Raw genomic sequence first — 144,179 nt, 5'->3', positions numbered from 1 at the left:
GCTTCAAGATCGCTGGGAGAGGCCTTTGTCCTGCAGGTGACATAAAAATAGGCTGACGACTATGATGAATTAGGGGAAAAAAGAACAGACGCGCGGTCACCGAGGTGTTCAAGAGGAAATGTTGTCGTCAGTTTGGTGGACGGTGACAGGAGGTACAACATAGCGTTCGACAAGTTTTAGGTTATATATCCGCACAATGCTCTCTTATAATTCCTCACTATTATTTTTTTCGAGTTATATATTCACTCCCATTGATGTCAACTCATGCTCGCTGGCACTAACTCAAGGTCCAACTCTCACGCGCACCAACGGACGTTCGTGTTCTTACTCGCTTTCATTCACCTTTACCGGACCCCACTCATGCTCATGCTCGCGTTTACTAACGCTTACCAGCACTTGCCAGCCCCTTCCTGCTCACGCCCACTAAAACTCAGCGGCGCTCATTGCCGTTCATACACACATCCAATCACACACTTCTTCACTCGCTCCCACTCTGCCCGACGTCTGTGATATCAGTGTGGAGCGAGCATGCAAAAACAAAAACAAAACGTCCTTGCTATACGCATCGACGAGTCATGCTACGTCTCCACAGCGCGACTATTGGTGAGCTATAGTCGGTATAAATATGGAAGTAAACAGCGCCGAAAATAAGACAAGAACAAGAAGACTCGAGCCACAGCACTGCGTCATCGTGCGAAAGCTCGCTGCGAGAAGTTTGCCTCGTAGTTTACAGGAGCATCTACGGAGATCTTTATTGCGTATAATATTCATGCTTGGTGGCAGTGATGTTGCCGTGGAGTGCAAGGACACACTTAACTTGTTTAACTATAGACATTCTCAGATTTGTTCTTTCATCACGTGGTTATTGAGTGTACCAAAGCGCGTCGAATTCGCACAGCACCAGTGTACTAATTGCGCTTTCTATTTCTCTGAATAGTTATGAGCGACACTTAAGGCGTCCGCGGCAGATTCCTTCTTTTCTTCCTCCCCCTATCCAGCAACAACTGCAACACCCCTCTCCCCTCTTAAATACTGTCACCATTTCGTAACGCCGTTTATCAATTACCGCATTTCGCAAATTGCAGTGATTTCCTGACAGCCCTGCCGAATAACACTAGGGGTGTGCAAATAGTGATTTTGGTTCCGAATCGAATATGAATCGAGTAGGGCTAGAAGCGAATCGAATCGTATCGAATACCTATCGTATATTTTTTTTCAATAATGAACAGCCATTATCACAATTATTATAAGATGATACTCACATTCCAGTATTCCAAATGTTAGTAAGTTTCTGTCATTGCATAGTACGTTACGAAACGTTGTTTATTAAAAGCAGCACAAATGAAGCATTAGAAGCAAACAAGTGTCTTCGCATGCACATGACTCTTAAAAAAAAGACATTCTGAGGTTTTACGTGCCAAAACCGCGATATGATTATGAGGCACGCCTTATTGGGGGGTTCCGGATTTATTTGGCTGCCTGGGCTCTTTCCCGCGCACCCAATGCACGGTACACGGGCGCTGATGCATTTCGTCCCCCATCGAAATGGAGCCGCCACGGCCGGGATTCGATCCAGCGACCTCTGATTAGCAGCGCAACGCCAAAGCCACTACGTCAGCACGGCGGGTCATAGGGCTCTTCAGAGAGTGCCAATGATCGCAGTACAACCTCTAAGGTGTGGCTACCTAAGCGGCATAGCCTGCTCCACTACGCGTGTTGTCATGTTTTATGTCTATACTGGGCCCGCGGGGTGAAAATTTACCGTTGTTTTGCTCCAGTTTTATGTTTATTTGGGCGCAGTTTACGTTTTCACATGTTCGAAAAGTATTCGACAAATGTTCGCGTATACGAACAATGACTATACGAGTCGAAGACCGGATCGATTAGGACACCATTTGATTCGTTATTCGAAAGTGTCGAATATTCGCACACCCCTAAATAACACGCGAATATAGCTATGCGACGTCGTTACGTACTACGCAGAAGAGTAGTGTGAAAGAAGGCATACCACATGGATCTTGTGGTAGACGTCGGTCAAGCCGTCGATCAACAGACCGTCCTGGAAACAATGCTGTATTAGTGTAACGAAGAGGCAACTCCAACTCACAACGACGAATGGACTAACAATCATATACCAACCTTCGCCCTATACACCTCCCTGCCGCAACATTAGTACAAATGGACCCGCATGCGCATATTGACTAACTTGATTGATTTACTATATGTGTGTTTCTCACTTACTCTGCGAAACATTAAAAAGTTTACTCGCCTGTAGCTGAACTCCACCGTACGGTGTTTCGCCTCGGCTCATGTAGTACGGGACATTGGACATACTTTCCATTCCTCCGGCCACTACAACCTCCTGCATACAAAAATAATACCAGTTCATAACGCGACAGTGCCCTGCAGCTGCAACAAAATTCTTGTTCGCAACACCACCACCACCATCACCACCACCATCACCACCACCACCACCAACAACAACAAAACTCTAGGCCATAACTTAGCACCGCTAACTTTCGAAGTGTGCGTTAGCATACTTATAATGTGATGATTGTGAAGCCTCGACAGCTGCGCGCGCATGCGTCACTTGCGCTTAACAAAGTGACGCTTCCAGTCCTCGAATATCTTTTACAAACTTGCAATTCGGTGCAAACTGTGAGGCGCTCACTGTACACACCTCGCATTTTCTGCTAGGCACCTCCGAAGTGGATGAAGTGCACCCATAATGCTACAAGGAAATACTTTACCGACGGTGAGATCGAGCGTCCGTCTTCCGGCACAGCAGCTTAGTGCTCAAGCCAAGGCAGCTCAATCAAAGCTCTGACAATCAGGCCACGGTAGCTCGCCTGGTTCTCTCGTGCCAAAGTCGGTCGCTCTTTGGAACGCCCGGCACATACGTCACATGCCACTTTCCAGCATTCCAGCGCTCATAAATCTGTGAAGCCCACCTATAATGCTATCGCAATAATATATATATATGCAGCTCGTGTGGTACCTTGTTTCTACTCCCCAACACAAACCTGTTTGATTTTCGCGTTCATTTGGGCCCGTATTCACAAAAAAAGCTCTTCCACTAGAATTGTTCTCAACAGCAAATTCCAATCAATCAATCAATCAATCAATCAATCAATCAATCAATCAATCAATCAATCAATCAATCAATCAATCAATCAATCAATCAATCAATCAATCAATCAATCAATCAATCAATCAATCAATCAATCAATTATTTCGTAAATATACTTTACAGACAGAGTTATACAAAAGGAGGTCACATAGTAAAAACTGAATTGCGACCTCCTGTTCATGGTTGATATAGAAGTTACATTGGCAAGAAACATCAGCTGAATCGGTACAATTACAGAAATGATAAATAATGAAATACAGATATAAGCAAGTGAAGCTATTAATAGACGACAATGTATCGATAGTACGCAATCCTGCGAAACTAGAAAAAACATAAGATTGAAGAGGAGGAAAAATAATAAAAGAGAGAAGTAAAAAGAAAGTTAGACAACCTGTTGAAGTACATAAGAATGGCAGGTCTAAAATGAAAATCGGTTTATACAGTACGCTGTGTCACATACAAACCACAGAACAAAAAGAAATTCAGTTCATGGCAAATCGATGGGCTTTCTGGAGTTTTATGATTCCAAGGTGGCCGAGAGAGAGAATAAACATCTTTATTATGTGAATGTAGCTTTGGAGAGGCGTCCTCATTCCGGAATGCCTTGAGCTCGAGCTGACCGCGTCCTGGGCCCTCACGATCAGCCGTTGCTGATATCCTTGAGGTCGGAGCTGGCCAAGGCTCTCTCCCAAAGCGTGTTGGTGCGATAAGGGTTTGGAGGTTTTAGTGGTGCCTGTCTGCGGGAGAGCACTTAGGAACTAAAAGCTCTTTGGCCCCGTGCTCTCTAAGAAGGTGCTCATGCTGACCCTTCAGAGTGCCGTCTGTTGCGGAAGGTATTATTCCTTTTTTTTTCGCTTCGTGTAACAATATGCAGGACGTCTGAGTCACTGCTTTAGCGATGCAATCTGTCTATTTCACGTCGCATTTCTTTAACCGCTTCGGTAATATGAAGACAACAGAAAGCTATCTATAGGCTGTTGGTGGAACGGCTTCGACCTGATTTGCCTTACTTTTTTGCTGCCGTTACCGAGCCACGAATTGCGGTAATTGCTATTAGTTGTCTGCTTTTTCATGCAGGTAACTATTAAAAGCAGCTGGATTTCTAAGCAGCTAATTTGTCGCTACCGCGCATGTCTCACTGGAAGGAAGCGTGGAGGGCTGGCGAGAAGTGAGAGAGAATAGTAGGGGGAACCGCGGCGGCTCAATTTTATTTTTATTTTGCCCTTGCCCCAATATTCGTGATGTTGGACACGCTCGATGCCAGGACTAACAAGCTTTTACACGTACACCGATACCCAAGAAAGGTGATGGAAGAGAGTGAAACATGGTGTATCTCAATGGTAAAGCATGGCCCACTTTATGCCAAAGGTGTGGGCTCGGCTTCTACCTGCAGCATGTCGTCTTTTCGAACACCTTAGATTTCATTTCCCCGTGTTTTATTTCCTGGCGCGGCTGCACTCTCCAAGCAAACATTACAACAGACCTCACCTGAGAGCCACACATGAGGCTTTGGGCGGCGAGCATGATGGCCTTCATACCCGATGCACAGAGCTTGTTGATAGTGGTGCACGGGACGGACTCCAGAAGGCCTGAAAATGTGTGTTTTTTAACGAAGTAGGGTATTTCATAACGCAGTTTCCTATTTGTTATTTCTGTGCGAAATGACGAAGGAAGTAAGGAACTGAAAAATTCTGGGGTTTTGCGGTGCCAGAAAAACGCGATGTGATACTGAGGCCCTCCGTGCAGGGGGGGGGGGGGGGGGGGGAGGGTCACCGGATTAATTTTGATCATCCGGGGTTCTTAAACGTGTTCCCAGATCTAAGTATAGGAGCCCTTTTACATTTCACCCCCGTCGAAATGCGGCACAGCCACGGCTGGGATCGAAGTCGTAACCCGTAGCTTAGTAGCGCAATATCGTAGCACTAAGCTACAGCAGGGGCTGAAGTAAGCTGTGATCACCAAATACCTTATTATTTTTCAACAGGCTTAGTCATATTAACGCTGGTGCGACGTGTTTGCTGTAACAAATAACTGAGGGTATATGGCGCAACAAGATGGGATAAACGTTTACACGTTTGTACCGTTCTGTCTTACATAGCAAAAAAAAAAAAAAAGAAGGGACAAGGTCATCGCTAAGCGTTGGCAAGCCACAATCATGAACCCATGACCTCGCACTCAGGCGCAGCACGCGATATTCACCGCGCTAATTTTCCCGCGCCAATTAAAAAATGCTTTAATAAGAGTTTGAGTTGTTCGCCACTTATATATTCAGACGCTTGCAGCATGCGACTCCATATGGTTAGAGAGAAAGTAAAAAAAAGAAAACAGAAAATAACGCATAAAAAATTTAAATTTGCTCTGAAGGCTCTTGGCTCTTGGAATGGCAAATAGCATTCTGTATACATATATCCGTCTAAGTGTCTGTACGTAATTACAGTGTCAAGCTTCCTGACTCATTGGCTTAAATAGCCTTCCCCCTCCGCCCCCTTCCCAACCAGTATCATTATTCCTCTTTTTCCTATCCTCAGCTTTCTTTTTTCCTATTCCTTCCTTCCTAAAGACTACAGGCATGGTTTGTGACCCTCTTGGTGGCAGCTGCCAGCTTGCTCCCTCCCTATCTCCCTCTCGGTCTACTGTACGTGTGTCTTCATAATAATAATAATAATAATAATAATAATAATAATAATAATAATAATAATAATAATAATAATAATAATAATTCTCATGGCCTTCCTTTCACTAGTAAAAGGTGCTTTGCATCATATTTCCCCTCACGCTTCCGTCTGCCCCGTCCCGTCAATGTCCACAATTAAATAACATAATGTCGCTATGTCGCTATGCGACGCTGAGCGCCTGAATACAGACTTGCCTGAGACCTTGATTTCTGTACTATATAAAGCAACCTATATATAGTAGAGATTTGTTAAAAGCGGTTGGAAGAGTGATGCTTTAAATGTAACAGAAAAAGGAAGCAGAATAGAGAGAAAAGGTTTGGCTATACTTGATTCAACCTTGTATATGAAATATTTAAAGGCTTAAGGACTTAATTCTCCGCCGCGGCCACCTCATCTCGATGGGGGCGAAACGATAAAAAAAGAAAAAATAAGTTTGTGCACTGAGATGTAGATGTCACCAACTAGTCCAGTTAAACATACTGCTGCATTTAGGCCACGTTAGCGAACCCCAGGAGGCCAAAATTAATCCGAAGTCCCCCACTACGGCGTGCTTCATAATCAAATTGTGGTTTCGGCGCGTAAAACCCCAAAATTAAAAAAAAAATATATCTATTATGGAAAACTGTCTTATCATGAGTACAAAGGCAAGACACAGTAGAGGGTAAAGGTCGCCCCACATTCAACGTTCTTGCCGGTGTCTCCTGGCATTGTGTCTCTCGGCGGCGTTGCATGAACGGCGCCGGAGAGGGCACCGAGCCACGCGAGAAGCACGCAGTCATGGACGTACGCGAGCCAGCGGTAGCTGCAGCGTCGCACAATGCAATTCATACGTATTTAATCTGAATAAGTGTGTAGTTTCATTCAAGTGAGCTATAAGAAATGTTTTTGATTATGGTTTTATGCCTTATTTGTAGTTCCACACGGCAAAAAAAAAAAATTCAAGGGAGCGCGTTCGAAGGTACGAGCCACTGCCGGACAAAATGAACAGACGATGGACAGGCGACGCTTTTATATCCGCAGACGGCCACGCAGAGAGCACTGCGGTCCCAAAACGTCTGTCGTCAGCCGATCAAGTCTCCGCTGACTGTGAAGCACGTTGCGTCAGGCGATTAGTTGTTAGTCTGCACGGAACGTGTACACGTGTCTGCATAGTAATTGTGGCCCTGGCAATATAGGGAAACGTCTTGAGGAAACGAGGAAATAATGTCCTGCTGTTTTCACAGATGGCGCCGACTACGAACACTGGCGTGCCGTGGTGGTGCGCACGGGAACCGGTCGCTGCAGAAGTCGCCTGCGAAGGTTGCCAGCAGCGTAGCCGCGGCCACGTGCTGATTGGTCTTCGCTCCCCGAGCGAAGGCCGGGCTTCCGCACGTCGGCGCCGAGAGACGCCGAATGACGCCGGCTGACGAAACGTCAGGAGACGCCGGCAAAAACGCTCACTGTGGGCCGACCTTAGACAGACAGACAGACAGAGAGAGAGAGAGAGAGAGAGAGAGAGAGAGAGTTCAGAAAGAAAAGGTAGGGAGGCTAAGCAAGCTGAACCCGGTTGGGTACCTTGCACTGAGAAGGGGGAAAATGAACTGAAAGAGTATAAGGAAGAGAGAATACTTTTCACGGACGCATACACACAATGAAGCGTTCATCGTTCAGTTCCAAGGAGTTCATTGTAAGGGGCCATATAGAAGAGAAATAAACGAGGGAGGTTGTTATCGGCCCCTACTCCGTTTGAAAAAACGGGTATGAATCGGTGGATGGATCCACCGATTCATCTGGCCGCGCCATTGAGTCTTACCTGCTCCCAGAGCTGCCTGCCGCGCCGGATTCATGCCGACTCCAGCGGAGAGAACGTGGCCTATGAACACTTCCTGCACGCGCTCGCACGATATGCCTGCAAACCATGAAGACGACGCCACGCAGAGCAGCATGGTTGTGGGCGGGCGTCAAAACGAACGTTGGCTACTAAGTGAAACCATTATCGTTATCACTGGAACCATCATCATCATTATCATTATTATAGTCACAATCAACTTCATTGCTCACCCGCTCTCTTGACAGCTCCCTTTATAGCGATTGAACCAAGTTCCGTCACTGGCACGGAGGCCAGAGAACTCCGAAAGGAGCCGATAGGGGTCCTTGCAAACGACGCTATTACGACCTCCTGAGGAAAAGGAGGGAAAAAGAAAGACAGAGAAAAAGAAGTGCTAGCGAACTGCGGCAGAATCAATCTGGGCACACGTATATAGTATGCTTAGCACAATGTACGACAGAATATATATATACCTACGGACTTACGAGTTTGCCTAAGTGCTATAGATTACGGTTAAGAGCGTCTCACAGCGCGCATATACTTACATTCAAACCGGAACGACTGTTTTCTTTGGTCTCCATCGTGTACAAGGGGGGTGGTAGGGGGTCTTCAACGACTGCAACGAATGGAGCGAAGCGACAACCTGTATTATATATGTCCACATTTAACATGGACTGACACTTTAGCCTAGTTTGAACCATGAAACAAATGCCTTATGTGCAGCGTTCTGTATCACGTTAAGCACTGAGTAATAATTAACTATCGCCAGCATGCACTCGGCAGAGGTCGATGCGTATTTGTACATACGCGGAAGGATTCGTCGAAATCTGTTATATGCCAAAATTTCTGGTAAAACTCAACAGTTCAGAGACGTTGGTTTCGGTTCACATAGTTTCAGTGTACGTCTGCTAAGCTGAACTTCCGAACAGGCTTTAAAAGCCCCTTTGTGCACACTTCTATTGTACATACTGTCTTTGAGGATTCACGACACCTTGCACGACTTTAACGTCGTGCAAGTTGCCTACTAGCCCAACGTAACGTGTTAACATAGTGAATTTTGCCACCGTTCGACATTAGGCCAAAATGTATACCCGAAAGACCCCCCCCCCCCTCCCTCCGTTACACTCTTATATACGTACTCCTTACGAGTCATATGTACTCCTTAGGAGCAGGCAGCTTTCGATCAGCAACGCTGCGAGCAGAACCGGGAACGAGCTCGTCTACGCCGTGCCGATGCTGCAGCCCGGGCAGGCTCGTTCAGCCGAGAGAAAACAGCAAGTGCGTACCGAGGATCCGGCCGCCTACCAAGCCGTCGTTTAATGTACCATCGGGATTAAGCCAGTGATAAACAGCGGGACTACACCTTTCAGCTTCGCTGGTTAACCATCTGTACAGAGTGCATGAGTGGTGATTTTTTTTCTTTTAATATTAGCATAATGTGCATATATAGCCCACTGAGCTGAATTACTCGAAGGGGCAGGCATTTTTTGCCCGGGGAATCAAAATTCATAAATGACCAATGAAGAAAATTTTACTAATAAGCTTTTAAGTAATTACATTAGGGCACATACATTAATTTACGAGTTGAAGCTAGTTATTTCTCAAGTTGGGTCTGTATCGAAAGAGAAACTAACGCCATTTCTGAGAGAAGCGCTGTCAAACTTGAGGCAAAAGTGCTTTGTTGTTTCAGAGGCCTTGCTTATGCATTGTAGCTCAAACGTACCTGGAACAACAATGCATTTTGTGGAGCACTATTGGAACGAATATCTCCAAATTGGTTTTACCTTTAGAATTGTCTCCAAGTAAATATGACTTGCTAACTCACTGGCTAAAATTCGTGAACTGCAATACGTGCCGTAAAATAATTAGTGTATGAGTCAGTCAGCATAAGTTAGGTAATTAGCGTATGATGTAGTCTGTCACGTGGCAATAATGTCAGCTTTTATTTTTTTTGTAATCCTGTTCAAGGAGCTGAATTATGCTACAAGTCATGGCCGACTGTATATATATATATATATATATATATATATATATATATATATATATATATATATATATATATAATAAAACATAATATTGAAGACAAACGAGCTTACTAAAATACTAAAGGCCAAACAAGAGAGTTCGATGATGAGAAGGCAAAATAGAAGTGTGTTTGATCCGAGCTTCATCTCGCGATACGTCACTCTTTCGTGTGAAATTGTGACGTATTATTTAACCGCTCCATCAGGCAAAATGCTCTGGTACTCGTGTTTACGTTTGGATTGCCAAGGTGACGTTATGTTTATCCAAAACATGGCGTCTATCCTTCTTCGCGCTTCTGCCATAATCAAGGTTTGCAGATGGTAGCAGCAATAAGTCATTTGACGCCAATGTTCATTATTCATTATGTCAGCTATGTCCTGGGCATTACACCATTGTTCGGAGTTGATTAGATAATTGTGAACAATAGGATACTGTATCTAATCAGTAGGTACATAGATGGACTTGGCAGTGTCTCTTTCACTGAAGTAATGCCTAGATGTGTGCCTCTGCAGTGCTTAATGTACTATAGACGAGCAGTGAGACAGCAAATGGAGTGAATAGCTGTTTTACGCCCCAAGATAAAGCAATCCTGCTCAATTACACGCCATACGCATAGAAGTTTATTTAGCGGCGAAGCTACAACACCATTGTAGAAATAAAACTGCGGCTCACCGAAACGAAATAAAAAAAGAAGGAATAGAGAGAGAGAAAGTGTTTGTTTGACCTTTCCAGGCGCCTATTGGTGCCTCCCTGGCCGTACTGCTTTCTTTCGAACTGCAGACCAATGCATCACTATGGGTAACCTGCTTCAGAATTCTATTTTGCACGCATCGTTGCCACAGCATATTCTTCGCCTTTAGAATATATTTTGTTCAATCTTAGCTATTCACAAGGAACGTGCATGATTAAAACATCAACTGTTCGTCGGACCACATATGTAAAACGTATTCGATGTCGCAGGACCATGCGTGAGCGTGTAGCTAAAGGCGTGGTGCATACAATGTCCCCGTTGCTGTAGCGCCTTCCTCCTTGCCATCTTATCAAAAATGTTTTTAAAAATTTTTTTATAATAAACTACTGAAAAGAGAGAAACACTTTGCAAAGAATTTTGCTGGCATCATGGAACTTTAATCCTACGCATTCTCTTCCTCTACATTCCCGCAAGCAGTGCCCTGTGGTGATCCCAAAAGCTGTAGCGAGCACTAAATCGGTGCCTGCGGGGAAAATAAAATAAAAACAAATAATAACAATTCAATAAAAAGCATAATATAAATGAGTGTCATAGTTGCTTCATCGCACCAGAGTTATGTAACGCGGTGAAGCATACGCAGTGTATTTGGGTGAAAGGAATTGAGAATTTGCGCAAGTACTAAGTGTAAACAACGTGAAACTATTTAGCATGCGTTGGCAGCACCTCCAGGACATCAAAGCGGCCAAGGGGACACCAAAGCTCGAAGTCCGATTGATCCGTGACGGTTTGGGGCTCATCAAAGCCTCCGTGTGTCGTTAGTGTATAAGAACAACTGCCGATCTTGTAATAAAAACCGAGAGCCCTAATAACACAAATCACGTAGAAGAATAAACACACACTACACGCGCATGTGGTGTGTGTTTCTTCTTCTACGTCCTTTGTGTTTTTAGCGCTCTAAGTTTTTATTATTATGCATAACCAACTAGCCCACCTGTCCATTCTCCTGCCGATCTTGTGTGCGAAATGTCTCCGGCGGACTTCGGTCTAGGCGGCCCCAGTTCAGCCCTGCTTCCAACTTTGATCCGCCCCGCTGCCCCTTGGGCGTCCTGAAGATCTTGCTCCGCCCGATTTATTAATATCTCACGTGCTTTCTAGATGACTCCATTAGCTGGTATTATTATTCTCGCATGCTAAATGATCTCACCGCAATACATAAGCATGTTGCGGTGAAACTTACTAAAGCACATTTGTCATGATAGAACGCATGTGAGACCACGTCTCACACGGATACATCGGTCACGCACGCTCGCATGTACGCACGGACAACGGAAAAGTACTGTATACCATTTAATAGTTAATCACTGTAAAGCAATGCGCGTACAACGATCTGGTGGTGAAAGGTGACCTAGACTTATAGCCACGACGTAGCGACGTCGTATCGAGAACAAAACGCTGAGCGAATACTCCAGCTCAAGGACTTTCATTCAGGGGCCACCAATGGTAGACTTTCCGGTAGTCACTGAGGGCGAAGATGTTTTGCAAGCTCATTTGAGGCTAATAATTAAAGCTACTACTACAAATAAAGACGAACAAAGACAAGCAATTCTGTTATACGTCCTCAAACGCAAATAGGTGTATATGGCAGATGCCTTAATGGAGGCAACTGAATTGATTTTGACTCCCCCGGAATTCTTTAACGGGCTCCAAAAGTTCGGTGAATAGCTTTTGTTACATTTCGCCACCATATGTGTCCGCCGCCGTCAGGAATTAAGCCCACGACCTCGCTCTCTCAAGTCAAATAGCTATTTCATTACCAGCAAAAGAATGACAGGAAGAAGGTGTCATTTCGACTATAGCTTGGGTTCTTGAAGAGGCACACAAAAGACACGGTACGCGAGTGCCTTTGCATTCTGACTCCACCGAAATGTCTCCGATGGATGGATGGATGGATGGATGGATGGATGGATGGATGGATGGATGGATGGATGGATGGATGGATGGATGGATGGATGGATGGATGGATGGATGGATGGATGGATGGATGGATGGATGGATGGATGGATGGATGGATGGATGGATGGATGGATGGATGGATGGATGGATGGATGGATGGATGGATGGATGGATGGATGGATGGATGGATGGATGGATGGATGGATGGATGGATGGATGGATGGATGGATGGATGGATGGATGGATGGATGGATGGATGGATGGATGGATGGATGGATGGATGGATGGATGGATGGATGGATGGATGGATGGATGGATGGATGGATGGATGGATGGATGGATGGATGGATGGATGGATGGATGGATGGATGGATGGATGGATGGATGGATGGATGGATGGATGGATGGATGGATGGATGGATGGATGGATGGATGGATGGATGGATGGATGGATGGATGGATGGATGGATGGATGGATGGATGGATGGATGGATGGATGGATGGATGGATGGATGGATGGATGGATGGATGGATGGATGGATGGATGGATGGATGGATGGATGGATGGATGGATGGATGGATGGATGGATGGATGGATGGATGGATGGATGGATGGATGGATGGATGGATGGATGGATGGATGGATGGATGGATGGATGGATGGATGGATGGATGGATGGATGGATGGATGGATGGATGGATGGATGGATGGATGGATGGATGGATGGATGGATGGATGGATGGATGGATGGATGGATGGATGGATGGATGGATGGATGGATGGATGGATGGATGGATGGATGGATGGATGGATGGATGGATGGATGGATGGATGGATGGATGGATGGATGGATGGATGGATGGATGGATGGATGGATGGATGGATGGATGGATGGATGGATGGATGGATGGATGGATGGATGGATGGATGGATGGATGGATGGATGGATGGATGGATGGATGGATGGATGGATGGATGGATGGATGGATGGATGGATGGATGGATGGATGGATGGATGGATGGATGGATGGATGGATGGATGGATGGATGGATGGATGGATGGATGGATGGATGGATGGATGGATGGATGGATGGATGGATGGATGGATGGATGGATGGATGGATGGATGGATGGATGGATGGATGGATGGATGGATGGATGGATGGATGGATGGATGGATGGATGGATGGATGGATGGATGGATGGATGGATGGATGGATGGATGGATGGATGGATGGATGGATGGATGGATGGATGGATGGATGGATGGATGGATGGATGGATGGATGGATGGATGGATGGATGGATGGATGGATGGATGGATGGATGGATGGATGGATGGATGGATGGATGGATGGATGGATGGATGGATGGATGGATGGATGGATGGATGGATGGATGGATGGATGGATGGATGGATGGATGGATGGATGGATGGATGGATGGATGGATGGATGGATGGATGGATGGATGGATGGATGGATGGATGGATGGATGGATGGATGGATGGATGGATGGATGGATGGATGGATGGATGGATGGATGGATGGATGGATGGATGGATGGATGGATGGATGGATGGATGGATGGATGGATGGATGGATGGATGGATGGATGGATGGATGGATGGATGGATGGATGGATGGATGGATGGATGGATGGATGGATGGATGGATGGATGGATGGATGGATGGATGGATGGATGGATGGATGGATGGATGGATGGATGGATGGATGGATGGATGGATGGATGGATGGATGGATGGATGGATGGATGGATGGATGGATGGATGGATGGATGGATGGATGGATGGATGGATGGATGGATGGATGGATGGATGGATGGATGGATGGATGGATGGATGGATGGATGGATGGATGGATGGATGGATGGATGGATGGATGGATGGATGGATGGATGGATGGATGGATGGATGGATGGATGGATGGATGGATGGATGGATGGATGGATGGATGGATGGATGGATGGATGGATGGATGGATGGATGGATGGATGGATGGATGGATGGATGGATGGATGGATGGATGGATGGATGGATGGATGGATGGATGGATGGATGGATGGATGGATGGATGGATGGATGGATGGATGGATGGATGGATGGATGGATGGATGGATGGATGGATGGATGGATGGATGGATGGATGGATGGATGGATGGATGGATGGATGGATGGATGGATGGATGGATGGATGGATGGATGGATGGATGGATGGATGGATGGATGGATGGATGGATGGATGGATGGATGGATGGATGGATGGATGGATGGATGGATGGATGGATGGATGGATGGATGGATGGATGGATGGATGGATGGATGTTATGAGCGTACCTTTTGGAACGTGGCGGTGGAATGCGCGACCAAGCTCTTGTTATTTTATTGCCTAATGTTTAAGCTATGTTAAAAAAGAAGAAAAGGAAAAGGAAAAAAAACGCACACGATGAATTCCCATAACCAAAGTTTGTGAACCCCTATTGTGAACTTTGTTTCTGTACACCTCCATTGTTTGTCGTGTTCTTACTTTTCTTCCACCAGTCTTCCACTCGCCTCTTACTAACCTCTAATGCGGACATGCTCTCGCTGAAACCAATAGCTTCAAGGAGGCCAGTGATTCCTAAATCAACCGCTAGGAAGATAGCGTCATATTCTAATAAACCATCCTCCACCGTTTCCTTAGCTTTACCGCAGCAAGCACATGCTTCTTCTTCTTTCCGATATCTTGCTTTATAAGTGCGTGTTCTAAGGTATCCTGATCTCTCTTCGAAAAGTAATGAGCTTCCCTTTGAGTTATCATAAATTGTTTCTCTCCAGATTTCGTTTTTTGCTGTTAACTATAATTACTCATGGCAGGTTCCTTTTCCACTGCGGCCACCCATGATGTTTTATCAGCCTTTTTGAGATAACGCTACGGCCACTGAATTACCGGAAGAAAATGCAATGATCCCACGGATGAGAAGCACAGTCGGATTGGCAAAGACCAAACTATATTGAAGAGTTTAAACAGAACGTGGCTGTAGATAACGCTGACGCGGCGCGCACTAGTGAGCGCAAGTTTAGACCTGCGCGAGTGACCTTTATTCAACAGCAGAGTTAATTAGGCGGTGATCGCAACTATATCAAAATGCACACGGCAATTCATTGGCAAGCATTTAATGGCACCAAAAACCTCGTTAGCTAGTCTGACGTTCATCGATAACGTCTACAAATCCGCTATGATGATGATGATGATGATGCGGCTAACAGCCGAGCACCCAAGACTGTATTTCGATAAAACCGCTGTGATGGCATATAGCGGCTATGACGCTATATAAGCCCTCACTCACAAATCCCGGCCGCATCGGCCTCGTTTCGACGGGGGCGAAATGTAAAAGCGCCCGTGTTTCGTGCACCGGGGGCACGTTAACGATCCCCTGGTGGTCAAAAATTAATACGGAGTCCCCCACTACTGCGTGCCTCATAATGAGGCATGTAAGGCTCATAATTGGCACGTGAAAGCCCAGATTTTGTTTTTTGAGAATTCAGATTGATGACAGCTGCAGCTTTCTTTTCTGGAGACATTTTTTTTTCTGCCATGACGACATTGCGATGATATAGTTTTCGGCACGTAATGGACGGAATTACACAGGGCTGAAGAAATCCCGCCATAGGTACGATACTTAGAAAATAATTTTCTGCTGTGCCGTCTGAGCCTCGCATACGTGGCGAGCTGTCTGGGGGCATAACTCGGCTATGCATTTACACGAAGAAAGCGTGTCGAGAGAGTTTGGACTGCCACGTGTGCCGGCGTCCGAAATACTGTACTCGTTGACACCGGCGCAAATTACACAGCAGTAAAATTATGGCAACGGAGCCGAAAACAGCAGGTGGCTAAAAAACAGATGGCCGAATAATGCCAGCTCTTCCCGGTCGGGATGCGCACATCACGACCCAATTTCACGCATATATATATATATATATATATATATATATATATATATATATATATATGCCTGAATTTGGGTCATGATATATAAAGCGATGTGGAAGTTATAACGCATCATTGCATGTTGCTAGCCTAGTTGGTTTATACATCTTGCGATAGAAAAGACATTAAAGCAAGCGTAAGGAAACAATGAGACAGGAAAGAATGCACGGCACTGCACGTAAACTCATTAGCGCACCGATTATATAGGCCGCGCTGGTACCTTCCTTATAAAATGCGCAATGTTCACGATTGAAACGCGTTACTCGGACCGCATGCATGGCTGCCGGAGCTTTTCGCGCAACCGGAGAGCGCTGGGTGATCGCTGCAGGACAAAATACAGTCACAATGCGCTACGAAGGCTCCCGCATTTTATCGTACACCTCAGTTAATTAGCTATTGGTCAAGAGCGCATAGAGGAGGTGCAAAAAGGCGCCGGCGGCCACGCGCTCTGAGTTTCCCGTTTTAATCGTTGAGCACTGTGTAACTGTCCTCTGAATACACACAGTCGCGAGTGACTTTCTCCCATGTCCAGCCGTTTCCTTACTTGTATTCGCGTCTTTTGTCCCATGAAATGTGGAAGCTACAGGCCACACGCTGTTTCGATCCGGGTATCATGTCTAGCCTGATGCTATACAGTGGCTTGGCTTCCAGCGTTTTCTTTTTTTTTCCCTGCTGCCTGCGCGAACGTTGTCGATACCATTTTAACATGCCATAATCAGTATATGCCGCCTTTTATCTTAGCAGCTTACTCGTGCTATCATTATGCTCTAATTTTGTTTGGTTCGGTAAGTTTAGGGTACCGTTTCACATTTCCTTTACTTGCCTTTACCCGTCACTGAACTGTATAGTTTCTGCGTTTTCTTTGACCTGCTGATTGCGTCGACTGTTTTAACTGCACTCTTTTATTTTATTTCTAATGCTCGTTCATACATGTGGTACATACTACGTGTCTGTTCATTATGTAATACCCCTCCCTCTCCCACCAACTCTTTGCTGTAATGCCCATACGGTGGAAATGTAGGTATTCTAAAAAAAATAATGAAAGGACGAGTGAGCGAAGCAGCGACTTAGCAACATTCATGGAAGATGTGTAAATCTGGCATATTGCTAAACGGGCGTATGTACAATTGCATAATTGGTGAAAACCCAAGAATGCAGCGGAACATACACAGCAGCCAAACTGCTATAACTTCTATAGGTTCACCCGCCAATCACGTTCGCCAATTTTCCTGGGACGTCACGGTGGAGCTGAGCTTCCTTCAGCATCGGTGTATTATAAGGGAACTGTGTTTTAAAGCGCAAGGACACGCACGGCAGCCGAGATGCGGTTTTGTGGACAGAGCTTGCGCTGAAATCTTAGGCTGTCATCGACTATAGGTTTATTGAAATCAATTGTTCTATATCGACGCTGTACTATTTTTTTTTGTCTTTTGTCTTAACTTTTAATTATTACACACAGAGTGAACGTGATTTTCCACTTTCCCCTGACAACTTCATATCTATGTACTATCGCGCTCAATAGGAGTTGCAGCATTGGACCCAGTCCCAAGGGACTTTAATAGTGCACGATGGCGCTGAACGAAAAAGTGCCCAGTTTCACCCTAGCCGCCATGCATCGGTTGCGATAACAAAATTATTAGACAGCCATACGAGGCAGCGTTAGAAGTTTTATATGCCGTATAAATTGCATTGAACACTAACTTCCTAACTACATTAGCACGCTTGGTATCACGCGAACACAGCTAAACCTGAACAGCTCGCACTCTTTGACCGCGGACACTCGCTGTCAGAACACTGGCGTGGTGACGAGCGTCACCAGCAGCGAGCGTGCGCTTCCTGCTGCGTTTAGCTCCAACGCGTCTCCTAAACTTAACATTACGCGACTTCCAACAGCACGCGTCTCCTAAACTTAACATTACGCGACTTCCAACAGCAGGCGCGTCAGAACACGACGCACGCGAAGTCGCCAGCCATCTCGCATCTCACGAACTTTGCACCCACCGCAGATTACCATGGAGGTAGTATTACTTCCCGCGCTCAACCGCGCCAGGCGCAGCAACGGCCGGACTTGAATGGGAGACGCGTGCTCACCTGCCTCCCTTCCCCTCAGCAGCCGCGCACAAGCCGTTCAAAGTCGTGCCGCCCGGTCCATTCATTCCTCATATTGATACGACGTCAGTATTTCATCTTTGAAAGCACAATCCGGACTACTGTCCCCTTCCTATCGTCGCCGCATTGCTAGCCCCGCCCTTTCTCACAAGTTTTTTTTATTCTTCTCTCAATCAAACACTGCATATTACAGCCGCAGCACGCATATCCTACCGCACAAGTCATCCGTTTCAAGTTGCCCGTCCGCCATCGTACACTACTACGTTTTCTGCTTCTTTATTTTTTTCGAGCAGCTACAGACTGGAACGGCCTACCCTATGGCATCGTCTCCATCGCTACGTCATCTACTCTTCAAGAACGCGCAACTGATCATTTTCAATGGTAAATAACCTTCGCTGTTTGTTTTTTGTCATCCGAAATGTAATCCCACCCCTTATGTAACACCCCGTGAAATGGGGGTCTTTAAGGAAATAAACTGAACTGAACAAGCTGCTGCGCCGAGCAGATTGACCGAGACAGCCGGCGCCCTTATTTTTGGCTGAAATAGACAGCTTTTACATCGAACATACTTTGCAGGCGTCGCAGGTAGCAACGCAGGTATATCACGGACAAAACCTGGCAGCAGGACTCTTTTCAGGTCACGCTAGCTAGGACGCATAGTGGTTGCGCACAGTTCGGATCGGGGCGAGTGGAAAAGTGCAATAAGCGTTTGCAGCCGCGATCTGCCCCAGCTTTTGGAATAATTCGTTCACGCAGTGTACGTGCTGATACTACTGCGATGAGTGGTGCACCACCTGGGAAAGTGCGTTGTGTTATTGCTTCTGCGTGCCTAAGAAACACCAAAGAGAAGCACTTACGTCAAATTAAACTGATAAAGTCACATTCTTCTAGTCGTGAGAGGAGATTTTCTACTACATTTGTACGTCTGTTATAATTACTTAAGGACTACAGCTTTATTTCAAACCATCTGCCGACTGCCGGTTTACAGTTTGTTCATCATCTCGAGTTCGCAGTTCTACCGAATACAGGACGCAAAAGATATGAACTACGCTTGCGCGGTTGTGGGGTGTGTCATTGCTGGACCTGTACTCGTCACAAGGGTATACGTGCTCGGGAAAGTTGGGGGCTGCATGTATTTGGGCGCTGCATGGTGTTCTTGTACCCGAACTTATCGTTACCGACGTCTTGCTTTGCGAGGAACTCGAATGCCGTCTTCAGTAAACAAGTTTAACTGTATCTTACGCTTCGGCTACCGCTGCTGCCGGCCGTGTGAAACTAGATTATTCTACCGCAACTGCAGAACTATGCTAGCATTCCGCTAAACGGTGGAAGAAGATCCATGTTGTGTCTTGCATCACAACAGAGAAGCTCCGGGTCCTGTCATGACAGTAATCATTCCTCGTAAGATTATTTTCTCTTGGGACGCTGTTCACGAGCCCACCACTCATGATGGGGATCGGCGGGACGAAACGCTCAGGCAATGCAACAATCGGGAACGGTGCTCGTACGTAAGAGCGGTTTTGAAAACAAGGGCAGGGATTGGTTTTTACCAGCTGCAAAATGGAACAATGTGGGCATCTAAAGAGCATAAAGGTACGCAGGAAGGAGAGACTTGAAGTGATCAACAGTGCAGGGTCGAGCAAAGGCTGCCCCTGCAGCCAACGTTTCGACAAAGAGCTTGCCTTTGTCAGAACAACTGCTCCCTTGACAGCGTTTATAGTGCTGTATGGTTTGGTAATATATTTTATAAAGCTATATCACTATGTGCGTTCTATGTTCTGTTTGAAGTGTTAGCACAGTCACCTCGACGATGGCGATGGTGAACTGGCCACATTAGTCGAACTGACAGTTACATTGGTCTGCGATGCAATTGTCAGTGTAGATATGCCTTGTAAATAGTCTTAAGCGTAACTACTGCTTCGTTCGCGTAACATGTTGTGGAGGTGCGCGTTCTCCATCCTCACCACGGAGCTCCGCCGATGCAGCCCCGTTCCCATTTCGGCCATGCCTCTTGGTGACGGCATCTCGCCTCTATGCGAACTTGGTTCGTGAACTTTTGGCTTGCGTGTAGCGACTTGTGAACTACTAGCAGGAACATCGGTGATTTCTTTTCATCGCTACGTCTTTATTCTTCTCAGGGTGTGCTCCTTTTTGTTGCAGTAGGAGCAGAGATGTAGCCGGCACATCCGAGGTGTCGATTTCTCCTTACTTACATTAATAATAATAATAATAATAATAATAATAATAATAATAATAATAATAATAATAATAATAATAATAATAATAATAATAATAATAATAATAATAATAATAATAATAATAATAATAATCAGGTTCGCCTAAGCCATCAAAATGGCTTGTCACGCGAAATCCGGCAGTCAGCAACTAGGCTCTGCTACACAAACTGACTTTTTAGGAAGTAATAAATAAAAATGACATTGAAACCTAAGGTAAAGAGCGATAAAGTACAATGGCAGAAAAAAAAAAGAAGACAGCCAGAAAGCGATGACCCGTTTCACAATGCCACAGGAAAGAAAATATGACGCCTATAATCATTCCCTGTACAATTCCTTTAGGTTTTTGCGAATATCGCGTATAGACTCACACGAAATAATTTCAGAGGGAAGAGCATTGAATATTTCTGGAACACAAAAGGCTCGAGTATATTTGCCACATCCGGTTCGTGTGTGTGGAACTGAAAAAGCTGGTGCATGACGTAAAGGACGGCAAAGCACAGCCCAGAAATGTTTCAGTACCACTGTTTGAGCAAACCGTGATCGCAGCTTCGGCATTTTTAGCATCTGAAAAATGTTTACCTCTTGTGGTCTGTATATGCCATAAGTAACGCTTTATTAACATACACTTTAGCAACCTATTTACACGTTGATGCCAGCTTCGAGAACAATGAACAAATGTTGCAATCCCATATCTGAGCACGCTGTAGGCTAACGAGTGAACCAAAAGTTTCCTGACAGACAAGGCTAAAAACACTTTGATGAGGTAGAGTAAACAGACGATTTTACGAAGTTTGGCACATATGTAATATAAGTGAGTAGAAAAAAATAAGACTTAAAGCAAACCATATGCCGAAATACTTTACCGAGTCCGAAAAATTTTTTGGAGAGCAGGAACAATTAATACATCGAGAGCTGTGCAGATAAAGTGAAGAAGAAAGTGAAACACTCTTGAGTGGGCTATGGAAGCAAACCAACTTTGATTTAGAATGACTGATGTCAATGACATTTGTACCAAACCAATCCAATAATTTTCCCACGTCATTCTGAAGCACTGAGAATGCGTTTGGAAAATTCACACGTGTGGCTAAAAGTTCAGTTTCATCTGCATATTTAAATAACTTGCAGATGGATAGAACACTGTGTATGTCCTTAACGTATACACTAAAAAGTAAGGGAAACAGCATGGAAGCTTGTGGCACACCGGCCTCCGAAAGAAACGCCGGAACTGCAAATGTTTGAAATGGAAACAATCCGGGAGCGATCTGTAAAGAAATTGTGTGACAACCGGAAAAAAGGACCTCGAAAACTTAAATTATAGAGTTTATCTAGCAAAATTCAATGGCATACCATGCCAAACGCTTTTGCCACATCTAAAAAAAAGTGCATAACATACAAGATTTTTTTTTAAAGTGAAGAAAATAAATGGTCCACTCATTTCTTCTAATAAAGCCTGAGTGTCCCTTTTTTCAATAAAACCGTACTGACAGTCGGAGGACCCCCGCTGTATTAATAATAATAATAATAATAATAATAATAATAATTATAATAATAATAATAATAATAATAATAATAATAATAATAATAATAATAATAATAATAATAATAATAATAATAATGTATAACCAATGTATACCGTTATTGCCAGAATGCCTGCATTGCATGCCTCCCATACTATACAGCGTCCCCTGTCCCTCCCTTCAAACAGAACATTCTAAATACCTACCCGTTTGGAAGGCTAATTTGGCTAGGCGTTTAAGTGCCTAAATCTCTGTCCGGAAATCACACGAAAGAGCATGGAAAATGCGAAACGTACATGTGCTGGCGTCGAAAATCTGTAGTGGTTTCTGTAGCGTCGTTGATGCAGCGCGAGCAGGTTGAAACTTCCACGGTCCCCCGCTCTTGCTTGTGTACGCGTGCTGATGAAATTGCTCCGATATTCCCGCTCGGCATTATACCGCAAGTGCAGAACATCCGGAGCATCAGACGGTCGCAATGTGGTGTGGCCTTGGTTTGGCAGTGATTCAAGAACTTAGTGCAGCGAGCACCGTCCAACATTCACAGGTGCGTTTTTGCAGGAGCAGCTGGTGCAGCGTTCCCTATAAGCAGGGGAATAATCTGGATATAGGGCAGCGATGCTACGTTTTGTGCCATGAGTAAATGAACCAATTGCTCGTTTATGTAAATCGATCCTCCTATTGTTGACTTTTGATGTCAGCTTAAGTTAAACGAGCACTGACATGACATTTATTATTGCGTAAAATGAACGTTCAAATCACCCGAACACAAGAAAAGAAAATGCACGTAAACTTCAGAGTGCCCTAAATTTTGCTATAATAGTTGTTTCTATGAATAAGTTTAAGTTTCCGTACCCAGCAGGTGAATTCTTCATGACGTCATGAAACATTGACTCGCTCCACTCGCGATATCACTCTTGATATCACTCGTAAGCGAAGCCAGAAAAAAAAAGAAGAAAAGAAAAACGTGCGCAACATTATTATTTTTTTTATGAGCAACGCCGTCACACCTAAATGACGTTGGAATTTGTTTGCTCTGTGTCACTGGATTATGGTTATGTCAGTGGCGTCTAGATAGGGCGTTCATAAACATTTCTGCAAAATAACAGGCACATCCGAGCCTTCACGTTGCTAAGCGTGATAATTTTGCGCGTGCGAAAAGCGTGCGGGAGCGTTTCTACAAATTCGACTATGTACGCGTGCGTCAGAACTGCCGTAATATTTGCCGGAACGTTTGGTATGATAAACAACTTTTAGCGGACCAATGTTAGCACTGTCAAACAGAAATGGGCTGTATGCATGGTGAGAACAACATCGGCGCCCTTCGGTAACGTGGCTATCGAATAGTTCTCGGGCCTCGCAACTGAGTACGCCCCCTCTAACCGTACGCAATCTGTGGAAACGGGTTTTATCAGCGAGAGTATTCTAGTGCTCCCGAAAGTTTAGTTTTAATACGTGACAAGAAGATACTCACGCGCAGGTGAATTTGCAACGCTCCATTGTTATTAGAGAGATATGCGATGGCTACCTGATACCTGCAACGCTCCATTGTTATTAGAGAGATATGCGATCGCTACCTGATACCTGTTGCCACCCGTGTGCTGTTGTGATAACCAACCATTTTGCTTTGTCTTATGAAGCGCGAAACGTTTACGGGGGTTGACGAGTAGACTTTTCACAAAAGCAGTCTTGTAGCCCCTGTAGAGGCCCTTGCCAATCTCGGGTACTTTCACAGAACTCGCCAATCATGAGTGTCACGTAACCACCACCACCACGACCACCACCACCACCACCACCACCAACAACAACAACAACAACAACAAAACTTGCACATGTTATTGTTTTTACCGGAATCGTGCCACGGATGCCTCGAGATGATACTCCACAATAGGAGCTAACCACAAGCCAATCAGCGCCGTCATGCGTTCGAAGGAGAAAAAAAGAACGACGAGGAAACGGCACAAAATAAGGCAACCCGAGTTGCACACGTACCGTTCTTTTTTTTCGTGTAGTTTTCGACTGATCCCGTAATTGTGTACCGACAAGTTCAGGCGTTTATTTAAGCACAGCAACATTTGATTTCTGGAGTCAAGCAGGGTGAGAACGAAGCTTTCTAGCATTTCCGAAGGGCGTGGTTTGACAGAAACTCGTTCGTCTGTCATGAAACATCACTTGATTTGAGTCATTGTTTCACGTCGTCACTGTCGTGTTTAATGTTGTGTTCCTGTAGTACGTACGCTACAACTCATGCGCACATAGCTAAAGCAAGCTCAATAAAAACAAAATATTTTTACTGCCTAGAAAGTATATAATTCCTTATATTCTAACATTTCTTTTTCTGAAGCCCATCTTTTCAGGCCCCTCAGCGTGCACAGCCTCCAGAAAGATGTCCATTTGCATAATCTGCGGTATGAATTGAGCCATTTGCATATGCATTACGTATGTCGCATTGCTGAACGGTTTCGGGAGGATACACCATGTGTTACCTTCTTGTTGTCGGTTGCCTCTAAAGTGTCGTTTCTTTAGCGTAGTCCACTGAGTTTTCAGCGATCATTTGTGTTGCCGTTGCTAGCCGTGCACCACCAAAGGCTTGCGGGAAGAATGGAGCCTCTCGATTACACCGCAAGAGCAACAAAATATTTTTTTTTATGGCACGTTTGTAGTTACATGCAAGAGGAGCACTGCCTCAAACGTATATGAAACCAGGTAGGTACAAGTCAACTAGTATTTTCACGAATAAATCCTGCATGCAGTATATTACCTGCAGGACTAGTGAAGGTTGCGCAAAAAGCGTAAATCGCGATAACGTAACTCTGGATGTAATGACTTCGGCGTGCCTGTCTTCTCGGATCTCTTTTTTTCTTTTTTTCTGAATAACTTGTTGCTTCTTTTTTTCTCTGACTCGTGTCTCGTCCACGAAATGGGTTCTACGAAGCTGCAACATCTCTGACGTTTAGACCTAACTAATGTTTACATGATTCGAACTTCGGACCTGCACATCCGCCGTGCCGATGCGCCTGGACGACACGACAGTAATCCGCACGATGGCACTGCGTATCTCGGCCTGCGAGCACAAGGCCAAGGCGCCGTGGTTGCTCGGCCACAACAGGGGCAGGTGCTTCAAAATATGGGCCACGTGCGAAAGATAACTGTGCGCTCGGATGTTTGTCGTCGCACTGTTTTCTTCTACGGCAACTTGCACGTCTTGCCCCACCAATGCCGCAGGAATGGGGGAGGTTTGCGGCGGGCACGCCCTTATCGCCCCCCATATACGACACTCCAAGCAGTGCGGCGAGTCAAAAGATAAAAGTCGAGCGCGTTCGTATGAGAGCCGATATCGGTGAGTATCAAACGAAGGAAGGAAGGTTCGATCTCGCCGCCACTTTGCTGATTTTCGCTGGCGAGAAGCGAAATTGACGTTTAATCACATATTCGTCCACTGGCGTTCTAGTACACAGGTAAGCAAGTGCCGACATTTCAGTTTCAGTTTCAGTTTATTATTCTTTAAATACAATGCATTGATAAGATACAATATACAGACGAGGGTCCCAAAGTCAAAGACTGCAACGGGACCCTCGGAGGCTTGGAGGCTATATGCAACTTGCGTGTTGGGGAACTCGCTTTTATGTGCGAATACTGAGCGACATTCTGCTTGCAAGACTGAAGCAGCTTGCAAACATTTCAGTTGTATCTTGTTATACTGCAATCGCTTATGGGAGTGCATATACTATGGAGGGCGGCGTGTCACTCTAGCATAGATGACCTCCCGTTTAGAGACAAAAATAGGCCGGTGCCAACGCTGTTGACCTCTCCTCTCACTTTCAGGAGATATTTTCGTCAAGGCCCACCGATAACAAGCAGCGGCAAAGGCTAGAGCGCAGTATAAGTAACATTTAGCAGTTTGAGCAGGAAGACCTGCTTGCAGATTCGTTAAGTGTATAAGATCTTTACGAGAGGCGTTAGAAGCACACATCGTTTCGCTGAAGCGGACTTCTCGGAAATCTCAAATGATGCTTATGTAAATAGTCAAGCAATAAAGTAACATTAGAACCATTGCTAGTCGACGAACACAACTCAGTTACAAGGAGTTCACGTGGCTCTTGAAGTTTTTTCACAAAGCGACTATACAGGGTGTTGCTGAGTACCCCTTGCCGAGGCCCACACTTCGTCTGCTCTCTGCGTTCAATAGTAATTGTAACCACAATTACTGTTGCAGTTGCAATAGTAGTATGGTTACTGGAATTACACGCCACTATATGGTGACGCGGAATTCTCTAGAACAATTCAATATTCATCTTTGTTTTTTGAACATTACAAGCTTTGTAGCAAGCTACTTGTCTGTGGAACTAAACACACGATATTTTCGTTTTGAGCTGAAGTCATTAGTGCTCAGAACCCTTTAATTAAGGCTATGTAACGCTCATTCGTGCTACCAGAACGCGTCAACTACTCCTCGCAGATGTTTAATTAAAGGAATGCCATTTGTTATATTACGGTGTTAGCTTAAAATAAAGCACAGTGTTCTTGATCGGTAGATTAAACAGCAGCGTTACTGCGGCATAGTTTGATAATTTGCGGCTATGACTCAAGGTGGTGGTGACGGTAATGATAATCGTGGCTGTTTAAGCGTCCAGCTTGGAGGTCTGGGTCGGCAAGTACCTTCGCCTGAGCGTCTCGCTTCTTAAGGTAAAAATAAGCTACCACGTGTCTATGAATTCAGTTCCGCACAGAAATGCGAGTAGAAGCAACGAGACATCGCTTCACGCAAGAAGTCAGGCACTTTCTCATTGCTGACAGTAACGCGGCGCCTGAACCAAGTGAAGTCTTTCTCTCCGTTTACTTCATCGTATTATGCGCATGCCCAAGCTTGAATGCCCATTCTCAGTGAACTTAAGCGCGACATAGCTAAGGAGTTAGGAGTATCGTAAGAAATAGGTACTGGCCAGCTGCACGCCACAAATAATTTTTTTTTCGCCATGAATAATAGAAACGTAATCCGCATGTTTTGAATGCTAGAAATTTCATCGGTGCCTGAGCGAGTAAGTAGGTTTTTTTTTGTTGTTGTTGCTGTAGTGGTTCCTCGTTTTCGTGATTGCCGTTCTCGAGCAGCACCGTTTTCAGGCTCGCTTGCAAGCTTTCCTGAACCTTCGAACATTGCTCCCTGTGAACAGAGATTCATTAACGCTGACAGCAGTGCAAACGGGCATGCAGTGAAGTCGTCAGGTGTTTTTTTATGAACGTAATCTCAAAGACAATCGGAAACACGGAAAACTCCGCAAATGATTAGCAATCACCATCTGATAAGTACAGAAACAAACAAAAAACATGCACAAACCAAAGTCAATACGCGGAATGAATGGGGGTTTGCTGTTTTTCTCCCTACTGCGTCGCGGACACTGGGCATGGAAGAGGTGGGGGCCGGGTGCGGGGCGAAGCGATATTTTTGGTGGCGGGGAGTAAGCATGTGCTTATCGGCGATTCCTCTGAGAGAGCGCCACCGGCGACCATGGAGCTAGCTATATATGAGCCAGATAATGTTGCAGCCTACAAGAACCGGCGGAAAATATTCTGCACCGAGTCGACATAAGCCTTGGTCAAAAAGGTATGCCTCTGTTGTCACTCACTTGGTTGTTGTTGTTGTAGTCGTCATTGTCACTTTTGGTGATTCCTAAACATGTAGACAGGCCCGTTTGTAAGCGCTGTGGCTGAAATTACTGCACTATGGATATTTTCGATGTTCATTCATCGTGCTTAGTATGGATGTCCAGCCCGTATTGTGAGATTTGGCGGCAAAGCAGACCACTTCGCTGGTGGCCTAAATATAACAAATCATGCCGACTGCAGCGGGCCTTCAAATTCCTTGTATAAGGCGTTCACTTGCGAAGCTGGTGGTTTTGGTAGGGATCCGATAGAGGCGTCTAGCTAAGCAGGTTGATAAAGGTGGTGCTTCTCCTGTACTCTCGTTTTTGGTTTGGTCCGCGTTGTTGTGTCAGCACGTCCGCAAAGCCAGAGGCGTAACTTCTGCGAAAATAACAGTCATCATCTACCTGAATGTAGCAGGAAGCGACAAATCAAACGGTCGATAGACTTCTCAAGAAACAAGCTTCGCTGTTGAACGAAACAACTCGTTAATGCACGGGAACTAAAACGATGTTTACCACCTGAGCGGTACAGTCATCCCAATATCGGGACCAAGGAAGAGACCGACAGTTTAATATGCATGCGATAGCAAACTCACCGACATCTCGTTTTCGTTAGAGATAACTTCGCGTGGCTAGTGGTCATCTGCAGTTTTCAGGGCGCACTAACAAAATCGCGAATCGCGCTTACTCTAAGTGTAACCTGAGTGCATCGACTCGGTCAAGATTTGGCCTGAGCACACTACCCTTTTCTGCGATTACTTCACGTATGGGTCTGCGAAAAAACCAGCTTGCCCATTTGCATACTGCAAGTACGCATCAATGAATCCATTTTTGTGGCTATGCAGAAGCTCAGTCACAAAATTATAAGTAGACCATCGACACTGAAAGGAACAAGTGAAACGAAGGTCTACCATCCTTTCCGTGATCCTCGCAGATGTTGAGCACGGCCAAATATATCTTTGATTCAACACCTCACCACTAAGTAGCGCCTTTGAATACGAAACCTTGAAAAGTCTGAAATGCTGACGACAGTTGACAGCGAGAAATGTTTGGTTAACCCTCGTGTGCTTCGATGCTAAGCACAACTTGGTTCACTTGAGCATACCTATACTGTAGCCTGTGTTTGCAACGATAAACTTTACTAAGTGTTCACCTCTAGACACGAACACCTTGTGGCAATGTGGGTGATTTCATTTTTTTCCGCAGATTTGATGCCACAATGTGAAAGATTATTTTTGAAGCAGTGTTTATTTTCCTTTGTACGTGATGTGAGCTACTGTCATGCACTTGTAACTGTAATTTTCTTTTCATTTTTTCTTCTCATCTCATGAAATCATAGCGTTCCATTCTTGCGTGTTACTTATACTTTTCCTTTATGATTTATTCATGTATATTTCTGGCATTATTCCCGTAATATTTTATTATTTGTAAGGCTTACGCTTTTTAAGAGCCTAAGTTATGGTAGGTTTAGTAGTTTTGGTAGTCGCCTTGACGACCATCGACCATTTACCTCAATCATTACCCCCGCATCGGTAAGAATGCTCCTTAGACGAATAACTGCAAATATCGACAGCGGTTGTGCTTCGTTCTTGGATTTCACTTTTGATGAAGAAGTCACCTGCTATGTGGTTCACATGGGAAGAAATACGAATTATGGTAGACAGTTTCCATCGCTCCCATCCGACCTCAGTCCTGGGGTCACAACCGCACGTACAGCACAGGAACTTTTAATATCCACACGCACGGCTTGCGCAAGTATTTGCTGATCACCGACCGCTTGCGAAGCTAATTGTTTTGCAGGGCCGACCTCACCAGTGGTTGCTGCAGAGGGTGACGACAGTGCGGCTGACTCGTGCATATGGCTGTAGTACCGACTGATGTTAACTTGTTTCGACATCTGTGCGCGTGTGTAAGTGCGTTGTGTCTCTGTTTTCTTGTTATCTTTCTTCTCCCCCTCCCGTTGTCTCGTTTCTTCTTACCTGCCTACTCCCTCTCTCGTTGTCCAGTGTATAGAGTAGGAAACCTCATTTTGTGCTCATGTAAACCTGCCTTTCTCCTTACGTTCGTTTCTCCCCAAACGTATAGGGCGAATGTGTCACTAGTGTTGTAAGAACAAGCGGTATAGCTCATCAGAGGGCGACTTGCTCTAGTTGGTGACCAGGAGTTTTCATTTGCTTGAGGCACTAATCTATCTCACCCGTTATGCTCGCTTAAAATGTATACGCGGGAGCAATTGCACACAATATAGCAAGAGTTGTCAGCTTTGAAAATTTTTTCACGGAGTAAACTTTGATCCCCCTAGGTTAAAACACGCTGGCGGACTAGTTGGTTATAATCCATGATAGAGTGTATAAGCGCGACTGAACGAGGACACAGAAAGAAACAAATACACAGAGAAAGCGCTGTCTCTATGTATCTGTTTCTTTCTCCGTCCTCGTTCAGTCGCGCTTATACACTCTATCATGGATTCCCGTAGTTCCCGCAGTATTGATTCGAACGCGATATTGTTCGCCGTTTTAACAGGTTCATTATAACTTTGCCAAACTGTTCAAGGGGGAGCTCCTCATGAAGTAGTGATGAATCAGTTGGCGACAGTGCATCGGTAGCCTTATACTAGCCCCTTCGAAAGAGTGTGCTGGGAAGAGAAGCAAATAGAAAAAAAAGACGCCTCTGCAAACTTCGATTATTCATGAAAGCGCAAAAATAACCGGCAGCACTCCACCACGGCGTCCCCCATAACACGTGGCGGTGCTTTATTGGAAGTTAAATACCAACAGTTAGCAATTATCTGTAACACTGCCGCATCATTCCCAGGTTTCTCGGGCGCATTAGCGAACGGCATGAACGTTGACAAGTCTACATGTTAATTGGGGGTAATTCTATCCTTCACTAACCTGGTTAATAGGGTGGCGCTATTGGAACTATACAGAACTGTGCACAGCGGATACTTGTACTTCCGGCGGTCAGCTAAAGTGAATATTATCCAGAAAAGTTTCGATATTCACCAGCTACTACAATAACGACGCACAAAGTGCATCGTAAACAAGTTGGACACATAATCGTTATCGTATTTAGACCGATGAAAATGCGACCTTAAGTGCCAGGATCTTAATCAGCAGTATGCAAGCACAGTATTGGAGAAATCTTTAGGGTCAAGTGAGATGTCTATATAGAAATGCCTGTGACTAGCCTGACCTTGGATACCAACCCGGCGACCGTTCAGAGTGGGTGAGCTCCCGGCACGTGAAAGCCGCGGCAAAAGACGGTCCTGTTGTGCTTTAGCTGCAGTCGAGCGTTTGGCTTGTCCAAACAGCAAATTTAATTTTTTTAGGCATCGGAGCAATCAATCAAGAATAATGAACGTGTTTGTCCCGGCTGCAGTTTTGCCATGTGCAGAGTCACTGCAAAGGAATTCTTCCACAACTGCAAATTTTAGCGGCAAAATGATCCCGGCAATGATGCAAAGCTTTGCGATGAACGAAAAGAATAGTAATAAACTTGCGACTGATAGTTCGAGAGTGAACGACGCGCGTCACCGATGAATGAATGTAGGGGGGCAGCCTTTACCTGACGCCATAATGTCACGCGATGTCTTGCGTTTGCTCTCGCTCTAGAGTGGCTGTTATCTTTCTCCCTTTTTTACGCCATGCTATCGCGGTTTGCATATGTGACCGCGTACTCGTGTCTGCCAGTTGTCCTATCCTGTACGGAGAATAACCACGAATAACTGAATATGTTCGTCGCCGATTGCAGAGTGCATAACAACGTGGCACGAATAGCACCACTTGTGATACTGCTCAGCGGCTTTCGCTTTGCCGGTTTACGCTTGCCACACAACACTTTTAGTCTGAATATAGTGAGCCGTTGCCAGTTGCACTTAGTGTAAGTGAGTCACAGTAACCTGCTTTCCAGAATGTTTTTTTTCTCCATCCACTGGTTACGTTCTTATATATAGGCTGTGGTTTGTAACCTTGTTTTGAATGATAACTGTTAAAGAAATGTTTATAGCGCCGATTGACGCCTGACGTTCAATGTAACGAACATCAAGCGAAGATATATAAACAAAATGGAACAGAACAATGCAGCACCTCCGGACATAATCCTGGCTTTTCTGTGTACAAGCCTAACTCGCTAACCACGTGACCTCGCCACGACGTTATATTTGTATATGTAATGTTTATTGTAGTGATTTTAACGTTATGCGCGATAGCTAGCTTCCATGCCCCGTACAATATACCGGGTGTTTTACGTTAAAGTTAGGAAAATTAAAACAAATTTCACCTGTGGCATTTAACGCAGACATACATATTCAGTTGGAATACACGAAGTCATATACATTACGTACACTGGAAATCACTCTCCGTAATTAACTAATTAACAGAATTTCACTAACTAAATATTAAACTAAATAATTTTGCGCACATATTGTAATACGCGAATTAAAACCAGCATTTTCACGAGGCACATCTACTTGGAACGAATTTTGAAACTAGCAGCAGTTTTTAGATGAGCGTTGTCAAGCTAGCCGTGAAAATGCCCTGTTGTTCAAATTCTTTAGCAAAACTCATTTTTATGCACTGAAGCTCAAAAGTTACCAGAACACCAATGAATTTCATTGAAAACTTTGGGAACGTGTATCTCTAAACTGGTGTCCTCTTTAGAATATGTTCCAAGTGAATATGACTATAAATGTCACCGGCTACAATTCGTAAATTGCAGTATGCGGCTTAGTTTAGAAGTGAAATAATAAAAGTGATTTAGTAAAATATTCCCTTTCATTCTTTTGCTCGAATAATGTCTGCCTTTGAGAGTAACCTAGCTCAAAAAGTCTAATTCTGGTACATGTCCCGGGAAGCTTAAAAAAAATTAATTCAGCGATAAAATCAAACACCCCGTGTTATAACCAAAATCGCATGCGAACACATGCCGGCTCCATACAAAAAAAAAAAAAAAACTTGCATCTTTTCTTATATCACAAGGGGCACGCCACGGGAATTGGGAACAATATATGGGAATATATGGGAACACAGTACACGCCACGGTAATTGAATAGCTGTGACGTTGCCAGACTGAGCACGAGGGTGCAGGTTGGATCCCAGCCGAGGCGGCAGCACGGCGATGGGGGTGACATACAAAAACGCATATCTACCATGCACCGGATGTACGTTAAAAAAGCCTAACCACTATGAAGAAATCATTGAGCCCGTAGCCAACAAGAGCCGTACAAAAGTGCGCTTTCATAAGCATTAAACTTTTTTTTGAAGACCGCGGCATTGTTGAGTGTTATGATCCAACGAAAAAACAATTGTTTATAAGAACGTTCTGTGGTTTTACTGTCGCTGTGTACATGCAGTGTTACTGTAGAGTTTGTCTTTGCTTGCATGGGTCTCTCTAATGTCACCGTGTTATGTGGCATTGCTCGCAGTATTGCTTTCAGAATTTCTCTGTAATGCCGGGATGTTATTTTGACTTTTATGTGGTAACGTAACTGCATATTGCATTTACCACCCTTTCAAGGGCCAAGGAGTAGCCGGGGCGGTATTTGGGCTCAAACGACTCCTTCTATCAATATATATATATATATATATATATATATATATATATATATATATATATATATATATATATATATATATATATATATATATATATAATAATAAAGAAACAGGTGGTGAAAATTAATCCAGAGCCCTTCACCACGGCGTGTTTAATCCCCATATCGTGGTTTTGGCACGTAACATGTTTTTATATGACGACATATGGGTTTTGACATTTGATTTCCATATGTTTATAAATGATTATTTGATATGGGGCATATCTTCTTTTTATAGGTTATACACGAGCACCAGCCAGTAAGTTACATTACAATGCTTTCCAAGGAACCCGAAAACCACGAGATTAAGGCTATTCATCGCAACACACGTGCCAGCATCAAATCACAGCATTGTTAGTGACAAGCGTGCAGGAGGAACACGGCAAACACGATCCGGTTCTCTTTTCGCCTCAACCACTCACCCTACTCCGGGCCCGTACAAATTTCCACCCACAGGATACATCCTCTTGTTCTACCGTGTGGCTGCTGCCTCCCCATTCATTCTGCGTAGAGGGTGTGCCAAAAGAAGCTTGGAGCCCGGGTTGGTTTTTACACTGGTGGTCACCTGGGCATGAAGCTCGCCACAAGCCTCACAGGAAACGTGTCCTAACTCACCCGTTGCAGTGGATGAAGCAGACGTTTGCCACTTTATATGGGCTTTTCTAACAGCACTTTCTAGCCTCCTCGGCGATCTTGTAAACCAGCGCACAACAATGCGAGCGCAGTAAAACTATAGACGTGGACGAGGCACCGATTTCAGGCAAGCGCTTACTTCAAAAGCGATGCGTCTACATTAAAGAAGGGTAAAAAAAAGGGAAAATAAAGGTGTTTAGTGGAAGTTAGCGCTTCCATCGCGTCTTCACACTGTTGTGGTATTGTAGTATAGGCTGGTCCGCAAAAATATTCCTGCAGAACCCATCTCATGAATACTGTCGGCGGTAATGAGATTAGCATTCATGCAGTGTAGTAACGCACCGTATTGCTGAGGTGACATTCATTTTAAATCAGTAGTGGTCCTTTCGAGACTCCTGTGGCTTCGGCCCTACGTGTGACATATACACTGTCTCCGCTATCAGCCCACTTTGCTAAGGCGCTCGCTTGCCAAGGTCGCCCATAAGCATGACGGCGTGTCGACGACGCAGTGACGACAATGGAATGACTAAGGAATCAAGTTGATGGAATAGCAAATGCGGTGTGACGGCATGATCACAATGAGATGGCAATTCTGAATCATAACGAAGTTATTAAGACGACAGCGTCACAACTTTCGGCACGAGGTCGATGGGATCACGGCGAGAATATGACGACGATTACGTGACGACGATGGTATGACTACTACCAGCTGACAAAGCTGGAACTATGACGATGATAGGAATATGACGGCACGGCGACGACGGTTTGACAACGTATGCGTGGCATTTACTGTATGACGATGACGCGATGGCGACGATGGCATGAAAACGGTGGCTTAATCACGATTGAATGACGACAGCATGATTACGATAGAAATGACGACAAAGGAATGACGTCAATGGACCGAATAAGGCCGTATGACGACGACGGCACGACGAGCGTCGTATGACGAAGCTATAATGCTGGTAATTGAACGACCATGACGGCATCACGATGACAGTATGATAATGAATGCATGACGACGACGACGACGACGACTATGACAGCGGTAAAAGGACAACGAGATGATGATGAGTGGAGTGTATGACAAGGATGGCGGAATGACAAAGGCATGGCGAATCATATGACGATGCAGAAATGACGACGATGGAACGAACACGATGGCGGTATGACAACGAATGCATGAAGACTATTTGACTACGAGGGTGGGACGACGACGGCATGACGATAGTCGAATGATGAAGCTGGGGGGAGACGACGGCACTACCACGACGGCCTCATGACGAAGGTATGATGACGAATGCTTGAGGACTGTATGAGGACTAGGGGGTGAGAGGATGGTATGACAAGAGTCAGATGACGAAGCTGGAATACGACAACGGAACGACTATAACGGCATCACCGCTGCGAGCAGATACCTGGTGGCCTACAGTATTAGACAACTTGGGTTACTGAGTGTCGGCTTTAGATAGATAGATAGATAGATAGATAGATAGATAGATAGATAGATAGATAGATAGATAGATAGATAGATAGATAGATAGATAGATAGATAGATAGATAGATAGATAGATAGATAGATAGATAGATAGATAGATAGATAGATAGATAGATAGATAGATAGATAGATTAGGCAAATCAAACCGCCGTTCTTTCTTCGGCAAGGCAACGTTCGCTACAGTGCTACACTCCCTGTTATGATTGCTGTGCATATATGTAATAAATGCCAACAAGGACTCCTGAACTCATACATGCCGCAAACCTTACAGCTGTAGCGTAGGCATCGAACATTAGTTCACATGGAAACCGTTATCTGAAAGGAACGAACGAACGAATGAGCGAGCAAGCGAGAGGGCAAGCAAACAAGCAAACAAGCAAGCCAGCAAGCCAGCAAGCAAGCAAGCAAGCAAGCAAGCAAGCAAGCAAGCAAGCAAGCAAGCAAGTAAACAAACAAAGCTCTCATCACCGAGATAACTGGTGAGTGAATACAGCGCTTTCACATCCAAGCAAGACCAAAAGGTCGCAGGAAGATCTAGAAGCGATCAAAAACCGACAAACAAGGGGCGCGTCGGCCTGGAGCCAACGTTTCAACAAGGTGACCGGGTTTCGTCAGGGCCAAGGTTTATCTTTGCGAGGGCTAGGATCGAGGTTATTTCATGTGTCCACTAAACAAGCGGCGGAGCATCGTCGAATGTGACGGTTCTTACAGGCCAGCATATTTATTCGTAAAAAATATTGAGGGCCTTTTCATTAGCCCATGTGTATATGATATTTCTAGAAAACAAAGGAAAATTAAACGCTAAGGTATATAGCCATTTATTTTATACGAGAGGACAGAACCTATGGCATAACGGCGAAGCGGCTGCTCACAACACAACTGGCTTCGGCGTGTTGGCTGACTCGACGACCGATGGCGAAAAAGACAAAAAAAGCCACAGAGAGGTAGCTAAAGAATTGGACGATTGAAAATTGAGCAAGATCGTAGAAACTCTCGATACGGGAAGCCAGGCGCGCAGACATGGAAAGAAGCAGAACGAGAAGAACGACACACACGCCGAATATCAACTATAAAGCCTTGGGCTTTGTTTTTTGTCACTGTGCGACCTTTTACTTTATAATTAGCGTTTGTGCTGTCCTTCTCTTCTTGCTTGCGTCCGTGTTTGCGTGCCTGACTTAATGTGCAATGCACAGGTAAACAATATTTCCTATTAAAAACTGAGAAGATGACTGCAGCAGTGGAACATCCCCGAAAAAGAAGAAACGCTGGCCGCTTGAGCAACGCTTCTCAAGTCACAAAGTTAAACCGAAGAAATGAAAATAAGGAAGAATAAAGGTGGTGGTTGTTGGCTCGAAACATGGTTCCTACCCACGAGGCTATGAGCCACATTTTGAGGCAAAGTTGGCGTTCGTAGAATTTGTGCGAGCTGTCGCTGTCCTTGCTTTCGTGTGATTTTCTTTTCGATGAATATTTTGATGTGTTGCACATTCACATGTTCATGTGTGTTAGATTTTTTTTATGTGAACTGCTTTCGTGTTATTTTCTTTTCGATGAATATTCTGATGTGTTGCACATTCACATGTTCATGTGTGTTGGATTTTTTTTATGTGAACTGTAGTAGCACAATGTAATGCCTATATCGTTGCAAGTGCTAACACCATCTTAATAGCTATAAAGATCATTGCTTAGAATAATGTCGCATGTTACCATGATGCTGACCAATATGTGCATAAACAATTAGCAACGCGATACAATTTCTTTAAGAAAAATATTGAATTTTCGCGTCAGTGAGTCACATGAAATCTCCCATTTGTGGCGCCATGGTCAGATCTGTTTTTGATTGCTGAGATAGTCGGCTCTACTTTATTTGGCTACCATGTTTTATGAAGCAAATTGACCTATACTACCGACTCTCAAACGTTTGCCTTTGGGTCGAGGCTCTTTTGAAATTCTCACAGGCTCCTGACAACGTTTCCAATACGGATTCATGCACTGTAAACCAGACAACGTAAGGCCACAAGAACCGAACAGAGAGAGAGAGGGGGAGAAATGAAGATAGAAAGGTAGCGGAAGTTAACCAAGGACGTGGCAGCTTGGCTACCCTACACTTGGGAAGGGAAAAAGTGAAGAACAGATAAGGAGAGAAACGAAAAATAGTAGTCAGTCATTCACAGTCAGTCGCAGAGGAATCTCCACTGTCACAAGCGTTCATACCATCCAGTGTCCTTCAAGAAACGCAGAAAGGCTTTTGTGGCCTCTTGCATGCAATAACGCATAGGCCATGGTCCAAGGATCTTTTCTTCTGAGAGCACTCTATATGGTCTACTAGGTTGAGTTTCACTTGAGAAGTACGTCGTTGAGTGTCAAAGGATGGGCAGGGAAACAGAAGGCGCTCTAGAGTCTCATCGCACCCGCACAAATTGCACGCTGCGTTGTTGGCCATTCCTATCAGGAACGAATAGGTATTTGTAAATGCCATGCACAACCACATGCGACACAGTGAAGTTGTTCCGCGACGGGAGAGTCCTGGTGGTAGGCGAAGTCGCAAGTTGAGGTCGAGATAGTACAAGCGTGAGTTGGTGAAACCAGGTGAATTCCATCGTAGAAGTGCGATGTGGCGAGCAACGGATTGAAGTTCTCGCGCAGCATCAGTTCTTGAAAGTGGTATAGGAACCCGCTGATGTTTTTGTTGAGCCGAACGCGCGGCTTCATCTGCGTTGTCATTGCCGATAATTCCGCAATGTCGTGGCCTTTCTCGAGCCCGGCATTATGAGCGTGCCTTATTTCGTACACCAGCTGCTCGTGTAACCCATGACGTAGGGCAAACTGCAGAGTTTGTAGGGCTGCTTTGGAGTCGCAGAAAATGCCGCAACGTTTCGGTGGCTGCTGAAGCACGTACTAGAGTGCATTTGAATGGCCGCAAATTCTGCTACTGTTAACGTTGTATTGTGCGAACATTTAAACTGCAAGGAGACGGCGTCTGATGGAACAACTACTGTTCTGGTAGAGCTGTTCGAATCGGTGGAACCGCCAGTGTAAATGTGTATGCGGTAAAAATAAGACTCGCTGAGGAGAAGCAGAGATGATTGCTTCAGGGCTAGCGGTGACAAGTCTGCCTCCTTAGCAATACCTAGAATTGAGTGGCACACGTGAATTTGCCGGAAACACCCCAATGCCGATATAGGGCATTTCGTAGGCTTGAAGCCAGATGACATCGAGTCATGGTTTCTCGTCACAATACCACCGAATGTAGCCTGTGGTCTTCGCGCTGGCAAATCGGCTAAATGGTGGGATGGTAGCCGAGAAGGGTGTCGAATGTGTGCTGTTTGCGTCTCACCGACGATATGAGTAGTGACCGGGTGCTCCAGTGCAATGACAATTGCTGCAGCTGTCGAAGAACATTCGGGAGGCCAAGACATGTCCGCAGTGCTGGGCTTGTACGCTCAGTAGTTCAAGGAGATTAGTCTTGCATATGTTGGACAAAACAGGAAGACTATATCGCAAAAATGCGAGAAAAAGTGCCGTGTATAGCTGCAACATGAAGCGCACGGATGGTCCCCACGATTTTCCAGCTACGAATCTGAACATATCCGCAAAACAAATGAGATTTTTCTTCATGTATGAGACATGCGGACTCCAGGTGAGGGCCCAATCCACAATAACGCCTAAGAACCTGTGAGCTTTCTTGCACGCAATTGACTGGGCCTCGATACATGCCGGGCAGAAAGACATCGGTTTTCGTGTAAATGCCACTAGTGCACATTTTTCCGCCGTCAAAGTTGCCGCTTTCTGTATCCCGACGCGCACTGGTGGCGTTGTCATGCCGGATACCCAGACGCAAATAACGTCAGCGTAAAGCGAGACATTAGCAGTCTGTGGTAGCGTTTCGGCGAGCCCCACTAGAACGAGATTGAAAAGAGTGGGGCTCAACACTCTGCCTTGTGGGACACCACGACTGGAGATATATCTACTTGTCGGGTCATCCTCTGGATTGAATATATCCAGAAGACAACGTTGTGCTGCTGAACCTAGGCACCTTAAGGCAGTGTAAGTCACCCTATTGGGACCGGGTAACGACGATCGCCTGCACGCAGCCAAGGCCGCTTGCAGTTCTTCCATAGAGAAAGGCACTTTCGTGCTCTGATCTCTCGCGATGTAGCGAGAGATCATGTAGCAAAAAGTCACCCAGCAGAACGAAGTCGCCAGTAACCTTCGCACAAAATTGTTCCGTGACCTCAAGCTCGAGCTAGACGACTTTGATGTAGAGACAGCGCTGTTTAGGCACGACGTTGTTGTGGAGGTGAACGAAGACCCTGAAGAGTTCTCTACACGGGGGATAACGGCTTGCGAGGGTACCGCTATTCGCAGTAGCTCTTTTATCGTTGGTCCTGAAGTTTGTTTATCTGACGCTGAACTTTCTTCTGAATGCGTCGGGCTTCCCTCAGGTCATAAATGGATTTAGTACACCTACATCGTCTCTCGATCAACCGGCGGATCACCTGAAGCCTCTCCAATTCTTGGTCGAAATCTGTGCGCCTTGTAGATGTTGCAAACGTCCGCGTAGAAGCCTGAAGTGCTTGTATGATCATGCTTTCGAGGGGCTTGGTATGATCATGTCTGCACTTTTCCTTGATCGAAATTCGGTAATCTTGCTAGCCTACCTGCCTTGAGAGCACAGGGTAAAGAGAACTGTCAAGGCCTCTGATAGTCATGTACGTAGGAATATGGTTGCTGCCATGAGTTTCAATGTCTGTGAACTATTGAACTTTGGAACTTAAGCTATGCGACCCTGATGTCAAGTCCAAGTAGCCGCTGTATGTCACTCCTCGGAGATAAGTCGGGCAGCCACCGTTCAAAACTCTTAGTCCATGCTGGGCAGCGAGATCAACAAGACTCGTGCCTGGTTGGTTGGTCCTGAGGTTTCGCCAGAGTGGATGATGGGCGTTAATGTCACTCATGATTATCCGAGGGACCTGCCGTGGTTGCTCAGTGGCTATGGTGTTGGGCTGCTGAGCACAAGGTCGCGGGATCGTATCCCGGCCACCGCGGCCGCATTTCGATGGGGGCGAAATGCGAAAACACCCGTGTACTTAGATTTAGGTGCACGTTAAAGAACCCCAGGTGGTCGAAATTTCCGGCGTCCTCCACTACGGCGTGCCTCATAATCAGGAAGTGGTTTTGGCACGTAAAACGCCATAATTTTTTTTATTATCCGACGACCTGGAGTTCTTGTGAGTATGTCGTTTAGTCTCTGTCGATCAAGTCGACGTGATGGGGATATGTAGGCGCCTATCAGTATGAATGAAACTTTCTTCTTTTTAGCACGGAGACACACGTATTGATTATCCTTGTGAGGCTGCACTGTTTGTTGAACATACGTGAACTCCTTGCAGATATACACAACTTGACTACGTTCTATGCATGATGAAGAAACAGATGATTCGTAGCCCGACAGTTGAATTGTCTTTGGAAAATGATGTTCACAAATTATGATAACGGGGAACTTGTTCGCAAATAAAGGTGCAGAAATTCTGACATCCTTGACTGCAGACTTTTGGCCTTCCATTGAAGTATGGAAGCGCACTTGACTTGTTCCGAATGACCGCAGTGGTTGTGGATGGGAAGCCATTTTGTTACTGTAGACCAGCAAGTAATGGTTCAATGGAATTCAAGACTTGCAGTGCGCATTTAGCAGATGGCGTTAGCATATTATCCAGGAGTGCTCGGATAACTCACCAACGACCTCAGCATAGCAACGACCTCGACATCTTGCGCAGATTGATTATCTGTTGTCGAAGTAGCACTTCACGGTAGTCGATTCTGCTTCTCGGCAGAGAAACAGAGTTAAAAACTGTCGCGATGCAGAACAGGACACGCAGACAAGAGACGATGACGAATAAGTGTTGTTGCTGGGGCGCTTCGGCAGCCATGTAATAGTGTTAGCTGGTGCCTTCAGCATTCGCTTTGCATAAACAACATTCGTGCTAGTCTCCACCTCGCAACATTTCGGTGGAAGTGCGGGGTACCAGCACGGAGCTCCGCAGCGGTCGCCGCGTGCGCCCTGACACGATGATCGACAGCCAAAGCACCACAATGACCGACCACCCACCTCTGGTGCCGCAGACTCTGACCTCCGTCGTGTTGTACCAGCCGCGAGACCGAGGGACCTTCATGGCATCGATGGCATGGACGTTGAAGACTGGATTTCCTGGCATGAGCGTGTGAGCGAAAATAATCGGTAGGACCCAACGCTAATGCTAGCGAATGGGAGATCCTACCTCCGCGACACTGCGCTAGCATGGTACGAGACCCACGAGCAAGACATAAGGAGTTGGGACGTCGACAAGCAGAAGCTTCTAGACCTCTTTGGAAAGCCTTTTGGATATCACCTGCCAGCGAAGAAGGAGCTATCCAACCGTGCTAAAACTTCAACAGCATCTTACATGGCATATATTCAAGATGTCCTCGCATTCTGTCGTAAAGCTCACAAAGCCATGAACGAGACCGGCAAGAATGGCTATATCCTGAAGGGCATAGCAACCTGCTTATCTGCAAGAACTATGACTCGGTGGCCGCGATCATCAAAGAGTGCCGCAAGTTCGAGCTGATGAAGAATCACAGCATTACGCAGCAGTTCAACAGGCTGTCAAATACAGCTTCAATGTCTTCGTGTGAAGAACAGCCAGGTGGGCCTCCTATGTCTGGACAAGAAAATTTGGCGCAGTTAATTCATCGCGAGCTTGAAGCCATGTCACCCGCCGTTGCTCGTCAGCATAGCCCAGGCAACGCATGTTCTGTATCGCTTATGCAGGCCCTTGTCAGACAAGAGATAGCAAATTTAGGCCTCCCGTCTCTCCGCCACATCCGTGAAGCCGGTGTCAGTCAGGACCGGCCCCGGCCCAACCACTGCTTCCCCGTTTTCAGCAGTTCCAACTCGCCGTCGTAACCCGGCCGACTGGAGAACACCGGATGATAGGCCGATTTGTTTCAATGGCTCGCGTGTTGGACATATCGCTCTTCATTGCCACAGTCGTTAGTCATCGCCCCAAGGTGGAGCATCCAAACCGACCGTCCAGATCAAGGTGCTTTCCGTTTCTTTGTGCGTCCCTTATCTACGAATACCGACAACGTACCTACGACTTTCCGAACCGGCCGGTCACCATCGCCCCTAAGTCGTCGGTCTCGTTCGCCGAAGGCCCACCGCTCTTCTTCCCCCGCATTCGTGCCACAGGAAAACTAGTCGGTGCAGCTCCCGAAGGTTACGCTGCGTCACCGACCCGGCCGGCAAATCCTCGGATCACATTGCCTACCCTTGCAAAGATATAAGACGTTGAGGTGGATGGAGTCCCAGTGAAGTCCCTCGTCGGTACCGGTGCGCATATGTCTGTAATGAGTGCCGCTCTTCGCAAAAGACTAAGAAAGGGCCTCACGTCTGCCGTACCGTGCACAGTGCGCGTCGCCGACGGCAGTACGCCACCGGTTGCCGGCATGTGTAAAGCACGAGTAACGATTTCCAGCCAGCAAATCATCGTCTTATTTATTGTGTTAGAGCACTCTCCGCATGACCTGATTTTGGCGCTGGAGTTTCTTTCGACCTCTTCTGCCCTAACAGACTGCGCTAGAGATGTCGTGCGGCTGGACCTTCCTTGTGACAGCTACTTTGTTTTTGATGAACATCCTCCGTCCCTGTATCCTGCAGAATTAGCTCAATTGCCGCCTCAAGCCTCTACTACTGTACCTTTTAACGCTCGACCACATGTTCCTGATGGCGACTACATCGTATCTCCGCTTGTCGAAGTTATTCTACAGCATGGCATCGCGGTCCCATGTACCCTTGTCACCACTGTCGATAATTATACTTGGCTTCACGTTCTCAACTTTGGGTCTGTTGCACATGTTCTCCCCGGTAACATGACAGTGGCCCATCTGACACCTGTGCTCGAGTACGAGATATCTCCGCTCGCGCCCACTATTTCTGCCTTTGTCACGTCACGTGTTCTCGTTCGGCTCCGTCACCCTGCCACGACGTTGATAAAATAATCGCTTCCTACCTTTCTCCAGCTCAAACTGAAGACCTTAGGCGCATAATGTTCAGTCACGACGATATTTTTGATTCAGATGAACGCCCGCTCGGCCAGACAGCCGTAGTCACTCGTCGGATTCACACCGACGACGCAAGTCCCGTTTATCGCCACCCCTACCGCATGTCTGCAGCAGAGCGCAGCATCATTCAAAGCGAAGTGGCGAAGATGCTGAAGAACATCATCGAGCCTTCCGCTAGCCCGTGGGCCTCACCAGAAGTCCTGGTCAAGAAAAAAAGACATCTGGAGATTTTGTGTTGATTATCGCCATCCCAAGACGACCACCAAGAAGGACATGTATCTATAGCCTCGTGTCGACGATGCACTTGACTGTCTACATGGGGTGAAATATTTTTCATAGACTCACATCCGCTCGGGCTAATGGCAGATCGCTCTTGATGAGAAGGATCGCAAGAAGACAGCCTTTATCATGCCCTGGCGACGTTCGTGGTAATGATGGACAGCCTTCTCGGAGGCCTGAATTGGACCATCTGTCTGTGTTATCTCGACGACGTAATCGTCTTCGCTCCAACCTTTCAATTTCACATTGAGCGTCTCGCGACTGTCCTTGCTACGTTTCGCGCTGCGAAACTTCAGCTCAACTCGTCGAAGTGTCACTTCGGTCGTCGTGAAATCACCGTTCTCGGACATCTTGTAAACGCCAATGGAATTCAACCTGACCCGGCCAAAGTTCGAGCCGTGCAAGACTTTCCTGTGCCATGCTCGCAGCTTCATAGGCTTATGCTCGCACTTTCGTCGCTTTGTTAAAAATTTGGTGACATTGCGCGCCCTCTCACCGAGCTTTTAAAGAACGACGTCGCCTTCGCGTGGGGACAGCGGCAGACCGAATCCTTCACAGCACTCATCAGACTCTGGACGATCTCCCCAATTTTGGCCCATTTTGGCCTTTCAGAACCGACAGAAATTTGTACTGATGCTAGTAGTCATGGCATTGGCGCTGTTCTTGCTCAGATTCAGCGTGGTCAAGAGTGCGTTATAGCTTACGCAAACCGTCTTCTCTCCACGGCCGAACGTAACGATTCTATCACGGAGCGAGAGTGCCTATTGCTGGTTTGGGCGATCGCGAAGTTTCTCCCATACATATTTTGTCGCTAATACCGCGTAATTACCGACGACTACGCGGTATGCTGGCTCTCCTCGTTGAAGGACGACCCTACAGGGCGTCTTGGGCGTTGGGCATTCCGCTTGCAGGAATACACTTTCTCTGTAGTGTACAAATCCGGCCGTTTATATCAGGACGGCTACTGCTTGTCCCGCCACCCTGCCGACCCACCGGAAGCCACAGACCTCGAATCCGACGCCAGCGTTATGTCCATCTCAGGCTTCCTCAACACAGGCGATGAAAAGCGCCGTGATCCCTTTCTGCGAATCATCATAGATCGGTTAAGCTCGCCAAATCCTTATCCTTCCCTGCATCTCTTCTGTATGTCCGATGGAGCCCTGTACAAACGCAACTTGCGCCGTGATAGTTGAGACTTTTGGCGTGTCCGGTATTCCGGCAAGAGCGGGCGGTTTGCCGGTTTAGCGGAGGCGTAAACGTAAGCGGCCAGATTGGTGGCGCCAGCTGGTGGCGCAAAGCACAACCGCACAAACACAGCGCTAATTAGTATATTTTGCTTAGCTGCTGGTGTAAATTTTCGACAGTGACGTAATCGTGTTCACAATTACGCCGCTGCCAAAAATTTGCACGAGTAGAGAAGCAGGATATAGTGGGTTACTGCAGTTTTAGCTCTGTGTTTGTCTGGTTGAACTCTACGCCAGCAGGCGGCTGCACCGCTCTGGCCGCTCACGTTTACGCCCCTGCAAACCGGGCAATCTGCCCAAACCGCTCCCGTTTACCAGAATAGCGGACAAGCTAAAGGTCTCTACTGTTGACCTACTGCTGGCCGTACCGGAGCACCTTCAACGCACCGTGCTTCAACTACTCAATGACGCGCCCACCTCTGGACATTTCGGTGTTACTTGCGCCTTTCACCGAGTCCGGCGCCGTTTCTCGTGGCCCGACCTCTACCGCTCTGTGCGCCGGTATGTGACTGCTTGCGACCTGTGCCAACGCTGGAAGCCCACTCCCATGTCTCCAGCTGGGCTTTTACAACCAATCGATATTCCCACAGGGCGTTTCTTTCGCGTGAGACTCGACCTACTTGGCCCTTTCCCTTCCTCATCCAAGGGCAACAAACAGGTTGCAGTTGCAACCGATTACGGCACGCGTTCCGCCATTACGGCAGCTCTGCTACAAGTTGTGCCGCTGACGTCGCAGATTTCCTCCTACACAACACCATCTTGCACCACGGTACTCCACGTCAGCGCCACGTCGATCGCCGACGTTACTTCTTGTCAAAGATAACTGATGATTTTCTCCGCCTATGATCTACTGAACATCAAATAGCCACTGCTTACCATCCATAGACTAACGGTTTCATAGAGCGATTGAACAGAACGCTCACGAACATGCTAGCTATGCGCGTTTCTCCAGACCACCAGGACGGGGACATCGCCCTGCCATACGTCACCTTCGCGTACAATTCATGACACTGCAGGTTACTCAGTGTTTTATCTACTGTTTTGTCGTGAACCCGTTTTGCCACTGGACACTGTACTTCCACAAGTCACATAGTCGCACACTGCTTATGCCCGCGATGCGATTTCTATGGCAGCACAGGCCCGCCAGAATGCCCGCCGCTCGCCTTATTTATTATCAGGCTGCCCAGAAGTCCCATGACGATACGCATCATAGGGGCGTGCAGTATTTACCTGGCTCCCTCGTGCTCCTGTGGTCACCATTTCGTCGTGTGGGCCTATCGGAGAAACCTCTGTCGCGATATTCAGGTCCCTACCGAACCCTGCAACAGCTTTCAGATGTGACATACGAGATTGCTCTCGAAGAGCCAGGCCCGTCATCCGCACAGCCAAGAACCGATGTTGTTCATATCTCCTGTTTCAATTCCTACGTGCGTGCCTTTGCTGGACTATAATCGCTTGCGTCGGGTCAGCGCTCCAACTCAGGCGGCTTAGTGTCACGATGTAGAACAGGACGTACAGACAAGAGGCGATGACGAAGAAGTGTTGTTCTTTCTGGCTTCGGCCGCCATGTTATAGTGTCAGTGACGAGAGAGGCGACGCCAACAGCGTTTGTGTCAGCAGGGTGGATGAGGTGATGTTCGGAGCTTATATAAGAGGCGTTCGCTGAATAAAAAGGGTCTCCTCGATCACCCGATAGACAGAGTCCTGACTGCGTTCTTGGGACACGGGGTCTCATCGCGACACCTTCAGCATTCGCCTTGCATAAACAACATTCATGCTTGTCTCCGCCTCGCAAACAATACTAAGCGATATGTTCATCTCCTAGCAGTTTTATATGTCACTTGCTCCCTCCGTTCGATGAGTAAGCCGTTGTTCCTTGCCATAAAAGAAAGTGAGCTGACGTCCTCTTAAATCATATGAGGAAGCAAAAGCCACTAATCTTGTTCGATAATATTGGTGCTTCTTCTCTTCGCGTTGATCTGTATCAAATCCGATCTGTATCAATACTTATCTGTTCACGTGGATGAGTCGTTATGATTGCCATGCCAAACTGCTCATTCTGTTTTTTGATAAACGACGCTCATGTAAGCTGCGACTTTGGGTCTGCACCCGCGTTCTCCATGACCTCTCTCGAGGCTCCGTGGAATCTGCGAATCCGAGTTCCAGAAGAAACTCGTACGCTGAATGTCTTCTGAATGATTCGTCATTGAGTGAAACAACACGACCGTTTCAATTTTCATTGAACGCATGTTTCCTCGGAACCAACCTTAACGTCACTAGTAAGCGACATTTGCATGCTGCGTGCAGGTCCGCCATGGCTCGAGCAGCCCTCTTGGTTTTCGCGGTCCTCGTCGCCATCGTGGCAGTGCAAGCGGGTACGTATGTGCTTCTCGTGCACACATAAAGCATAGAGCAAGGTAACTGAAGAGATCAACACATAAAGTGAGAATTATATAAACAAATCTAGTTAAACGAAACGTGAGCTGAACTGACATTTTGTAGTGGCGATGAATTGGGCTTGTTCATGGAAGTTCATTATCCTTGCGCTGTGTACAGCGCAAGTTGAAGGGGACGAACGTGCTTGCCTTCCTGGTCGGCGTTCCTGTCGTTTCCTTTAGTTTGTGCTCTAGGCAGCACAATAACAATGAATTAACTAAATTACGAAGCGGCATATTGATGTAAAAAAATGTTAGGGTACGACATAATCATTCAATAAATGATATGCAAACGCAGGTGCAATAAGTGAAATATTATATAAAACCAAGATATAAAGCGAAGGAAACTGGGCAATTTCAATTTTCTTGAAGCTTGATTGCGGCAAACACCCTTTAGAATGCTCAACGGAGGGTCACGTGGGCAAGTGCCAAAGCAGCTTAGCTCTGTGAAATTGTTTACGTTGACAAAGTTGTCTCAATCAATAGCTCTCTATGCTATTCTTACACGAGCAGGGCAAGCTGCATTGTAACAGACGCCGCCGTAACGCAATCGGTCGAGCCCCACACGCGTTATGCTGAGGTTGTGAATTCGGCTCCGACAAGCGGGAAGTTGCATCTTCCCACATTTTCATTTCCCTTTTTCTTACTAATTCTACAATTTAATACTAAAACACAGTTGATTTTTTTCCTCGTCCTTTCGTGGGTAACAGTGCCTGCTGGCTCTGTGTATTTAAAAGGTACTTCACACGTGCTCCACCATGCCTAAATTTGGGCGCAGCCGTGCTGAAGGTCGGTCCGCCAACCGCGAAGACCTCGGTCGATGCGTCGGCGGCGGCGGAGGCTGCGCGCCGCGAGCGCCTGGTGGACGAGATCCGGCGGCAGCAGGAGCTGCTCGAGCTGTCGGCCGACCACCTGGGTGACGACACCGAGGAACACCGGTTCCGCCGACTCCTCGAGAAGTTCGTGTACGCGCTTAACGTGCGCACTATCATCGGCGCCATGCGCGACACGGTAGGGACGCTCCGATGCACTGCCTTTGAAAGTCATAAGCAATTGCATGGTCAAGGCCTTTATTGTTGATCATGTTCTCTTTAACGTTTGCCATTTAGTGATGTTGGCATATCATTTTTATTTCGCCCTCACTTTTGTCTGGGTACACGTATAAGGTGGCTTTTAATGCGATTAAGACTATCATGCTTTACGAATCTATCTATCTATCTATCTATCTATCTATCTATCTATCTATCTATCTATCTATCTATCTATCTATCTATCTATCTATCTATCTATCTATCTATCTATCTATCGATCTATCGATCTATCGATCTATCAATCTATCTATCAATCTATCTATCTATCTATCTATCTATCTATCTATCTATCTATCTATCTATCTATCTATCTATCTATCTATCTATCTATCTATCTATCTATCTATCTATCTATCTATCTATCCAACTATCTATCCAACTATCTATCTATCTATCTATCTATCTATCTATCTATCTATCTATCTATCTATCTATCTATCTATCTATCTATCTATCTATCTATCTATCTATCTATCTATCTATCTATCTATCTATCTATCTATCTATCTATCTATCTGTCTAACTGTCTGTCTGTCTGTCTGTCTGTCTGTCTGTCTGTCTGTCTGTCTGTCTGTCGGTCGGTCGGTCGGTCTGTCGGGCTGTCCGTCTGTCCGTCTGTCTGTCTGTCGCGCCATCTTGGGTCACTGGGATGTTCTCGGTCTCATGGGTTTCACTCACTGGGCTGCTGTGCTGAGGGAACCGGGCTGACCAACTCGCGTCGCTGCGTATGGGCTATTGTAAATGCGGTACACTTCAATAAACCTCTCTGACTCCAATTTCGTTCACTGGGTATGTGAGCTATTAAATGAACCTATCTGACACCAAGTTAGTTCATTCGGTATATGCCGCTCTTCAGTGGCAAGAGAAAGAAAATTAGGATTTCTCCAGTGCTGGGCGGAATCAAATTCGCGTCACATACGCATATATTCAGACAATATTGTTTGAATATACAGGGTGTCCCAACTCTCATGCACCAATATTTAAAAATATGCCAATGCTACGCAGCTGTACAGAACCAAGGAAATGTTGTTTGCCGTCGCTTGGAGATACCAATACTATTTCTTACATACCGCCTAGCTACACAGTTAGTCTTAATTAGTCAGCTTCTCAAATATTTTAATTAGATGAAAAGTGTCGATGAGAAAATTTTAGAGCAGAATGAAAAACTCCTGATACAGCTTTCTATTGCTCGATACGTGCTACATAAGAGTGCTTTTCCGAGCGTGAAAGAAGCCCGAGAATACACTCAAAGGCGACCATTCGCGCGGCAATTTTGCGTGTATTCGCGGGCATCTTTCACGCTCGCAAAAACACACTTCATCATCATCATCATCAGCCTAGTTACGCCCACTGCAGGGCAAAGGCCTCTCCCATACTTCTCCAACTACCCCGGTCATGTACTAATTGTGGCCATGTTGTCCCTGCAAACGTCTTAATGTCATCTGCCCACCTAACTTTCTGCCGCCCCCTGCTACGCTTCCCTTCCCTTGGAATCCAGTCCGTAGCTCTTAGTGACCATCGGTTATCTTCCCTCCTCATTACATGTCCGGCCCATGCCCATTTCTTTTTCTTGATTTCAACTAAGATGTCGTTTACCCGCGTTTGTTGCCTCACCCAATCTGCTCTTTTCTTATCCCTTAGCGTTACACCCATCATTCTTCTTTCCATAGCTCGTTGCGTCGTCCTCAATTTCAGCAGAACCCTTTTCGTAAGCCTCCAGGTTTCTGCCCCATATCTGAGTACTGGTAACACACAGCTGTTGTACACTTTCCTTTTGAGGGATAGTGGCAACCTACTGTTCATGATTTGAGAATGCCTGCCAAACGCACCCCAACCCATTCTTATTCTTCTGGTTATTTCAGTCTCATGATCCGGATCCGTGGTCACTACCTGCCCTAAGTAGATGTATTCCCTTACCACTTCCAGTGTTTCGCTACCTATCGTAAACTGCTGTTCTCTTCCGAGACTGTTAAACAGTATTTTAGTTTCCTGCAGATTAATTTTCAGACCCACCCTTCTGCTTTGCCTCTCCAGGTCAGTGAGCATGCATTGCAATTGGTCTCCTGAGTTACTAAGCAAGGCAATATCATCAGCGAATCGCAAGTTGCTAAGGTATTCTCCATCAACTTTTATCCCCAATTCTTCCCACTCCAGGCCTCTGAATACCTCCTGTAAACATGCTGTGAATAGCATTGGAGATATCGTATCTCCCTGTCTGACGCCTTTCTTTATAGGGATTTTGTTGCTTTCTATGTGGAGGACTACGTTGGCTGTGGAGCCGCTATAGATATCTTCCAGTATTTTTACATATGGCTCATCTACACCCTGATTCCGTAATGCCTCCATGACTGCTGAGGTTTCGACTGAATCAAACGCTTTCTCGTAATCAATGAAAGCTATATATAAGGGTTGGTTATATTCTGCACATTTCTCTATCACTTGATTGATAGTGTGAATATGGTCTATTGTTGAGTAGCCTTTACGGAATCCTGCTTGGTCCTTTGGTTGACAGAAGTCTAAGGTGTTCCTGATTCTATTTGCGATTACCTTAGTAAATACTTTGTAGGCAACGGACAGTAAGCTGATCGGTCTATAATTTTTCAAGTCTTTGGCGTTCCCTTTCTTATGGATTAGGATTATGTTAGCGTTCTTCCAAGATTCCGGTACGCTCGAGGTTATGAGGCATTGCGTATACAGGGTGGCCAGTTTCTCTAGAACAATCTGACCACCATCCTTCAACAAATCTGCTGTTACCTGATCCTCCCCAGCTGCCTTCCCCCTTTGCATAGCTCCTAAGGCTTTCTTTACTTCTTCTGGCGTTACCTGTGGGATTTCGAATTCCTCTAGGCTATTCTCTCTTCCACTATCGTCGTGGGTGCCACTGGTACTGTATAAATCTCTATAGAACTCCTCAGCCACTTGAACTATCTCATCCATATTAGTAACGATATTGCCGGCTTTGTCTCTTAACGCACACATCTGATTCTTGCCTATTCCTAGTTTCTTCTTCACTGTTTTTAGGCTTCCTCCGTTCCTGAGAGCCTGTTCAATTCTATCCATATTATAGTTCCTGATGTCCGCTGTCTTACGCTTGTTGATTAACTTAGAAAGTTCTGCCAGTTCTATTCTAGCTGTAGGATTAGAGGCTTTCGTACATTGGCGTTTCTTGATCAGATCTTTCGTCTCCTGCGATAGCTTACTGGTTTCCTGTCTAACGGCGTTACCACCGACTTCTATTGCGCACTCCTTAATGATGCCCATGAGGTTGTCGTTCATTGCTTCAACACTAAGGTCCTCTTCCTGAGTTAAAGCCGGATACCTGTTCTGTAGTTTGATCCGGAATTCCTCTAGTTTCCCTCTTACCGCTAACTCATTGATTGGCTTCTTGTGTACCAGTTTCTTTCGTTCCCTCCTCAAGTCTAGGCTAATTCGAGTTCTTACCATCCTGTGGTCACTGCAGCGTACCTTGCCGAGCACGTCTACATCTTGAATGATGCCAGGGTTCGCGCAGAGTATGAAGTCGATTTCATTTCTAGTCTCACCATTCGGGCTCCTCCACGTCCACTTTCGGCTAACCCGCTTGCGGAAAAAGGTATTCATTATCCGCATATTATTCTGTTCTGCAAACTCTACTAATAATTCTCCTCTGCTATTCCTAGAGCCTATGCCATATTCCCCCACTGACTTGTCTCCAGCCTGCTTCTTGCCTACCCTGGCATTGAAGTCGCCCATCAGTATAGTGTATTTTGTTTTGACTTTACTCATCGCCGATTCTACGTCTTCATAAAAGCTTTCGACTTCCTGGTCATCATGACTAGATGTAGGAGCGTAGACCTGTACAACCTTCATTTTGTACCTCTTATTAAGTTTCACAACAAGACATGCCACCCTCTCGTTAATGCTATAGAATTCCTGTATGTTACCAGCTATTTCCTTATTAATCAGGAATCCGACTCCTAGTTCTCGTCTCTCCGCTAAGCCCCGGTAACACAGTACATGCCCGCTTTTTAGCACTGTATATGCTTCTTTTGTCCTCCTAACCTCACTGAGCCCTATTATATCCCATTTACTACCCTCTAATTCCTCCAATAACACTGCTAGACTCGCCTCACTAGATAGCGTTCTAACGTTAAACGTTGCCAGGTTCAGATTCCAATGGCGGCCTGTCCGGAGCCAGGTATTCTTAGCACCCTCTGCAGCGTCACAGATCTGACCGCCGCCGTGGTCAGTTGCTTCGCGGCTGCTGGGGACTGAGGGCCGGGGTTCGATTGTTGTATTCATATAGGAGGTTGTGGCCAAGTACTGCACCAGGGTGGCCAATCCTGCTCTGGTGAGAGAGTGCGTTACCGGTTCTGGTCACCGGGATCAGGCCGCACTCCAGGCCTGTTTGTGCAATTTTCTCAACACACGGTTTTTTTTTTGTATTTTCCGGTGGAGAATAGCGCGGCACCGGGATTTGAATCACGGTCCTCTTGCACTGGAGACGGATACTCTACCGTCCCCGTAGGAGTTAAATTAAAAATTAATTTATGGGGTTGTACGTGACAAAACCACTTTCTGATTATGCACGCCGTAGTGGAGGACTCCGAAAATTTCGACCACCTGGGGTTCTTTAACGTGCACCTAATTCTAAGTACACGGGTGTTTTCGCATTTCGCCCCCATCGAAATGCGGCCGCCGTGGTCGGGGTCCGATCCCGCGACCTCGTGCTCAGCAGTCTAACACCATAACCACTGAGCAACCACGGCGGGTCCCGTAGGAGTTGTACGCCTCATTTAACCTACAGTGGTGCCCTATTTGGTCAGTCAAGGTGGACCAATCTGAGCTCGGTTATACCGCATGGATGGCACTCGGCTACAGAACCTGGTATTTATGACCTGCACATGTGAGTGTGAGGCCATACATATTTGAAGATATATATCGTTCTTTTTTTTCTTTTTTTTTAGGAGGGTTCCCGTACAGTGATAAAATAAAGGAAAAGACATTAAAAGAAAGAAAAGAAAAGAAAAAGGGGCGAAAAAAAAAAAAGGAACATAACAGGTGATTTGAACTCGTGACCCTTCGATGTTGCCCGGAAAGATAGCTCAGTCGGTTGGTTCGTCAGGCTAGAGTGTACTAGTCAGGCGCCAGGCCACTTTCAAGCGCCACAGCTCCTGCTCCGAGCCTCACACTTACGTGGAAAGGGACTCTTGTTGTCCGCGATAGTCGGTTTCCGCGATAGTCCCTTCTCCGCCGGCCAAGCGGGGAAAACGCGCTTCCCGATCGCTCAAGGTTGCGCGGACATAGTGTAACTCTAGCGTCTAGAAGAAGCTTAACCAGGTGCGATGGCGGCACGCATAGCGTGGGAAGCTAGCCGCCAGAATAACTATACCAAGGACTGCTGCTGATGAGGGCGAAATACCTTCGTGTAATTATAATAACCCTAATAGGACTACGAAGAAAAAAAAAAAAAAGGAAACGGCCCAGAGGGCTATACTACGAGAGCTATGACTGATAGTTTTCTATATATATTGCTACGGCACAATATGCGCGATCACGAAAGGCCAGCAGTGTGAAGACGACGACGACGATAAGAAGCTAGCGCGGGCTGTTGCCTCTTGGCCAAGCGCAGCGTATTTTCCTTGTAAATATACTTGTACATAGCTTTTCCTCTGCGTCTTCCTACGTAACATATCTGGTGGAGGTGGACGTTCCCTGTACCTCGTCACGGAGCTTCGCAGTGGACGGTACGTCGAGCCTTCCTTCATGGCTCCCGGCGACGACAACCCGACTCCGCCGGCTCCGACACCTGCTGCCACTTCGACGACCTACATCACTCTCCCCGCTCCCCGTGATCCTGGCGTATTCTCGGGCCAAGATGGGGAAGACGTCGATGACTGGATCAGCCTGTATGAACACGTCAGCCGCAATAACCGGTGGGACCCTACTATTATGCTCGCCAACGTAGTCTTTTACCTCGGTGGCACACATCGAGTTTGGTATCGCACGCACGAAGATGAGCTCACCAGTTGGGATTCACTTAAGACACAGCTTCGAGACTTGTTCGGCAACCCCTACGGTCAACAACTTGCCGCGCAGAAGGCGCTTTCCGGCCGTGTGCAGACGTCAACAGAGCCTTATGTCACGTACATTCAGGACGTCTTGGCTCTGTGCCGCAAAGTTGACACCCACATGACTGAGTCAGACAAGGTTTCCCACATCCTCAAAGGCATTGCCGATGACGCCTTCAACTTGCTCGTTTGCAACAACGTAGCGACGGTGGATGCTGTTATAAGAGAGTGCCGCCGCCTGGAACTCGCCAAAAGCCGACGTATTGACCAGCAGTTTGCCCGTCTGCCCAACACCCCAGCGACATCTTCCTGTGCCGACGCTCCTCGTCCCAACAACACTGCCGATGTTACCAGGATCGTCCGGCGTGAGATCGAGGCCGCCTATCCGGCTGCCTTCGACTCCAGTCCCACCAACACATCTGCAGTCACGGTCTCACTGATCCAGGCAGTTGTCCGCCAGGAGTTTGAAAACATGGGTCTTCACACCCTCTGCTCGGCCCATCGCCCTAATACCCGCCCGGCTTCTTCGATTTCGCCCCGTCCCGCATCTTCTTACCCACCACGTTTCCGCAACCCATCTGAATGGCGCACTGCTGACGACAAGCCTATTTGTTTCCACTGCCATCGAATCGGGCACATTTCTCGGCACTGTCGTAGTCGCTGGAGTTCCCCGAGCCGGTCTACTTATACTGCCTACTCTCGCCCCTCAGGTGGCCCTTCTCGTCCCTATGCCGCACGCTCCGATAATGCCGCCACTGATGCTCCTGCAACGAACCGCCCCTATTCTCGTTCGCCTTCGCCCCAACGACGACAATCTCGCTCTCCCCAGCCCCGTCGCTCCTATTCGCCACCTCCCTTCGGACGCCGCTCCCAGCCGGAAAACTAGACGATGCAGCGCCTCGAGGTGACGCTGCATTGCTCCCTACGCCGCCAAATCCTCTACTGACTTTGCCCACTCATCTGAACCTTCTTGACGTGCAAGTCGACGGTGTTTCTGTGTCTGCTCTCATAGACACTGGGGCGCATTTGTCCGTAATGAGCGCTGACCTTCGTAACCGGCTCAAGAAAATTATCACGCCCGCCACGACGCCTGTTGTCCGTGTCGCCGATGGCGGAACAGCCCCCGTAATTGGTATGTGTACCGCCCGCGTCTCCTTCGCCGATCGCTCAACAATCGTGCTATTCACAGTCATCGCCCACTGTCCCCACGACATCATCCTCGGCTTAGACTTCCTTTCCGCACATTCTGCTCTCATCGATTGTTCCGCCAGTACTCTCCGCCTTGACCTGCCTGTTCTGGATCCTGCTGAACCACACCCCAGTCGCCTCAGTTCCGCCGACTTCGTTCGCTTGCCACCTTCGGCACTGACCTACGTTGACCTAGTGTCATCCCCACCAGTCCCCGACGGTCACTACATCGTGGCTCCTATGCAAGACGTCCTCCTTACACACGGGATCACAGTACCCCATACAGTTTTATCTATTACGGCGAATTGCGTCTGCCTGCCAGTGGTCAACTTTGGCTTGACGACACAAGTGCTGCCACGTGGGATGTCTTTGGCCCAGCTTTGTTCATTCGAGGATCACTCAGTAGCATCCATTGCAGTAGACGACACTTCATCCGATACTCCTCTACCATCGCAGTCGGCAAATTGTACCATCGCTGACTTACGGAAAATGATTGCCCCCGACTTGCCCTCCGAGCACGCTCGTGAACTCTACCGCGTTCTGTTTTCCTACCACGATATTTTTGACTTTAACGATCGTCCTTTAGCCCAAACTACAGCTGTCAAACATCGCATTAATACCGGCGATGCCCCTCCTATTCATCGCCGCCCGTATCGAGTGTCACCAGCTGAGCGTCAAGTTATTCACGCAGAAGTTCGCAAAATGCTTGCCAAGAACATTATTGAACCATCATATAGTCCATGGGCGTCACCTGTAGTACTGGTCAAAAAGAAGGATGGCTCATGGCGCTTTTGCGTGGATTATCGGCACCTTAACAGGGTTACCAAAAAGGACGTGTATCCCCTACCTCGGATTGATGACGCCCTTGACTGCCTCCACGGTGCTCGCTATTTCTCTTCTATTGACCTTCGCTCCGGCTACTGGCAGATTGCCGTGGACGATCTCGACCGCGAGAAGACTGCTTTTGTCACACCCGACGGTCTTTATCAATTCAAAGTGATGCCGTTCGGTCTATGTAACGCCCCTGCCACTTTTGAACGCATGATGGACTCCCTTCTTCACGGTTTCAAATGGTCCACGTGCCTGTGCTACTTGGACGACGTTATCGTATTCTCCCCAACGTTCGCTACGCACCTCGAGCGCCTCTCAGCAGTCCTGGACGTTTTTCGGCGAGCCGGTCTGCAACTCAACGCATCGAAGTGCCAATTTGGCCGTCGCCAGATTACCGTCCTTGGACATCTCGTTGACGCGAACGGAGTGCAACCGGACCCAGGCAAGATCCATGCTGTTACGCACTTCCCTGTTCCGAAGTGTGTCAAGGATGTGCACAGCTTCATCGGCCTTTGTTCGTACTTCCGCCGTTTCGTGAGAAATTTCGCCGCCATAGCACGACCACTAACCGACCTTTTGAAAAAAGACGCTCCTTTCCAGTGGGGCGATAACGAGGCCTCTGCATTCTCTCATCTAATCGACATTCTCACAACGCCTCCCGTTTTGGCCCATTTCGATCCTTCTGCGCCTACCGAAGTCCGTACTGATGCCAGCGGTCACGGAATTGGAGCAGTACTGGCACAACGCCAGCGTGGCCACGACCGTGTTATCGCTTACGCCAGCAGGCTCCTCTCACCTGCGGAGCGCAACTATTCCATCACTGAGCGTGAGTGTCTGGCCCTAGTTTGGGCGGTTGCGAAATTCCGCCCATACTTATATGGCCGATCCTTTTCCGTTGTCACAGACCATCACGCGCTTTGCTGGTTATGCTCACTGAAAGATCCTACAGGAAGACTTGGTCGCTGGGCCTTACGCCTCCAAGAATATTCGTATACTGTCACCTATAAATCTGGCCGACTACACAAGGACGCTGACTGCCTGTCTCGCTACCCGGTCGACGAGCCTGACGACGCCGACAGTAGTAGCACCAACGGCATTTTCTCTGTCTCTGCCTTCGGTAACATCGCCGATGAGCAGTACCGAGACCTATCGCTGCGAGCACTTATCGAGCGCCTGCGCTCCACACCTACCGACGCATCCGTTCGCCGATATGTCCTCCAGGGTGGCATTCTGTATCGAAGGAACTTCCTCCCTGACGGCTCTGACCTTCTTCTTGTCGTGCCAAAACAGCTACGACAGACTGTGCTCTTTGAGATGCATGACGCACCCACTTCAGGACATCTTGGGGTCACCCGCACGTACGACCGCGTCCGCCGCCGCTTCTATTGGCCTGGTCTCGCTCGCTCCGTTCGACGCTATGTTGCTGCCTGTGATCCCTGCCAGCGTCGGAAGACACCTCAGGTGCTACCTGCCGGTCATCTCCAGCAGATCACCGTCCCTGTGGAACCGTTCTTTCGTGTTGGATTAGACCTGCTCGGTCCCTTTCCCACGTCATCTTCTGGGAACAAATGGGTAGCCGTCGCGACTGATTACGCCACCCGATACGCTATCACTCGGGCTCTCCCTACCAGCTGCGCCACTGACGTCGCGGACTTTCTCTTGCGTGACATTATCTTGCTTCATGGCGCCCCGCGACAGCTGCTTACTGACCGTGGTCGAAACTTCCTCTCGAAAGTTATCGCTGACATTGTGCGTTCCTGCTCCATTCAACACAAACTGACTACTTCATACCATCCTCAAACCAATGGCCTGACAGAGCGGTTAAACCGTACTCTTACCGATATGCTGGCCAAGTACGTTTCCAAGGACCACCACGACTGGGACATTGCCCTTCCTTACGTAACATTTGCGTACAATTCTTCCCGGCACGACACCGCCGGATTTTCTCCCTTTTATCTACTGTACGGTCGCGAACCTACCTTGCCCCCTAGACACGGCACTTCCTCCTGCTGCGGTCTCAACAAGCGAGTATGCGCGCGACGCCATCGCCCTCGCCGACCATGCACGCCAGCTTGCCCGTGCTCGACTGACGGCCTCACAGACCACTCAGCAGTGTCAGTACAACGCCCGCCATCGTGACGTACAGTTTTCACCAGGTGCGCTCGTGCTCTTGTGGTCGCCCTCTCGTCACGTCGGACTTTCAGAGAAGCTCCTTTCGCGATACACAGGGCCCTACCGCGTGCTGCGCCAGGTGACGCCTGTGACTTACGAAATTGCTCCTGTGGCCTCAACCTCGTCCTCTCCTGTGGCATCTAGTGATGTCGTACACGTCAGTAGGCTCAAGGCCTACTACACTGCTTCCGAGTCCGATCTTTAGTCGCTCCGGGACGGCGCTTTTGCAGCCGGGGGTAGTGCTACGGCACAATATGCGCGATCACGAAAGGCCAGCAGTGTGAAGACGACGACGACGATAAGAAGCTAGCGCGGGCTGTTGCCTCTTGGCCAAGCGCAGCGTATTTTCCTTGTAAATATACTTGTACATAGCTTTTCCTCTGCGTCTTCCTACGTAACAATATATATATATATATATATATATATATATATATATATATATATATATATATATATATTCATCTCATCTATGGGATCGCATGCGCGCGCTGTTGCTTTGTCTCTGCGCGTAGTATAGTTAAGAGAGCCAGTTTAAGGGCGGAGAAGAAGAAAGAAAAGAAAAGCAAAAACTGCAGCGCCGTGGTTTTAAAGGGCATCCCGTGGTAGAGAAACGGAAGGCGATATAAGCGTGCGTGGCCATGATACGCACACGACAAACTGCCTTAAAATATTTAGACTTGAGGGAAAGCTTCGTTAGCAAACGATAGCACGGCAATCAGCACTCGAATATAATTATAACCCTAATAATAATTGTAAATATTCATCTCATCTATGGGATCTAATGCGCGCGCTGTTGCTTTGTCTCTGCGTGTAGTAGTTGAGAGAGCCAGTTTAAGGGCGGAGAAGTGGGAAGGAAAGGATAGTCTCTGAAGCAAACTTGCAGCGTCGTGGTTTTAAAGCGCAACCGTGGTAGAGAAACGGAAGGCGATATAAGCGTGCGTGGCCATGATACGCACACGACAAACTGCCTTAAAATATTTAGACTTGAGGGAAAGTTTCGTTAGCAAACGATAGCACGGCAATCAGCACTCGAATATAATTATAACCCTAATAATAATTGTAAATATTCATCTCATCTATGGGATCTAATGCGCGCGCTGTTGCTTTGTCTCTGCGTGTAGTAGTTGAGAGAGCCAGTTTAAGGGCGGAGAAGTGGGAAGGAAAGGATAGTCTCTGAAGCAAACTTGCAGCGTCGTGGTTTTAAAGCGCAACCGTGGTAGAGAAACGGAAGGCGATATAAGCGTGCGTGGCCATGATACGCACACGACAAACTGCCTTAAAATATTTAGACTTGAGGGAAAGTTTCGTTAGCAAACGATAGCACGGCAATCAGCACTCGAATATAATTATAACCCTAATAATAATTGTAAATATTCATCTCATCTATGGGATCTAATGCGCGCGCTGTTGCTTTGTCTCTGCGTGTAGTAGTTGAGAGAGCCAGTTTAAGGGCGGAGAAGTGGGAAGGAAAGGATAGTCTCTGAAGCAAACTTGCAGCGTCGTGGTTTTAAAGCGCAACCGTGGTAGAGAAACGGAAGGCGATATAAGCGTGCGTGGCCATGATACGCACACGACAAACTGCCTTAAAATATTTAGACTTGAGGGGAAAGCTTCGTTAACAAACTATAACACGGCAATGAGCACTCGAATACGACGAGAGAAATTACTGAGACGTGGAAAATTCCCTTGAAAAAAAAATCTGGTTTGCGAGACAAATGCTTGTATGTATTGAACCTCTTAAAAGATGAGGGGGGGGAAATATGCGCTCACCGAGAGGGCATCGTCAGCACGAGACATCCACAAGGCACCTTACAGAGATGTGGAGAGCTTCGCGGCCGGAACGAAGCCTCCCTTCTCCGCCGGCCAAGAGGGGGAAACGCGCTTTCCGATCGCTCAAGGTTGCGCGGACAAAGCATAACTCTAGCGTCTAGGAAAAGCTTAACCAGGTGCGATGGCGGCACGCATAGCGTGGGAAGCTAGCCGCCAGAATAACTATACCAAGGACTGCTGCTGATGAGGGCGAAATACCTTCGTGTAATTATAATAACCCTAATAGGACTACGAAGAAAAAAAAAGAAAAGGAAACGGCCCAGAGGGCTATACTACGAGAGCTATGACTGATAGTTTTCTATATATATATATATATATATATATATATATATATATATATATATATTCATCTCATCTATGGGATCGCATGCGCGCGCTGTTGCTTTGTCTCTGCGTGTAGCATAGTTAAGAGAGCCAGTTTAAGGGCGGAGAAGAAGAAAGAAAAGAAAAGCAAAAACTGCAGCGCCGTGGTTTTAAAGCGCACCCGTGGTAGAGAAACGGAATGCGATATAAGCGTGCGTAGCCATGATACGCACACGACAAACTGCCTTAAAATATTTAGACTTGAGGGAAAGCTTCGGTAACAAACGATAGCACAGCAATCAGCACTCGAATATAATTATAACCCTAATACTAATTGTAAATATTCATCTCATCTATGGGATCTAATGCGCGCGCTGTTGCTTTGTTCTGTGTGTAGTAGTTAAGAGAGCCAGTTTAAGGGCGGAGAAGAAGGGAGGGAAGGAAGGAAGAAGGGAGGGAAGGCGATATAAGCGTGCGTGGCCATGATACGCACACTTATGTAGCAAGTAATGAGCCACATAACGCTGTATCGAGAGTTTTGCATGTTGCTATACAATTTTCTCATTGACTCTTTTCATCTAATTAAAATATTTGAGGATCTGCATAATTAATTAAGACATGTAGTTAGACGGAATGTAAGAAATAGTCTGAGTATCTCAAGCGACGGCAAACAACATTACTTTGGTTCTGTCACGTTACGAGGCATTTGCATATTTTTACATGTTGGTGCATGATAGTTTGGACACTCTGTATGCAGATATATAGGCTAAAATCATATAATCGAAGAGTAATCAGGTCCATGGCGCGGCCGGCTATTATTCCTTGCGTCCTTATTGTTTGTACTTCGGGAGAAGAACAGGAGCTCCTTGGGCTGCGCGAACATTTGAAGCTAGCTCTCGCTGCCACTTTACGACAGATATTACATCTGGTGTGTATTTTTTTAATTTATTTTTAGCTGCAGCATACTTTTAAAATAATATACCGTAGATAGCCCAATTCTGACCCTCCGACTAAATTACTCGACGAGATGGACATTGCTTCCACGAGAAATCGAATGCTTAATTGCGTAATCAACGAAATTTGACTAATTAAGCTTTTACTAACTTACAGTACATACTGCAGTTTGTGGATTGTAGCTAGTTATTTCGCAAAGCATATCACTTGGAACGAATTTCTAGAATGGCATCGGTTTTAGGAAACGCGTCGTCAATCTTTCGGTAAAACAAGTGCTATTGTTCCACTTACTTTTTTTTAAAAGAGAACGCTGTTTTTGCGTTGAAGCACGAAAGTAGCTGGAACGCCAATACATTTTGTCGCAAACTTTGAAAGGTAATATCTCGGAAGTAATGTCACCCTGAGAATTCATTGGCGAATACGTTTTGCGAACTCGCCAGCTACAAATTATTAATTGCAATATGTACCATAAAGTAGATAAATGAAAAGTTATTTAGTGCAATTATGTTAACAGAGTCAATTGAGCCCTTTGATTTCTCGTGGCAGTAATGTCCGCATCATCGAGTAATTTAGTTAAAAGGTTAGAATTGGGCTATCTGCCACAGGTGATTTTTGAAAATGTTGTGCAGCTAAGAAATGCACCTGGTATAAATATTGTCCCCTGTCATACATTATCAGAACGAAATATCAGGGAAGAAGATTTGAATTATACTTGCGCCCATTTGTGTATCCCCTGTAGCAAATCTTTATTTTGCAAAGTTCCATTGAGGAGGAACTAATTAATTGCAAGATATTTCTGTTTGGTCTACTTTCAGATTACCGGAGAAATCACACCTGCCCACATAATCGCAAAGACTAATGAAGTCCTCGGTGAGGCATCATCGGTAAGTACTGCCCAACTTCCTACGCACAGATCACAGTTTTTTTCCCTGTCAGACATTCCTTGTAATCATTAGCAATCTCACATGAATCATAGGGCCAGCAAGGATTACTAGTGGCATTGTTCCGACCGCAGTTCTTAGTGGACATGGAAGCTATGCCATAATGCAGTGAAGACGCATGCAAAGTAGAACTAAGCATGCAGTTGCTAAGCTTCTGAGTACCTTATTTAAGCTGGGGCATCATAGTTCCGGTTGTGTATATATATATATATATATATATATATATATATATATATATATATATATATATATAATTATATTTACACAGTTATGGGCATAAGGTATCCACATACACCGTGTAGGGCATTTTCGTGCCCCCTTAAGCGCATGAAAAAAGTGCTGAGAAACGATCGTTTTCCGCACAACATAAGAGAGGTGACATTTTACATGCTTTAATTTTCACTGGTGGAAAGCGTATATTCAACAGGACAACCAGCACGTCAGTACGACAGGATGGACTACATACCGGGTGTTTCTACGAAGACTTTAATACTGATAAATAACCGTTCTGAAATAAAAGGGCCGTTCCTTCGGAGACATTCCGTCAGCGGTGGCAACCACAGAGTGACGGGTGACACGTAGTAATTAGTGGGTAAATTACAACAATCCGTTAGTTAACTTTTAAACGTTTAGTTTCAGCGGGCTCATCGTAATTGGGAAATAGATGCAAACTCTCCGTATAAGACCCATATCAACTTTTGGCTCCGTAAAGTTGTGATTACCTGCGGATCTGTGGCACGATGAATTTCGGCCGTCAGAGCGCTCCACACGGAAACAGGGCAGCTGTAGTGAGCGCAAAGCCGCGTCCCTCCACCCCATAGAGACAAGGCCGCTGTTTGACCGGCACGTAACGCATAAAGATCTAAGATTTGCCGCTAGAAACAATGACAGCACCGTGTTCAAATGATTACCGTCCGTCCTTCCAGCAAAAGTACATGGTTTCAAATATATATATATATATATATATATATATATATATATATATATATATATATATATATATATATATATATATATATATATATATATATATATATATATATTCTTGCTGATACTAAACTCTTGTTTTATTTTCCTCCTTCTAGCTGGCCGTCGGAATCGTCCAATTCCTGAAAAACATGGGACCTCTGACCTTCAATATATTTATGCACAGAATTTTGACTGGCGAAGAAGCATAATTAGGAAGCGCAACGAAAGTGGTAATCTGCACCTTCTACCGGAACGACAAGACCATGTGTAAATAATCGCACTGATGTGTATGAATGAGAACAATACAAGGGAATGCACAGAGGTGGTTCGATAATCTGAATACCTGTTCGTTCTGCAGAGGCAACAGTCATACATGCAACAAGCGCCCTGGGAGTACCGCCCGATAAGATATGTCCACCGGCATTCGTTGAACGCTACTGAATACATGCATTTGTAGTCGCACATAAAAAAAATAAGGGACGTTATGTTTGACGTTGTGACCGTTCTCTAGACGACTGTTGTCAATAGAACAAGGTATATCATCTGTTCACTGGGTCTTTCTTAAATACACGCTTTCTTCAAAGACTACACAAACTGGCACTGGTCTTTACGTGGCCTTAAAGATACAGGGTGTCCCAGCTAATATGTACCAAGATTTAGGAAGAAGCGAAACCTTTTACACGGGTGAGACCAAGTGTATATTTGTTAGCAGCAATCTGAAGAAACGTCTAGCATATCTTGCATTGTTCTTAATTAATTACTTTGTAATGATTGATTGAGAAACCATTTTTTAATAGCTTACACCAGACATGTCAACAGCATGTTTTATAACACATTCGAAAACATCAATTGGATTTGTTTGCGGCGCGCGCTCTCTCTCTCGAGTGAAATTTTTCCGCGTTTAAAAGAAAGCCCGCAAAATATTAAAAAGCCGACTCCGCGCCCCACTTGCTCGTTGCAGTAGTGCTGCTCTCAAACGGGATGCAAATGAACTAACGCGTTGCATGCCTCACCGGGCGGTTGCACAGCTTTGAAAGGGCTTTTATCTTGAGAGGTTGGTCCTGGCTAGGTGAATCCTCTCCCTTTCGTAAACAGCGTGACGTCACGGGCTGCGTGCGGAGCGAAGTGCGAGACGTGTGCAAAGAGTTGACGGGCAATACATTTCCCTCGCGCCATGGCTACCATGGCATCTGCTGCGATGCATTTCTCCGAGTACGCGAGGAGTTCGCTGCCGGAGAGCTGCACGTCAGCGACACGTCGAGGAGCACTTCTCCTGCGGCGAGTAGTACCCTGGTCCTTTCCTCATAGAGCGCTGGAAACACTACCCTAAGTGTTGTCCGAACGTGCCATTCGGTGACATATATAGCCTTTTGAAAACACCGTCCGTGAAATGCGGTCCACGCCAGAAGCGCACCATGCATACATCTGACTCGTCTCTAACAAAAATCCGCGCAAAGATGGACCAAATGTAACCGTAGGGGACATGAGCTGCATACATAAGCGGCTTTTCCGTTGAAATGAAAATGGTGGCATTTTTTGCTTTTCTTGTCAACGTAGATGTGTGCGATGAGGGACACAGGAGAACTGCACTTACCAGTGATGAAGTGAACTCAGCAGAGTCTGTCGGCGCCTGACGGCTGCCATGTGCCGCAGCGCATTGTTAGCACCCATGTTTGTCGCCGCTTCTCGACTCTTGGTGAAACGGAAAAACTAGAGTCCCACTGCACCGCACTACCCCCCCCCCCCCCCCCCCCCCCCGCTCCTATTTTTTTTCTTTTGCGCGATTTACGCATACGTCAGCGCAACGACTCGTACACATGACGAATCGGCTCGCTGAACAAGCACAAAAATAAGAAAGAAAACGCACAGGAAAGGAAAGAACAAGCGTGATATGTGAAGCTATCAGTGCATGCCAACACGCGCGTACCCGAAGATCACGTGACGGCCTCGTCGTAACGTAGACCGGGATAGATCTGTCGACAGAGTCGCCTCCGGGATTTTGCTGCAGCAGAAACATGCCTCATGCAGGCACGCGGACACGCGCCTCAGTATTCGCACCCATATTCCATTATTCAAACTTGGTCACGCATTACCTCACGGGGTGTTTCCGTCTGACGCAATAGCGAGGCCGCCTTTCCTGCGCTTCCGGCGCGTTAGGTTCCGATTTTTTTTCCTGTATTGAGCCTTGAAATTGGATAACGAATATGTCAAATTATATAGTCTGACTTTCATTGTAAAACAAGAAGAAGTAGAAGAAGAAGAAAAACGATAAAGAAAGCGGGGGAATGTGATTTCCTCCCAGTTTCTCAGATGAACAACTGCCCCCAAGTTGTTTTAATGAAAAAGATTGATTACCTAATTGCTATTAACTATTGCTCCGAAACTCACGTTATTAGTGGTAAAGGATGTACACTTCGCCTTACGATTAATCTGCAAGAACGTCACGTTCACCATACTCATCGCCGTTTTATAAAAAAAAAATATGTAGTTTCAAAAGAAAACACACTATATCTATCCTATAACAGCAAAACAATTGCGTTGTGGTATGGCTGTATGGAAATGGAATCTTTGCAATACAGTAAAGCACCTTCTTTTGCGACAAAACATAGTGCTCAAATTATTTATTGTAGTGGTTCCTCAATCAAGGGTGCACAAATTCATGTGAAGAAAATAGAGTAGTGTACATTTGCAATTTTATTTGACAATGATATATGAAGATCTCAGGCGCTGCGGGAGTTGACTTAAGCAAAGCTTTCATTGGCGCTTGCGAAGAACGGTTTTCTTTCATTTCTTTAGCAACTATTGAGCACACGGCCAAGACTCATTTTCATCAACGCGTCGCTAAAGATAAGCTTTTGACGGTCGAATATGCGGTTCCCATGCACGATGACGAAAGAATGACAATGATGGATTGAGGACACCAGAGCAACTACGACTGAACGACGATGATGAAACGATCCCGATGACATGACGACCGCTTTATGACTACGGCGCAATGGCGACAACGTAATGACGACTATGAAATAAACAACAAAGAACGAGTGAGAACGCTGGAACGACAACGACGGTGTGACGACAATGAGATGATGGTGACGGTGTGGCGACGACGGTATGACAATAATGTGATGGTGATGCTGGAATTATGACGACATTATGATGATTTCGACAATGGCATGACAACGCTGGAATGACGAGGACTGTATGACAAGGATTGAACGGCCACGACGGCATCAAGATGACCCCGAGCGCATGACGACGATGAAATGGTGACAACGACATGACAAGGAGCGCATGATGACTATGAAATGAAAATTATATGATTCCGATGGCTCGACGATGACGGTACGACGGCTACAGAATGACAGCTAAATGATTACGGCGATGTGACGACGGTGGCGTGGCGACGATGGAATGACGAAGACGTAATGATGATGACTGAATTATCATAGTCTTAGGGGTGGGCAGCGAAACCCGGACGAAGAACAAAAGGAAGTAGATAATACAAGCGCATACTTCCTTTTGTCCTTCGTCCGAGTTGCGCTGCCCACCCCTGGGAACACGTTCAATCACCAACTCGCCCAGCTAGCTGTGTTGATTGAATGACGATGTCGGAATAATGATGGTGGCATGACGACGACTATGTGACGACGGCGGCGTGATGAGAACGATATGACAACACAGTGATGGCGACAATTAACAAGGCGGAACGATGGCGACGGCATGACAAAGAAGGAGCGATCACTATGGAATGAAAGCGATTAACTGATGACGACGCAGTGACGACGACGGCATCACAACGACTGGGCGTTCGTATTGGAGGCCACCTCCATGCTTACGTGCATCACGTGCCGCGTCGGGCCGTATATGATTGCAGTGAGCCCGGTGTTTCCTTGCCCTATGTCATCCGGAATCGGCCAAAACGGGGCGTTTACTTTGTCTCGTTGACTGTTCTTCATGTCAACGTATAGGGTCCCATACGTGACGATGCTCGTGAGCAGCGCTTGTATCATTCTAGTGCAGTCTTCTTCATCGAGTCCGTGAGTTTGGCTTGTCACTCTTTTGATAAGGTGGGTTATTGGTTGCACTGTTCTTTGAATTTTTTTACAACTCTGCTCCCCCGGCCCCGTCTTTTTGAATCAGGAGTCCGAGGATACGGTGTGTCGTAACCTGCGGAATCATGATGCCTCCCGCCTTTACTACTGGGTCTGGTTGTCGGCCTCTTGCGCGCTTTTTTAGCACCAAGAGCTCCGACTTTTCAGGTGCGCACATCAGTCCACATGCTTCCAGCTATTTTTCGTTGTGTGAACCGCTTCTTGCAGAGCGCCTTGCTGTTTACCTGTCGACCCTCCCGTAGTCCAGATGGTGAGGTCGTCAGCGTATGTGGCGTGACCAATCTCTTCTATTTGCTTCAGTTACTTGGGTAGCGAGCTCATCGCCAGATTGTATAGCATCATCGGAATGATGGAGCCTTGTGGCGTTCCCTTTCGCGGTGTGTCAAATTTCTCAGAGCGTAAGTTGCCTTTCCCCCACAGGGGCTGTCCGTTCTTTCAGAAAAGCTTTGATGCAATTATATATTTTTTCGCCGCAGTTGTATACATTGAGGCGTTGTAGTATGGCTTCGTGTCATACGTTGTTGAAAGCCCCTTTCACGTCAAGTGCCAGGATAGCTCTTCTGCTGTGCGTGTCCAGTTTGTCGAGGACTTTTTCCTTTACCTGCCGTAACACGTCTTGCGTGGACAGGTGAGCTCTAAATCCGAACATGGTGTTTGGGACGTGTCCGTTGTCTTCGAGATGTTCGATCATGCGGTTGTGCACCATGTGCTCGTATATATAGCGGTCTCCAGCACACGAGGTGATGGATATAGGTCGAAGGTTCTGCACGCTGTTGGGCTTGTTGGGTTTAGGTATCATGGTTACCTCGGCATGTTTCCATTCCGGCGGTACTTTACCATGTTCCCAGCATTCGTTGATGTACTTTAAGAGCGTGCCTACAGAGGGCCCGTCGAGGTTCCGGAGTGTCTTGTTTATTCTGTCGTACCCCGGCGCCGTGTTGCGAGTGAGCTTGCTCTAGGCCTTCTCGATTTCTGCTTCTGTGAATGGCCGATCCAGTTCTATATTTGGGTTGCCTGAATACTTGTCAAAGTGCGAATCTACAGTTATGTTCCGCTCCGTACGGAGGAACTTCTCCTTCGATAATGTCTTCCTCTTTCCCCGGGTGGTTGTGTATGAGTCTCTGCACTTTCTGTTTTGCGGCGTTCTTGTTCTTCTTTGATAGGAGAGTCTTCAGTACCGCCCAAGTGCGTTTGCTGCTTAAGGTCCTTGAAGCTTGTTACATGTTTCGCGCCAGTTCTTTCTTTCAAGTTGTTCAGAGTACCCTTGCGTTTCCTTGATCAGCTTGGAGATTCGAATTTTGAGTTTTTGGTTGCACTTGTTACGCTGCCACCTTTTCGCGAGGCAGAAGTCTGAAAACAAATGTGTAAATAACCGTATACAATGCCACTTTCCGCAAAGAAACGCTGTAAAGATTTCAGAAGTGTAATTTGCATTAGTGAATAATTCCGTGATCCAAGCACTTTTTCTTTAGAAGAACGGTTGTCAAGACCGCTCAGCGTTGATTTCAAGGCACTCTTCTAGCAATCGTAAAGAGGTCGAGTCATGAGGGTTCTCCCATAGGTGATTATATTTTAACTCAAATTACCAGATAAAGGAATAGCTTCCTGTGTACTCCAATTCCAATCTAAGTAGGTGAATCAAAGGTCCGTGGCTGCGTCCGAAAATAACTCCGAAAATAACAAGTTTGGGTCAGTCTTGGGTCAGAAAGCTATCCCCAGAAGTTGTATCAAAGTGAGTGTTTTGGATAATAAATTTTCATTGTTTCCGGCAATAATTGTAAGAGCTACAAATTCCGTGACGGGAAAAGAGTACAGTGGAGTCGATGTTATGTTAGACGATAATCAGTACTGCAACGTAGATGTTAGGAACAATATTGTAAGTTTAGACATTGAATGAAAACAAACGTTTTTTGCGAATACATACCACAAGAACCGGGTTATACAAGTGTAATACAAAATGAAGTGGGCCATGCGCACAGAAATACATGACTAATAAATAAGAAGGCTTTGGGTGAAAATAGGCTGTGAGTTCTCTTCGAAAGGCTATAACTTCGAGAATGTTGAGGATGTTTTCAGGGATACCGTTACAAAGCGTTACGGCGCGAGACAGTGCCGGTCAATTGTAATTTCACGTGTGGCCTGAAATTTCTTGGTAGCCGACATGCTTCCAACATGTTTCGTGAGGTGCAGGTCGCGTGAGGTGGGGACATGGTTTAGAGAGGGACAAAGAAGATGGTTTTTGGCTGTTTATTATTTCACGAAGCGGACAATAGAAAGTAAACGTGGACCACACGCAAATCTGGCTTGTTACCCTGTACTGAGCGAAGGGGTTAAAGGGACAAAAAAAGAGAAGGAAGGAGAAATAAAGAGAATCACTTGCGCACACACGTGATGGTGAACAACGAGTCTTCAAATGGCTGTACTGACCTGTCGACTGGACGAACTGTACTAACACTTCCTCTGCTTTCCAGGATTATTGCTTCTGAAAACGGTTTTCAGTACAGCAAGCTTGATGCTGTCCAGGGAAGTCCGCGCTAGACGACGTACCGGCACGAACAGATAAGCGAAACATTTATACGAGATTCTAATGAAGATAGCAATCATGATAACAGAACATTTGTGTCACACTGATGCGTCTGTTATGTATAGTTACTGGCGATTAAACGTGTTGCACTGTGTCGAAGAGATTGCAGTGAATGAAATACACAAGCTTGACCAGACGACCAGATAAACGAAGTATGTCCATGTATTGGGCACGCAAGTGATTTTTACATCAGCCTGCGCGTAAGGGATAGCGCTCTTCGTGAAGGATGCGTTCCAGGTGAATATTGCTACACGCCTGTATATTTGATTGTTCGAACGAAGCGTGTGGGCGCCATCACTCGAGAAAAGAGGACGAAGAACGAACTGGGCTCGCGCGGTGAATCTAACCGGTCAGTGCTGCAACCATTGTTGTAAATATAACCTCTAAATAGTTGCTCGTCTTAGTGACTCGTCCTTCGCGTAACAATATATAACCTAGAGCAGCGTAGGCACAGAACACAGAACGACAAGCCGCAGGGAGCGGAGCTTATACGTTTTGAATTCATGTTTAGTCCTCTTTCCAAATATGCAGTAACCTTCTGACCTAGTCGCGTTGTTGCAGTGTTATTATCCAATGCGCTGAAAATTTCCGATCTCAACGTCAATGCTGTTTTGTACTTTGACGTACGGTGGAGGAAGCCTAGTCAACGGAACACGTGGTCTAAATAGGGCTAGATTCTGTCGATGACCCGGCCTCGTCGGCAGGCTCGGGGCGTGGGCAGTTGATGTAAGTCACGTTCAAACCTAGTCGCTTATTTCTCTTCTTCTTCTCGAGGCGGATGACAAGGTTCGGGATCTCTGTGGCGAGTTTTGCGAACGAAGGTCTCTTTTTAGGGTCCTCCTGCCAGCACTGGAGCATAATGTCGTACCTGGGTATATTGAAAAGAAAATATTGAAATAACCGCCGGCAACATATAAATATAAAGATGCTACTCAAGAAAAAGCCCCGTCGGAAAACAACATGCATGCTAATAACTTAGCGTTGCCCACTAAGGCACTAATCACCGTAGTTTAAGCAGCATCATTAACGGACAGTAGAGATTTACACAGCACGGAAAACGAGGGACAACACTTGTCATCCGCGTTGCTTACTATCTATCAACATTCATATAGTTAAACTACAATTAAAGGCACGTAAATGAGTTTACAGCTCATCGGGGCAGAAGCTTGGTTGTTTCATCCGGCGTCCTTGTTTGAGGAAGTCTACGATGTCCCAGTTGTCCACGTCAGAATACGGTGTCACTCCACGAGTTATCAGCTCCCATAAGAGCACTCCGTACGACCACTGCAACAGAAAGAACGCGCAGTATGTCTGCAGCTTTGTTCAGTATGGCTTAGGCAAGATCGGATCAAAACCGTTTGACTCACTGTACACTACGCTTGTATATGGCGGACACTTACCACGTCGGTCTTGTGACCGTAGATCCCTTTCTCCAAGCTCTCTGGTGCCATCCACTTCACGGGCAGCTTCGTCTTCTTATTATCCCCGCTGTAGTAGTCCTTCTCGTAAACGTCGCGGGAGAGGCCGAAGTCGGCGACACGGACAATAAAGTCTTCGCTCAGCCTGCAATGGAAGCGCCACCGAACACTCGTGTTTTTCTCCGTCAAAAACAAAAATGCCACGGAGAAATTTGAACTCTGCGCAGGAATCGTGCTGAGCAATGAGTCAAAGGACAACCAAGCCCACAGACGAGGAGGGTAGAAAAATAACTATGGCTAGTGCCTCCAGTATCTTTTGTTTTTGTTTTTTTCTCCCTCGTCGCCATGGCTACAATAAAGCTATACTACATGGCGCAGTTTAGAGTTCTTACTCACATGCAGTTCCGAGCTGCGAGGTCCCTGTGAACGAACTTTGTGCAAGCCAAGTACTTCATACCTTCGGCCACATGGAGTCCAAATGTTATCAGTTGTTTTACTGTAGGTGTCTAAAAGTACGCGAGCAGAAAAAAAGAATTTCAATAAGAATGAGTGAATACTAGTTGAACTTCATCGCAACAAGAAAGCTCCTCAAACTGCTACGTGCATATAACTTTGGGTTTGCTATTTACGATAGGAATCTCTACACACTTAGCTTTTACGCTGATTTGTGGAGCTTGCTGCATGAAAGCTGTAGTCTGCCATATGTCCCTCTAAGGTGTGGGCTCGTAACACTAGCAAAGTAAAGTTTGTGTTTTCAGGCGTTCGCGTAATCCAGTCTGAAACATAGTGTGTGCCATGTATAATAAGATTTATTATTGTAGTTTTCGGTGCAAAACAGTTATTACCAACTCTTTTAGGCTATCAACTGTTAGTTTTTGGATATTGTCAAACAGGGTATGTGCACTGCTGCGGCCAGGGGGACAGAGATGGATTAAATTTTGTTTATTACTGATGCCATGCCGTTCCACGTCCCACTTTGTTCATTTCTCACTGTTGCCCACATTTCCGAGTACGCGTTGGAGTGCGTCCATTTCTCTCCTGTCTGTTACTTACATCTTTTATCACATAATAAACCTCCAGTAGCATGCCGAACCTTTCCGCATGGCTAACCGTTTCAGTTATTGATATCGTTAAACTTTCTCTCACTAGCACACCTGTAGTTTCGGCCATATTCGTTTATACGTACCGTTCTCTAATACGTTCATGGTACTTACACATGCAAGTGCCTACGCGGTGATAATAACGCGGTAGTGAATGATCAAGAGACTGTTATGGGAGGCTGGCATAATCCGTCACCAATTTTTTGAGCAGTTTAGCTTGCAAGAACCAAAGTGTAAACTATCCTATCTGGCAGACTACTGTATAATCACGCAAAAAACAATAACGGTGGGAATGGACATCTCGGAAGCAACAACCATTATTCATCGAGTGCATATACTAGCTGACGCCAAGGCACTGCGCCGCAGCAAACACATGTTTCACTAAGGATCGTAGAGATTGGGCTTTGCTATTGCTAGTTAATAAGTGTGCGCATGAAACAGCGATTTATGAGCGAGAGTCACATACAACCACGGCACCGTACGCGAGAGAGACCTAAACTTACCATCGCAAGTTCTTTCTGTTGAACCTTTATGCGAAGAGCCTTTAGTATTTATAACGATACCTTGGTACCTACACTGTTTTTAAACATGGCAACCCACAGAATCTTCCGAAAGCATTCAAACGGCGATACAAAAAGTTAGCGTCATACAAAAAGTTTGCGTCTTAGAGGCGTGCAGCAAGCAATGGGCAGGCGTTCAGTTAGCGTGATTTTGAATTCGAAGCTGAAAAGGCTGGTTGAAGAACAATTATTTTCCTTTTTTTAACTTTCTCTGTGTTCTGTAAACTTCTGTTAGTAGCTGTACGTACATTGGCGCAAAGAGCGTTCCATGTTATTGGAAACGAATGAACACATTCTTACAGGTGGCATGGCTGCTAAGCACGAGGTCGCGAGATCGAATCCCAGCCATGGAGGCAGCATTTCGATGGCGCTAAATGCGAAAACACCGTGGACTTAGATTTAGGTGCACGTTAAAGAACCCCGGGTGGTCTAAATTCATGGAGGCCCTCACTATACAGCAGTGGGAGACTATATATATATATATATATATATATATATATATATATATATATATATATATATATATATATATATATATATATATATATATATATATATATATATATAACGCTAAACTACAGCAGCAGTACGACTACATATAGAACACGGGGCACGAACCTTCACCTGTAAGCATTTTCATCTTCGATGCCTTAAGAGCAGTTAGTGAAGGAAACCTCTTTTTGTGGGAATAACTGCTTCTCTCACATATAACTCTGCCTCATTTTTTTTGTGATCTGCGCTGAAGTAGGCGTGTATTTACGTTACCTAGGCGATGAGAACATTATCCATCTATAATATGAACGTAATTTCCCTCGGAGTACAATAACCTACGAGTATGGAGCTAAAAGCCGAAGTTTTGTACCCAGAAAACAGAGTCTTCCACAAAAGTAATTAGAGGTCACTCTTCTGCTAGTGTCTACGGGAGCTAGAAGCATGGCGGTCCAGCCAGCATGGGAACGATCATTAGTACATGTATTTCCTTAAACTTCGCCCTTCTGGCTTCAAACGGCTTCATGCCTTTGCAAACTGGAATCCAGTCGTTGTGGTGTGAACATCTCATCTTGTCCTTTGTGTTTTTGACTGGTTTTCTCGTTCAAGTATGTACCAACTGGCCCAGATTTCAACCCTTTTGCAAACTGATTATATTAAACAAAATATTGCGCTATAAGTGCAACAGTTCACTATGATTATGCCTGCGCACAGAGACTTGTTGCCTTGCTGCGTTCAGAAAAACTATGATAGCTCGGATATTTGAAAAATAGAGCATAATAAATAATGCCACAAGAGCCTCTGAAGCTACAAACGCAAGGATGAGACAAATCCATCCCTGTTGACAACAATTCCCTTGCCTTCTGAACGATCACAGCACCAGAGTTCCCTCCAGTAATCTCTACAGGAAACTCTATACATCGAAAGCAGTCGTCAGCATTCTCTCTTGGCGTGCAGACGCTACCACAAAATGATTGACGAGCAACGAAGCAACCCTCACGTTTCTGTCGTCTCGTATGTAGGACAGCAGGTCACCGTATTTCATGAAGGGTGTGATAACCATGAGGCCGTCCACCTTGTCGATGCTCAACCCGATGAGCGGAAGCACATTCGCGTGGTGAAAGTCCTTCATGATGAGTGCTTCCTCCAAGAAGGCCGTGCTGTCAACTTCACCACCGCGAGAGTCTGCAGCGTCGCGTCAGAGAACATACCCGTCACTCGAAAGGAATTGGCTACACTTGGTGTTAAATGAGAAAAGTACGACTTCCTTTCCAAACAGAACCTTGGAAAGCAGGAGCAGAAATCACGGCCCACGTACGCTCTTGCTTTCTATACTCAGCACGCCATCAGCCCTGTAAGCACTGCAACTGACCGACCTTGCTTAATCATTGGACTTTAATGAAAAAAAAAAGACTGACGCTATTTTAAGGAGTGGATTTTGTTTTGCAAAGCTTATTTCATGTTATGAGCGCTACAGTTAAAACAAGACGCAAAGAAAACTGCAAAATATTTTTTTCCCGCGGAGGAACACACGGGGACCTGCAAATTAAAGCAGTTTAGAATAAATAAAGGGGTGAAATGAAGTTCTCTTTTTATTCTCAAGCGAAAAGATGAAACTGAATATGGCAGTCTTAATTTAACACCAGTTTAGTTGAACCTCAAACAATCTGTTTCACTAAATCTTTTCGAACGTTAGCAGAGAGAAATATAACTTGGAGGAGCAGATCCGAAGTACTCACACATGTCATGCATTAGCTATTGCGAAAAGCGGTTGTATATCTCAGTCGGCAGTTCTTACTGCTAAGATTACAAGGCGCATTCATTGGGTCAAAGTATTTGTATTTTTTGTAGGGCAGGGTGTCCTCTGACTGGAAATATTTTGATGCCGCACTTCTGTAAAACTGAATAGCTCATTTTATTTCTTAGGCTATAGTGGTGCGTCGTGGCTTACATATCAACCCTTACAATAGCAAAAATAAATTATGAAGATAACTCGAATATAAAATTTCCCCTGTGCGCTCCTTAGGCGCACAAATTACCACAACATCATACACCATTTGCGATCTCTACTCTAGGTTGTTGCGTGTAACAACTGTCCTTCAAATATGCTTTAAACGTTATGTCTATTTAAAACGCCACCAGAATGTAAAAAGAAAATGCTCAGAATGAAAAGTGAAACGGCAGGAATACATACTGTTATGCAGAGTTTTAACTGCCACCTCTTGAACTTGACCTTTGTCTTCTTGTTTGATAGTCCCATGGTAGACACAACCGAAGTGACCTTTAGGTGGAAATAAAATGAATATTCGCTTTTTATAACAAAGTATTTTCCGACATTCAATAAAATTTCCAAATGAAATTTATTTTCTGTGAATGTGCCAAAAACATCCAGCACTCAGCACTTTTCGTGACCGAATATCGAGCTGTAGATGTAGTAAGCTTCCCTTACCAATTTATCATGTTACAATACCACTGCTTTGAAGCAGCGCGAACAAGTGTTGCAAAGATGGGAACATGCTGCAGGCATCAGCACTTCAAAATCCGATACGAGGTATGCCCGATAAACTTCCAATAGACCCTTGCGAGGAGCGACGGATATTATAATACAATAAAGCAAAAATGCTCTAGTTTCGCCCGTAAGGCGAAGCATTGATAGTGATATCCAAGTAGTAGACAATTACATGAAGTAAGGTTCGTAGCGTTATCGGCCACATAAATACAAGTAAACATTAGCTTAACTATATTACGAGTGTGGTTATTCTCCCGCGCGCACAGGCAAACATGAAAAGATATCACTCGATGACTGCGAACACTGGATGTAACAACGCTGGCGTGAGGAAGCGCGCCCGCAGGCAGCAGGGAGCGACCGCCTCTTGCTGCCTCTTATTTTAGCTTGTCTCCCAAATGGTGAGGTTACACGACCCACAAGACTAGGTGCGCGGGAGACAGGGCGCGTCAAGCCACCAGCAGATATCTCAGCTCGCCCTTGGCATTTGCGCGTGTTGCAGATTACCTGCGAGATATGGCGCGCGGATTCCAAGGGACGGGAAGCGTAGCAGGGGGAGGCAGAAGGTTAGGTGGGCGGATGAGATTAAGGAGATTGCAGGGACAACATGGCCACAATTAGTACATGACCGGGGTAGTTGGAGAAGTGTGGGAGAGGCCTTTGCCCTGCAGTGGGCGTAACCAGGTTGATGATGATGATGATGGCGCGTGGGCCGCGTACGCGCTCAGCCGCGCGCACAGCCATGCGCAGCCACGGCCGGCCAGTAAGAAGAGACGCGCGCTCGATCACGTGATCACTAACATTGGGTGCACATCGAGCCACCATCTTTCTCAGCGTACCCTCGCACTCTTGCCCTCGCACCCACAGCACATGGTGCGCGGAAGAGGAGGAAGAGCAGGAGGAGGAGGAGGAGGAGAAACATTTATTAAAGAATAGGAAAGGACAAGCAGGTATCTTTCTGCTTGCGCGGGAGGCGCCCTTAGTCCAGGGCTCCTGCGGCTCTTGCTGTCTCCCGGGCCCACCGCACCAGTTGCTGGTGGTTACGAGGGTCCGAACTAGTCAGCACGGCCTCCCACTGCTCGGGCGTGGGGTTGGGTATTTGCGGGGCTGCCTGACACTCGTTTTTATCGTACTTGAACTTTATACGTAGCATCACGGCGACGGCGACGGCAAAAATTTGCCTGAAGTGTCGGCATATTTCCTACTATTGCAGTAAAAACAAATCGCACGAGCGGACAACAACGGAACACCTTGATTTTGTAAACAGCTGTGCAGGGCAACGGCTGTTGTGTTATTTCGTACATTGGGCCAAGTTTACATTTTTGCAGGTACACCTAAATTTTTTAACTTTATTGAAAACAAACATGTTGCAGAATGTTTACAAGTTTCTGTGAACATCGCCGTAAAATTAGTTTCGTGCAGTGGAGAACGTAATGAGCCCACTGCCGTTAGCTTGCGCTCCGAGTGACTAGTACTCAATAACAAATCATCCAGAGATCCGATGCGGATCGTTGATTGTGGCTGCATAACAAGGCAAGAGGAGTGTATTTACGATGACAAAAGGGTAAATTGGGCAACGTGGTTCTATAACATCTTTCACTTTATTTCGGTATCTCCTCTTGCATATTATATGATGTACCAATTCGTTACGTAATAGAAATTAATTTGTGATTATGAGCACGTAATGGAAGATGAACTGTGCAAGTTTCATTCGCATCTTCGAGTTGCCGCGAAGCATGCTGCTTAAACTGTCTTTCCAATTACAAAAATATAGGTCAGAGTGGAGAGCACTGGAAGGTATGGCGCTTCGATGGCGTTTCCACCTACTGCTGAAACAATAGGTCCACCTGTATAATATAAATCACCTTAATTCATAATTACTCCATCAACTAAGCATTATCTTTATCTATAGGAAAACACACTTTCACCTTTCACTAGTCTTTTCTTCTGATACTTCAGTCGGTGACCTCCAGAGAAGGGCAGAGCTAGGCTTCCAGAAATGGCTTGACATTTTTTGAAACAAGAAATGCCACTCAGACAGTCACGACTAGATACCTTGCCCGATGACACGACCCAAGTGAAGCCACCCTCGATCGATGAGTAAGTTTTCTCTTTGAAGCATCGTTCTGGTTTCTTCATCTACGTCAAACGGGGTCGCCATCAGTGCTTGTTGGGCGTCAACGTTGCCTTCTCGAAAGTAGCCTGCACAAGAAAAATCAGAAAAACATGATGACACTTAGCGTTGCGACTGGATAAGATGTAAAAGCGAGACAATTTCTTTCGAGCATGTCGTTTGTTTCTGTACTTTTCTTTTTATCTTTGTGTCTCCCCTTATCCTTACTTCAGTGAAGTGTAGCAAACCAAATGTTTCTCTTCCCATTACCCTCCCCGTCCTTCCTTCCCTTTTTTGGTGCAGATGTAGAAAGGCCTTTGCGCAATGTCACATCAAACGTAGACGTGTTGTATATAAGCAGCACTGAAGTATAAAATAACAGCTGAATGAGTAACATTTCTCAGTGAGTGAAATGACATTTAGAAGTGCACTTTACAGGAAGAATTTCTTTCTTTGTGTGCATGCGTTAGCATGACTTTGCTTAAATAAATGTTCGCGTTAACACAATTTTGGTTTCGAAAATTTCCACCAGCAGTACCATCATGTGCAGCCTCTCCGTTAAATTCGTATCACTAAAAGGGACTAGCAAACAACGTTTCCTTTTTTCACACCGTTAGTTGTTGCTAGTCTATAGATGATTCATGCCTGTAGTGGGGTAATAGGACGCTCTTTCCTGTGCTGTTCTTACTTCGTATTGTTTCGCAACCTATTGCGCAAGCATAATTTGAACCAATTAACCCAGTAACAAGTAATGATATATTACTTCCCTTTATAGTAGGACGTCATTTCTCTTCTTATAGTAATAGCACATGTTTAGCTTCTGCAATGTACCACGCGCAGTACATGATACATTGCCTTGACAAGGGACAAGCGCTGTCTAAAGGTGCAAGCCATTTTCTGGATGCGTTAAGGCTTCGTTTGGCCGTGCGAATAGGATCTGTCGCGTATGGAAGTTGTAGTTGCCGACGCAAATCCGTTTTATGTGTTAGTTCAAGTGTGCGTGTTTTGTGATTCCCAACAGACAAAATGCCAAAAAAATGACGCCGTCTCCTGTCACGTTCGAATTTGATATTCTTTCGCGTCTGACTATACCACAACAGAGGCGTTTTTTTTTTTGTCGTCGAAAGTTGCCTTCTGAGTTTTCTAAATGTATGGAGATAGCTGGGTTAATTGAGAACCTCGTTTTGCGTAAAGAATAAGGCGGACTCTAGCTCCCTCACGATTGGATGCGTAAGCCAGAGAATCGCTGTTGTTGTGACGCTGGCCGAAGCGAACGACGTAGCTGGTCTGCCAGGTGCCTTTGACTCGTTGACGTCGTCGGCGATGCAAGAGGAACCCCACGCCGGTGGCCACCGCTGCGAGAACGGCAGCCATCGTTGAGCCAGCTATGATACCGACGTGAGGACCTGGCTGCTCAGCTGTCATCAGCTTAACGGCACCAACCGGGTAGCTCTGTCCCGGGTAGACCACCTGCTCAAAGCAACCCCACTCAGAACATTCAGTTTGCCTATGCGCTAAGCGTTAAAAATCAACAAAGCTAAAGTTGTTTGAAATTTTCTATGAAAATTGCGGCGGCCACATGAACCACTTGGATGAATCTGCACTAATCTACACAAGCGCTACTGTATTTGTTAATGTAACCTCGCTATAAGTCTATCAAGTATAAAAGCAGGTTGTGGCATCTATGCCCAGAGAAACTTTCACGAATCATGAAATTAAACTTATTTAAAGTGTTCTACAAGGCTACCGGTACACTGCTTCTACGTTACAACTTCTACACTACAACTTCTGTACAAGTTTTGTACCGCAGTGATTACGTAAAATAAATTCTGGGGTTTTACACGTGCCAAAAGGATGATGTTATGATGAAGCACATCGTAGCTGGGGACTCCGAATTAAAGTACGGCAGCTGGCTGGGCGAGCCGGTGCAGCTACGCCTTTATCACAGTGCGAACGAACCAGCAAGGACAAAGAAGAAAGACGTAACACGAGCCCTGACTCAGGACTAAAAGTTCATTTCTTACAAACACCCCATAAACAGGAAAACTCGCACACGCGTACACCCGCACACGAGCCTTTAGTCTAACCAGAACGCCAACTATGAAAGAATACCGGTATCCTCAAGATATTGAGATTTGTCAATTAAATCAATCCTGGGGTGCGATCGGAGGTGGTTGTTCGGCGCGTTCGTTCGGTTACCGGCGCGCGCGATTGGCCTACTCCGCGCCGACGTCGCCAGCCGCGGGCCGCCGCCCCGTTTTTGGTGACGTCAAAATGACGACACGCTCCTGTCAATCATCCGCCCACCGAGCATTTCGCCCGAACGCGACGGGAGCTGAGAAGTTTGGAGCGATCATACGGTTTCGCACGGAGGAAGGAAACTAAGGAGAGGCCCTGACGTCACTCTTTGTGAAGCAAAAGTGAAGCCGGAAGTTGGCGTTGCTCATGGCGATGCTCCGCCTTTTGTGCCACCCTCCTCTCTTGTTTACATCTTTCGCGAAACCACGCCGCGCTGCGCGTGGTTTCGCACGCGGAGCGCGCGCGCTCGCGCAACATCCGGCAGAGCATGGTGCAGGTAACACAGCGCAACAAGACACGGTGACTAACGCAAACCCGCCCACACAGCGCCTTTGCCACGGCACGAAACCTACCAGAGCAACACGTGTGCGCGCTCAAAAAATCAGAACAACGCCGCCATTGTGGCCCAAAAGGCGTGGCCATGCAGCAAAAAAAATAAAAAAGCAGCAAAAGAAATGAGAACCTATACGTCATTTCCGCCACACTTTTCTCCTAGCGCGCGGAGGGGGTAGGGCCTCTCCTTAGTTTCCTTCCTCCGTGCGGTTTCGCATGGCGCGTCTGGTGGATTGGATTGGATCCAACAGGCGGCCTTTTCGGCTGCGGAATGGCAGGTTTGAATCCAATCCATAGTTTAATTCTAGAAAATGGCGCTTCCGTTGGAAACTTAGCTTGTTGCGCTGGCGTTTCTAGAGGAAGGAGGAGAGCGGGTGGCGGTGCGAAACGCGTTTGAAGAAATGGCAGAAAGTGAATTCCGGTGTCGTTTTTGTTTCTCGAAACAAATAATTCGTTGGTTGTACAGAGAAATCGACAACATCATCGGTGCCAGCGAGCCACTGGGATGTTGTCGCTGCCTCTTGAAATGTGCGCCACTCTTCCCGTCGTTTTTTTTTCTTTTTCCTTCTCGCTGTGCGCGACACCACCTAGGGACGACGCAAAGGACCTAATAGTTATAAATTGCTGTAGTCACACGTACTACTATTTGAAAACGTGTTTGGACTTGAGAAGAAAAAATACAGTTTTTTAGATAAAGATTTCATTCAATTGAAGACGAGAAACATTTGGCTTTGTAGTATACTGTTTGCAAGCAGACGACAAACGACGGAGGTAAACTTCCGGGGAGGTCACCGCTTCCTGATTGGCTGCTCTCTCCGTCCCACTGTCACAAATTTTGCATACTGCAACTTTGTGACGTTGCAGCAACTGAACAGAACGCGTATCGAACAAAATATCTCCGATCGCGCCCCAGAAAGATATTTTCTTTGCTGTGTAGCGCAAGTGACGCCTTGCATACGCACCTGTCGCCACATTTACTGATAAAAGCCTCTGACATTACGCGGGCTTTTTCGTCGTTATTTCTCCAGAGTATATGGGTGTGCAATCAAATGTGGGCGTGTAAGCCCATGCTGCGCAATGGGTTGCCAAATGTGACAGTCCTGTGTTCATTATGCCGGAAGAATGTTCCTGCAATGTTTGACCACCTATTTGACCTCCTGTTTTGACCACCTAAAGTATGGTAGAGGAGCGCTTCTGCATTCCGGCCTAGTCGAAATGCTGTTGCCGCGGAATCGAACCTTGAACCTCCGTACTCCGCAGACTAACACAATACACTACTGACCCTTTTCACGAAGTAGTTGGCTCTAGAGGAACGAGATGGCGCTTTTGGCGTCGCGCCACACGTAGCCTCAGAGAAAGCGCCCGAATACGAAACCGTTACCTCTTCTGCACTGCTTCTGTGCGATCAGCCGTCGGAAATGCAACTGGGTTTTCGCTAACGCACTCTACTCTTTTCACGGTGAAAAATATAGAGCGGTGGAGTGAAGACGTGCACTGTAAGCTACAAAATGGTGAGTGGCATATTCAGGCACGGAAAGAATGCGTGCGTCCAAGTTCGCGAAGCGCTGCTATACATAAGGACTGGTTGTGTTGCCGGCACTTCGAGATGCACGGCTTCGCTCGAGGATAAAAAAAAGGCGATGCATCCGCCAGCGTTGTAGCGCTAACCTGCATGGAGATGACTTCAACCGTGGAACGTCCTCACGAGTGAGTACCGCTAGTTATACGATGACAAAGGGAGTAGCGCCGCTTCTTGGCATATAGTAAGGTTAGCGCTAGTTATCTACACACATTCACCCCAAATCACATGCAAACTTACACCCACTCTATCGCCAATGTATCAAGAATAAGTGAACGGGCGCATACTTGAATCAATGCGCGGAAGCATGCATGGGTGACCGCGACTACAGCGACAGCACGCGAATGTTCCAAGCTGAACGTTTAGTAACGGACCACGCAGTAACCTAGTGACTAGCGATAATACGTATTTGCTACAAGCTATTATTACAGCGTACAGAAAATCTACGTTACAAGCCTTGTGTCCAGCAAGAACAAACCTATCCCAACTGAACGCACCCGCGAGCGATCAGGGAGAAAATAAACAATCGGGTAGTGAACGCCCGGGGAACTTTACTGAGTCAGAAACATGGCAGGCCGTCGCTTAAAAGTATTTTCTATATAACGAACAAAGAGCTTAACACACTGATACTGATTTAATTCGTAACCGGGATGTTAGGATAGCTTGGAATACATTTTTAGCCCCGCTTTTATTACAAGCCCGTATACGCTTCTCGCACCGTTTGAACAAAACCTGTTGAGCTCCAAAAGCGCTTGCATGTACTTTGCAGCTGCAGCCAAAGCTTCGCGTGTCTACTACCCTGTCAACGTCTACAATATCCGCCGAAACATACGTTTGCAGAGGAGTCATATACACCCGTTGTAAACAAAGAGGCAACGGAGACAGCTGAGGCAGCCAGTGAACGCATCACAGCGGGATCAAACATGACAGCGCCCACGGGATCCCCGTGAAAAGGGTCAATAACCACCGTGCCACCGTGCCACCGCGGTGGTTATTGTGATTACGGTCCGGCTCGACAAATCAGCAAGATACGGAAGCTGCAACCGCACCACCCACATGATCCAAGTGACCGCGGAATACACTGTCTCAGAGATCAGCATACCGCTATCAACGGGATCAGCCCTGTTTTACAATTGCACGATCTCTAGGAGCAGCCCGCCTTACCTGGCGAGATGCGGACTGAGACGGTGCTTCGGCGGGAGCGGCGGCAGCGGCAAGCGGCAGCAGCACTTTTGTTCGCGGGCCTGCAGGCTATTGGCTTACTTATACTACCCGAGCCCAGGTTACTATGCCTAAACTATTCAGCACCATGGAACCGACATGATATAACAACAGAATATTCATACATCAAACGCATATTTCTGCGTTTTCATTTTTAAGCTCCGTTATATAAAAACAGTCACGACTTTTTCTTGATGATGAGTACACTCAGTCACATTAACAATATGGAGAACAAGATCGTTGTTCGAAAATAAACAAGCTGTTCGGAACATGCTTACTCACTTCTAACGCGCAAGGTGACTCTTGTTCCAGAACGCCAGGCTTCATCTTGCAAACAATCGAGTGCGACGTGACATGGGTGACCGCGCATGCGTCGTCCAAGCCATTCACACGCACGAAAACCTGGTCATGGTCCATAAAAAGTTCGAAGTGGTTTCCCTAAAACAAAGAATATGTCATCGATACACCCAAACCATCCAGTAAAATTCCATCGTCCGGCAACACCCTTTGAAATGCACCTATGTAGCACACATACCCTTTAAATGGCATAAGGCAAGGATGGGTATAAATAAATAAATAAATAAATAAATAAATAAATAAATAAATAAATAAATAAATATATATATATATATATGTTCTTGTACAGCATTGACAAATCATGCCAAATCAATTTGTTGCGAGTTTTGCCATGTCGCACTTGATGTCATTCTGTAACTCCATGTATAATCATCGTGATATCATAATGATATGTCATACATATTATTTATCGTACTTGAGTTATACATTCTGCTGCACTTTTTCTTTTTTTTTCTGTTATTTGCAAGTGTACACGTGCATGCACTGCTGATTATGCCCACGTGCGTATGCCTATAAAAGCGGGTGCGTACTTGTATCTGTGTTTATTCTGACGAAGGCCGTGCCACGGCCGAAACGTTAAACCATTAAAAATGCAATTTTCGTAAGTGTGCTCCGTTTCTTCAACTATATATATATATATATATATATATATATATATATATATATATATATATATATATAGAGAGAGAGAGAGAGAGAGAGAGAGAAAGGAGTTTTGCTTAGAGCACTATTGCTGGGAAGTAGTGTTTATTCAGGGCCGCCAGTAGTAATTGCTCAAAGGCTTCAAGTCAAGCATAGAAATTATGAATGACCAACGAAAGTCATAACGCCTGTCTCTGCTGATACGTTCACAAGCCCGTTCGTCGGTAACGACGTCAGCAAGTGGTCCAAAGAAAGAAACGGTGCACTTGTTCCAAAATCATTGTTGAACGTCGTTTTAGAGAATAAGAGAGGTTACTCTAACTTGGTAACCTAATTTTGCAAAATTACGGGGACCTTTATGACGTTGAGCCCGTCCACAAATACAGTAAGTGGCTACAACGACGACGTCATCAACAACATGGACATAATGCGGCACAGCGATGCTAATATTGTCATGCGGCCATCTAAGTAAACGGTGATATCGTTACATGAATACCAACGGCTTAAAACAGATGCGAAATGAACTAGAATCCCGCACCGTGATTTCAACTGCGACATCGCTGGGATCGACGCCAAGTTCCATTTGCGGAAACCTCATAAACTGCGGCTCCGGCTGGAAGACGAAGGTGAAGTGTCCATTGCCGCCGTCGATGGCCTGTGGAAGATGCAGCCCATCCATTTGGAAACTGATCCACACCAGAACAGAGTCGTTCAGTCCCTTCAACTCGCTTGGGCTAATAACAGATGACTCCATAAGGGAAGTACCAGGGCACTGCATCTTGAAGCCTCCCTCTACGACACGGCATTCCTGTAATGCATAGTATATGACCAAAACGTTTCAATGGGAGTCTCCGATGATATAAACCGCGCACATGATACGACATTTGGGATAAGGAGTCTCGTTTAACTTGAGCATCCCTTCTGTGTGAAGCCGCAATTCAATGCCGCGACCTCGTGCTTAGCACCACAGCCGCTAAGCCACCGCGGCAGGCCTTCTAGCAGCTTTCTACCAATTCTTTTCACACACACACACACACACACACACACACACACACACACACACACACACACACACACACACACACACACACACACACACACACACACGCACGCACGCACGCACGCACGCACGCACGCACACACACACACACACGCACGCACGCACACACACACACACACACACACACACGAACACACACACACACACAAACACACACACACACACACACACACGCACGCACGCACGCATGCACACACACACACGCACGCACGCACGCACACACATACACGCACACACACGCACACACACGCACACGCACACACACACACACACACACACAAACACACACATACACACAAGCACACACGAACGGTGGCAGGCACGCGAACGACATCGCTGACCGCGTTTGGCTCTTCTTCGAGGGTACTATTGCGAATTTAGTCTGCACAAACACCCCTTTCCTTCTATACGAAGAAGAACAACGTCACAAACAAAAGCTGCGTTTTACCTGTCTTATGTTCACTTTCTGCTCTTGGTTCAGAGAGGTCACTCGAGTGACGATGGCAGGCTGAGCCACGCTGTCCAAATGGGCGCCCGTCACCTCAAGAGAGAAGTTCCCACTGCGAACCATCATTGAACCCATGGTGACCATCAGCGTCAACGAAGCTAATGCCGCCGAGACATAGTAAGCTGCTTCCAAATGTTTTCAATCAGTTCAACTTAGCTCCGACCTCGTCCAACCTGTACCCACTGTAACCCTTTGCCCATAGTAACGGTGTTCAAGCCTTTAACAAAACGACCACAACTTATGAATTTTCAAATGTTACTTTGGTGAATGCTGCCCCATGCACAGCCAACTCATTAACACTTATATGGTGCCTGCGCAACCTTATCTATTATTTTCTACAGTAATTAAGTAGGCATTCCTGCCATAGCATTTGATATTACTAAACATGTCAGCTAACTAATGCTTTTTAACCATATCATCACTGAATTCACGCGCAGCCACCGACAACAGGACGGTATCTTATCACTCCAGGAAGAAAGTAGAAGAAACCAGTGTATGGAAAACACAACGTTTAACAGCACGCTCGGACGTTCGTGTTAAGAGCCATAAAGTCTGTGCTCATGTCCCCCAAATTAATTAGGAATGTCTGCTTGTCAATTTAATTGCCGTATATTTGACACAAGATGACCTTTGTTGCCTCTGCGCCAGAAAACCCGACCTACCATGATCATCAACATTACAAATTACTGTCAAAAATAACTTAAGATACAACAGCCACAATTTCCCTGTGTGTCACTTGCCTGAAAGTAGACCTCCTCGGTGTCATGTCGTCGATGATGGGGTCAGGTTTGTAGGTGAACTTGGAGCTCAGGTTTCCTTTTGGAATAAAAGGAACGTCCGTGCCATCTATAGTGAGGATGATCTGCATCTCCTGGTCCAAGTGACTTTCGTTGGCGACGGCATTCGTTGAGCATTCCAGCGACGTCGCGTTTATCCTGTAACGTTGCATATCAGTTATAACTACAATATTGGTTATTACGACATAGGTATATACAGGCGGGAGCTATTTCGTCACCATCCCACAACGCACGGCTATATACCGAGCGTCCGAAGCTGAATGGGGGTTTAAATAAGAGCCGACGACGCTCGATCGTGCCGATCAGCAGCCTCGAGGCCCCCGATCATCGCACGAAAACTTCAAAAATCACTTTCAAGCTGGTCAAATTGGACGATGCAAAATGCCAGCCTAGGCCGACCACGTTTTATGCATCTCTGCAGGAGAAAAAGAAACCAAGGAAACGACCGAACTTGCTGGGTTCAACCCAACAAGGAAAAAGTGAAGTCAACGCAAGAAGAAAGAGGACGCTTTCGTAGTGTTCATTACGGATAAGGACACGCAGGAGGCCGCCCTACATGGCCTCCGCAGAGAAACTGCTACCGTATCACCAGCTTCGCTTTTTAAGACAAACTTGAGCTTGTTGTTCTCACTGAGCCAGGATTTGTTTAAATTGTTGGGCTTCAAGCGCCTACAACATTTTCATTAGGGAAATAATAATACGATGCAATATTATGTATATTTCTTTTAGCCAGGAGGAAACCGTGAGACGGCCGCACAAGGAGTCGCCTGGCCAAACTTTATATGAGTCTGTCGCACACATTCTATTCGAAGAAGAGACTCACGTGCGGCCGCATCAGGGACCACGCGTCCTTGCAAGAAGTAAATTGCACCGCTTTCACTAAATGACAGTACCTATGACCTATTTTTCACTTATGCGTCGTTCTATGAGGGTACGTTTTCTGCAGTACCTTCTACTGGCCCATTAATTTAGATTCACAACCTCTTTCGAAAGTCAGAAGAGTAACAGAAGCGGATCAACGACCTTTCTTAGAACAATACTGCGTTTAAATTTGCGATGACAGCCCGATCTCAGCCGTGGAAGAGACTCTTCATCAAGCCTTACTGGAAATGTTGGCTATACACCGATTGTCGTAAAACACCATCTAGCCTGCGGTCTACCGCAAGAAATTGTGCCGCAAATAAAAAAAAAGAAGGTATGGTAGCAGCGGAGATAGAGACAAATGGAATGTTGCGAGGCGCTGGGACGAGGAGGTAAGCTACCCTCTCCACACCAGACGTTCTCTTCGATTAGCTCGACGAGCGTCCGCAAGTGGCATTACTACTCTGCCTTATTCTTTATGGGTGCCGAGAAGCCACATGACGTTTCCGTCAAAAACCCAGCCTTCAGTCTTTCTCTCTCTCTCCTCCTCGATAATTGACGAACGGATTACTGGTCGTGGCTTTACGTGCATTGTGTTTCATGAGAATGTCCAAGTTCTTGAACGATGGGATATTTTTGTCACTCTGGAACCTTATTTATGTTTATAGAAAAGCTTAGAAAAAGAAAGCCTGTCAGGTACCAGTTGTCACCGGAACTCTGTCAATAAACCAATAAAACGCCTTTGGGCTCCCGTCAGCTTACTCGGAAGAAAGAGCGAGCAGGAAACAAAAAAAACTTCATCTGAAACATGCGCGCCATTCATGGTACTCCTGCAGAATAATGAGGCACTGCGCAAAATACAAGAAGAAAAGAAAGTAGGTCAGAGCGCAGTATCCTATGTTTCTTTTCGCTATTCCTATACTATTTTGCGAAGTACATTCTTGTTCAGTATCAGCCAACTATATCTCTACAGCGCAGCTCTTAGGCTCCCGTTCCTGCGTTGAGCATTGGCGACCCTCGGCGTACCTTGGCGTCCCTCGACGTCCCTCGCCGTAACCGAGGGAACGAACAGCGCGAAGGATGAAAGAGTGAACGCGGAGAACCACGGGTGGCGAACGACGGCGATAGCGAAGAGAGCGCGAGGAGGAAAGCGTAGGAGGGAGAGTGTAGCGGAGCCACTAGGCGGAAAGCGGAGGAGGAGGGTATGGCGAAAACGGTTGAAGAGAAGCGTAGTGCCGCGCAAGATGTGGTCTGCGGCGATGATCGCTACGAGATGGCGCCAGAGTAGCACGCGTCGGCTGCTCACCGATGACGCCATCGATGAGGTATGCGGCGAGTGCATCCACCGATATCGTATATGGAAACAAAGCGCTGCATGAGCGGAGGTCTGACTGCGGCGGCTGCTGTGAATCGCGCCCACGCGTCACACACGTGCTGCCTTTCGTGAGCTCCCAATTAGTGAGGCAGTCGCGCCACACTTCGCTCCGTTTGCAACCTGCCGCACGAGACAGACTGTCCGCGCCAGCCAATATATCGCAAAATGAAAACACGTATAGAGCTGCACTCAAATTTCGCATTGGGTAGTATCGTAATAGTCGGTCATTTTTTATATAGTCCGCAATAGAGTACTGTTACAGAGTGTTGTATTACAGAACAGTCTGTAGCAGCATTTCTTGGCTAAGAGGCTTATTTTTTCACTCGCGTTTTGTAGCAAGTTCATTTAGATGCCACGTGCAGTTCGCTTGCATACCTAGGTCGTGCATACCTGTAGATCGTGCAATTGGCTCCACCGATTATCACGCTTCTTTCTGTCCCAGTGTCGAGGTTTGTTCCAAAGAGAGTGATGTTAGTTCCTCCAGCTGCTGGGCCATACCATGGTTTAACACCAGCGAACGTTGCATTCTGCAAACAGAAACCCGAAAGAGCTGTTTATGTTAGAATCCTTGTGGTTGAACAATGGATGTAGTAGAACTAACCGGAAAGAATATTGTTTACAAAAATGTACACAGTTTACTGTTTACTAATTGTTACCTAATGACGCGGAGTGAGCAGCGATGATATGTTTACGGCGTACACAAATTTACGGGAATGCCAGTATATTTTTATGATTATACCTTTGCAAGATGTAAAACGAAAGCCGGACATCTTAATATAATCGGTGCAGTTGAGCAATAGCGCGTGTTCCTCACACCATCACATGCTAATTAGTATCAAGCCTAACTACCTAGTAACACAACATACATTAAACAGGCGATAAACTGCGGTCAAGTAGTTCTTTAGAAGTAAATAACGCTAACACAAGCGCTCAAAAAAGAAAAGGGGAGTCGTCCTTGCCATGTTTCGCAACTTTCCCTACATAAAGCAGACCCGATTTCATGAATTTATTACAAAATATATAGTGACATGTTCGCCGCTGTTGTTCGGGCAGCAAATTAAGAAAAAAAGTAGTTTCCCCATTTTTTCTGCTAATATTCGATTTCTTTTCCTTTTTCGCGATGGAAATACAGATGTAGCTCATATTATAAGGAGTCCACTAGCGGACTAAAGTGCGTTAGTATTCCTCTCTAAGGTTCAGTGAAAGGGAGAGAAAATGTCGAAGCCACACTTTTCATTTTTTTTTCTACTTTCATTCCTCAGTCTTTGTAATGAGGCCACCTCTGGAGGGAGTGAAACCTGTGACGTCGAGAGCAGACTAAAACAGGACTATCTGCTCAGCGGCTTGCTGAAGCGCACACAAGCTAATTTCGGTGCATGAGTTGCTCACCTGGTCGGAAAAGGATGCTAATAATTAAAAAAAATGTAATGTTCTCTTATCTTTCTAGCCAGGTAATGTTAATTATGTGCATTTATAAGGAAAGGTCACTCGCATTCAAAATATTTTCAAGTGGTAGAAAGTAATTTTCGAAGTTTTTTTTACTTCGAGTTCGTGCTAAAGGAAATGCAAATTGCGCCCGAATGGCGATGCATTAACAGCGATAACAAACTATCAGACTGCTACGCAAAGTAAGGTTCGTAACCTCATTGAAAGTGTGAATTGCAAGAAGGATTTGCTTCGTAACCTTAAACAAGTGTGGTGTCCCGTAAGTGTTGTGCAGAGAGCATTCGCCAAATGTAACGTTTTTTACCACCATAACCTCTACGTAAGCACCTTTGCAGACTCGTACAACTACATGGAAATATATTGTTACGGTTAGAGCTGGGAAAAATAATAGGGAGTATAAGGTATGCGTGACTGATTGCATGGGGGCATAAAAACAACAATAGTGGATAACTGAGGTGTGAGGAGCCGATACGACGGTGGGTTACTCATTAATGTACGCTATTAATGTACCATTATACTGAAACGTTCCGCATAAACTCAATAATTTCCTACGATTTCTGTATGATTTGTACGGAACTTGCACAAAATCTATATGGAATCAATATATATTCCGTGAGAATTATACGGAAAGCTTACGGAAAATATACGGAATGACTGGAGTGGTGTATGGAACTTTTAATTAGAGCTCGGCATAATAAGTTCTCTTTATCATATCACCTATGATAAACCAACCAACCAACAAACCAACCAACCAGACGTAAACGGGAAGGACAACAGGACTACAAACATCTGTTCGGGTAGTGACCAGCGGGACGTTGGCCGATGCTTCCTGCTCGGTGTAGCTGTCTAGTTCTGACGCCGGCAAGTAGTAAAACATGAAATATCGGCGTTTCCCGAGGTGACTGGGAGGCAGGTCCAGGCCGTCCATGCGGAAGCTGATGAACGCTGGCACGTGAAACTGGTGATTCCGCAACTCGGCTTCGGTGATCACTGAGAACTGCAGCAGCGACGTCCCGGGACACAGCATCTTGAGGCCTCCGTCCAATACGCGACATACCTGGATGGCAGTGCGGCAGACGTGACACAATAAACGGAAGCACGTCATTTTTTTCTTCTCGCTATATTCACCGGAGCGCACGCTAACGACACTCGTGCTGATAGCGACGAGTCGGGCTAAGAATGATCTTAAAATAGTTTCTCACATTCTTCTTTTTTTCTTTTTTTTTTTTCGTGCTATATAGGCAGCTACTGAGAACAGATTGCCTCAGGCTGATGGCTGTATAGCTTGTCGCCTATTATTATGCTACAATTTGTATCTCTTGTATGCGGCTATGCAAGCTATAAACGAACGTTAACCTTAAGAAAACGAAGAAAGTAAAACACGAGACAAGTTCGCCTGAAATGTCACATGTCTTACAGCCCAAACAACGTCTGTGAGCTAAACAGAGCTTTTTGGGAAAGACCAGCATTACAGCCGCACACTAAACATAGGCGAAAACACCGCTGAAGGATGAATCGCGAACAGAACGAATGACAACACACGATACTCTTGTTAAGGTTCATATAAAAGCTAGATGATGATAATTTTGAGAATGCCAAAACCCAACGTGCAGAGGTGAAAAAAAAATCTTTATTGCTCTCTGCATGGTTACAAAATACAGCGGACGCAAAAGCAGTACGTCGCAACTTACAAATCCCTCTGGTTAACCTCCCTGCCTTTCCTTCTTCTCTTCTCTCTCAAACTGATCAAACTGAAACAAACTGATCAAAAATGAAATAACATAGCCTGTAATAGAGTACTCAGGCTTGCCGTGAACAGAAAGAAACGAAAGGAATTTAAAACTAGAGCGAGTAAAACAAGCTTTTTTTCTTCTGCTTCATCTATCAGTAGTCGATGCACAGTCGCCTAACATTTCATCACAAGAATGACAAATTACTAAAAAAGTGCATCTAGTAAGAAAGCATAGGCAAACGGCAAGTGAGATTCAGAGGAGAAGCACGGTGTAAGAAAGGGAGAGAAAGAAATAGGATATGAAAGTCGTGGTCGGTAACTAAAATAAAAGTCTGGTTGCCCGCCATGAGCGGGAGAAAGGATAGCATAGATGAAGCACTGAGGGGAAAGGAAGTTCAGGTGCGATAAGATGAATCGACTGTGCACAGGCGACAAGGCGCATGCCAATAGTCTGCAATTGTTCTGAACGCGTGAAAAAGCACGTCACATCCAAGGGCCGTTTTCTTCTTGTTTCTTTAGGAAACGATATTGCCTCATTCTCTCTCTTTCTCTCTCTTTATTTGCAACTATTTTTATTTTTTAAATACTGCGACTTGCAGACGAGGACATAGCAGCCAGACCGCATAAACGTGTTTCATACAGGGTGTCTCAGCGAACACTTTCAATTTATGTTTAAAGATAGCCTGAGTCAGCACAATTCTAGTTCATGAGCTGGTCTACTCGAAGAGGCGGACATTACTTGCACAAATAATTGAAACGCACAATCGACTAATTAAGAAAAATTGACTAATTAAGTTTCTATATAGTTAACGTATGTCCCATAGTACGATTTCCAAATTCTAGCCATGCAGCTCCCAAGGCGGATCCACTTGGAACGACTCCTCAAGATGACAGCAGTTTCGACATATTATTTAGCAAACTTTGAGGAGACATGCAGTGGCGATCGAGTTACTTTCTTAACAAAACGTCGTTTTATGCATTCACGCACAAAGGTAACTGGAACGCCGATGCATTTCTCCGCAAAGTTCGGGAATTATCTCGAAACTGGTGTCATCTTGAGAATTCGTTCCAAGTGAATCCGCCTTCTGAGCTCCACGGCTAGAATTTGTAAATATCACTATAAGCCACAAGGTAATTAGTTTAAAACTTAATTAGTGTTCTTATAGTAGACCACATCAGAAACTAGAATTGTACTTTCTACTACAGGCAACATCTAAGAATTTTTGAAAGTGTTCGCTGAAACGCCCTGTATTATGTAAGTTACCACGTAGATTTTAACGAAAGCGTGTTCTAAACGTCACAATGCCAATCTTAAAGCGACACTAAAGCCAAACAATAAATGAGTGGAGACTAATAAAGCATTGTTTGAGAATCCTGCAGGCAGTTATTTCAAAATAATAGTTTGATTATTAGATGAGAATATGAAGGTCAAAGTATCAGCATTTGAATTTCGCGCCTAAACCCCGACGCAGGTACGTTAGTGTGACGACAGGGATTCCAAAGTATGTTTTCGCATTAGGGCCGCGTTGGCTGAGTAAAGGTTCTCGAAACTTGCCATGTTTAATATCTGGCTCCTTTAGAACACAATGTAGTAAATCTGTACCGTTATATAATTAAGTAGGCCCTAGAAGGTGCCATCAAAATCCCTGACGTCACAGCGACCAGGTGCGGGAACTTCAAGGAGGCGCCGGCACCCGTCTTTCGTTCTTGCGCTTTTTCTAGTTTAACAGGCGTCTTATCATGGTGAGAGTGGTGTTTTTAGTGTCATAGAAAGGTAATTTACTGATGCAGAAGAAATCATTTTTCTCTTTAGTGTCCCTTTAAGTAATGCGCCAATGCAACGTACCTAGCACAGAATCTACCGACTGCACTTAGACGTGTTATGCGGCGAGTTCTATTGAAAGAATATGCTGAAAGACGGATTCGAAATACATTCTCTTGGTCACGCACATCGTACAATATATACGCAGCTATCCCCCGAAGTGACACACCATGTGCAACTTCCATATAGAAGTTGTAATTATATGATGTCATTACATAAAGACCATGAACCAAGACAGACAGCGTAGGAGTAAACTAAGTAAAAGATATTTAAAAAAGCATAATACACAAAGCAATCTAAGAGCTGAAATAGAGCAGGCAAATTTTTTTTGAGATATTAACTGCTTATCTAAGCTCTTGCAGGTCTCAGTGAACTACATTCAGTCTGACTAAATGTAACCTCTTGAGTAGTGCGCGAATAGCGCAAAAAACAAATGTATTATACGACAAGCGGCTACTGTTATATACAATGCTTTCCAGCAAAACACTATCTTCATAGCACAGAACGCTGCTTTTTCAATTTTTTTGATCAGATTTGCAACGAAACTAGCATGTTAAGAGGCTATGCGTCCCTACAGTTATAGCAAGAACAATGGCGGCGACAAGATTACTACTGTCGACCACTCTGAACGATCACGCACACGCAAGAGGAGATGTGCAGACTTCATTTGTATCTCAAGGAAGGGAAATAAAAATTGAAGGGCACTAACGAGCAAAGCTAAATTTAGCTGTATTCGCAGCGTACTGCCCTTCTACAATACTAAGGAAGCCCTTACTAACTAGATAGGGAGGCTTGGCAAGCCATAAAAGACGCACAATTGAAGGAATTCTCAGTGGCGACGTCGCCGTCAAGCTCCGGCACCAATTCGCGCCGTGACCTCATAAATTTTAACAGCCTGTTATCGGGTGTAGTCAATTTCCTATTGGTAAAGATGGCTTGCATTGCATCCCAGAAGAGCCGAATACAGAACTCGGGACATTTCCACAACTTCTACTGAGTTACAACTGCCCAAATACCCTCTCCCCGCCTCCGCTCCTTATGAAATCCATGACATACTGTTGCTGGATTTGGGCACGAACTTAAAAAAAAAAAAGAAAATACAAGTTTAACCTTAAATTTTGTTTCTCTTTAACAATCAGTGTATTACGCAACATTATGAAAACAGAGTTTGTAAAGACCATGTTAGCTTCCTGAGAAGCCTTGGTACCTTAGCACCTGGGTTACTTCAAGCGCCGCTTCCCATTTCAATATCCCCTTTGCACAAGCCTGATAGTTTATGAAGTAGCTGCATACATACCGCGCACGGCCAACACAAAAATGTTTAGTACGACTGATAATTTAACCAAGGTCTCTCACCTTCTCAAATGTTTCCGTTCTCTTCAAGTTCAAAGAGTTCACTAGCACTGCCATCGATGGAGCAGCAGTGCTGTCCAGAAAGTGGCCATTGACCTCCACGGTGAAGTCCTCGCTGCAAATCGTAAACTGTTTCAGCGACAGAAAATTTAGTGAAACGTTTCGCGTGAGGCTTGCTCCTATAATCTCCCACAGAGTCCAAGTTTGTTATCTGGGGACGATATAATGGCTCTACTGAGTCACAAACGGGTTTAAAACATTTAAGAGGATGTAGTTTCGGACGATCAGCGGTCTTTCTTGATTCTTGAATATCAGCTATTGTTGCCTAGTTGCAGCATAAATTGGTGCGCTAGTGACCACGTTTAACAGGTCTTCTTATTAGTGAGAAATTAATTTAGCGATAAGAGATGGACTAGCAAAATGAAGCCCGTACAGCCGCCACCGCAGAGGCGAAGAAAGACGTATGTAACAAGAAGGCGTACATTCATGAAAGTTGTCTCGAAGCGGCATAACACTTGCACGGCATTCAATCACGTGACTTTCAAAACCAAATAAAGCGATGAATAACATGCAGACGCTATACAGGTAAACATCTCAGCCTTCTCCGTTTCTTTTCTCCTCTCTTGCTTGCTTCTCTCGACAGAGTGGTGGAAGGAAACGCTCACACACCAACTATCGCGCTGGTATCTTATGCTGTCCCACCAATTTAGCGAGCACGCCTCGGTGCGTTTGTCAGAATCGTGATTTGCCTTCATTCGGGTCGAAAACGACCGTCCCGAAGATGACGCCCCTGGCGCCCGCCTATGGTCCAGTCGAGGTGCCTCAAGCACTAGCGCCCTCGTGTGGTGGTCAGTATTTCGATATATATATCAACACGTCCAGCATTTTATTAACAAAATACTTGTTTCGGAGGCGCCCCCATAAACAAGTCGCCTCTTCCCACCACCATACCCTGCCCTTCCAGGAATCTCTACACTAATCACGGAACAATTCGTTCGCTGTCGGATTTATTCACAGATACGTATACCTGAAAGTGGCCTTCCGGGGATAAATGTCCTTGATCACGGGATTCCGCATGTACATGAATGTCGGATGCAGACTGTCCGCCGTAGTGAAAGGAACCTCAGCGCCGTCAATGGCCAGGGTGACTTTCATCTTTCGATACAGAATGGCACGGCTCACGTTGCTCGTTGAACAATGGAGAAACTTGTTCTCGAGTCTGTGATAACAAATCCACAAAGACGACTTGCTTGTCATTTATTCATTCATTCATTCATTCATTCACAGTTTCATGCAGCGCCGTAAAAAGGGTATATTACATAAATATAGGAGCATACATGCATTAGTGTGCTTATCGAAATAGAAGAACAGGAATTTAAGAAATATAAGACCCATGCCTGGCGTAAGGACCCTAATCACGCTGAAGGAGAGTATAAAAAAAGCGACACTGTTGAAAACGGTTGTGATATCATTCGTCGATAGGACTCAGATTCACAGTTATAGAGATTACATCTATTTGGCGCTCATTCAGTGCACTAAGCACATGAGGTAGTGACGAAGTTTTAAAAACGTTTGCGGAACACTGGCGCAAATTTTTATGCATCGTTCTGCGGACGGGCAACAAAGGCAGGATTGTGAAGTGTTGAACGTATCATGTTTCTTTCTTACAGTAAATGTATACCTATTACAATTGTAAAATATGATAATGCATTGTTGATTATGTTTTCGCGAAGGGAGAGTATTGCTTGGGTATCTCGTTACTGTGCGACTAAGGACTGGTTACATAATTATTCGTTCTTAAGAACAAGTGATATATACCTTTTTTTTTCAACGCATAAGTAGTATACGCAGTGAGAGATCGCATACAATGTTAACGCCTTGCAAGCTTTCCTCCTGTTAGCAGCGGTTAAAAGCATTTCTCGAAATAATATCTGAAGTATACAGTTACCTTCGTATCTGGCATGTGTTGCTGCCGATTTTCACTACTTGCTGTGAGCCAACGTCGAGGTTAACTCCTCTCAGGGAAACGTTCGTTCCTCCCGCTATAGGCCCATAATTAGGCGTTACTTCGCTGAACGACACAACCTAGAAAAAAAAAAAGACCATGAGAAGCTAGTTAGGTGGCCTTCATAACACAAAGTGACGTGATGCACTATTTGTTTCTAAACGCAACACGGACAATTGCGTCAAGATTAATGTTACGTAACGGGTGTCAGCAATAGGATACACCAGCACCCTTAAAAGTGCAAAACGTTTTTGAGCGCAACTTGTTTCTGTAATGCGCACCGGCCTTGACCACGTACGTTGTTCAACTGCCAGTTTACTGAAAGCAACCGAACCTTGTCTACAACACACGACACACACACGCACGCACATACACGCAAGACACAAGCACACTGAGACGCACACGGAAATGCACACAAAAATGCGCACGCACGCCATGAATGATGAGGAACTTATTGTTTTTTATTGTCACCTACCATGTATTCGAAGCCAGAGGGAATCGTACGATTTTGCAGGACGTCGTAACGTTTGCCGACGTTACTGAAAAGATCCCTTACGCTTATCACAATATCCACTTTCGAGCTGTACTGCACAGGGGGTGTCTTGCATTGAACTCTGAAAGAGAGGAGATAAGACACGGGGCCAAGATTTCATTTTTTTTTTCTCTGAGTCGTAGAAAAGTAAAATATGTAGGAGAACAGAGAACATGCACCTTCCGCTCCACTTCCCTTCCCCGGGAGCGATATGAAAGAGGACGCCCAAATTGCTTTGAAGAAGCCGTGCTGGCTGAACAAAGACTCCACTGATGGTGTTCTATGATACTAAAATTATAATGGGAAAGATATTATTGTCACACATTAACACGTAAGATTCAGGATCCAGGCACCAGGAACAATCGTTGCATCGAACTAACTCGGCGTTGCTCTCTTGATGAGCGTAGACTTACTTTCTTGCCGGTGACCATTTTTCAATGAGCTATCACTGTTATCAAGTTATCGTTCGGTAAAAGACGCACCTACTGCATCGAAAATTATTTTAATGTTGTCGAAGGAGCCTTGTCTAGTCAGACTGCGCGCGCGACGCGAATACAGATGTAAAATTCTCGAATGTACGCAAAGCACCAACGATTACGTCGGGATGTGCGGGATGGATGTATAAGGAGTGCAATGGTTGTCGATTCGACCATCAGTGGCGGCACCATCAATTTTGGTGCCACTGAATTTCGGTCACACCAAAGTTTGAGGATTCAACTATCACCATAGGTCGTGGGTTTGACTGCCTTAATTAGCTTTGCCTGATTCAACACGAGAGGTTATGGGTTCGACTGCCACCAATGATCGAGGGTAGTACTGAATTTTGGTGCCATAACGCCGGACTGTGAATTATTTTTCCATTACGCCGGACAACGGATTTCCCGACCCATGAGACACTTAAGACTATCGCCTTAATATACAGCACTTGTACTTTCCCTGTCGCACGCCAGGCGTTGCACCGTCAAGATCGATGTTGCGTCTGCGACCACGTTCGCGCCCTTTCCCTTTGTACTTGCACGCCTTGGTGCTCGCTGTGCATGTTCGTGACGTCCATACGCGTGCTCGTAACCAGAGTTCAGGAAGTGAAGCGTCACTGTTTCTTTTTTTTAGAGCGCAGCTCTTTGGCGTCCGTTCCTGGGTTTCGCGTCGTCGTCGGCGTTGTCGTCGGCCTCGTAACCAGCTCCGCCCCCCTTTCATCCCCCCAGCGCTAGCAGCGACCGACTGATACCGCTGGATGCCGCTGACGCCGCTAGAGAGTCAAGATAACGTGACTGCATAGAACACCGTCGCCGCCATGCAGAAAGAGGAGGAAAGGGTCCCCCCCCCCCTGTTCTTGTGTGGCGGATAGGGTGCTCTTCAGTTGCCGACGCGCCGGTTATTTCACGTAGGCCCCGGCACGTCGACGAATACGTGACCACCTTCCCACGGCTAGACCTGGTTCTTAGCGCTGCGGAAGCGAGGGTATCATATTGTTTGTGTCGGCATCGGCGGCGTTGTCCCTGAAACCAACTCCGCAGCTGGGGTTGACTCACTATCGGCGTCAGCGGCATCAGTCAGTCGCTGCTATCTCTTCCCTCCTCCCTTTATCGTGTTGTCCGCTTGCTGCGCGCGCTTCTGCCCCCATCGTGTGCCGCTGGGTGTACACGCCGCCCCCCTCCCCCCTCTTCCTGCGAGTCTCCGGTTGTCAAAGCGCCGGCTCGAACTTAATTCCTTTCTTCGCTCCTCCTCCAATGCAACCCCTGTGCGGTGGCAATCAGAGAGCCAGATCGGTGGCGGCGGATGTGTATATGTGCACCGCCCGAGCCGAAATTGCCGCTGCCGTTCGCCCTGTGCGGTGGCAATCAGAGAGCCAGATCGGTGGCGGCGGATCTGTATATGTGCACCGCCCGAGCCGAAATTGCCGCTGCCGTTCGCCACTGCGAAATTATCTTGCTGGTAGTAGCTGCCTACTTCGCCCCTACCGCACTCACGAAAGACGTCGTGCACTTCCTGCAACTCGCATTAACCGTCCATCGATCCACACCGATGTTAGTAGTGGGGGACTTTAATGTTGACATAAAGACAAACAGCAATTTCCTAACACTTATGCGGGAGAACATCCCGTTCCTCTCGCTCGTAACGCGTCCCACGGCTGTGACAACCTCGCGAGGCACTTGTATAGATCTCGTCTTTGAGAATCAAGCATTGGTGTACCAAGTCGAACATATATCAGTCTATTTCTCCGACCACAAAGCTTCCTTCATGACTGTCAAGAACTGTTAGTGGAGTCTTTGTTAAAGGAATACGTGTGAAAAATAAAAAAAAAATTCTGTGATAGCGCATACATGTGTTGCTCGATTTCTTTGCCTCAATCTATCGAAAAGGTGAAACAGCTTATTTGCTGCGCTCAAATTTAGCATTAGGAAGTAACGTAATCGTCGGTAATTTTTTGTAATGACGTCGCAGTATATATAGTTGCCCGTTCGCATCCTCGTTATGGGACGGTGCAGAGAGGAGAGTTTCCAGTACTCATATTTGAATTTTATTTTCTTAATGCTATTTTTTCAGCGTGAACGAATCCGTAAATGCCAAGAGGAAGCGGGTAACATAAGTCATAAGTGTATATGCTTGCAGAAGCGCAGGCCTGCTATAGCCAGTATATGTGCCGTGAATAATCACAATTCATCGAGTTTCACGTCCCAAAGTTAAACCCGCGATAATGGGAACACTGTATTGGAGGTAATCTCGTTAATTTCAGTCATCTTGCATTAAAGACTGAGGAGCATCGAGAGGTGACATAGCTATTCTCTTATAGCGAGTTTTGCGATCCTATCCAAATTGAGCACGCGACCATGTTCCCAGGAACAGAACGCCATATATGCCATCGAAGAGAATAAGCACAAAATATAGAACACATGCACGCGTAACGGAGGTATGTGCCAACACACACACACACACACACACACACTAACGGTATACAAAGAGAGCGACATCGTTGACGGAACGACAACGGTGTTGCCGACGGCTATGAAATAAGCCATGCAATGCGTTTGGAGGCTCGATCTGTTGCATCGTGTCGGCTAGTTCCGCTTTCCCAGACAACAGGATGCGGGACGGCAGCACTCAAAAGCGTATCGCTCTTATCAGTTAGCCCTGAAGACCATTTTTTTCCGATCGATGAAGTGTCGCTGCATGCTGTCTTTTGACGACGATGGGGGCTAAATGCAAAAAAAAAAAAAAGAAAAGAACGCCCGTGTCCCGTGCAATGGAGGCACGTTAAAGATCCCCTGGCGGTCTTAACTAAACCGGAGTCCCCCCACTATACGGCGTGCCTCATAATCAAATGGTGGTTTTGGCACGTAAAACCGCAGAATTTTTGTTGTTGTTGTTGACGGCAGACAAACTTATAATGTGTTGTAGTGCGGAAAGAGAGAGAAAGGACAGAGAAAGAAATAAAAGCCTAGCCGGAGATATATAAAGTATAACGTGCGAAGCCAATTTAATATAAGGAGGACTTCTGCCAAATGAAAAAGTTCGCAAAGACAGAAGCAGGACGCAAACAGATCATCTTCCAACGTTTGTAGCTCGGCGTGGCATTTACGCACTATTACGGCTTCTTTATTGGATGGCTGACAGCCCAGTGTGCAACGCATGAAGCTTTGACAAGACATTCGAACATCTCTGTGTCTAACCGTGTCATAGAATCGATAGACAAATAAGGTGCGCAGTGTTGGATACACCGAACAAGCGTCCACCATGACTGAACAGGAAGTTTCAGGACTGTTTCAAGCAACGCTCTGTGCTCAAGTTAAAATGTCTTCCGGACTACATAACAGACCTTTGCAACTTTGAGAACACTACCTGTGCCACTGTATTGCGTACGTGGTTTTATTCGTTTTGTGCTCCTCTCACTTTCACATTCTCCTCCTCTCCTCTCACTTTCTCACTTACGCTTTGCCAGGGTAGCCAAACAGATCTATACACCCAGAATTACTTCCCTCCATCTCCTTTCTTCTCTCTCGCTCCTTTCTCTCTCTTGAAAACAAAGAAAAACTCGCATTAAACTCGCATTAAATCTATCGAATAATTATCACTGAAAAAAAATGCAGGAACAGATAAAATGATGAACGCAGCCCCAACACGGCAAGTGTTGGGCAGAAAAAGACAGAATAGACAGAGTACTGTGCACTAAGCAAAGAGTGGCAAATGGCAGTGGAGCGGAGTAGTTTACTGCGTCGCGCAAAGCACGACCTTGAGAATATGTGAGGCTGAGGCAAGCGTCTCGCACCTGAGGGCGTGGCGTTGTTTACTCACCCGATTGAGAGACAGAGCACCTCGGTTGTCAGCGAACGAGCGTTGATTGGTGCCTCAGTCTATCGAAAAGGTGAAACAGCTTATTTGCTGCGCTCAAATTTCGCATTAGGAAGTAACGTAATCGTCGGTAATTTTTTCTTTCTCCAATCTCCCAAGACAATGTTGAAACATACCGTGAAATTAGTAAAAGTAAAACAATTAGTAAATCGCCCCACTCTGGTGAAACAAAGTAAAATGCGGCGTATAATAACAATATATATATCTTTCTTAACGCGTCAAATTTCCTCCTCGTACTAGATGCGGATCCAAATGCAAATTCCCGCCTAAAAATTGGGCTCAAAGTTCAGGTCTTGTTATTGCTGCATGTCTACCATTTTAATCATCATCCTCCACCGTGTGGAGACAGTGTGGGTTCGGCCGCCATAACGCGATTGCATAAGAAGCGAGTGCTCACCTTCGCAGGGAAGTGCACGTTATCGTGGGAAGCGTACGTTTTCGGGAAGTTGCACTTTTTTCTCGCATTGAAACAGTAAGGATTGTGAAAGTAGTGCTCAGTTTCCTTCAAGAACAAGGTGATTTTTGTTGCCGAGAGGATCGCGAACCATGCCACCGCACGCCCTCACAATCAGTCCACCAAATCCCAGAGGACCTTGCTTGCCGTGCTTTTACGAAATGCGCTATTTCGAACGCACTCGATGGCATAGAAGTAACTGTTCTGAGATTTTGCAACCGAGGACGTCGACGACTGAAACCATAAATACGATGTAAATAAATGTTCTCGCTGAGTTCGCTTCACACGCATTATACGCGGAATCAACATTTTCCGCTATACACAAATCTTGTCTCGTATTATATGCGGGTTTTTATTCTATACCACTTCTCTTTCTTTTTTCTTTTTTGTCGTCTCGCTGCTTTACGATGCCGGGTAGTAGGCGCATGATGCTCTCTAGACCAAGCCTCGCACTTTCTTTTTATTCAGTCGGTCCTTCGGTCATGGCATCTGTCGTCCAAAGTAAACATTCCTCTGTGGTTAACGGGCCTTCCTTCCTTTCCCTTTCTTCCTTTCTGCATTGCCCCTCAATGTTGCTGCGCCGCAAGGAGGCGTCAAGTGGTCAAATTTCGATTTTCTTACATTTTATTCATTTGCGGTAACCCAACCTCACCCTTGAATTTGTACGCGACGTGTACATACCGCTTAGGGTCCCAGGAAACGATGCCACAAGTGTGATTCCCAATTTTGATCTCAATGCTGCTGTAAGGTTTGCGCTCTGGAGAGCCGAAGTTGTCACCAAGTATCGTGAAGAGAGTGCCGCCAGAGACAGGCCCGTTCAACGGGTGTACCTGAAATGGCATAGCAAAGCCTTAAGCTGATATTTGCAACATTTTATAGTTATATACATGCAACGAGACAGTATTCTAATGTGTCGTGGAAAAAAATTGTCAATTTGCATATCTCGCTTTTGCAATCTGGGCGTAAGAGCAATTTCCCAGCGTTGCATAAGGACACCTGCGCAGGCAGGTGTCTTCCTTGTCCGTTCAGGATATTATCCAGGAATGTCCTACAGGACATTGACTGTCCTGCAGAACGGTTCGATGTTTCTTTAGTAGCGATAGAGCTTGCCGGCAGCCGTTCACCTATCTAGCACTTCTCTTCGTAAGAGAGCAACTGACGTTTTTGGTGGAGCAGTAGCCGTCATGGCTACAGAACGCAAACGCCCGTTTAATTACTGCCTCATTCAGATTCTCGGTTGTCACTGTTAGAAGGATCAAACTTATGCTGGGACATCGAGGCGAGGGTGGGAAGGTGTAGGAATGGTCTAGTTGGTGAGAGAGGTAGGTATAAAATGGAAATTTTGGTTGCCATTCTGGGAGATTTGTACCGCGGACGTTGTATTTTGAACACAACGCTTTACTATTTGGTCACACTGTTAATCTGTATTCGTATAAATATCGTACTCCTCTTTAACTAATATGCCCGATATCGGTGGCAGTACTGTATACTGGGACCAATTAATAAAAGGCGATTACAACCTCCGCAAAATGAACAAAAACACAAATAAATAAATAAAGGATGCGCTTCACTGATTCGCTAGCCTCAATTATTGCACTAAGCAGCTTCACTACATTGTACCCCTACTCACGGCCTAGCAGCACCAGTCATACAAACGAACAAATGTTTACATAAGCAATGGTCAAAGCCATGGCCTTGACTTGAACACCGATGTGCACTGTTCAGTGACTGCCCTCCATTTGTGCGTTCCTGCTACCGGCCAAATTCACCCTAAATGACAATTCATGTTGTTGATGGTATGGTGAAATGTGTATAGTTTTCCGGCCCGCACGGAACAGATTTTGACGGCTGCGGATTCTTGTGTGGGGAGTTCGGTCTCAGCAGAGGTATATAGTGTGTGCAGTTTAGTTATGCAGGAGCTCGGATGGGAGTGCTCAGGAAACGTACAGTGAGATGTCCTAAATCGAGGAAGTGATAAAGTATTCTACAGATTCCTAGATTTATGTAACGTTCTTCTGCACTCTCCGTTTAATAACGTAGCACATTTGCTCACGATCACCATTGAAAAGGATCCAAATTCATGTGTAGTGCGTCAAAAATAATCTGCCTCGATGACCTGGATATCACGCATCCTTGGGTCAGGGATAACTGGACGGGAGAATACGATTATTGTTTAAGCTGTTCTTTGTTTCTAAGGCATAATCTAAATAAATGTTATATCGTTATGTTACCTTTAATGTGACCTAGTAGAAGCATTTGCTATAGAATAAGCCGTGGTTGCCTAGTGGCTATGGTGTTGGGCTGCTAAGCACGAGGTTGCGGCTTCGAATCCCGACCGCGGTGGCCAAATTTCGATGAGGGCCGAAATACGAAAACACCTGTGTAGTTAGGTTTAGGTGCACACTCAAGCACCTCAGGTGGAGTAAATTTCCGGAGTCCACTACTACGGCGTGCCTTACAATCAGATTGGGCTTTTGGCACGTAAATCCCCAGTTTAATTTTATAGAAAGCAGTAAGTATACACCTGCTTCACGCCATGATGTCGTAAGGATAGCTGCCCACCGCGAACCTTCTGGTTCTGGTAGGTGCTAGTGACTGTATTCGCCATCAGCTTTCTTAAAATTATTATGGAAATGAAGATGAAAGAAAGAGCTGTATACACGTTTGATGCATGGCGACGGCTACCGCTTTTCTCACAGCAGAAATAACAATATATATAAAAAACACGCAGAAGGAAAATTAAAAACGACGTCACAGAGTCAGAAATCCGCAGCACAACGTCCTGTACATCCACGAACATGTAAATATAGAAGGCAAAGGCAAGTCGCACCCCCATGACTTTGTAAACAAAGTCCCATAAGCGGCCGTGATGTAGACTGCGATGAGCATGTGAACAGATGAGGAATTACATAGTTAAAAGAATACACGCACAGAATATGACAATCAAAAATGAGTTTCAACGTATAACACGAAACATTAAGACACGTAATACAATGGCGCTAGTAATTACATATAAAAAAAGCAAGTTGTAGTTACATTGCGTGTCTATTCAGTGAGATATCTAGTACTTCTTAAGGATCCCTGTATCTTCGTAAAAATGTTCAAGTGCATTCAATGCTTTTCGGTGTGGTTTTTTCGATAGCCTGGGCTCAGCTTCGTGAAGACTCGCCATCTGCAAGACTTCAATAAAGTTTTACCATACCATACCATACCATACCATACCATACCATACCATACATTGAGCTCAGCAATTTTGCGACTGAAAAAAGGTCGGTGGGGATCTATTGAATGTAGTGCTTGTTCTAGCTGCCATCTTTGTGTCGCGTGTGTGGGGTATTCGAGGAGTAGATGGCGAATAACCACATCGTCTTAACCACAGGAACAAGCCGGACAAGAAGCCCGTTTTCCGGCTTGCTTTGCCTTTCATCTCCTGTAAGCCATTAGCCATCATCGCATACGTTTTATTGCGCTCTGCTGAGTGTAACGGAGGAGCAGGCGAGTCATGCTTCTGGGTCCGGCCGTTCAATATTTCTTGTCGCCTTAGTAATGAAGCCGCTTGGTGCTCGGGACAACCAGCATATGAGGTTCTATGGTCTCCGTTGCAGTTGACGCACTTGGGTTGATTTCTAGAGGTGCAGGCTTTATAATCATGTGCTCCAGCGCAGATCTTGCATCGCAATTGGCCACGGCTGGACTTGGGAACGTGTCCAAATCGATGGAAATGGTAGCACCAAGTTGTAGGTTCTAAATATCCTTCTACTAGACAACTCGTGAATCCAGGTAGAACGCGTGTTGGCAATGGTTTATCAGGCAAGAATTGCAGGATGACGCTCCCAAGTGCATGTGGTTTCACTGCTCCGTCTTCTCGCCGGAGCCATCTGGTCCCCCTCTCGAAGTTAATGATGCCGCTATCTTGTAAGCCCTCAAATGGTGTTCATTGTATTGCGCTGAAAGATGTCTTAATTTCCCTAGATTCTTTGTGTAGGATGGTGGTACGTAGGGCTACACTGCAAGGCCTGCGACACGAGTCAACTCAAGCAGTTTCGTAGAGGTAGCGAGAGAAGACACATTTATGGAAAAATTATCTTCCCTTGTAACACGACATGATTGTACCTTCTCTCTTGCCGTGGTAATATTCTCGGTGACCAACTTGTTCGAATTCACTTTTCAGAACGACGCTTCTGGTTCAGTTAGCTTGATAAACACTGTCATTCCTGCTTGCCGTGATTTCTTGTATCTCACCATGGTAAACGATCTCTCTTCCGGTTTCATTTCGGAGCTTTCAACTATCGTGGCATCGCTGTATGGTTCATGATCGTCATCACTACGTGTCCTCTTGGGAGAGTTCGCCTCGAGGTGAGCATCCGTCGTCGCACTCGGGTTGAAGTGGTCACTGCCAGCCGGCTGCACAGCGAGCCTTTGTTCTTCTGCAGTAGCATTCATCTCTCTACTTGCATCAGGCAAGCGCTGGTTGGAACAGGGTCCCTTCTTTGCCAACTCTTACTGTTGCCGTGCGAGCCACTGGTATGGCTTAGAGTCGAAAAATCCTCCAAGGCGGGAAGCCGTCGATAGAACTTTGGCAACTGAGTGCGGAGGTCAAACGAAGAAACTCACAAATTAGGACCAAAAAAAGAACAGGTCCCTGAGGAACTCACGTTCGATGGTGGCGCACTTCGTCGTCTTATTAGGCTAATTATCGCCGTATAGGCTAACAAGTGGAGCCGCAGATTACTGCGGCCATGAATTGAGCTGACTCGACAGGAAATCCCGAAAAGCGTTCCTTTTTTATTCTTTCCTTGTGGCTGCACGATATATCGGCGTCATAAGCTTCTTATTTACAAACATGCAGCGTGTGTATATGTATAAGCCGTTTATTCTGTGTGTGTGTGCGTGTGCGTGTGTGTGTGTGTGTGTGTGTGTGTGTGTGTGTGTGTGTGTGTGTGTGTGTGTGTGTGTGTGTGTGTGTGTGTGTGTGCGTGTGCGTGTGTGTGTGTGTGTGTGTGTGTGTTGTGAACACGAAGAGAAAAACATTTTTTTTCGACAAATGCAATGCGGTTGTAAAGCCAAAACATTATTCGCGTTGAGAAAATGAATGTGCCGTTTAGGTGTTTGCCTGATCATCGTGTGACTATATATTTCACCCAGCACCTGAAAGAGCAAGTCAGCCCGGCAGCCGGACAAACATCTCCACCTGTTATTTCTTCATTTATTTATTTTACCTTCATGGCTTACACATTACCGAGGAGAGGGGCAAATTACAAAGTGTAAATTGGAAACAAACAGTTCATACAAATTAAAGATGAAATAGTTCACACAAAATTTGTACATTTGTACAAAAAGGTAGAATAGATAGAAAGTAACTAAAAACAAAATAAAAACAAGCGTAGCAGTACAAACGCAGGATCATGAAAAAGAAAAACAAGCCAACTAGAAAAACAAGTAAGACACAAAATAGGGAACACAATCACACAAAGTTATGTATGTTATTCATTAAAGACAGCCTTTTCCCTCTTTCAGGGGAGAAGGAATTTCTTCTTTAAACTCCATACTTCATAGCTTTCTGTGAAGACACGGCAAAGGACTAAGGGATCCATTATTCAATAAGACGCAAATTGCATATTAAATAAAACGCAAAGAACTTTTAATCATTGCTTTATTGGTTGTTGGGATACAGTATTTTCTTTTTTTTAGGGTCGGGGGGATATATATCGAGCATATTATAGAGCGAAAATTAGACACAGACTTGGATTCAGGTATCTTGCAATGATAAAAGACAGAATATTGCCCCACGACCTCAGTTTTCTTGTTGGATTGCAATGTCTTTGGATGGCAAGAATGATTTATAGAAATGCCAGAACATCGCGAGCTATCAAAGAACTAAGGAAGAAATAATTCAAATACGTTGGATATACAGCGCTTCATAGATGCTCTGCATTGTTTTTTGTTCTTGTTTTCTTTAATTTATGTTTAAATTTGTCTGACCACTGTCTTATGCTGTGTTTAGCGCTATAAGTCGTGCCGTTTTGCTTCTTTAATATATAGAGAAAAGAATCACCCGCCGTGGTTGCGCAGTGGCTATGGTGTTGGGCTGCTGAGCACGAGGTCGCGGGATCGAATCCCGGCCACGGCGGTAGCATTTTGATGGGGGCGAAATGCGAAAACACCCGTGTGCTTAGATTTAGGCGCACGTTAAAGAACCCCAGGTGGTCGAAATTTCTGGAGTCCTCCCCTACGGCATGCCTCATAATCAGAAAGTGGTTTTGGCACGTAAAACCCCATAATTTAATTTTCTTTTAGAGAGAAAAATCTGGTTGCGAGGCAATTGTAGAGCGCTTGCTTCAAAACCATGCGATTTTTGGAGTCAACTCGCGTAACTGTGAGATTTGTCTTACCTTATATTTGTTTGATATGTTCTGAAGGTAATGGCAAAATGACATATTATACCTAGTCGATAAGTGCTTAGCGCAGTAAAGCTTCTTAATTATTAATTCGTTAATTTTTTAGGACGCGCGTTAGCGTCTATTACCTTGACAAAATAAAGAAAATGGAGAGTGCCTTCAACAGGATCGATTGTCGCGCCATGCGGTACATTGACAATGTGGTCAGATTTTGCCTTGAAACCGTCTTTCTCCTCAGGACCCGCTTGCTGCAGGCAGCAGATATTTTACCGAAAAAGCGAGAAGTTTCGCGTCTTTGACCTCAAGTTAAAAAATGCAAAACTCAAATCTTTCGTATTTGTTGAAATTACCTGAAATTACGAATTGCACTTTAGTTCCAATCATCGTGAGTCGTTCAGAACACTTGATTTCTCAGATCAATGGGATTATTTGTGGCAGACCAATGCCAACATATTGGACCACGTGGAGCAACAAATACTTCAACGAATGGAGCTCTGCGTGCCAGCCACGCACACACACACACACACATGCGCGCGCATATGCACGTTAAGCAGTCCGCATGGTGTGACTGCAAGCCATCTACTATAATAGCCATAATAGCCAGACAGGAAACGCTTCCGCAAATTTCTGAGACACAACCAGCCTCAGGAGTGTAGTTACGTCACTTGTAAGCGCAAGGTAGAGTACTATTTACAAAAATATAGTGAAGATTACGCACTCACCCACTCCACCTCTATGGGGCATTGGCCAACGGAGAATTTTTTCCGATTGGGACATTCGGCGAAATGGGCGCAGTGATCTCCGCACCATCCACATTGGAGCGGGTCTTCTTGGTTGTGTATGCATTGCGAGCAGCTTCTGTATATATTGCACGAACCGACAGGAAACCGTATAACCTGGAGACCAAGTAAAATAGTACAACCGCTATGTGCGCCATTTTTGTTCTGCTTCTATTTGTTTCGAAACACAGCGCCGGCATGCATATTGTGTGAGGACGTGAAATAATCGAGCAGCGGAGCAGCTCAGTTACAAATGCATCGCACTAACCCTAAACCTGCAACAGGGCCACTAACAATGTCCTTCTGCTTTCTCTGAAACGTCGACACGATGGCACATGACATGCATCTTTGGCATCTTCAGAGAACCGTGAAAATGATTTCATGAAGAACGCACAGCTTTCCCGGCGACCGGTGCTATTCGCAAGTATTTGGGCACGGCACAAGAGCGATGACAACAATGTTTAAAATTCACGCCCCCCCCCCCCCCACACACAAAAAAAAGGGTTCTCTCGGCCATGTTGTTTCGCCTAAACGGCCATGTTGCCCCAGTGAATGTGTGATGAATATTTTTATTAGGATTAGCGCAACATGAAAAACAGGCTGAGTTTCTTAGTCACCAAGGGCTGAATCCACAAAGCTGCTCGTTCTTAATTGATATTTGCCATTGGCTGGCCACCGTTATTAATAATTCCAGAAATCTGATTGGCAAGAATTCACTTTTACGAGTAATTCTAGTGTAAGAGCTTTTTGTGATGACAGGCCCAGTGTACTTCACTATCCCAACGTTTTATGAATCGCCTCTACTTCGAATTTGGGATTCCAAATATTGCGCCTTATTACGCAGAATAGCGTTGCTTTTGAAGTAATGCAGATTAAGCAGAATGGAGAGAGGGAGAGAAAAATTTAATGATACGAAATGCAGAGAGGTCGGCCTTAGGTACATTCCTCTAAGCAGTTACTCTGTGTTCGGCGGAGGGGAAGAGGAAAATAAAGAGGGAATGAAGAGGCACATCATGCGTGACGATGGCGAAAGGAGGATGATGTAAAACATGTAGCAAGTAATTTGGTCTACTCAAATACTAGAGTCCAATCCCGAATTTTCAAAAAAATTCAAGTAAGGCCACGACCTCAAAACTCGATTTAAAGCCTGACGAAGCGCCTAAAATAAGGCGGGATGATGTGACGCACCTTGTTACCGATGATGAAATAACCATACGTTCCGTTGCTGTCTAGAGCTGTGCTCCTGTAAATCGTGTGGCCCACCTTCGACAGGTCCAATGATGCGAGCAACCGTGTTGAGTCATCCTGCAGCAGCAGCTGCGGCAAACGGACAAGAATGCTTGCAGTCAAGACCTTGTCACACTCGCACAACGTGTCTAAATAGAAGTCCCTTATTAAGTTCTTGCGCATGCATAAAAGTAGTAACCGGTGCTTCCTTCTTATACTAACATGGGCGTCAAGGCAATTAAACAGTTATGTACAACCATTTCATTTGATTTGTTATTCACAACAGCTACGTAGCGAGAGGGGCCAAAGAGCCAAGATGTTTCTTGATGGCTAGAGAGAAGTATTGATGCCGTTTATGGCAGTCAGTTGCATCTGCAAACAAAAACAATTGGAAGAGGGAGGCGGGGGGGGGGGTGAAGTGCTAGAGGACTACCTGGAATTATAATATTAGGGAATTTGATGTTATACATAATAATGTCTGAGCAAGAATGTTAAAACTTTCAGAAATGGACTCTTTTCCTCCAATCAACTGCACAGGCCCATGAAAGCTATCACTGGCGCCCGCTGGTAATGCAAAGGACGCCAGCACAGTATTCACTACAAGAACTGTTTCTTCGTAACTCTTGCAACCACTGTATAAATCGTACTGTGAACTACACGTGAACTGCAAGTCAACTGCAAGTCAACAACCAGTCAACTGCGTTATATACATAACCGTTACTTTCTTTTTCACACAATCTTACATTACTGGCTGGGCATATTGCGTTTGTTGCATGCAATGTGCTAATTTCAACTGCAAGCGAACTATGTGATACCATGCTTCGACATTTATTTACATTAATTTAATATACTGCCTTGTTTGCTTGCTTGTCTGAGCCTTCTTTTTTTTCCTATACAGTGTTGGCCCAAGAAAGAAAGACTAGTAGGCTTGACAAATAATGCCATCGTTCCCTAAACAAGCATCTAAATTTAAGAAAAATCTAGAAGGAAATCTGGCACAGACGCCTGCGGGTGCCGCCAATATGGCGAGTAATTACCTCAGCCTGTGAATGCAAGCAGCATACATATATGTAGGTAGATGTGTAAAAGTTAGTCTTTTTGGCCACAAACGACTTTCCAGTGGCTTCTTATACTCAGCTTCTTGGAGCTCATCTGTCCTCGTAAACTCACTGATTTACCTAAATAGCAAACAGACTTTCCAGTATCAAAAATGACTATGCTTCTATTTTTGCCACGCAAGAAAAGTCTAGATCTGGCGACAGAATGCACGAGAGTGCTAAATCTGGGTCTGAATTTGTCTTAAATTAAATGAAAAAGTTGTTTACTTGAAGTAAAACACATAGGCACTTTGACGAAAACGCTCAGAGCAACGCAACATAACTAAAGCAAAAAAGAATAATAAAACAACTCGGAATGACTATTCTGAGCGAGGACATGTAAAATTGAGGGCGACGAGTTCACCAGAGTCAACTGCCGTTGACCACTACGTAATACGAAGCACCTATGATTGATAAGGAATGGTTGTAGCAATAGTGCAACTGTTGTGTAGCGAACAGTTATGTAGAGATTATAGGCTGCAGGTGTTTATATTTAAAATAAGTAAAAGATAATGTTTACAATGACAAGATATAAGATTGAAAGCAAACTAACACATACCCAGTGGCACGTATGCAATGGCGCCAGTGGCACAAACCCAATGGCAGCTACCGAGTCGCCCTTGTGGCATATAATTTTCGACTGCACTATCACCGTGATCGGCCAACGAAAACGGCGAATCATGCTCGCCTGCCAAGAAAGTGGCTGCACTCAGAGAACACCTCGGATTTACATCTCTGCGACGTATTTATTTATCCATGCGGTCGTGCTACTGGAGCCCCATATTTTACTCTAGCAATCTTAAAAGAAGCTTTGTGCATTTGTCGGTGTGAATGCTCACGAAACGCCACTAGCAGTAATAGAAGGCACGGAGAGCAGAGTGGTCGAAGCACTGTATGCCATACAGTGTTGTATATATGCCGTGCTATGCAAATGTCACTAATAGGTTTTCATTTTTTTCACATACCTTGCGGAGAAACCCTTTGTCGTCGCCAACCCACACAACAGTGGAGCCGTTTTGTTCCATAAGGGTGACGGAAGTTGCGAGGCTATTTTTAAACATTATAGGTGCCCGCCCAACGAGCGGGATCATACTTTCTACGTAGTCATTTCGTCCTGGTGTGCAAACGTCCTTGCCTGCTGTATCCTGAGAGAGAAACGCAGAATTACGTCAGATTTTTTTTAAGACCAGCAATATTATAACGTGATATATACATATATATATATTCAGCGCTGAGACCTCGCATGGCTGCATGAATGGGGCATCGGACCCTGGAATAACAACGCGGAACTATGCCTGAATGGTCACGTACGGAATGGAACTTTCCACCTCTCTCTTTCGAGGCCCTTCCTTGTTCGAAATCAGCCTTGAGGTCACCAAAGACTGGAAAGTGCCCCGGTGTTTAAATTAAGTAACAGCAAGTAAAAATATGCCCGCAGTACCGTTAACGCTTTGATGCTACTGATATTTAACAGTGTTAATGCGAAGCATTCCTTGCCTCATTTTAGGCACTTGGTGGGAAGGTATATATACGTAGGTGTCATAAATTAGGTAACCGAGAAATCTGAGAGTACAATCAAAGTCTCTAACATGACTTTCATAGATTATGAAAATGTATTTGATTCAGTAGAGATACCGGCAGACATGGAGGCCTTGCGTAATCATGGAGTACAGGAGGCCGCACAACCTTCATTGAAAGTAGTGATGAATACGACACAGAGACTCCTTCTATAACTAGCAATGAACTTAGGAAGGCCTTGCAAGACATGTCTCGGCGAAAACCTCCTGGAGAAGACGGAATAACAGTAGATTTAATTAAGCAGGGAGGGTGCATTATGCTTTAAAAGCATGCGGCCTTTGGGTTACGCAAAGCCTGACGACCTCAAGTGTACTAAAGAGCTGGAAGAATGCCAATATGATACTGATCCATAACAAAGGGAACATTGAAGAATGGAAGACTTAAAGGACCATTAGCTGGCCTTCAGTATTGTATAAAATATTCACCAAAATAATCTGCAATATAATCAGGGGAACACTTGACTTCAATCACGGAAGAGAACTGGCGGGCTTCAAGAAATGTTATTATACAACGGATTACATCCATGTTATCAGTCAGGTAACTGAGAAATCTGCGGAGTACAACCAACTTCTCTAATATGACGGTCACAGGTTGTGAAAAGGTATTCTATCAAGCAGAGATAATGGCAGACATGGAGGCATTCCGTAATCAATGATTGCTGCAACAGATTACTGAGGACCTTAACTGAGAAAGTGTAAGAGTATAATTGAATATTAATATGTAGAAAGCAAAAGTAATGCTCAATGACCTGGCAAGGGAACGAAAATTCATGTTCACCAGGCCCAAAACAAAAGCCTAAATTTACCCTGCATGTCACCTGTAAATATAAGTATCAAGCATACTTCCACATTTCATATTTATCTTTATTCTCTTTTTCTTCCACTCTCCTCTGGCATCTTTTAATCAAATTCCCCATCCCTACATAGAGTAACATGCCGGCGGTTGTATACGTGCCGGCAAAATGCTCTGTTGTTCTAATAAAAAGTCTCTCTTTCTCTCTCTCTCTCTCTCTCTCTCTCTCTCTCATTATCACCAATTAGCCTCTAGAGTCTGCGCAGGAGTACGTTTATTAAAGTCAATCATTCAGGCTCTAAAGTCCGAGCAGGAGTACGTTTTCCTGAATGAATTACTCACAGGGGACCCTGATGCGAGCTCTTTCAAACATGTGTCGCGTGCGCTCCCGTTCCGCTTCCCCTCCCTTCTTCGCGGCAGTTCGCGCTCTGAGACGCTGTATTAAATTCCACAATTTTCGAGATCAAGGGCCCTATAGCGTAAAACTATTCCAATATGTTCTATTCCAATCTCGTGACGTCAAATTTGCGTAACCACCAACGCAAGCACTGGGCGGTCACCCGCAGGGTTGTCTGAACAGACAAATCAAACGCTCTCCTCGTTCATAGGAGCTCACTTTTGTTTGCTTCAAAAACGAATAACATTGCCTACACTGAGCGGCTCGTCGTATCTAATTGGCTGACAAGAGGCGAGGAGAACGCTCAAGTGGAGAGGGATTGGATGGGGCCGAGCCACTGCACTGAAAGTCGATAACCGGATGAAGAGGGTGGTGCCGGCGTCTACGATTGGTCGGCTTTCCCTTACTTAGCTTGCGGTGGCTGGTCGAAAATCGGGGCGGCATGCAACGGAAGCTCAAGAATTACGCTAAAACGGACCCTCAGCAAGGAAGAGTTGGCAGAATGAGGGGGTAAACGTGCTGAAAATGCTCGAAAACGTTACACGGCCACGCAAGAAGTTTTATTATACGCAAATACACCCATGCTGTCCGGCAGGTGCGAGCAGCCAGCGTCTGAGTGATCGGCGGCAGCCATCTTCTATTCCTTTCGGAATGGGGCAGCCTGTGGCTATTCCGAAGAAAATTCAATTTTGTTCGGCATATTAATGCATCTTTATCGCGTACACGTCACTTTGACGCGGTTAGTTCTTGCGGTTTTGTGACGTCGCGTGACAGGCAGGTGAAGTGGGTGCAGCCTGAAAACTTTTTGCCAATAGCCGAGGGCTAATGGCGAAAAGGGGTCGAATCAGAAATAACTGTTTTTCTTTTTTCTGTCAAATCATGCATAATCAGTGTGTACACATCATATCAGATGGGGAGGTATCGCGGTTTTCGTGACGTCGTGTGACAGACAGGTGAAGTGGGGGTGGTCGAAAAAAGTTTTTGACCAATCGTGGACGGCTGATAGCAGAATTGGAATAGAAAAGCTTGGCATAGTTTTACGTTATAGCGCCCTAGTGCACATTCTCCAGTGATTTCCTCGTAGCAGGTAACGCTACGTGGAAACTGTGCGACGTTGTACCAACTTCACAATCAACCCATGTTAGTCATGTTTTAACACGATTGAGCGCTTTACTGGCCTTTCACTGGAGAATGAATACGATCATCATCTTAACATGCACCACATGACATAGCTATAGGTGCGTGCTATTGTATAACACTTTTACTGTATAACACTTATATACCGTGCAACAATCGTCATGTATGAATTCGCGCCGTACAGCCGCAGTAGAAGTCATGCCATTGTCGACATACGATCGCTCTGACTGTAGTCGTTGCCATGATTCTGCCTTCAGACACACGTAAGGTCAGGTCACACACATAATTGCTCGATTTACAGAAACACGTTGGTCCACCTGGTAACGGTTTGCTGAAGCCAAATCAATGCTAGTAGGCCAGGTACCTGCAAAACGCTTCGCATAGCAGGGGCGCTATAACGTAAAACTATTCCAAACTTTTCTATGCGAATTCTGTAATCAGCCCTCCGCGATTGGTGAAAAACGTTTTTGGACCACCCCACTTCACCTGTCTGTCACGCGACGTCACGACAACCACGATATCTCCCCATCTGAATTGACATTTGCACACTGATTATGCATGATTTGACCGAACAATAGAAAAGTAGTTATTTCTCATTCGACGCCTTTTTGCCATTAGCCCCCAGCTATTGGTCAAAAATTTTAGGGCTGCACCCACTTCACCGGCCTGTCACAAGACGTCACAAAACCGCAATAACTCACCGCGTCAAAGTAACGTGTACGCATTAAGGATGCGTTAATATGCCGAACACACCTGAATTTCCTTCGGAATAGGCGCAGGCTGACCCGTTCCGAAAGGAATAAAAGATGGCGGCCGCCGATCGCTGAGGCACTGGGTACTCGCACCTGCCGGAGAGCATGGGCTTATTTGCGTATAATAAAACTTCTTGCTTGGCCGTGTAACGTTTTCGAGCCCTTTCGGCACGTTTACTACGTCATTCTGCTAACTCTTCATTGCCGAGGATCCGTTTTAGCGGCATTCTTAAGCTTCCATTGCATGCCGTCGCGATTTTCGACCAGCCACCGCAAGCTAAGTAAGGGAAAACGGACCAATCGCAGACGCTGGCACCACCCTCTTCATCCGGTTATCGACTCTCAGTGCAGTGGCTCGGCCCTATCGAATCCCTCTCCACTTGAGCGTGCTCCTCGCCTCTTGTCAGCCAATTAGATAAGACAAGCTGCTCAGTGTAGGCAATATTATTCGTTTTTCAAGCAAACAAAAGTGACCTTCTATGAACAGCGAGAGCGTCTGATTGGTCTGTTCAGACAACCCTGCGGGTGACCGCCCGGTGCTTGCGTCGGCGGTTACGCAAGTTTGACGTCAGGAGAATGGAATAAAAGCATATTGGAATAGTTTTACATTATGGGGCGCCAGATTCCCACAGTGCGCGGGATCTGCTGAAATGGTTTATGCTAATAGCCTTCTTAGGACTGTCAAACTACTTTTCTTTCTGGCTATCTAACTTGTGGAACCGTTTTGTATGCCGATTCTGAAGACAGCGCAGCCTAAAAATGTGGGCCGGTGCCGAAGGGGGTGAAGCCATACATTAATGTTTATCCGGTGCTGGGCGGAATAAAACCCACATCAAATAAGTTTCTCAAGCACAGCAACCCGATGTTTACCGATCTTCCCCACGAATCGCGCGGGGAGAGGCGGGGGGGGGGGGGGGGGGGGAGGTAACTTCACAGTGTTCGTGCGCACCAGTGCGCAACGCATTTCGGAGGCCATGCCTGGACTCAGAGGCCACGCCCAGTCACACCCGATGACGGAATGTTCAGCGGATCGAGCCTACCCTCAATTATGTTTTGCTTGCACTTGCCCTCCGTAGAGGAGACATTTGTTATATCTTCTAGCGAGTTCACGCTACAGGAAAAATATGTGCAAAGGTGGGAGTAAATGCCTTCGCCTTTCACAGATATTGTTTTGAAACTGACGGAAGGACTTCAGGCCTGAAGATGCAGAAAACATCGCACACTGTGTTACTGCCGTCTATAATGCGGCATATTGCGCTCCTTACGCGAGGCCTACCCACGAAATCGACACACTCGAACGACTTTCTGCTCACGGAAATGTGCATGCGGCAAGGGATGGGACATCAACGGTGATTGTTCCGCCTCTTCGAACACACAGCGAGAAGTCGCATTAACGTATATACGAATGCGAAAGAACAGTCAGCAAAGACCTATATACTCACGTGATGGGAACACTTGAGATCGTCGTCATCGTCGTGGTAGAGGCGCGAAAGTCTCGCGCTCGACCATCCCTTGTCGCAGTTTTCGACAGTCTCCCTGAATCTGTCCTCGACGTTTTTCATATCGAAAAAGCAGACCACCGATCTCGACGATCTCGACGAACTCAGTCTAAGGTAGCTTGAGTTCATCCTGCCGGCGGGAACCCCTTCGAAAGCCACAGCAAGAAAGTCGGTGCTGCCATTCCCACCGCTGCCACCGCCGTTTGCAGACTTCGACGGCCACAAGTAGGCACTGGTGGCCGCCGACAGCACGCCGTCTGCCGGGGGGCACATGATGGGTACCTCCACGTACGTGCGGAAGGATGACTCGTCGTTCTCGCATACGCGCACCAGCCGCGTCTCCAAGGAGAACTGAAACGCCTTCTGCACCATCTGCACTACGATGAAGTAAGCGAAAGCGTTGTGACTGAAGCCGTAGACAAAGCCAAGCGTTTGGGCCGCCTTTAACCTTTCGCCCCAGTCCGCAGAGGTAGCCCGTGTGTGAGAAAGCAGTCTGAAGGAGCCCGACGTGTTGAGCACTCTGGCAGCCACGGCGAAAAGACGGTACTCCGGAGGCCGGCCATCCGGAGCCGATGCGGTAAAGAGGACCTTCCTCCCGTCGTCCCCGGTGCCGAAGAATGCCACGGTGCTCTTCTTCGAAGCAACGTAGTTGTCCGTCAGGGTCTTGTCCATGGGCGTCGTGACATTCGGGCTGAGCAAAGGGTCGTGAATCGAGCACATTCCCTGCGACGTAACCCCGCAGGCCAGAATGAGCGGTTCGGTGCCAAGTTGCAGGAGGATACGGTTGTAGTTATCCGTCACATTTCGGCTGTGTCCGCACGCGAGAGGATGAGGTGGGCACAGCGCGCTGTCGTTCTCAGGGCCCGTTCTGTAAAGCGCTCTGAGCGATAAGTCAGGCGACAGCGCGTAGAGGGCGTTTCTTCCGCCCACGACCACGACACTGTCGCCTCGCGGCAGACTGACGTACAGGAGCTTTTGTGCGGGTCCTTTGGGTATGTGAACGGTCTTTATGGAGAGGGCAGCTTGAGCTACCGCCACCGTACCAAGCGTCAGTGTCAGCAACACGACAGCCGGCAACTGTCCACCATAATTATTTCGTTGATCCATCGGTTCGTTTCGATTATTGTCACGTGTCTGCCCTTTTTCTGGTTGTTGGTAACCAGCCGATATGTCTAACGGCCCCTCCTGCAGAAGGCAATCACAATGTAGAAAGTAGTTAGAATGATATGAAATACAAGGATAAAAGACACTATTTTCTACGTTCTCCCTTTTCCCTTTAATCGTAATAAATGTAAGTCACCAAAGAATATAGCAGATTTACGTCTGGCTGCATCTACCTTGACATTGACTGTTACTATAGAAGTGAAACAAACTCTGTGAGAAGTCATTTATTTCAGCATATTTTTTACTAACAAACACAAACACACTGAACAGATGCGCATACACTTAAAGGTTCATAACATGTTACTTACACTACGTTTATAAGGTATTGTGCCATAGACCTTGCCGTGTCAATTTTCTCATGACTTTTTTTTTTTTACGTTCATCGCCGTTACGTACCAATGGCCAGGAAAACTAAACCGGGTATAGATTATCACTCGGAAAACCACTGATTTCATCTGGACAACTGGGTGACGCCGAAACCGGAAGATGTTTTGGACTTATCCAGATTACATTTCTACCGCTTAGAGTGCACGTGGACCACCGTTCCCTAACACGTGACATACTGAAGCTGAATTTTACATCAGAATACTTACAAATAGCCAGCACGCGCCACTCGCTGGCGGTGACAGCGTTACGCGTGTATCAAGCTTACGCTTAAGCAGAAACGACACGGGCGCCATGTTTATTTATTTATTTTTTGGCGCAACGACGGAGCTGCCATTTCACACCACACGCTATCGGCGCTTTGAAGTGAGGCAAACAAGGTTTTAAGTCACAGTGCCAGCCACTCTGAAAGCATCTGAACCACAGAGGAAGAAATTCCGAGCTCTGATCGCCGCATCGGGACCGCGCGGAAGGGAAAGACTGTCAGCACGCGGAACTCTGTCGGAAGCTCGGTGAATGCGGCCGCCTCCTTACAGCAGCAACTTCTGATTCCAGTGTACGAGTATACATTGGTGCGTTCAGCGCACATTTTTGCTCGTCAAGTGCCTGTCGTCGCGAAGAGGCCTTATATGGGCTATATTTAGCGGAATACAAAATCGTTCCAGCAGTCAGATAACATAACGCTTGCTGCGAGACACATGCAAACCGATAGCGCGCGTTTTAGATTTTGTAAGGACGTCGCACTATATACGTATAATTGTCCGTTCGCATCCTCGTTATTGGGACGGTGGAAAGAGGAAAGGTTCCAGTAGTCATATTTGAATTTTATTCTGGTAACGCTATTTTTTAAACGTGAACGAATCCCTAATGCCCAGACGAAGCGGGTAACATAAGTGGTATGTGGATATGCTTGCAGAACTGCAGGCCTGCTACCCAGTATATGTGCGGTGAATAATCATAATTCATCAAGTTTCACGTCCCAAAGCTATACCCATGATTTGGGAAACACCGTATTGGAGGTAATCTCGTTAATTTCAGTCATCTTGCGTTAAATACTAAGAGCATCGAGAGCTGACATAGTTATTCTTGTAGAGCGAGTTTTGCGATCCTATTGGAATTGAACAGGCGACGATGTTCCCAGAAACCGAACGCCATGTATTCCATCGAAGAGAACAAGCACAAAATATTACATGCACGCACGCACGCACGCACGCACGCACGCACGCACGCACGCACGCACGCACGCACACACACAAACACACACACACACACACACACACACACACACACGCACCGCACGCACGCACACACACACACACACACACACACACACACATACACACACACACACACACGCGCGCGCTATCTACCTATCTACCATACCTATCTTACTCCCGCCGACGTGCGGGAGTAAGATAGGTACGGTAGATAGATAGGAATTAGTGCGGAGGGGGGAAGGTGAGACGAGAGAGGCGATAGTGCAGCGTGATATCGCGGTACGTGAGGAGCGCGTCGCGCGTATCCATTCCCGGCGGGGGCGGGCTTGTTCGGTCAGCCGAATCTCGAGCGATGGAATTGGCCGCCTCGTTACCAGGATGGGCCGCGTGAGCGGGCACCTAGATGATTTGGATGGGGCGAGAGGGAACGGTATCGGAACGCAAGATTCCGATGGCCGGTTGTGCCACCCGTCCAACCGCGTAGTTGTAGAACGCAGGTTTGGAGTCGCTGAAGATGTACTTTGCGGAGGTTTGCGTGATGGCAAGGGCAATAGCTGCCTTCTCGGCCTCGACAGAGGTAGAAGTGTAGACTGAGGCAGTAAGAGTGGTTATGCGGGAAGGCGGCACTCAAAAGCTTATCGCTCTTATCATTTAGCGTTGAAGAACGTTTCTTCCGAACCATGAAGTGTCGGTGCATGCTGTCTTTTGTCGACGATGGGGGCCAAATGCAAAAAAAGAAGGCCCGTGTCCCGTGCAATAGGGGCAAGCTAAAGATCCCCTGGCGGTCAAAAATAATCCGGAGTCCCCCCACTATACGGCGTGCCTCATAATCAAATGCTGGGTTTGGCACGTAAAACCCCAGAATTCAATTTTTTTTCTCGACGGCCTACAAATACATAATCTGTTGTAGTGCAGAAAAAGGAAGAAAAAACAGACAAAAAAAAAACTAAGTATAACGTGAGAAGCCAAGTTAGTTAAGGAGCTATTCTGCCAAATCAACAAGTTTGCTAGATTTAGGTGCACGTTAAAGAACCCCAGGTGGTCGAAACTTCTGGAGTCCTCCCCTACGGCGTGCCTCAAAATAAGAAAGTGGGTTTTGCACGTAAAACCCCATTATTCAATTCAAAAAGTTTGCAAAGAAAGAATCGGGACGCGAAAAGACCATGTCCCAGAGTTAGTAACGCGGCGTTGCATTTACGAAATACCATGGTTTATTTATTAAATGGCTGACAAGCACACGTGCGGCGCATGAAGCCGTGACAAGACATTCGAACATCTCTGTGTCTAACCGTGCTACAGTACCAATAGACAAACAAGGTGCGCAGTGTTTGATACGCCGAACAAGCGTCCACCATGACAGAACAGCAAGTTTCAGGTCGGTGCGCCCGTCGGTGTTCCCGAAGCAGCGCTGTGTGCTCAAGTTGTTGTGTCTTCGGGGCTACACAAGAGGCCTTCACAACTTTGAGAACGCTGCCTGTGTCGCTGGATTGCGTACGTGGTTTTACTTCGGTTTGTGCTCCTCTCACTTTCTCATTCTATCTCCTTACGCTTTGCCATGGTAGCCAACCAGATCTATACACCCAAAAATTAGCCTCCCTGGATTTCCTTTCTTTTTTCGCTCTCCTTTCGCTATCTTGAAAAAGCTCATATGAAAGAATAACATAGCGAAAAATAAAAACGTGAAATCTACCGAATCCACTGCAAAATATCACTGCAAATAACGAATATCACTGCAAAAAAGAAATGCAGGAACACATAAAATAACGAACGCAGACGGAACACGTGAAGCGTTGGACAAAAAGAAAGAAAAAGTTAAAAGACAGACTACTCTACACGAAGTGAAGAGCGGCAAATGGCAGCGGAGCGGAGTAGTATGCTGCGTCGGACAACGCACTACTTTGAGAATGTTCTTAAATATTGCTGCCTAAATTTTGCTTAAATATTGCCATCGGCTCCTCCTTCAGCGAGGGATAGGTGGGCTGTGCTCTTGGGCAGCCCCGAACTCAACGACCAAACTCTGGCCCGCGATCGGGCCGTCAAGCTCGCCGGGTGGCGTGGGGTCTCCCCTGCGTCTTCTGTGGACCTATTAAAGTTGTTTCACTCACCCATTCACTTTGAGAGTGTCTGAGGACGAGGCAAGATTCTCGCACCTGAGAGCGTGGCGTTGGTCACTCACCCGATTGAGAGAAAGAGCCCCTCGGTTGACAGCGAACGAGCGTTGACCGGTGCAGCCGCTTTATCAGCGACGGCAGCGATGCTACTTTGCAGGCAACAGACAGTGAAACGGTGCCGAGGCAATATAGGTGCGAGTCCGCCAATGTGAAGCACTGATCGCTGGCACTGTCGTTGGCCGTCCTCGGCAACGATCGAGTTGCTCGTGGCGACGCTCAGTTTCGAGCTCCCAGGATCCACTGCAGGCGAAGTGAGGCGCCACTCTTGACGACGAGCTTCCAGCGGTTGTCGCGCACTCAGCGGAACGCGGGTTGCTATCGTCTCAGAGATGCCCGATACGACGCGCTAATCGCACACTGCAGCACCCTTCGTCCCCGGCAGAGCCCGTGCCATGGACGCAGGCATGTCAAGGCTCGATCCAGTAAGCTCTTTTGCCGACAAGGTTATGAAGCAGGCGACGTGTTTCTCACATTGAACTGAAGCCACCGGAAATGCGCGCACAATGGAAATTTTAATGCATGTCTGAACCCAAATCGTTAACGTTAACGCAAATTTAACGCACTTGGCTTTTCATCTGCTTTGGTCCTTCCTCCTCAGCCTTCTGGTGCAGCGTTGTGCGACGTCATCGAGGAGGAGCTCGCGTCCATGACTTCCTCTGCGCATGTTGACACTCCTGCTCCTCGCCCCCTACCAACATACGCCCAGGTTGCTACCGGGCCTCCAACCGGCGTCCGTTCAACGTTGTCTCTACGCATATACGCGCAGGTTTGTGTCGCTCCTCTGGCCAACGTCCCCTCAATACCACTTGAGCCTTCATCGCCCCATCTGCCTGCACTATCTCCCAGCGTATCGAGCGCTCCCTACTACTCGCCTTGGCGACCATGTCGTTCTATATGCTATTACTGTGGTTATCGCGGCCACAGTTGACGTTTCTGCCACAAGTGCCAACAAGACGAGCGTCGCGAGTACGACATGAGTGAACGCGATGCGCATTCTGGTGGGGCCACTTCTCAAAGACGGCGTTACGCGTTTCTCGCGCCGTTCCACATCTCCGCCCGCAACAACCGAGACACCGAATGGTTACCGCAGCACCAGACGCCGCTCACCTTCGCCCTTCCGCCGCTCCTCGTCACCGCTGCGGCCTGCCACGTTCACCTCTGACCATCGCCTGGAAAACTAAGTAATTCAGTTTTCTGAGGAAAAACTGCATTTACCGGCAGGACTATAATTCCTCCAGCGCGCCCTTGTATATGATAAATGTGTTCGTTGAGGGTGGGCAGGTTGAAGCTTTGGTGGACACTGGTGCGACTTTATCTGTTGTGCATGCTGATTTGTGTAAGCGTCGCAGGAAAGTTACAACTCCTTACGATGGACCACTGCTGATTGCAGTTCAAGGGGACTCTATCCGACCTTCTGCGTTTTGTACTGTGCGTGTAATGATCGATGGCATTATCCACCACATACAGTTTGCTGTGCTGTCGCCATGTTCCCACCAGCACATCTTAGGATGGGATTTTCTTGCCTCTGCTTCTGCTGCTATATGTTGTGGGCAACGTATCGTACATATGACCGATCCCGATTATTCGCTTGGTGATGAAAAGTACAAGCCACTTCGTCTGCTCGCTGCAGAAAATACCGGGCTAACTCCAGGCTGTCAGCAAATTCTGATCATCACGTCTGACGTAATCGACCATGGAGATGCGTTAGTATTACCTTCTGCGAGTTGTTTCACGAAGGGGTTAGCCATTGTACCAGGCCTAGTTAGATTTGACGAGTCTGCACTTCTCGCCGCAAGGAACGCAACACCGGAGAAAATTCTCCTTTCTAAAGGCGCCACATCGGCCGGCGTTGTTGATTCCGAGCCTCTCTGTGTCGTTCCCCTGAAGGCGGCTCCCCCTGAAATCACTTATGCTGGACATTCTCCCTCTACCTCCGCTCTTGCAGCCGTAATCAGCCCCGACTTGACCCCTTCGCAGATGCAACAGTTACTTAGTTTGTTGAAGAGACATGAAACTTCATTTGACGCCCATTCTTCGACATTGGGCCAGACTTCCGTCCCAACGCGTAGCATTCAGACAGACGGCAGATCCATCGTACGTCGACGGCCGTATCGGGCGTCTATAGCCGAGCGCAAGATTATTAAGGAAAACATCGCCGACGCGCTGCAACGTGATATAATCCGCCCCTCTGCTAGCCCTTGGTCGTCTTCCATCGTTTTGGTCCGAAAGAAAGATGGCTATGTGCGTTTTTATGTCGATTACCGAGCGCTCAAGAAGATTACGCGCAAGGATGTATGCCCTATGCCTTACATTCGATTCTCTGCAAGGTGCCGAGTAGTTCTCCAGCGTCGATCTGCGTTCAGGTTACTGGCAAATTCCGATGCACAAAGACCACAACGGAAGGACTGATTTTGAGAACTGCAGATTGACTTTACGACTTAAACGTCATGCCCTTCGGCCTGTGCAATGCTCCCGCAACTTTTGAACTCATGATTGACACTATTCTTCGCGGCCTGAAGTGGAAAACATGCTTGTGCTATCTGGATGATATCGTTATTTTCTCATCGTAATTTGCCCAGCACCTGCAACGTCTGGACGAGGTTCTCACATGCCTCGCAAACGCTGGTCTTCAGCTGGTCTTCAAAACAATTTGATTAGATATCATTGTCAGCAAATGTCAGCGTGTATAGAAACAAGTAGTGCCTGCCAGCCGAACTGAGAATCAAATTGACCCCTATTATAGAGAACGCATGCTTATGCCATTCTGTATTAGTGCGAAACATTCATATCCGAATCAACACAGTCTTTATCCTGTATCCGGTATCTGGACGTTCTCACCGGTTGATCTCGAAGATAGTGCAGTCAAGGACTATGGCCTACCAAGTATGTGCTGCCGGTTATGTGGTACTGGTTCAGCGGTGTTGGATACGGACCCTTTTCCTGGCATCACTCGAATTCCCCGACCACACCCAATCGCCGTCGCATTCCAATTATGGTGCGCAAGGGCACGTCTAACATATTCCCGGACCTGTCAGACAAGTTGGGGACCCCCGCCTCGTGCGCCGCACGTCGCGATATTGTCGCCATCCCTGCTTGATTATTCCCGAAAGTGCCACGGGAGCCTGGCACTGTACCAGGTGGTTGATCTCGGTCCCGAGCAGAGCTGTTTCGCAGCTTTGAAAGGTCGTTCGAAAACAACTCGTCTCCTCCAGCTGAGCGCTTTCAGGCGGCGAGGCAACAACGAGGCAACGCCGGTTGTAAGTCACCCGTAAGTATGTCACAGTGGAGCCCTTGGAGCGACCACATCTGCCGACTGTGACGGCATTTGCACGGGTGCCTAGCTTTGGAGGAAAATGACGACACTGAGCGGGCTCGACGATTGGCCGAAAATGACGTGACCACGAGAGACTGAAGAGGTTAAAAGCGAGAGACAGAGAGAAGAGATATTCATTCCGTCATGTATTCATTTTTTTTTTCGTTCTTCTTGCCACGGACCGCAGCGTCCGATTTGCTACCGGCCGTCAATGACTTTATGACTGTTAATTACTTTGTGTTATTACTGCAAATAATGTAAATACACCTTTAGTTTCATCTCAAAATCCTCCTCAACGTCGGCCAACTCCTGCATTCAACGACAAGATCCAAAAGCAGGTACCACAATAAGCAACGCTTGCGTATTGACACATACAAGCTGCAAAGGCTGGTTGAAGAACAATTACTTTCTTTTTTTAACTTTCTCAGTGTTCTGTAAACTTCTGTGAGTCGCTGTACGTACAGTGTCGTAAAGAGCGTCCCATGTTATTTGAAACGAACGAACATGGCTGGTAAGCACGAGATCGTGGGATCGAATCCCAGCCATGGAGGCAGCATTTCGATGGGGAAAATGCGAAAACACCCGTGTACTTAGATGTAGGTGCACGCTAAAGAACCCCAGGTGGTCGAAATTTCCGGAGTCCCCTACTACGGCGTGCCTCATAATCAGAAAGTGGTTTTGGCACGTGAAACCCCAGAATTAATTTTTTTTACATGTGACATGTGCTTCACCCTGGCAAGCCAGTGCCAATCTGCTCTGGTTCCTCCCCATTATAGCTAAATAGAGCAACAGCGCAGGGACGGAGTTTTAATTTCGCCTGCCCTTGATCTGTTATGTTAGCTACATTACACCGGCAATATATATATATATATAGCTCTTTTTGTGGGAATAACTGCTTCTCTCTTATATAACTATGCCTCATGTTTTTTTTTTTGTAATCTGCACTGGAGTAGGCGTGTATTTACATTACCTATGCGATGAGAACATTATCCATCTATAATATGAGCGTAATTTTCTTCGGAGTACTATAACCTACGAGAATGGAGGTAAACGCCGAAGTTTTGTACCCAGAAAACAGAGTCTTCGACAAAAGTCCTTAGTGGTAACTCTCCTGCTAGTGTCTACAGGAGCTAGAAGCATGGCGGTCCAGCCAGCATGGAAACGACTTTTAGTACATGTATTTCCTTGAACTTCGCCGTTCTGGCTTCGAACGAGTTCGTGGCTTTGCAAACCGATTATCTTAAACAAGATATTGCGCTATAATTGCAACAGTTCGCGATGATTATGCCTGCGCACAGAGTCATGTCGCCTTGCTGTATTCAGAAAACTATGATAGCTCGGATATTTGAAAGGTAGAGCCCGATAAATAATGATACAGAAACGTTTGAAGCCGCAAATGCAATGATGAGACAAATGCATCGGTGTTGACAAAAATTCCCTTGCCTTCTGAACGATCACCGCACCGGAGTTCCCTCCAATGACCTTTACAAGAAACGCTATGCATCGAGAGCAACATCGTCAGCCGTTTTCTATTGGCGTGCAGACACTACCACAATATGATTGACGAGCAACGAAGCAGCCCTCACGTTTCTGTCGTCTCGTATGTAGGACAGCAGGTCACCGTATTTCATGAAGGGTGTGATAACCATGAGGCCGTCCACCACGTCGATGCTCAACCCGATGAGCGGAAGCACATTCACTTGGTGAAAGTCCTTCATGATGAGTGCTTCCTCCAAGAACGCCGTGCTGTCAACTTCACCACCGCGAGAGTCTGCAGCGTCGCGTCAGACAGCATGCCCGTCAGACGAAAGGAATTGACTATACTTTGTGTTGAATGAGAAAAGTAAGACTTCCTTCACAAATAGAAATTTGGAAAGCAGGAGCAGAAATCACGGCCCACGTATGCTCTTGCTTTCTATACTCACCACACTATCAGTGCAGTAAGCACTGCAACTGACCGACAGTGCTTAATCATTGGACGTAAAAGAAAATAAACCGGGCCCTCCTTTAAGGAGTGTATTCTGTTTTGAAAAGCTTATTACATGTTCTGAGCGGTACAGTATACGCAAGAGGCCAAGAATAGTGCAAAATATTTTTTTCGAAGGGAGGAACACACGAGGACCTGCTAATTAAAGCAGTTTAGAATAAATAAAGAGGTGAAATAAAGTTTCACACTATCAATCAGGTGATAGAAAAGTGTGCGGAATATAACCAACCTTTATATATAGCTTGCATTGATTACGAGAAAGCATTTGATTCAGTCGAAACCTCAGCAGTCATGGAGGCATTGCGGAATCGGGGTGTAGACGAGCCGTATGTAAAAATACTGAAAGATATCTATAGCGGCTCCACAGCCACCGTAGTCCTCCATAAAGAAAGCAACAAAATCCCAATAAACAAAGGCGTCAGGCAGGGAGATACCATCTCTCCAATGCTATTCACAGCGTGTTTACAGGAGGTATTCAGAGACCTGGATTTGGAAGAATTGGGGATAAGAATTAATGAAGAATACTTTAGTAACTTGCGATTCGCTAATGATATTGCCTTGCTTAGTAACTCAGGGTACCAGCTGCAATGCATGCTCACCGACCTGGAGAGGCAAAGCCGAAGGGTGGGTCTAAAAATTAATTTGCAGAAAACTAAAGTAATGTTTAACAGTATCGGAAGAGAACAGGAGTTTACGATAGGTAGTGAGGCACTAGAAGTGGTAAAGAAAAACATCTACTTAGGACAGGTAGTGACTGCGGATCCGGATCATGAGACTGAAATAATCAGAAGAATTAGAATGGGCTGGGGCGCGTTTGGTAGGCATTCTCAGATCATGAACAGCAGGCTGTCATTATCCCTTAAAAGAAAAGTTTATAACAGCTGTGTCTTACCAGTACTCACTACGGGGCAGAAACCTGGAGGCTTACGAAAAGGGTTCTACTTAAATTGAGGACGACGCAACGAGCTATGGAAAGAAGAATGATAGGTGTAACATTAAGGGATAAGAAAAGAGCTGATTGGGTGAGGGAACAAACGCGAGTTAATGATATCTTAGTCGAAATCAAGAAAAAGAAATGGGCATGGGCAGGACACGTAATGAGGAGGGAAGATTACCGATGGTCATTAAGAGTTACGGAATGGATTCCAAGGGAAGGGAAGCGTAGCAGAGGGCGGCAGAAAGTTAGGTGGGCGGATGAGATTAAGAAGTTTGCAGGGACAACATGGCCACAATTAGTACATGACCGGGGTAGTTGGAGAAGTATGGGAGAGGCCTTTGCCCTGCAGTGGGCGTAACCAGGCTGATGATGATGATGATGATGATGATGATGATGATGATGATGTATATGTATATATATATATATATATATGTGCGTATATATGGGCGTATGCGCGCCACTTCCTCGGGTTTTTGTGCGTGTACGTTTGAATATAGCATGTCACTGTACAGTATAGTTCTGTATTGGTGTATGTATATGTAAATTATTTTTATCGTTTTTCATAGCTTGGTGCGAGCAGTTTCTTTCATTTTTTTCTATGTTTCTCGTGTTACTTTTTTTCTCGTACAGATATACGACATACACTGCTGTTTTGACGCTGTTGCCGCTTGCTGTATGGCCCCAGGCCTCGTCAAGCTGCTCAATGATCAGTTTTTTGTCTGGGGTCCCTTTTTCCTTGAGGAAAATAAAAACTGTTTGTGATTGTGATCCTGAAGTGTCCTAATAACAATAAATGGAAAACCTAAGAAAAATACGTGTGGTATAGACTTACACAATATGCTCAATACAAAAGAAGTGTACTTTACTGAACGCAATATACACGGAATCATGAGAAACACAGGTGCGACAACACTGAAAATGAGGATGAAAAGGTAGTTGGCAGTATACGGAATCCCTGGGAAAAGTGAGAGAGATGACGGCTGAACAGTAGAATACTGCACAGCGGAAGCTGGTGATGAACAGGTAAAGGTCATGACAAAGTGGACAGAAACATTGCCTCCATCTACAGACAAAGCAAGAACATCAGCATAGCTAAAACGTCGCCGGCAAGATCAATGTTAAGCGGTAGCAATTAAAGCATATATGGAACACAAAACCTAAAACGGTACATCACATGGGAGTGAAGAAAGCTATGGCCATGACTAGTCATGGCATGCATGATGGGGCCAGCGTCCTAGAACGATTGTAAACGTTGTGGCAAATGTTCGGTAACAGATTTGTTTCGATACCTTAAACAACACACTTGTCAATAAGAAGTCATGGTCGCTTAGCGCAAGGCCGCGAAGTGGAAAGGGGACAAGATTGTCTGCTGAGAAATATGAACTGAGTAGCCCAGGAACATGCAATTCTGGATCACTAACGAGCAGGTTGGCTCAAGTCTGAAGCCACTGCACTAGCCAGGAAGCCTCCTATGCTTGCTCACAATGCAACTATATTCGGATACAACTTTGGAAAACAGGGGAGGCCCCGCCCAGATGACCGGAGCGCGACAGCCGTTTGCCTCCGCATCTAAAATAGTCCCGCTCGAAAAATCGTGCTCCTGAAACGTCTAATTCTCGGCATAAATAAGAGCTTTTGTATTTTGATGACTGGTTTAGTAGAGCTCTCATGTGCTACACAGCACATGCCGGATAGCGGCAGAAAAATAACCCCGTGCCTTCTGCAACGCTGCCCGTCGTCTGCTCTTTAGCTTCAATGCAACCCTATTGCAAAAACCAGCGCCACTGGGACCCAGTGCGCCGGATTATGGGCCCAGTGCAGCGCGCTGGACGCTGGGGCGCTGGGAAGGCGCTTGGAAGGCGCGGCGTACTGGGAGGCACTGGCTACTCGTGCGAAAAACAGCTCTAGCGCGTTAAATATGCGGTGCCTGGACACCGTATATATTTTTTTGAATACAGAAAGTAAGAAAGAGCGCTCTAGTGCAATAAAAAAAGAAAAAAAAACGTTAAAAATAAAACTGCTCCGACAAGGATTTGAACGTCCAACCTGCAGATCCCAAGCCCGTCACCTTACCACTACGCCACGCCATAGAACGGAAAAGCGCGGATAATTTGGCGTGTTAAAGCCGAGAAGCAGTTTGTTTCGCAGAGCTACGTCTCGTACAGACATGGTTGATGCGCTATCGCCCAGCTACTAAAACTCACGTCTGTATCAGAAAGAAAAAGTTGCTGTCCGTATTCAGCAGTATGCTTGGAAGTACCACGCCATCGATTTTCACTTGCGATTGCTATTTTAATTTCGAAAAGCAATCCTAAATGAACCGCCGACCCGGGATGGTGTATGGCCTGTTACTGCCGATTTTGACAGCCATTTCTTGTTCTTCACGCAAAGGATATGCACCATTTCCTTAGTTCAGGGATGCCTTTCAGTCAACACGCATGTCTAGTCATAGATCTTCGTCAGAGAAGCGTGGGCTAGTGCTGGGAGCCTTCGGCGATAGTACACATACCTGTGTTTATGACGCGTCACATCTGCGGTCACCGCTTCTTGTGCTGCCACTGTAGACATGAAAAAATCGTTTATTTAAGAACATCGATGCGAAAGCTGAAATATAGAGTGATTTATCTGTATTAGATTTCTTGATTTCTGCGCCTAGACACGCCAAAAAGACGGACTCGGCGGATTCGCTAGGCCTAAGCTTCGGTGGGGAGCGATCTCGGCGCGGGTAGTTAAAATAGCAATCGCAAGCGAAAATCGATGGTGTGGCAGTTCCAAGCATACTGCTGAATACGGACAGCAACTTTTTATTTCTGGTACAGGCGTGAGTTCAAGTTGCTGGGCGATAGTGCATCAATCACGTATGTACGAGACGTACCTCTGCGAAACAAACTGCTTCTCGGCTTCGACATGGCAAATTATCCGCAGATTTCTGGCTGATGGCGTGGCGTAGTGGTAAGGTGACGGGCATGGGATCTGCAGGTCGGACGTTCGAATCCTTGTCGGAGCAGTTTAATTTTTTACGTTTTTTTTTCTTTTTTTTATTGCACTAAAGCGCTCTTTCTTGCTTTCTGTATTCAAAAAAATATATACGGTGTCCAGGCACCGTATATTTAACGCGCTAGGGCTGTTTTTCGCACGAGTAGCCAGTGCCTCCCAGTGCGCCACGCCTTCCCAGCGCCCCAGCGTCCAGCGCGCTGTACTGGGCCCATAATCCGGCGCACTGGGTCCCAGTGGCGCTGGTTTTTGCAATAGGGAAGTGACAAAAGTAGAAAGAGCAGCTCTGTATGGCTTTTGCGCTTGTTTACATGTACACGGCGTATCTACTACTCGTTTTCCAAGCTTAATATGCATCAGCTGCTATTGAAAGAGTACTCATATAAAACAACGCATTTATCGCAACCGTTACAAACCTGGGGCGAGAATAGGGTCGAGGCAGGAAGGTAGAAAAATGCTCCATTCATCGTTTTAAATAAATACTCTTGGTTTTAAATAGCATAACATTTATATTTTTGGTTTCTGTTGTCACAGTTTCACAGCCCGCATTCTACAGCTCGCGGCGTGCAGTGAGCACAGGCGGACAGCAATCAATCGACGGTGCTACACAACGCTCGAACACCGTCGCTAGACGCTCGGCTATCTCAGTGCTGACAATGATCGTTCACGCTAAGTTGACGGCGACAAATCTTTGCGTTGAAGGCTTCTTCCGCAAATGCTTTCTGTTGAGACACTCGTAAGCTTGTTTCATGCGCGCACACTTTTCTGGTTTCTCCTGAGAATGGTTTTGCTCAATCACTTCACCCCGTCCGACGAAAAACGCAGCGACACAGTACACGAACACACCCGCCGCTAACAGTAGGCACCAGTCTTTGGAAAACTTTTCTCGTCGTAACTTCAATCGGGAGCGAAATAAAACAACAAGGAACAAACGCGCAGGATGTGTGTTCGTAGCGGTCGCCGCGGGACCCTGTTTTCATGTAAAGCGTGACGCAGCGCCAGTGATGCTCGCTGCAATGTTCCTTCACCGGATCACAGCTCAGAATAAACGCACACGGCACAAATTCCGCATCGTAAGCTCGTAGTAATATTTCCGGCATGATAGACCATCACAAACAGTTCTGGAATTCACTCTAACGAGGGGCTGAAGCGCACAACTGACGCGACCTCGCCTAGTTCGAAGCGCGGGCGGCCATCTTCTCTGTCGGCGGGCTCACCGGCCGTCTGGCTGATGACGTTGGTCCAGAGTGCGCGCCCATTGGTGGGTGCTCGTGTGCCTCCGCCTTGGAGGAGTAAACGCCCCCTTTTTTCTAAAGTTGAATCCGACTATACTTCATGCTAACAGTATTGCTGTATAGGTGAGTTCCCTACATAAAATAATGAAAGGAGTTTATTTTACATGTACTTTTCTGGGATTACATTGAAGTGGTCTAAGTCACCTTCAGCAGATATATTGTATTACTGTGCAGTCGGTAACACAACTACATAGAGCGCATGGAATGTTGCACTTTCACTAGCTACATTGAGATGTGAGCATACTAACTTGCCTGAGGCTTTTTTACAAGCCAAACATTTTTACACGTTGCAACTGTTTCGAGTGCTCCGCATCATGCTAGAGTTATGTTGCACTTACTGATTGGTCCTGTAGTGCATATGCATTGATTGGTGACAACACTGCATTTTCACATTGTGACATAAAAAAACCTTTTCCGAAGGGGGTATTCTTTCACCTAATAATAGCCACTACCGCAAAAGAAGGATTATTGGTCACTAAGCTTCATTAATGCCATAGTTATATCTAATACTACTGCTTTGCGTACCCTTCAGACATTGACACAAATAACAGGTAATGCAGCTTTCGTACTTGTGTTGTTGGCCTTCCAGTACGCATAGTCTCTTTTTTGAATGCTTTGGCAACGGAGCAAATGTATGTAATCTCGCGTAAGTATGCCTTCTCCGTAAAATTACTTTGTACATAAATCTGAGAAACAAGATTTAAACGTACTTCTTTGTAAATTTCGTTTTATTGTTTGAACTGGTTGGTGCACTTTGTGTAGCTTTTCCCAATATAAGAGGGGCTTCCATCCAAATACTAATTGCTGCACATGCAGCGGCACACTTAACATGAGGCGACAGAACGTGCACACACCGAAAAAATACAGTACTGCACAGCTCATATGTGTTTAATTGCATATGTGTTTGAGCGGTTTTGGATGGATGCATAAAAAACAGCTGTGTACCCAACCAGATGAGTATACGCACAATAGGCTTTTTAATACTCCATAGTTATTGCATGTGTGGCATTCAGTAATTTGCCTACCTCTTCAGGAAATGAAATGTTTGCTTTCCTGAAACATCAATAAAGTTACTAGGTTTTCACACATTACCGGTGCCTGCTTCAACAAAAAATATGTGAACAATAAAAGCAGGCTACCATATTCTCCTAGACATATGCATCTCTTGAAACTAACTCTTTTTGTAACCAGAGTTATTCCAGGCGACTTATTCATACATGTAGGTTGCTGAGCAGCTTGAAACTACAACACCACGACATAATCTGTTTAAATCAACTGTGGATCTGTGCACCATAGACCTACTATGTGGTTATGTTACCTTTCCGTTGTCTTTTCTTGTCACCTGCGCACTGCAAGATGGTTACTGTACTGCCATCACTGCGTGTACGTATAGTTTTGTTGACGAAAGCAGAATCCAAGAAATTTGTTTTTTCATTGTGAATGCAGTGAATCTTCAATGCATCATCATCTATATCTTGCATTTCTATTGCATGTGTGATCAGCCGTGCTTTCACTGCATCAGTTCACACATAGACGTCATCTTTGTTATAAGGTACGCTTCCACGACTATTCACTGAAAAAGCAACCAAGAAAACCGTCGTTTTCATGGCGGGATGGCAACTTTCTCGAAATACATATTCACAGCTTATATGCATGTTCCACGAGGGCCTGTCCTGTTGACATTCTCCTTACTTAAACATTTCTGGTAACTTAGATGTACTTGTTTCACTTGTGTACATTGCACATTTCTCTCTTTAGTAAAGGTTCTATGCAAAGGCCCCATCATGAGAGCGTCTCCTCAACAGACTGTCTGCCAAACATCTTGCTCCAAATTCTATCCTTTGGGGGAATGAAAAGGCCGACAGTACAATGAAGGCATGCATGCATTCATTAACCTCGTTAAATAGAAAGGACGTGATAAGTTCACGCAGTGTTCCAACAATGGCAATTTCTCAACACTACACTCTCAGTAAGTTAATCTTCAATAGATAGCTCTGATATGCGTTGTAACACGCCCACATCTTTTCCCTTGATGTCTGAATTCCTTCATATGCAGCTACATGAATTATTCCACATCCTTTTTATTTACTGATCTGGTCCTTTCTCACTGGTTCTATTTCTTAATTTTATATGTTGCTTCATTCTTTACATGATGTACAGTGATCAGTGGATGAAACGCGATATTCAGACTGCATGGCGGCTGCCACTTCTTTGTGCCACATGCGGATGCTTGGGACATTGAGCTGATGCAATTTTGTGACATATGAAAACGAGTGTCATTCTGATGCATAGTAATGTAATTGAGCCCCCTCAACAATCACCCAGCGCTCACTGGCGGCGCAAGAGTGACTGTGCGACATGCTGTCCGACTATTACGTTTTAATAGCTCAGCACTCTAACTTCACAAGCTATGTCTTGGTGCATTCTTACGACAAATAACTGTGCACACTCAGCTGTAGTGTGGATACTGTCTTCCTTATTCATACCCGAAATTTACGGTGCCTAAATTCAATCAAAATGAATAATTTAAGCATGTGGGTCCCCGTCTCATTTTCACCTCTCTGCGACCAATATCACACATACTCAGCCCATATTTGTAAGTTCTTGTACAGATACACATGAGCTCCTACCATAATCATTTAAGTGCACGTTTTAGTACTGTGCATTATAGACACGTACTTAATTCATTGTAATTTCTGGTATTACATTATTTGGTATTACCCGTTTGTTCCCTCACCCAATCTGCTCTCATCTTACCCCTCAACGTTACACCCACCATTCTTCTTTCCATAGCTCCTTGCCTCCTCCTCAGTTTAAGTAGAACCCTTTATGTAAGCCTCCAGGCTTCTGCCCCGTAGGTGAGTACTGGTAAGACACAGCTGTTATACACTTTTCTCTTCAGGGATAATGGCAGCCTGCTGTTCATGATCTGCGAATGACTGCCAAACGCACCCCAGCCCATTCTTATTCTTCTGATTATCTCAGTCTCATGATCCGGATCCGCGGTCACTACTTTCCCTAAGTAGATGTATTTCCCTTACCAGTTCCAGTGCCTCGCTAACTATCATAAACTACTGTTCTCTTCCGAGACTGTTAAACATTACTTTAGTTTTCAGTAGATTTATTTTTAGACTCACCCTCCTGCCTTGCCCCTCTGGGTCAATGGGCCTGCATTGCAATTGGTCCCCTGAGTTACTAAGTAAGGCAATATCATGAGTGAATTGCAAGTTACTAAGGTATTTTCCATTAACGCTTATCCCCAATTCTTCCCAATCCAGGTCTCTGAATACCTCCTGTAAACACGCTGTGAATAGCATTGGAGAGATTGTATCTCCCTGCCTGACGCCCTTCTTTATTGGGATTATTGTTCCTTTCTTTATGGAGGACTACTGTGGCTGTGGAGCCGCTATATATATATATATATATATATATATATATATATATATATATATATATATATATATATATAGACATTCGCTATATACAAAGACGTTCGCTTACCTTGCAATCTTAAGCTGGTAATGGTTACACGGTCCGCAAAAATGCCGTACGTACGATAGTCTACAGTACGAATAGCCTTGTTTTTGTAAAGGAAGGATTGAAGTCCGCGAGACTGTATGCGTGACATCGGCCAAACAGTTTCTGTCGCCATCGAGGTGAAAACAAAGCACAGCAGAAGCCTTCCGCTGCGCTTGGCGAACAACGCTTACATGCTGTACAAGAACACAATTGCTCCGACTTTGGTGCGTCAACATTATAAATTAATCGTGTCACCAAGCATAAACAGAACAGAACCAAACGACAAACATCCGCCATTTCAAGCCAGCGATGCTAAAGCTGAGGCTGCGAGCATCTGTGAGGTTCTTAGTGACGCTGCCGTCGCCGTTCGCTGCTCGCTCATACATAGTTCGGTGATCCCAGTCACACCACTACGGCAGCTACGGCTTTGAGCTCACCGCTTTCAATCCGTTCACAATCAGCCGAGACGGGCCGATGCTGTAACCGAACATATACCGAAAGAAAATACCAGAAAGAGCTATAAACGAAGCCAAAAGTGCGTATAACACCACAAGCACGAAGATCAGACAAATCCATGTACTTCCCATCATTACCATGGTGGTACAACGACTGCAGCGCCAGAGTTCACTCTAGTAATTTTTGTAGGAAACTCTATGGTAGTGGCGATCGAAGATAGGCGCCATGTTATCATGCTGATTGGCTGAAGGAATATGCCGTGGGGAACGTCACAGGAAGGGCTGTTTCATAAGCGTCAATTTGACTTTGCGTGGCGTTGCGCTGGGCCGCGATTGCAGCATGGAGGAAAGAAAAAGAAAGCAGGGTGCATACCGTAACGCGATTGAAGTCATTGTAGTGGCCCAACGCGTGGTAAAACCGTCAGAGCACGCGGTAGGATTTGATACTTTCGGTAGATTTTTTTTCAATACCCATTCCAAACCATTTGAACTTCTTCAAGCGACCACAAACATGGGTACCACCGCGTCACTTTCGCTTATGATGCGCTCAACTTTCTGGATTATGGCGTGGAATCGCTATGTTGGGCTATGCGTGTCCGTTCGGCGAGCCTTGTCAGATACGCACCCTTTCAAGCCAGTCGGAAGCAGAGCGCGCACCGAATAAAAGCTAACGGTAACCAATCATAGTAAAAATCATCATCACCATCATCTTCAGCCTGGCTACGCCCACTGCAGAGCAAAGGCCTCTCCCATACTCCTCCAACTACCCCGGTCATGTGCTAATTGTGGCCATGTTGTCCCTGCAAACATCTTAATCTCATCCGTCCACCTAACTTTCTGCCGCCTCCTGCTACGCTTCCCAACTCTTGGAATCCAGTCCATAACCAATAATGACCATCGGTTATCTTCCCTCCTGATTACAAGCGCGGCCAATGCCCATTTCTTTTTGCCCATTTGACCATTTCACCCCGTCCACTTTCGGTTATTCCACTTGCAGAAGAAGGTATTCCTTATCCGCAAATTCCGTTCTGCAAACTCTACGTTTAACTCTCCCCTGCTACTCCTATAGCCTATGCCATATTCCCCCATGGACATGTCTCCAGCCTGCTTCTTGCCTACCCTTTCATTGATGTCGCTAATCAGTGTAGTGTATTTTGTTTTAACTTTACCCATCGCCGATTCCACGTCTTTATAAAAGCTTTCGACTTGCTGGTCATCATGACTGGATGTAGGGGCGTAGACCTGTACGACCTTGTAGTTGTACCTCCTATTAAGTTTCACAACAATACCTGCCACCCTCTCGTTAATGCTGTAGAATTCCTGTATGTTACCGGCTATATCCTTATCAATCAGGAATCCGACTCCTAGTTCTCGTCTCTCCGCTAAGCCCTAGTAGCACAGGACGTGCCCGCTTTTTAGCACTGTATATGCTTCTTTTGTGGTCCTAACCTCACTGAGCCGTGCTGTATCCTATTTACTATTTACGTTGCCAGGTTCATATTCCAATGGCGGACAGGCCGCCATTGGAATATGAACCTGGCAACGTTTAACGCTAGAACGTTATCCAGTGAGGCGAGTCTAGCAGTGCTATTGGAGGAATTAGAGGGCAGTAAATGGGATATAATAGGGCTCAGTGAAGTTAGGAGGCCAAAAGAAGCATATACAGTGCTAAAAAGCGGGCACGTCCTGGGCTACCGGGGCTTAGCAGAGAGACGAGAACGAGGAGTCGGATTCCTGATTAATAAGAGCATAGCTGGTAACATACAGGAATTCTATAGCATTAACGAGAGGGTGGCATGTCTTGTTGTGAAACTTAATAAGAGGTACAGAATGAAGGTTGTACAGGTCTACGCCCCTACATCTAGTCATGATGACCAGGCTTCTATGAAGACTGGTCTAAGCTTCTATGAAGACGTGGAATCGGCGATGGGTAAAGTCAAAACAAAATACAGTATACTAATGGGCGATTTCAATGCCAGGGTCGGCAAGAAGCAGGCCGGAGACAAGTCAGTGGGGGAATATGGCATAGGCTCTAGGAATAGCAGAGGAGAGTTATTAGTAGAGTTTGCAGAACAGAATAATATGCGGATAATGAATACCTTTTTCCGCAAGCGGGTTAGCCGAAAGTGGACGTGGAGGAGCCCGAATGGTGAGACTAGAAATGAAATCGACTTCATACTCTGCGCGAACCCTGGCATCATACAAGATGTAGACGTGCTCGGCAAGGTGCGCTGCAGTGACCATAGGATGGTAAGAACTCGAATTAGCCTCGACTTGAGGAGGGAACGGAAGAAACTGGTACATAAGAAGCCAATCAATGAGTTAGCGGTAAGAGGGAATCTAGAGGAATTCCGGATCAAGCTACAGAACAGGTATTCGGCTTTAACCCAGGAAGAGGACCATAGTGTTGAAGCAATGAACGAAATATTATGGACATCATTAAGGAGTGCGCAATAGAAGTCGGTGGTAACGCCGTTAAACAGGAAACCGGTAAGCTATCGTAGGAGACGAAAGATCTGATCAAGAAACGCCAATGTATGAAAGCCTCTAACCCTACAGATAGAATAGAGCTGGCAGAACTTTCTAAGTTAATCAACAAGCGTAAGACAGCGGACATAAGGAACTATAGTATGGATAGAATTGAACAGGCCCTCAGGAACGGAGGAAGCCTAAAAGCAGTGAAGAAGAAACTAGGAATAGGCAAGAATCAGATGTGTGCGTTAAGAGACAAAGCCGGCAATATCGTTACTAATATGGATGAGATAGTTCAAGTGGCTGAAGAGTTTTATAGAGATTTATACAGTACCAGTAACACCCACGACGATAAGGTGAAAGAGAATAGGCTAGAGGAATTTGAAATCCCACAAGTAACACCGGAAGAGGTAAAGAACGCCTTGGGAGCTATGCAAAGGGGGAAGGCAGCTGGGGAGGATCTGGTAACAGCAGATTTGTTGAAGGATGGTGGGAACACTGTCCTAGAAAGACTGGCCGCCCTATATACACAATGCCTCATGACCTCAAACGTACCGGAATCTTGGAAGAACGCTAACATAATCCTAATCCATAAGAAAGGGGACACCAAAGACTTGAAAAATTATAGGCCGATCAGCTTACTGTCCGTTGCCTACAAAGTATTTACTAAGGTAATCGCAAATAGAATCAGGAATACCTTAGACTTCTCTCAACCAAAGGACCAGGCAGGATTCCGTAAAGGCTACTCAACAATAGACCATATTCACACTATCAATCAGGTGATAGAGAAATGTGCGGAATATAACCAACCCTTATATATAGCCTTCATTGATTACGAAAAAGCATTTGATTCAGTCGAAACCTCAGCAGTCATGAAGGCACTACGGAATCAGGGTGTAGATGAGCCATATGTTAAGATACTGGAAGATATCTATAGCGGTTCCACAGCCACCGTAATCCTCCACAAAGAAAGCAACAAAATCCCAATAAAGAAAGGCGTCAGACAGGGAGATACGATATCTCCAATGCTATTCACAGCATGTTTACAGGAGGTATTCAGAGACCTGGAGTGGGAAGAATTGGGGATAAAAGTTGCTGGAGAATACCTTAGCAACTTGCGTTTCGCTGATGATATTGCCTTGCTTAGTAACTCAGGAGACCAATTGCAATGCATGCTCACTGACCTGGAGAGGCGAAGCAGAAGGGTGGGTCTGAAAATAAATCTACAGAAAACTAAAGTAATGTTCAACAGTCTCGGAAGAGAACAGCAATTTACGATAGGTAGCGAGGCACTGGAAGTGGTAAGGGAATACATCTACTTAGGGCAGGTAGTGACCACGGACCCGGATCATGAGACTGAAACAACCAGAAGAATAAGAATGGGCTGGGGTGCGTTTGGCAGGCATTCATAAATCATGAATAGCAAGTTGCCACTATCCCTCAAGAGGAAAGTGTATAAGAGCTGTGTCTTACCAGTACTCACCTACGGGGCAGAAACCTGGAGGCTTACGAAAAGGGTTCTGCTGAAATTGAGGACGTCGCAACGAGCTATGGAAAGAAGAATGATAGATGTAACGTTAAGGGATAAGAAAAGAGCAGATTGGGTGAGGGAACAAACGCGGGTAAATGACATCTTAGTTGAAATCAAGAAAAAGAAATGGGCATGGGCCGGACATGTAATGAGGAGGGAAGATAACCGATGGTCATTAAGGGTTAGGGACTGGATTCCAAGGGAAGGGAAGCGTAGTAGGGGGCGGCAGAAAGTTAGGTGGGCAGATGACATTAAGACGTTTGCAGGGACAACATGGCCACAATTAGTACATGACCGGGGTAGCTGGAGAAGTATGGGAGAGGCCTTTGCCCTGCAGTGGGCGTAACTAGGCTGATGAATTCCTCCAATAGCACTGCTTGACTCGTCTCACTAGATAACGTTCTAGCGTTAACCATTGCCAGGTTCAGATTCCGATGGGGGCCGTCCGGACCTAGAGATTCTTAGCGCCCTCTGGTGCGTCACAGTGCTTACCGCCGCCGTGGTGAGTTGCTTCGCAGCTGCTTGGGACTGAGGGGCCGGGGTTCGATTGTTGTATTCGTATAGGAAGTTCTTGCCAAGTTCTTGTCGCCGTGATCAGGGCGCACTCGAGGCCTGGTTATGCAATTTTATCAACCAGTGGATTTTTTTTAATCCGGTGGGAATTTGCGCTGCGCCGGGATTCGAACCACGGTCCTCCTGCACGCGAGGCAGATGCTCTACCTCTGCTCCACCAATCTCAACTTTGCTCCGTAATCGCGATGCAAGAGGTGACATGTTGGACCACCACTGTGGCCTCACGCAGCGTTTGCTTGCCAACGCTCGTTATGTGACGTAATGCTCCCTCCTATCTTTTTCCTTCCTCGATGCATTGCACACATCTTCCACAATAATTTGTGGTGCGATGAACCGCGCGAATTATGTATTATGAATGCGTATCGGCACATTTTCCCCGTCGTTTTTAGCCACAAAAATCTTTTGTTCACAACGAGGGCTCATAGGATTCGCATCGCTCTCGGGTGGTGTTGTTGGCATTTATGTTCTGTGCTATCAGTTTTTGAAAGAATGCGTTTATATGAAATAATATTGGTCGAACATAGCAAACTTTCAGCACCGTTGGCCACTTTTCACTGTTGCGTTTGTTTTGTAATCAATATTAATGCCTTTTCGCACAATCACAAATTATAAGAACGACGTCTCTTTAATTTAGAAAAAGGAATGTACCTAAGGTGGCGCCTTGAAGTTTCCTCACGCGGTGCGAGTAACCGGCAAACTGAACAAGAGATGGCAGCGCCGGCACTTGATCCGCGTAAGCGGGCACCACTGGCTCCTGCAACACTAGAGTGTTTTAGTTGAGCGTCTTTACGGTACGCTCCGCTCCGAGCTGCCCCGCTAAGCCACAGCGGAGCGGCGGGCGATTTTCACGTTTTAGTTATACGTTTAGCGTAGCGGAGCGGACCTTTCGAAGTCGCAGCGTCCCCTGGCTAAATGCAGGGTAATGAAAGAAAATAAAAACACTTCATGATCACTCTTATACAGTAAAACGTATATATGTGTATATATAACTTATTTCTCCATGAAGTATCTAGAC

General features: G+C 46.0%; 3 protein-coding genes across 5 annotated transcripts in view; 1 reads left to right on the top strand and 2 right to left on the bottom strand.

Moving 5' to 3' along the window:
• LOC126522604 (acetyl-CoA acetyltransferase A, mitochondrial-like) overlaps nt 1-7,927 on the bottom strand; it is a 21,284-nt gene extending 13,357 nt beyond the window's left edge. For both annotated transcript variants that reach the window (XM_055066490.2, XM_055066491.2), the window contains exons 1-5: nt 7,846-7,927; nt 7,598-7,693; nt 4,619-4,719; nt 2,270-2,362; nt 2,009-2,059 (exon numbers count right to left, since the gene is read on the bottom strand). In XM_055066490.2, the coding sequence (XP_054922465.2) occupies nt 2,009-2,059; nt 2,270-2,362; nt 4,619-4,719; nt 7,598-7,631 (279 nt within the window). In that variant the 5' untranslated portion in view covers nt 7,632-7,693; nt 7,846-7,927. The remainder of the gene's footprint in view (nt 1-2,008; nt 2,060-2,269; nt 2,363-4,618; nt 4,720-7,597; nt 7,694-7,845) is intronic.
• Nucleotides 7,928-25,515: 17,588 nt separating this feature from the next.
• LOC126522606 (uncharacterized) lies at nt 25,516-64,223 on the top strand. Of its 2 annotated transcripts, none has more exons than XM_050171377.3 (5): nt 25,516-25,591; nt 47,433-47,500; nt 48,339-48,571; nt 62,795-62,863; nt 64,006-64,223. In XM_050171377.3, the coding sequence occupies exons 2-5, from the start codon at nt 47,440-47,442 to the stop codon at nt 64,096-64,098; spliced, it is 456 nt and encodes a 151-aa protein (XP_050027334.1). In that variant the 5' UTR covers nt 25,516-25,591; nt 47,433-47,439; the 3' UTR covers nt 64,099-64,223. The 2 variants fall into 2 exon arrangements, with proteins under 2 accessions (XP_050027334.1, XP_072144929.1); XM_072288828.1 differs by lacking the exon at nt 25,516-25,591 and adding an exon at nt 27,632-27,735.
• A 1,445-nt stretch (nt 64,224-65,668) lies between these two features.
• Nucleotides 65,669-120,332, bottom strand: LOC126523015 (hepatocyte growth factor receptor-like). The gene is made up of 23 exons (XM_072288960.1): nt 119,096-120,332; nt 113,963-114,142; nt 111,862-111,990; nt 110,617-110,790; nt 104,178-104,326; nt 98,636-98,774; nt 98,104-98,240; nt 97,183-97,374; nt 96,159-96,270; nt 92,036-92,443; nt 90,193-90,329; nt 87,510-87,704; nt 86,710-86,821; nt 85,740-86,009; nt 84,485-84,640; nt 79,992-80,241; nt 78,714-78,860; nt 76,347-76,433; nt 75,153-75,337; nt 72,400-72,509; nt 71,986-72,148; nt 71,733-71,869; nt 65,669-71,453 (listed from the first exon to the last, which is right to left on the bottom strand). The coding sequence occupies exons 1-23, from the start codon at nt 120,257-120,259 to the stop codon at nt 71,246-71,248; spliced, it is 4,941 nt and encodes a 1,646-aa protein (XP_072145061.1). The 5' UTR covers nt 120,260-120,332; the 3' UTR covers nt 65,669-71,245.
• Between the last annotated feature and the right edge of the window lie 23,847 nt (nt 120,333-144,179).

Source organism: Dermacentor andersoni, chromosome 6 (genome assembly GCF_023375885.2).
Source record: "Dermacentor andersoni chromosome 6, qqDerAnde1_hic_scaffold, whole genome shotgun sequence".
Classification (NCBI taxonomy): Eukaryota; Metazoa; Arthropoda; class Arachnida; order Ixodida; family Ixodidae; genus Dermacentor; species Dermacentor andersoni.
Note: the sequence above shows the minus strand (reverse complement) of the source record. Positions and strands in the feature narration are given on the sequence as shown.

Coding starts and splice junctions, on each gene's coding strand:
- LOC126522606 (XM_072288828.1), top strand. CDS start 27,656: ATGAGCCAGATAATGTTGCAGCCTACAAGAACCGGCGGAAAATATTCT. Junction 47,501..48,338: donor CATCGTGGCAGTGCAAGCGG/GTACGTATGTGC, acceptor ATTTGGGCGCAG/CCGTGCTGAAGGTCGGTCCG. Junction 48,572..62,794: donor TCGGCGCCATGCGCGACACG/GTAGGGACGCTC, acceptor GTCTACTTTCAG/ATTACCGGAGAAATCACACC.
- LOC126523015 (XM_072288960.1), bottom strand. CDS start 120,259: ATGGATCAACGAAATAATTATGGTGGACAGTTGCCGGCTGTCGTGTTG. Junction 92,444..96,158: donor GAACGGAAACATTTGAGAAG/GTGAGAGACCTT, acceptor AGAATGTGAGAA/ACTATTTTAAGATCATTCTT. Junction 84,641..85,739: donor ATGTCGCAGTTGAAATCACG/GTGCGGGATTCT, acceptor TCTTTGTTTTAG/GGAAACCACTTCGAACTTTT.